Genomic DNA, 124,408 nt, shown 5'->3' with positions numbered 1-124,408 from the left:
GTGCTGTTTAATGCTCAGTAAAAAAATGTCTAATAAAAGGAATTATGGTTGTCAGGAGAGAGGTTATTTTGACTTTTGAACCAAATGCCCATTTCTCATTACCTAACCTGCAGTGAGATCCCCAGTGTACATGGTGAACAAAGGATGTTTTTACAGACGGTCCCCAGCTTACAATGGTTCGACTTAATGATTTATTTGACTTAACTATGGGTTTATCAGGACATAACCTTATGCATTGTGACTTGCAATATTTTCAACTTATGACGAGTTCATTTGGACATAACCCCGTGGTAAGTGGAGGAGCATCTGTACTTCCAGAGGGTTCCTTAGAGCCTGTGCAGATCACTTGAGAGTCTCAGTGCCCTGCAATTTACATGTGTGCTATTAGTAGAACCCATTTTTTTTTTCAAAGACAGAGTCCTGCTCTGTCACCCCAAGTAGAGTGCAGTGGTGTCATCGTAGCTCACTGCAACCTCAGACTCCTGGGCTCAAGCAATCGTCCTGCCTCAGCCTCCTGAGAGGGACTACAGCCATGTGCCACGGTGCTGGCTAAGTTTTCTATTTTTAGTAGAGGTGGGAGTCTCGCTCTTGCTGGCCTCGAATTCCTGAGCTCAAGCGATCCTCCTGCCTCAGCCTCCCAGAGTGCTAGGATTACAGACATGAGCCATCGTGCCTGGCCAGTACAATCAAATTTCTAAGCTATGGTGTGCTGAAAATAAAACACTTATGAAGCAAATGGTGCTGTGTTTCTTTCTACAAGGATAATCATGTAAGGATAAATTCATTCTTGAACAAAAGTTTCCTAAAATGGTAAATAATAATTCGTCTAAATTCTCTCTTTTAGAAGTGTGAAACCTGATTATACAAAATGCAGTCATTCGTGTCATACCCTGTGAAAATGGAATGAGAAGGCCCTGGGAAGGGCACCCAGGTCCCTGTTCCAGGAACTGTTTTTTGCAATTCAACAGAAAAATCACAAAGACCTAGCTAACTTTAGGATTATGTTTTGCCTAGTAACTGCTGCAACTCACCAATCAGAACGCACCAGCTCCTGCAAGACACTAACAGCTTTCCATTCAAGACAGCTTAGGTAACCTTCGTCTTTTCCCCAGTAAAACCCCAGACTTTCCCTTTGTTCTTCAGACACACCTTCGGACACTAGTTTGTGTGTCCTGAATTGTGATTCTAATTTTTGTATATTATTCCCAAATAAAGCCTTGGAGATTGCTCTCTATTTTTATTTAAGGTTGACAGAAGTAAGAGAACATTCCCACCTTCTGATGGACCCCAGGAATTTCCCCAATCCCAGAAGAAAGAGCTCCCACCTTTGCCTCATGGTCTTTTGGGCTATGGTCACATTCAGATAATTTTGCCATCTGCCCTTTGGGTTATATTCTCAGATGGTTAGGGCAGGGGCATCTCTTTCTAGGTGTTGCTGTAGTTGCCTTAAAAAGGCAAGTTTGGGTGTCACTGGATAGTAATGAAATGCCACCATGGGGGGACTGCACCTCAGAATCCCCCTTCCTGGTATGTCTGCTTCCCCTTGAGCCTCCAGGACTGAGAAGTGGAGAGTAGTGCTTCTGCTTTGGCTTTTCTCCAGCCTTTTCATGTTATAACTCAGGGAAGAAGGGCAAGAATTGACTACAGGAGAGATTTAAAGGAACTGTCATCTCAGATCCACAAAATGTCATCCACTCTCCCAAAGCACAGTAAGCAATTTTAAGTGATGAAATATTTTGACATGCAATGAAAGCCACAGATGTTTCCAGCCCCTACTGTTTTTGAGGGGTGGGAAGGGGTTATAATTAGTTTCTGTGTAGGAATTTGATACAGTTTATGCTTACTAGATATCCAATTATGGTATTTATAAATAAAAGAGTGCCAGACTCTTAGATTCAGCAGTATTTTTTACCACTTTCCCTTTTAATGATCTATAATGGCAACGTATGGTCATCTATATGAGGCTTTTGATTTCTAATTTCTAATGGCATAAAGCCCATGAATAAAGTACATTTGGTTTTTCAGCCTGATAGGTACAATATCTTCCTAATAAACTATGTGCAGACCTCTCTGGGGGATGGCTTGATTTTATCATGATGGTCACGTTTCTAATCAGACTGCAAAACTGTTTTTACTCTGCAGTTGCCGTAGTACAAAGACGTCTCATTAATGCTCTCCAGGCTTTTCTCGAAGGTACTAACTTGAAACCACTAAAATTTAATATACACGCATCCTTGTCAGTAACCTTGAGATTTACAAAATTTAAAATCTCTTTAGAAAATTTTGTTCACTTTCAGGATGTTAATTTTTTTAGTAAAAAAATCGGATGCATGCCGAATAGAGTAGCAAAAATTAAAATAACAGCCAACTTGAGTTCTCTTTTCACAGATACGTGAGTATTTTACTGTCACATCCAGTGTAATCTGATTCGGTGCCATATGTTGCACTGAGCATTTGGGGTTGGGGGTGGGACCAACTCTGTCTCTCCCACATCTGTTATGTATTAAGAAGGCAAATACAAAAGTTACAATCACTGTGGGCAAACACCAGTACCTATTGCCTCTGCAAGAAATTATTTGCTATTACATTTCAGCAAGTAAAATGATGTTAAAAAAATTTCAGGATATTTATTTAGCAGTATGAGTTTTAACATATTTTAATACACACAAGCATTCAGGAAGATGGCAACAACAGTAAAGAAGGCATTTTTAATACTGTATTACTGAAATCCAGCCTATAAAATTTAAAAATGCAGTTCCCAGCTGTATTAATATTAACAAAAACAGGATAGTCATAGCTTTGATAATTGTTTGGGATAATAACGTCTAATAGTGGCTAGAACTCTCTACAAAACACTTGCACATTTGTTACTTATTCCTTGAAAGTCTGAAGGTAGATGTTGTTATTCCCATTTTATAGATCAAATTGAGGATTTAGGACTTCTGGGCTATATAAAGTAGCAGAGCTGGGCCTCAGAGCCTCTTCCTTTTACTTCCCAAGTTGTGTTTTCCACCACTGCAATTGCTGATATGAAAGTTAATGCATTCTGACATTGCGAAAACAGAAAATAGTGCCAGGCATACAGTGGCAACTAATATCAATATGTATTCCTTAAACTGAGGCCTACTAACTGCATCAGAAAGCCTGTGTAATAGAGTCCCAACTCTAACCCCAAACATCATCACTTCACCTCTTCAGTTGCTCTCCCCCATGAAATCAAAATTTCAGTGTAGTTATCCATACAGGACGGCAGGTGAATAAACAAAGAGATTTTTTGGCATTAATAATTTAAAGTTATGTGATTCTTAGGGGAAAAAATGGTATTTTCCCCTCTAAATTTCTGTTTTCCCTTAAATTTGGAGAACAGTATGAGTTAATGGTATTCAAAAAGGCCTGGAGGAAAGTTGAAATTATAAGTTGATGGTTCCTACAAATAAAACCATAATGAATGACTGTCCTCTAGGAGCAATCATTTCCCATTTTTAGCCTGTTCCCCTCATTCCTCCCACCACCAGAGTCTTTCATAATCTAGAAAGAAAACTATTCTACATGACCGAATTGCCTGTGCTTTTCTTTTATTGTTTTCACTATGACAGGGATTTATGTGTTCTTGCGAGACAACTAAAGATGTTTTTCTTTGGGTAAAGTGCAAACATAATTCACTATGCCTCTCCTTTGGTGGCTGTTGGGAATTCAAAGCATTGTCTCATGCCGGAGGAGAGGATGGGCTCAGGGAAGTTTGTCCAAAGGGAAAGGATTTGTGGGTTGTTGAGGAGGCTGACACAGAAATGAAGGAAAATGCAGAAAAGAACTTCTCACCACCCACAGGGATGTGAAGGGGGTGACCCCTCAGCGAGTGGGACTGTGGCCACTCTTCCGAACAGCCACTGCCTCCCACCCCACACACTTAGCATCATGACATGGGATTGGCGTTACAATTGTAGGGTTGGATTTGGGCAAGTTCAGGGATTAAGGGTGGGTCAGTTGTGATGTAGAAAACTTAGGATAGCTCCAAGATGTTAAAAGGTCTGAAACAGGGAGCAAAGGAGTTCTTGTTTATACTGGATGGTAACTAAGCCTAATATTTCTACATTGTTTTGGTGATTCCGGAATCATGGCTTCCCAGAGGTGGTGTTCCTGTACCAGCACTGAACAGCAGACTTTGAGTTGAATAGTTATAATTTAACTGTGGGAGGATTCAGCAAAACAAGAGATTGATATGAACAAAATCCCTGTTGGAAGACTTTCTCTGTGACCTATAGCTCAAGTGATAAAGCACAGCTTTATAAAAGAATGATGAAGCTCAGGAAATGTACCCACGAAGATCACATTGTCCTGTCTGCCCACATTCATCTCTTTCTCTTCTGGCCATTCTCACCTCTTTGGTTTCTCTCCATATTGCTTGGATAATTAAACACATGTCTGTAGTAAGTATTTTCAGAGTTCCTAGGAGATCAAGCATGAAGCAATCAGAAGAAAGTATCTGATATTCTTTAAGTGCATTGATCAATAACCATGAAGCTCACTTGATTTCTTTCATATCACCAGCTCAGGCAGTCTTGTCCTGACCTCCTCTTGCCTGTACAATACAGCTGCCCCCACCTTTTTCCCCTAAGGATAGCACTTTGACACATTCAGTCACTCAAGATGCCTTCTTAACACCCCTTGAAAAGAGCTTTGGAGTTAGGACTCCTGGATTCAAATTCTGGCTTTGCAACTCACTGGCTGTTTACCATTCTCTCTCAGTTTCAAGATCAGAAAAGATGATCTAGGTAGAGTGTGTGGCAGTGGTCTGTGCTTAATAAGAATCAGAGTCATTCCACCTTTTACTCCTGAATATTCTCTGTGACGTATACAGTTCTCAAACACGGTTGTAGTGAGTGGTCACCAAACCTGGAAGAAAAAGTGGCTTCCCAGAGATCCTATTTCTTGCTGTGTTCTCTCTGGTCCATCTTTAAGATGCCACACTCAAAAAAATCCTCTCAATTCATCCTCAGGTTGAAGATTGAAATTCTTTTCCTTTCCCTCCAATGAGGCAGGTGTGCTTAGAAAGTAGCATGATTAGGAGATTGGATGAATACAAATTCGATTTAAAAAAAGAAAAGATTTTGGAAAACCCACATGGTACTCAATTCTACAAATATATCACTGAATCAAATTTATGTTTTATTTGAAAGATTAAGATTTATTTTGGAAACCAAAGAACCAAGAGACTTCTCCAGTCATATTTTTTTTATTTTTAAAGTATCATTATTTAAGGTCAGTCAAATAAAGCAGTGGGAGTGGAGAAGAAACAAAGAAATCTGTAACTGGTTGTGATCAATGAGTTGTAAACATCACTGCACTGTGACCAGCCTCCAACCGTTTTTAAATACAGAAGATGGTAAACACATAGGAAGTTTAATATCTTCATGCTAATTATTATTTCCACAAAGATGTCAACTTTAACATTAATTCATTTAATCCTTGAACTTTTGAATGGAATCAGGTTTTTAATACTTCAGTTTATCCATTATAAGTAACAGATCATTTCACATAAAAGCAAAGCAAATAAAACAATTTTCTCTGACTATGTAAAAATTTGGATCCTAAAAAAGGTTATTGTTCATAGTTTAGGTCTACAAGGAGAGACCACTTGGGAGGATGTGTTCTCAATAAGAGCTGAATTTTTGTCAGAGGAGCTTCTTGGTGTTTTTCATTTCCTAGGGAGTTCCAGAAGTACTAAAATTATATTGAGACAAAGTGTTTATGTTTCAAAAGTGCAGGCTCTGCATTCCAGGCTACACACTGAGGGTTCCCAAAACAGAGGCAGCTTTTACTGAAACTGGGAAATAAGGATAACTCATAATGGGCTTGGACTAGTCCTTATTGGAAAAACAGACGATAACCAAAAAGCCAGCTGAAAAAGGAACAACCTAATCCAGGGGTTGGCAAACTGTTCTGTAAAGAGTCCCATGGTAAATATTTAAGGTTTTGCGGGCCATAGCCTCTGTCACAACTACTCAGCTCTGCCCTTGAGGCTCAAAACAGACATTGACCATACATACATGAATGGGCATGGCTGTGTTCCAATAAAACTTTATTTACAAAATTAGGCAGTGGGCCAAATTTGGCTGTCAGGATGTAGTTTGCCTACCCTTGTGGGCCTCATCAGATGCTTACTAACTGGTTTGAATGATCATTATTTGGACTTAATGAAATCGGTAGTTTGGTGGCATAGAGACCTAACTGCTAACAAAAATTAGGCTTGTGCTTAAATAGGACATTACCTGAAATCTTACCATTAAAGATTCAGTCTTTTGGGTTGAGCATTATTCTCTTCATGAATCTGCTTAAAATGTAAGAGCATAAGAAATATATGGAGTCACCATTTGCTTAGTATCAATTAGCTTATTAACTACCTGGAGCTGAAAGGGGCCCTAGAAACTGCATGAGAGTACACGGTGCCTAAAGAGAGAGGGAGACTGCAAGGGAGACTGCAAGGGAGACACAGCCACACAAGAGAGATGTGGGCCTCTCCCCTGTCCCCGACTAAAACAATCAGGGGACTCATTGACCACCCAATAATATTTTTTTGTTCCTGCAAAGGTGCATTCTTTAGGAATAAAGTCCTGTATGAACAAGTGCCCATGTCAAGACGGGGAGTACCCCCTTGGTTCGTGCACATCCATTCAACAAACACCTATTTTATTGCAAGACTCAATGCTAGGAGTTGAAGATAAGAAGTGGAATAGGATAATCCAGCAGGGACAATCCATATATAATACTAGATGATGCAGTCTACAAAAGAAGCAAGAACAAAGGGGAATTCTTTTTTAAAAATCCCTCAAACTGCTGGGTTTTTTTCTCTCTGGCCCTCCCCCCTCCCCACCAACCTCATTCATTCTAGTAATGATGCATTGAAACGTGGTCCTAGCACTAATTATCACATTTTTCAGTCTGGCATGCCAGGGATAGTGGAGAGTTATTAATATGCTTGATAGTTGTCTTTTTAAAAAACCTTATTTATTCCATGCTGTTTCCTTAAAATTTTCATTTTAGTTGCTAAAACTAAAAAAAGATCGTAGGAAGTGTTGCTGGAGCACTAAAACCCTCTTGTGTGTTTAACCTATTCACCATAAGCTTGATTTACAACTGCTTTCTTTGCTTGATGAATCCCACATGCCCCATAATTTAAACATCTTAATGTGAGTCACCAGAGTGCCTTTTTATTTGAACGTAAATCGATTCTGAAACTGCTTCCAATCAGAAGTTTGTGTTTGATATACTGTAGCTTAGAGTTGAATATGGTCATACTGAGGTTCAGTCTGCAAGGTTTAGGATTGAGGTTCAATTGCTACCATAATTAACCTAGCTCAGGTTAATTTAACCATAAAATATACACTTGAGCTGACTGTTTAACCTGTCACAAATAAACGAATGGCATAGGTCTTGAGCCACTCAACAAATGGAATGCAGTTAGTTCATATAAATACAAAAGAAACTTGAGTTCATTCCTAAATTTGTGTAGCTTTTTTTTTTTTTTTTTGAGGATTTTAAGGGATTTTCACTGGAAGGCAAACAAGATTTTTGTAGCATTCTAGACCTTAAACCCCACTAACTCTTATCTAGCCCAGGTAAACACTAACACCAATGACGTAAGATAGTGGTTTATCTATCTGTTTAAAAAAGGGTACAGTGGAAGACATTAAATGATTTCCATTTGTAGAGAATTCTAGAGTTAATAATACTTCCTGCTAGTGGCAATTTACACTGAAGGTTTTAGCATAAGAAAAAGTAAAAATGTCAAATTACATAAAATATTTAGCTACAATTATAGAAGTTATTTTTTCTTTCCCACATATTTATTCAACACCTTACACTTAGCCAAATTTGAAAGGATTTCAAATTTAGGTGGAATATTTTTTTTTACTGATACAGAGTCTTGCTCTGTTGCCCAGGCTAGAGTGCAGTGGCATCATCATAGCTCACTGCAGCCTCAAACTCCTGGGCTCAAGGAGTTGATTCTCCTTCCTCAGCTTCCTGAGTAGCTGAGACTACAGACATGCCACTGCACCCACCTAATTTTTCTATTTTTTTGGTAGAGATGGGATCTTGCTCTTGCTCGGACTGGTCTCGAACTCCTGGCCTCAAGTGATCCTCTTGCCTTGGCCTCCCAGAGTGCTAGGATTACAGACATGAGCCTCTACCACTGGCTGGTTGAATATCATCTTAATAAGTCTTAGTAAAATTTCAAGTCCTAGTTTCCTCTTCAGGAAGGAATGTGTTAGCTCCATATAGCATGTCCACCTGCCTGGTGTTAGCTCTCCTTGGAGAGGGTGTGGGCGAAGTACAGGCCATAGCCTGGAAAGTGGGGAAATGAATTGCATTGATGAGACCAGGCTGACTGACAGAAACATAAGTAAATGAGGGAACACTTGCACAAACGTATCCAGAAGAGGGTAGGCCTGAGCCTGGGAAGAGTCCAGAGGACACTGGCATCCTGACCCCAGTCTAACGCCGTCACAGCCAGAAGCCATGTTGTAACAGAGCTCTTTCTCTAAACACAGATAATGGTGATTTTGACCCAGGTAACTCGGCCCAACCCTTTTGGACAAACTGCTTATTTGTCTCAGAAATTATGTTGTTGCCTTAAAAATTTCTGAGGCTTAGAGTACATAGAGAGGGCAAAACAATTATTTCTTCTGCCCCAGGAATTGTCCCATGCTATAAGTTTCTTACTGTGGGAGCAAGGGAAGGGAAATGAAATGACATGCCAGTTTTAAAATGTAAAATAGTTCTTTACATTTGTCTAGCACCATTAAATTAATCTCAAAGGACACTCATCATTCATGCATTCATTCAATGACAAGTCTCTACTGAGTGCTACTGGGTCAGATGCTGTGTTTGGCAGTGCGTAGACTTGCAGTACCTGCCTTGCTGGAACATACAGTGCAATGGATGAGTCAGACAGCACACATGGGACAGACTATGAGAAGTGCTAGCAAAGATAAATAAGATGCAATAATACAGAATATCAGAGATAGAAGCAAAAGGGGAGAGAACCTGCCTAACAAGGGTAGTCACAGAGCTAGAGTCATTGTGAAGGTCATGAGGCTAAGCTTGAGGGTCCTTCACTTGTACTGGCCTCTTCTAAGGCTCTGAGTATTCCCACAATCATGTGTTTTTGTAAAATGTGCAAATTTAAGATTTTTGAAAATTATTTTTCTATAAAAAATGTGTCTCCCAAATTGCATAAGCTTCAGGGCTCATAAAATCTGGATTCCCATCTGTTGGCAAGGGAAGACTTCTCTTCCCTTGAGAAGAGACACTGTGGTGGATTTTACTGGGATAAGAAGGAACCTGCCATGCTTTATGTGAGAATAGCAGTCCAGGTGGGTTGAAGGGCCTTTTGAAAATTCTGAAGCTGGAAATTGCCTAGTCAATTGGAGGAGCTATGGATGGAGTAGAATGGGGAATGTGGAGAAAGGAGATAAAATTGGAGAAATTAGCAGGGACAAACATGTAGGGACAAAGGAGCAATATTAGGGAGTTGGTTTGTATAAAAGTAATAGGTAAAACCATCAGAGAGTTCCAAGCCCAAGAATGACATGATCAGATCATGTTTTTAAAGGATTACTCAGACTCTATAAGAAGAATTGATCTGGGTTGAGCGAATGATTAGAGAAAGGAAACTGTTGCAGCATGCCAGGTGAGAGATGATGGTGGTTTGGTTTAGACTGGTGGCAGTGGTTATGGAGTGAAGTGGAAAGATTTAAGATATGTATTGGATTATGAGATCATAGGACTAGCTGATGGGTTTGATGTAGAGAGCTGGGAAGAGAAAAGATTCAAAGATGACTTGAGCTATTTTCTTACTTGAGCCACTGGGTTGATGGTAGGGCTACTAATGTCTAGAGTGAGGAAGGCCTAGGAAAAGGGGAAAAGTGGGTGGGAAGTGAATAAAGAATTCTGATTTGGTTGTGATAAATTTGAGATATGTATTACTCAGCAGGAAGATGCTGAGTAGGCAGTCAGATATATGAGTCCGGAACTTAGAAGAAAGCTATATGTAAAAATTTGAGAGTCACCAATATGTGTTTGGTAAATATATTGGTACATATTTCTAAACTATATAAAGTTCCTATTTCTATTCTTAATACTGGTCCCTCATTTCATAAATTAATTGAGACAGGACAAAGCCTCTAAATTGGATTAAGTAGAAATGCTAAATTGAAAAGTTATATATATATGGGGGGCAGTATATACATACATAATGAGTGAGATGTGCAGCATCTGGGAGATGGTCACGCTTGAAGCTCAGACTTGTGGAGGGAGGGGCGGCAAGGGCATTATTTGAAACCTTAAAATTTGTACCCCCATAATAAGCTGAAATAAATACATACATACATTCATACATACATAAATAAATAAAAGTTACTTTCATGGGGAATTACAGAGTTCTTAGTAAAAACATATTGATAGTTGGTAGAAGTATTGCCAGGGGTAGCAATAATCAGAAAAAGTTCTATTAGGAATATCCAGGAGGATATTTATTAATATTATAATGGATATGGCTTTATATGTATAAATATGTCAATCTTGACATCTCTTTGAAGGTGATATAAAAGCAGGATTATGGATTTACACATGATTCTGCATTTAATCCCGCTTGAGTGTGCAGGAATGAGTTAGGTATGTGAAATATGTATACCATCTTAATAAATCAGACTTTAACTTTGTTATCTGAGTTAGTTTACATTTCTTAGTGGCCTGTAAGAAACAATTATATGACCACCACTGAATCATTACAATCAACATAGAGACCAGGCTTTAAAGCCTTCACGAAATCTGGCCAACATTGTGTTTACCTGTGGATGAAGATCTTGGCTTTAGGAGGTTTCATTTAAGAGATATATTTCCAGAGTTAAAAACATATTCTTGCCAATAAGTAAAAGAATTATTGTCTAATCTGGCTTCCAAATATCTTTAAAGTGTAACTGAAAGCTCTAAGTGTCAACTATAATTAAGCATGATGTGGGGGCTAAGAATCTTGAAAATCAATATTTGTGTGTGGTGTCTGTAGCATTAGAGACAATTTTAACGAGCTCTGAAATGGAGATATTATACCATAAAGGGAAGTCATTTATTTTTTTGTATTCCAAAAAATTCTTGCCTTTTCCTTAAAGAATGGAGATCAGTATACATAATAAGTAGCTGAAGATGCAATAAAAGTTTTATTATTCTAAAACAAAGTTTTCATTAGGCTTTTAGAGAATACACTAGTATTGGGATAATTTGGGATCAAGAAGATCAAGAAGCTGCAAAGTAAGTTTCTTAGGAGATGCCATGTGTAGCTATGCAACCTGAAGAATGCCACAGTCAACTCAGCATTCAACTCAATAGGAAATTTTGCATGAGTGGATTTTGTATGAATTAGTTTTCATCTTATTTCAGAACCCCTTTCTTCCAATTCTTCTCTATTTTTGATGAGAGTTGGTGATCTAGGAGTTTCTATATCTCATCTTTATGGGACTTCTGTCCTCTACCTCCTCATGCACACAATTTCTGAAATAGGTATTTTGAAGCCTACTAGCCTATTAGAAGTCTAAAGCTGAACAAAAATTGGTAGGAGGGGAGGTATGTAGCAGAAAATAACAAATGTCAACACAACAGGCAAGCCAACAGAAGAACTTTAGGGGTGAAAAGAATATTGTTTGAGTTGCTTGGCATTAGAGTGTTAAACCCCAAAGAAGTAAAAATGGTAAGATAAAAACTTTTTAGAGAAATATTGAAAAAGACTTTGATAGGGTTAAAATAAAAATGATTCAGGAGATCTTGCTGATAGTGCTAGAAAGAAAAGTAAAGCAGCTTTCAAATTCTGCCTGTTTGCAGAATTTTAGGAATGTAAACTAAATAGGGCAGGTAGACAGCCACCTCAAGCAATTTCCTTGTTAGGTTACATCCTTTATTGTCTCTGCCTCCAACTCAGACTTCTGCAGCCCTCAGCCAACTGGATGTCAAAGTCCAACCCAAGTCATTAAAATGAAAGCATTAATACCTGGGAAGTCAACAATGCCAAGGGTGGACTCTGAAAAGTGACTGCTAGCCTCTCTTCTGGCTGGGACACATCAAGGGTCTGACCATCATGTCATACATGCTGCCGTGGCCAATCTCATGGCTGAACTCATGGAGAACCAGCAGCCACCTCTGAGCTCTCACACACCAGGCATTCAGTGGCACGTGGCTCCAGAGAGCAGCTGCACCCGCAGAACATGGAGCACCTGCCTGGAACCTGCCTACTGAGCCAGGTTCTGCCCCGGGAGTGTCTCCCATTTGGGCCTCCAGTCCCTGGGCTTACCTACATGTCACTGCACTGTTTGGGTTGTTTCTCACCAGTTACATTGGAACTATCACAAGCAACTAAATAATTCAGTATGCTTGTAGTTCCCCAAAATATTGTTGACTGTATTACCCATAAAATAACCTCATATGATCCTTACTCTGTTTGCCTTTCTTTGGTTAAAAAGTCACATTTCATTAAAAGAAAACCTTTAATAAGTATGAGGTCTTTATCTCATTGTTGCCAACTATGCTTTTTGTTAAAGCTTGAAGAGTGAGAAAATGAATAACTTTTCATCAGCCACTAATGGGAAAAAAATGGCTTAAGTTTGTGACTTTCTACAAGATTAATTTAAATTTGGGAAAACTTGCTAGATTTCCCCATCTGTGGTGCTCTTTAGTAAATGCGTAAGATAAATGCAGCACAGCTAATTTTGCCCATCTGTTAATAAAATTCGTTGTATGTGCAATCTGGTTGACCCTGCCTTCTACAGCAGCATAGCTGCTTTGGCATGCTAATTGAATTGTCAACAATAAACACAGGGAAAGAGGCACTTTAAGCTACCATTTTGGGCCACAAAACCTTTGCTTAAAGGCTGCCTGCTGTTTCTCCCAACTATGCATGAAAAGCAATTAAGAAAAGTCTTGTATAACTGTAGTCTGCTAAATCAAGGATAAGCTGTATGTTGGAACTAACAAAAGACACACAAAACACTTGCAAATCTTCTCAGGACCAAACTATGTGCAATGGTGCTTGTAAGAATGAATGTGTGGCCCAATTAATGGAAAAACACTTAACTGAAAGTTAAATTGCCCTGTTGCCTTTTGCCCTGTTAACTGGCGTCTGGCCTTAAGCATGACAACCATAGCTGAATGCTTATTTTACCAAGGTGGAAACACAATGAACCAGATATGAACCAGCCTAATAACTTTACCATTCCTGAGCCAACTATTAATGCTAAGAATTTATACTGAATGAATACATACTTCTTTGTTATATCTAATTGTGGTGGTGAAAAGGTTACTAAATTCCCATACGTGATGGCACAAAAGACACTTTGCCAATACAACAGCTCCATTTGACACCCGTGGAAGGAAAAGACTGCAAATGTTTAGGCTGAGTTAAAAAAATAAAATAAAGGCTGCATTTGCTGGCAATTAGATGCGCCATGGCAACAATAAACTTACGTTGCCAGTTTTTTAAATTGTGTAAAGTTATTTCTCTTGTTACTAATTTTGACATATGCTTTAACGCTTTAAAAAGTTATTTATAAGCTTTTCTAAGCTCCAAATGACATCTCAGTTTTAGGTGTTATTAAAATAATTTATGGGCTAATACACCCAGGAGACTTCCTATACCCTTAGAGCTGATCCCTGGTGGCACAGTGTGTAATAGCAATGTCCATGCTAACCCAGGAGAGGCCCCGCAAAGTGGCCCATAGAAACTGGAGACATATTTAAAGTTGTCAATATTTTCTTTTTTTTTTTTTTTTGAGACAGAGTCTTGCTTTGTTGCCCAGGCTAGAGTGAGTGCCATGGCGTCAGCCTAGTTCACAGCAACCTCAAACTCCTGGGCTCAAGCAATCCTGCTGCCTCAGCCTCCCCAGTAGCTGGGACTACAGGCATGTGCCACCATGCCCGGCTAATTTTTTCTATATATATATTAGTTGGCCAATTAATTTCTTTCTATTTTTATAGTAGAGACGGGGTCTTGCTCTTGGTCAGGCTGGTTTTGAACTCCTGACCTCGAGCAGTCTGCCTGCCTTGGCCTCCTAGAGTGCTAGGATTACAGGCGTGAGCCACCTCGCCTGGCCTAAAGTTGCCAATATTTTCTTAAAAGTAAAATTTTGAAAATACTGAAAGTCAAAGCTTAAAGGCTGCTAAAAATAGAATAGTTAAACTTAAAAAATTATTCCCTGTGAAAACAGACATTTTAAGCCTACTTTTTAAAATGGAAAATAATTTACAATCATTATGTTGCCATTTACATAGTTAAAATATGTACAAACTTTACAATGTTGATTTATCAAAGTTTTAAAATTATAACATTATATCATAGGAGACTAGAGTTTTTGGGAAGTGTATGTGTATACATACACAGCTATTTATTAGAAGTGAAAATATTTTCATCCAGCTGATTCCAATTGATCCTTAATTATGTTTTTAAGATTAGGGTATGACATGTTGTAGTTATTTAATTTTTTAAGGATTATTTTTGTTATTTCAAGTGTCGACCTTAAGTGCTTTTACTATAGACAGCAGCATTCTTTGTTCTGTCAAGTAAAGAGCAGCTGTAATAAGATTGGGTTCTTTGCTTCTGGGTCTCTATTTTTAGTAAGTCAAGAATATGTCCTAAAAAATGCTCCCTCTGGCCATTTCCCTACTCCCCCTTTTTTCTTACAGTGTCCAGTGAAAATTAATCATCTTTAGGAAAATTCAAGTCTAAATCATACAATATGTTGAGTCAAATTTTGTGAGTGGATTTGACAATTCTTTCCAATACCAAAACTACTGCAACTACATATTAACACTTCTGCAGAATGGGCGGACGTGATATTGATAAAGCTGCCTATCATGCACATACACACATGGCACGTTAATCAATTGATTCAGGTAAAATATGGTGACTGGCAGTAAGAGGTTATAAACCCAAGTGGTAGGAAAAATTTTTATGTCTTTTGCTCTTTTCCTTTTTATTTCATCCTAGCTTCTAAAAATCCTGTGGCAATAATTACTGGTATTCAGAACATGTTCTCTAAAGTTATTGTTGTTGCTTATCAATTTTTAAAGCAGCTGTAGAATTGAGGGGATCAAATGAGTTTCAAAACATCACTGAGTAGAAATGTCTATGTTACATCTACCTGTTCAGGAGGTGATTTTTCATTCTTGGGACAAAGTTTGTTGGGTTCCTGGGTTTTCCTTGGGCCTCAGTGAAAGCTAGGTAACTCCTGTGAGTACTTTTGAAAATATTCAGACACAAAATGAAAGGTTAGTAAAGGAGAGAAAATCAGCCAGCACAAGACATTGCCCTTAAATGTTTGCAGTCAATTAAAGCCCTGTTCAAGGTTAGGCTGGAATTCCTCCAACTGTGGTGTTCCATGTAAAATAAAATATTCCCAGCTGTGGTCAATTATTTGATTTCCCTGTGAAACTCAAGAAACGTGTAATCACTGTTAATATGGTAAAAAAAATTGATCAAGTGTGACATGCTATGCAATTTACTGATTGCAATAGCCTCTTAGGTACTAACTCTGAGAGCAGTATCCACTGATTAGTTTCTAGACCTCAAGAGCTAAAGTAAGAGGTTAACTTTTATACTTCAAATTTAGCTTTATGTCACATGACACAGGATTGGTTAAGAGACTTGTGATTTAGCCACTTGATAGGACAGTATTGACTGTTAAATGTTTTTGTGAAGAGCATCTAATAACATAAGAAATGCTTATGACAGAATTTAAATGAATATAGCAGGATTCAAAGTTGTATATATTCTGATCACAGTTGCATAAAAAATCTGAGGTTAAAAAATGCTAGAACATTAAAACATTATCATTTTTCTGATTCCCATTTCTATTAAACCAAATGTTTGATTCAAAAAGTACATTTGGCAGTCTGATATGATTTAGGAAGGATGCAAAGGGGGGATATGTATTAAAAGCATCAAAAATTGTAAAGAACAACAAAAAAAATCAATGAAAAATAGAAGGCTCTGAGAGCCCAGACATTCACTTTCACAACTTGTGCCAAGAAATAAATTCCCATGCTACATTTTTGAATATCCCATAAACATTCTTGGGTATCTAAATGGACCCATTATCTTTGGAGGGGGTAACAAAGATAAGGCCATATAATCACTTCATGGGCGAGAGGGTGACCTCAGGGGCTAGTCACAAATCCTGTGTCAAATCTATCAGATCTCAGCCTTCTCACCTATAAAGGGGGAGTAATGACTCCCCAGCTAATGGGACTAGTAGACAATCAAGGGAGATGATGCCCTGAAACACCCAACCCATTGGTAACAGCTCAGTGAGTGTTACCTATTTCTATGAGTTACAGTATGTATACATTTCATGTTTTTTCAAGTTATCAGCTACAATTTGTAGGTTTTATTTTTATAATACAATATATAATTGACACTTTATACATCTTTTCATGGGCACAAAATATTGATTCTCTATGATGAAGATTCCAGGGCATTATCCTTTGCTGCCTCTCAGAGTCTAGCAATCCTGGGCTTTCTTAAACTGACTAGTTTACGTATGACTTTCAAGATGAACTCAAGCATTGCTTCCTCTGTATTCTGCTTTTTGCACTTAAATTCTACCAAAATTGACCTCATCATTTCACTGTGTTGAGCATTCACATAATTTTGAAGCATAAGAAGTCTGGTCTTGCAAGTTCAGGAAAATGGGCTCCACATGTACTCACCATCATATTGGTACTGACTGATTAACACCATGGTGCTCACATGGTGGTAGTGCTCACCAGGGATTTGGGGCAGGGAGGGTAGACACACATCTTAGAGATGTGGTGAGCATTGTGGAGGGGAAGGGCATACCTCTAACCTTCTTAGGGAGTGGCAAAGATATAAAATGTAACCAAAATGTCAAAAAAAAAAAAAAGCTTTTATCAGGTGGTGGGCAGGTGGGAGGGGGGGAGGGGATGAGTGTATAATGAGTGCAATGTGCACCACGTGGAGGATGGACACGCTTGAAGCTATGACTCAGTGGGGGGGCGGTTGGTGGCAAGGGCAATATATGTAACCTTAACTATATTTGTACCCCCATAATATGATGAAATAAAAAGAAGTAAAAAAAATTTTTTAAAAAGAAGTCTAGTCTTAACTTTGGCTCAAAATATTTGACTAATCCTCAGACTAATCAGAAAATGTTGAAGGGCTGAAGCTGAAGTTCATGTTTCACCTTCTGGGGGTGTTATCATCATCTATCTCAATAGAGACTCTTAAAAAGCCCATTATATTTTAAATCTCAATTTTTACTACCTCTTAGCTCCTCATAGTTATAATTTTGTTAGTCATTATGGCTTCAAAGGAGAGTATGGGGCACTAAATCTTTGAGTTTCCTGTGTACATTTGGTCCATTTGAGAAAACCAAACAAAACATATTGCTTACTAGGGACTCTTTTTAGTATTCAATTACATAACTCAAGCTCTCAATTTGCCTATCAAAAGAATGTGCTTCCAACCCCACTGGATGTTCACTTCAGTACAAAGGGCCAGTCCAGGTAGCTCTGGACTCACCACAAGACTGAGGCTCAGGGGACACCTCCACAGGCTGGGGATGGCCCCAGTGGATCCCTGCATGCCCACGTCAGAGATGGATGTTCCCGCAGACACCTAGGGAGTGAAAATGTACTCACTTAGAGTTTGCAGGCCCTTTGGTTGTGCCTCAGATGGGAGCTAAGGGTCCTGCATAGTTGTTCTTACCAAGTCTAATGAAGGTCCTGCCCTAGCTGTGGTTGTGTTTCCATATGTGAGTGCTTAAAGTCTCCACCTTGGTGCCACCTCAGCCAAGAAGGCTTCTCACAAAGGTTACATCGCTGGGACAGGTCAAGTGTTGGGACCTGCCTTCCTGTGGCCCAGAAGCTCTGTCTCCCTTTGGTGAATGGGCTAGGTGCAGTTTCTGTACCACCACAGTGTGTGTTTTAATTTCGATGGCTGTGCCCTTTCTTGTCACTGGTCCTTTGGACAAGTCCTCCTGGGTCCTCTGATAGTGTCAGTCACTAGAAAGCTCAAAGGGGTTGGGATCTCCTCATGCAAATCCATCAACTTCCTCCCCAGCTACCTTTAGACTCTGCATATCAAAATAGATTTTGAGGGAGGAGTTCAAATTCCACCTCTTTGAGCACTGCACTACACATCTAATAACATTACCAACTTAGTGACACATATGTTTTAGAGCAGCGGTCCCCACATTTTTGGTACCAGGGACCAATCTCATGGAAGACAATTTTTCCACAGGGTGGGTGGGGGTGGGGGAGACGTGGCACTCAGGTGGTGACATGAGCAATGGGGTGCGGCTGTAAATATAGATGAAGCTTTGCCGCCGCTCACCTCCTGCTGTGCAATTCGTGTCTGACTTGGACTCCTCAAATTGTCTCTGTAGTATTTCCTTCAACTTTTATTTTCTCTGAGTTTTGCAGATGACTTTAAAGACAAGATTCAAGATTGTTGTGGAATTTTTAGTAGGTAGTTTTTACAGTGAGTATTCATTCCCAGAACTGTTTAGAATATCATGAGTGAAAGAACAGATGCACTTTCACTTGGAGGATAACCACAGTGCCTCCCTTACTTAGGTTTTTCCTTTATGCTCACTTAGCATACTACAAGCACAGAATAGATATTAACATTTTATTGTTGCTGGGCATAGAGACAAGCTTGCACTCAGGTTTCTTATAAATATCACATGGTTTGAGTGATTTTCTCTGCACTGCAGTTTGGCAATCATTCCTGGGGTAACCAGAAAACACTCTGGATTTGTAGCTACTTTTATTGTTAGGAGAAAAATCAACATAATTGATGCGAACATGATGGAAATACTGAAATTTTGAATACATTGGTCAACCCTTAATTTTCTTAAAAAAAGAAGGTAATACTACTTATAACCACAGGCCATACGATGACTTAAATTGAAAGAAAATCCCTCAATCAAATCAGTTGGCAGTAAATGGAGGCAGATTAAGCCACGAAAGATGGAGATTTGTATGATTGTGTATGTTATTTTATATAAACATAAACTTTAGTAGTGAACCCCCAAAGCAGTGTCCCATTTCCATTTGGAAAACTGCAATTGGTGTGTTTTCCATTGTCTATTTTGGTTCTTATGAAAAAGTGGAAACAGGGCCTGATGAGGTGGTGGTAATGCTTAAATCCACACCCAGACTCTAACTTTTCTCCCCACAGGATTCAGTCTACCAAGTCTCCAACACTTGCTACTATTAATAAAAGCTGAATAAAATGATGCCTTTGTCTGAAGACATTAGCAGAATTGTAGTCATGTTCCAAAGGACTGGGCGTGGAGAGAAGGCTTTGAGGAGGCCAGTTGCCCAGGGCACCAACCTAAAAAGTTGCTAAATTTGTGAAGGGAGAAGGCACCCAGCCAGCCATCAACAAACCACAAGGACTCTATCACCAAGGTAGGTGTCCACGATGCTTGAAATGGTTCTGCTTACTTTGAGCAGCTCTATCACATGAACAGGTCTGAAATTCTAAAGACCATTTATATATTTTAATGAAGCAAGTTTTTAAAATTTGGACATGCAGCTTTCTCTATACTCATGTTAATGACTACTTTAGAATTCAGGATATAAAGATATCTATTTCAAATAAGCCAAGAAAACCAGGAAACCTGACCATCTACCCCTGCCCCAAACCCTCTACAATAGAAAAAAAATTTTTTTTTAATTTAGCTTTTATTTAAGGATAGTGCGATGTTTCAGCACCCTGGCTGAACAGTAAAATCACCTAGACTCTGGGCCCCACCTCAGTCCAGCTGAGACCAAGTCTCTGAATCTGTAAGTCTAAGCACTTCCAGGTGAGTCTGACATACAACGAGGGTTGAATGAGAACCACCATGTGGCAATGGTTACTCGAATACTCTCAAACTTTAACTTCCACCAGAATCACCTGAAGGGATTGTTAAAATAGACTGCAGGGTTCCACTCCCAGGGTTTCAGATTCAGTCAGTCTGAAGGGGGCCGGAGCATTTCCATTTCTAAGTTCCAGGATTGCTTGATGCTGCTCCGAGAACTGCTGCTATGATATGAGCACCGAGTCATCCTGCTCCGCCTAAGGTATTTCACTCCTATTAATTGAAAACTTCCAGAAGTGTTATTGTTGTTTATGGTAGAGATCTGGGGAAGGGGCATGGAGTCGGTGCCAAAGGAACAGGCAACAAAGGAAAGGGACTTTAAGGAAAAAGTTAAGGTGAGAATGTTATAAAGACTAAAGAGAGGAAGTTTTGAATTTTCAAAGTACAGGCTGGGTAGAGAAGTTTTAGCAGAGAAGTTTGAGAAGAGAGGACCAGAGGGAATATAGTGGATGTAAGAGTATTTATAGGCAGTTTTAAAGTACTGTTGGGGTCTCTGTGTCTCCCTCAATGTGCCAAGAAGTATGAATAAAGGGTGGTTTTGGGTTGTGCCACCTATTGTCAGTGCCATGTCTTTACCTCTTGGATGAACCATGTGTGTCATGCTTTTATAAGCATTATGTTTTCTACTTTTTAAAATCATTCTTCTCCTTATGAGAACCACAACCACCCCAAAGAAGCAAGAGTTAGAAGAAAGGGCAGGGAAAAGAAGAAATGGGGCTCCAAAGATTCCAAAGGCTCAATTCCTAGGGATTGAGAAAAAGGGGATTTGCTTGAGTTGAGAAGAGACCGTGTTCCGGGCTATGTTGGGGGTGGAGTGAAATGTAGGCAAATTTATCCAACAGCTCCTGTCTCTCATTGGTCAAAGGGAATCCTGGGGTGTGCGAGCCCCTGCACTTCGGTCGTGTTGGGGGACAGGGAGGCAGGATGGGAGTGAAGAGATGCCAGAATGGGCGCCGTGGGCAGGAGCAGCAGGTGGAGGCACAGCAGGCTGTGACAAGATGCGGTTAGGGCTGAGAGGCTCTGAGGTGGTGCAGAGAAGAGTGGGGACATGGATGCTTGTAGAGCAACAACAGCGTTCAGTACAGAACTCTTGCTCACGTGACAGGAATCTACCCATTAAAAAACTCCAGTCCCCATTTGCCTCCAAATTCTTTCTCATTATGCCTTTTCTTAGCTCTGCAAATTAACAAATAGATCCCAGCAAGCAACCCCTTTGCTCATGGTGCCCGTCCTCACTGCAGAGACTTTAATGAGCAATAAAAAGACCCCACAGCAAAATGGAAATATGGGTTGTGGTTACCAGTGAACAGGATGGCTGCCTTCGGAGTTAGGGAAATGGGCACAATAGAGATAGAAGAGAAGCCGAATTCAATTTATTTTAGAATCCAAGAAGCCTCCTCGATTGTTTTAAGACATATTTAAAAATTGCAAATACTTTAAAAGGGTACCCCGTGGATAGTGGGAAAGGAAATGTCCTAGGAGTAAGAACATCTGAGATCTACCCCTACTTTCATCCATGATTAGTGGCATGTAGTCCAGCCACTTTTACTTCTTGGGTTGCAATGTCCTCTTATATTAATAAAATGATTATCTCTAAGGTCAGACCTGACAGATGTCCTATGAAACAGAGATGAAAATTCTGGTGTTAAGTCCTTATTAGGAACCAAGTTTTTGAAGCATAATACTACCTGTCTTCAACTCAGATTCAAATTAGGTAAAACTCAGATTTGTTTCCTTGGGTTTGGAGCTGAGGCCAGAATAAGGTTTTAAAAAAGCACAAAGAAATCAGTAGAGCCTTGTCTTCATGGTAGGAACATACAGGACAAATATTATGACAGTTCAATTTTGGTAAACAAGAAATTTGGCAACATTAGCACAGTACTGCAATAGAGTTTAATGACTACTCTTTTTTTTTTTTTCTTTTTTGGAGGTGGGGAGAAGTTTACATTCCACAAAGGACATGGATTAAAATAGATGAGACTTAGCCTGAATTCTTTCTTATACCAAATACAGATCTTGTTATTGTTTCTTCTTTCGCCCTCTATTGGTCCTGATGCTGGCAAAGCAGAACAATTTTTTTGTTTTTTTTTTTGAGATTCAGCCATTTATATTGTGCAAATTAAGTGTATTTTTTCCTTATTCTTTGTCCTATTTTTACCTCACCTTCAGAGTTTTTGGCTCAGTTTTATGGCTAAAGTAGAAAGTTTTTCTAAAACATGAAAATTTTGATGGAACAATCACAAATTATAATCAAGGAATGGTTATAATTGGGTTATTTAGGATGCAGTCAAGAATATAAAATTGGATATAAGTATTAGCTATTTCACATAATTGTATTATTTAATTAATAATAAATGATAGCATTTCATAATGATAGCATTATGAAATAAGTTAATCATTCTTTATAAATCACTGTGGCTTATCAATGACATTCTCTCAGTCTTACTGACACTTATTTTCATTGAATTATCAATATAAAATTCATCCTTCTACCACTTCCTGATTCCATCACCTACCCTCTCACTGAGCTCTTTTTATTTGCCTTTCTCTTTCCTGTGTCTGAAAACTTTCCCCAATGGATTACTTTTGCCTACATGTGCTCAAGATATTTCCACCCTGAAAACAGATCCTGCTGTAGATTTCCTGGTGTTTCTTTCTTTCTTTTTCCTGCCTTTTCTCCATTTCTCTCTCCTTTTTTCCCCTTGTCCTTCCTTCTCCCCCAGCCTCTCTTCCATTCATTCATTGGTAAAGTACTTTGGGGAGAGGGTACCTGCTGTTTCAAGCACTGTATTAAGCTCTGTCAAACCTGAGTATACTGGAAAGATTGGGCTCTGCCCTCATGGGGCTTATAATCCAGTGAAGACAGACATTCAATAAGTATACCCGCGACTGCCATTGCCTCTCTTACCTCTGATCTGTTGCGATTGGCCTTAAAGCTCTGGCCCAGGCCTTCAGTGACCTATCAGTTCCAAATGCAATAAATCATTTTTAGCTTTTTTACACTCTTAATTTCTTCTTGCAGTTCATCATTTCATTCTTCTGGAAACTTTTCTCCTGGCTTTGCATCTCCTTTCTTCACTGATTTTCTTGCTCCATTTAATACTCTAAGCTCTTTTGGTTCCTTTTTCCCACAAGCATCAATGAAATGGGTAGCATTTCATAGTGTTCTATCCTTATCCCTTTTGTAATTTTTCATCTCTAACTTCCCGAGACACACCTAATTATGTTCATGCACTCAGCTATTATCTATGCACATATCTGACCATCTCTCTTCCTGGGGATCAGTTCCAGTTCTTCAACTGCCTGGCATAGGTCATTCTATCTTAAACTCAACAGATCCTAAATTTAGCTCAGTTTCTCCAAAACTGGTTCCTTCTCATGTGTTTCCTGTCTTATTTTGGAGAATCACCATATGTATAATCATCTAACTAGGCTGTTGTAAATAAGAGCAACAAGATTTCTGAGAACTGGCTTATATAGGTAAGATTCAAATTGAGATTTGAATGACAAGAAGGAGCCAATCACACAAACATCTTGGAACAGATAATTCTAGGCAGGGGGAATGGAAAGGACAAAGGCCCAGAGGTGGAGGATGATTCTGATGAGTCCACAGAAGAGAAAGAGGGTAGCAGGTGGGAGGGGAATAATGCCAGATGAGCCTGAGAAATTAGCAAATGTTATGTCACCAAGACTGTTGGTGATTGTGAGTCAAGCTTCGTTTTACTTTAAGTAAAATGGGGAGCCATTGAGGATTTCTTCAGCCAGAGAGTGACATTAAACTTTACAAAGATCATGTCTACTGTTCTATGAATAACAAATTGCGGAAGAAGCAAAAGTACAAGCACAGTATCCAGCTAGGAAGTTGTGCAGTAATACAGGCAGGAAATGGGGCAGGCTGGAAACGGGGGAGTTCCAGCAGAGCTGGCAGTGGGAGGAAAGGTCAGGATATATTTTGGAGGTACCATCAATTGGACTTGCTAATGAGTTGAATATAGAGGGCAAGGCAAACAAGGGCATCCAAGATTATGCTTAGGTTTTTGACAATAACAACTGTGGAGCCATTTTACTCAGATAAAGAAGACTAGGAAAGGAATAGAGATTTTGGGGGGTGGCAAAGGGATAGTGAGTTCAGTTTTGATAATGTTAAGCTTGGACTACCTAGTTAGCTCTCCAAAAGCAGAGGTCAACTAGGCAGTTGATAAATGAGTCTAGAGCCTGGCAGAGAAGTACAGACTAGAGACTTCTCTGTGGGAGTCATTCATGACTAGATGGTATTTGAAATTATAGGAATGAGTAAGATTGTCTAACAAGTGAAAGTAAATAGAGATATGCAGAGAACAAGGAGCTGAAGATGGGATCTTGGGTTGCTCCAACATTTAGAGGCCAAGCAAGGGAGAAGCCAGCAGACTAGTTATTGTGGACAGTGAGGGGAAGACTAGGAAAGTAGAGAGTCATTGGAGCTGGGAGAGGAGCTTGCTTTATGAGAGAATGATCAGGCTACTGACAGGTCAAGTATGCAGAAGGCAGGAAAAAGATTATAGGATGGTGGCTGTCAATGATCTTGACCGGGTGGCATGATGGCTCATGATTATAATCCTAGTGCACTGTTTAGCCCGGGCCATAGGATTGCTCGAGCTCAGAAGTTTGAGACCAGTGTGAACAAGAGCAAAACCCTGTCTCTACAAAAAATAGAAAAATTAGCCAGGTGTCCTGGTGTACACCTCTAGTCCCAGCTACTTGGGAGGCTGAGACCAGGGGATCCTGTGACTCCAGAAGGTTAGGTTATCATGCACTGATAACCTACAAACTGGAATCAGAGTACTTTGAGAGAAATGCCGTCAAGATTGCCAATAGGACTGGGAATTGGTGGACATGCCCGTAGTCCCAGCTACTAGGAGGCTGAGACAAGGGGATCCCTTGACTCCAGGAGTTCAGACCAGCCTGAGAAATATAGCAAGACCCTGTCTCAGAAAGAAAAAAACTTAAAAGCTTTATTTCCATGTGTTTTAAAATGCTTTACTGACAATTTGGAGGTAAATCTCCTGGATAAATCATATTGCTAGAACTCTTATATTTTGCCACATTTGAAAAATAGAATTGCTCTTATAAGTTAGGATGTCAATCATATTACAAGTAGGCATTTACTTACTAATCAAACATTAAACAATTAAAATTTTCTACTAAGTGTAGTTTCTATGTGACAAGACAAAAGACAAGAAGAAAAATAGCCTGGTGGCTTATGATTAGCTAACTACTTAAGGATTTGAGGAATTAGAGTACTTTCCACATAATATTATTAATAATACTGAATGAAGCCTCATGCTGACAGGGAATCTTGCTCTCAAGAACACATTAGAAAATTAAAAAACCCATCCTGATATATTTGCAATTATATATTTGCCCTCCATATTTGTGGGATCTGAATCTGCACATTCAACTGCCAGGTTTGGCAATCTCATTTGGTGCTTTTAGTGCTCTCTTCATGTGCTCTTGGCTGAATGATGAGACTCAACAAAGTAGGCAAGCATGAGGTGAAATTTATTAAGGTGGGGGCAAGATAGGATTCTAGAGCAAGAGCAAGATATATATGCCACAGATGACAACTGACCCCTTGTCATAGCAAAAGAGACCTTGGTTAGGGTCTGGCTCTTGCTTTATAGTTTCTGGTTGGGTACTTTCCCATGGTTCAGACGTCATCATGAAACCATTTTGGACAACTGGGAGTTATATGACTTGAGTCTTACTATGCATGAGGATCTCCCATGAGCCTTTCTGAAAGCCTATGGTGGGGGAGAATGAACTGCAACATGGATTTAAGCTAATGACATGATAATTAGCCTTAGGCTGTCCTAAGTCACCTTCCAGACTCTGTTGTACCTATAGCGCTTGGCCTGTGGGCTAGAGAGTCCTCTGCATTCTTTTGCAGTTGGTATGCTAAATTCTGATTGGTAGATTGGTAGGGCATTTCCTCCTTCCCCAGGTGTGGCAGTCACTTGGGACAGGATTAAGGTAGGGCAGTTGCTCAAGGCAAGCCACCCACTTTCATTCCTAGAAGACTGGGAATCCTTTGCTATCTACCTAACACAACCATGGATTGAAAATGTTTGGAAAAAACAATAGAAAATAAAACAAAAAACCAATATAGTATAACTATTTACATAGTATTTTCATCATATTAGGTATTAAAGTAATCTAGAGATGATTTAAAGTATATGGGATAATGTGTGTAGGTTATATGCAAATACTATGCCATTTTATATAGGGGACTTGAGCATCTGTGGATTTTGGTACCTTCAGGGGGTCCTGGAACCAATTCCTATGGATAAGCAGGGATGGCTGTACTATCACATTTGGGATGGGTCATTATGTAATTACTGTTTTAACTTGGTCTTTAACAAACCTCAGTCACAACCAGTATTAAAGCATGCAGTGGACATTTAGTAAATATTTTAATTAATGTATGACAAATGTCATTTAAAAATATGCATTTTTTATTGCTAATTTTACTTGGAAAAAATGATACTGTGGTTATGTTAAAAAAGAATCCTCCTCTTCCTTTGGGTTGTCTGGGGCCAGAAGCAGCATCCGCGAGGCTCCTAAGCAAACATCTCTGAAGCAGAGGAACTTAGACCTGGAGAACTGGCTGAAAGACAGGACCTGCCATGGAGTCCTGCAGCCCTCCTGGTGGCCTCAGCTTAGTGGGGCTCACCTTCCAGCAGCTTCTCCCCACTCACGAGGTTGTCATGGCAGCTTTGATCCCCCACCTGGACCTCCTTTCCCTGCTCCCATGAGGCTGCTCTGGAGAGGGAAATCCCAGATTTAAGCTGACTGGTTTCCCTCAGGCAGCTGTGAAGGCTATAGAGCGAATTCCCCTCCCCCCCCCTTTCTTTCCCAGTAACCAACAGCCTAGGAAAAATAAGCCCCACAAACTCAGATTCAAAAGAGGAGCAAAATAATTATGGCGTTTTGACTCAGTGTAAACTTCCCGCCCCCACCAATGGACACCTCTGGGTACCACTTACGTCATCAATGAGCTGCAGCCCCTGGCCAATGAGACTGCAGCGCCTTATTTAAATGACTAAGTCGAGCTGCTAATCACTCTTGGCTGAGTAGGTGAGAATGGTAGAGGAATCCTGGAGACCTCCTGAAAACTATGGCATAGAATTGAAATTCTCTTTTATGTTTTACAAGCAGGTTGTGTCAAAGGAAAGAAAGTAACCACATTTACATAGTAAATGTTGTAATCATGGTGGTTGCCGGGCACAACCTTAGGTAAAACTAAGTAAGCAAAAATTGGTTTTAAGTGACTTCTCAGATACCCTGCCCAGAATAATTAGCTTTACTTTACGGTTTCTTGGGTGAATGAAAGAAAGGTAAAGAAAATTAAATTGGTAATTTTGTGGACGTGCTTATTGTTAGCAACTGACAGCAAGGGTTCAGTCCATTTACATGCTGTTTCTTACCTCGGGATACTGGGAGCAAAACTAGCCAAACAAAAGGAATATGCAATTCCCAATAATTCATAATTGATCACTTTGACAGGCAGTGCCTTGATAAATAACACCCTGGCTTTTAATTGTAGGTATCTAATCATAATGATTATAGTTTACATATTACTATATGACAAGGATTGTTTTAAGCCCTTTACATATTTATCTCTACATTTACCTCAACCCTATGAGGTATCTCACAGGGCATAGGTGTCATTATTTGTATTTTACAGGTGAAGAATAGACATACAACTAAACTAGCAAGTGACAAAGCCAGAATATGTACCCAGGTAGTTTAGCCCTAGTCTTGCTTTTATCCACTATACCACACTGTCTCTAAAGGCAGTAGGAAACTTAATAATGTATGAATGTGTTGTATGACTACACAAAACATGTAGAAAGAAAAGTCTGAGTGGAAAAACAAAATGAGGAAGATGAGATATGAAATTATATTTAATGACACCCAATTTGTCCTAAAGTTGAGCCCTGTTACCTTAACAATATTTATACAAGCAAAATTTTTCATAGAAACTTAATATTTCAGGCGTAATGCACAATGAGAACACTACGGAGTTTTATTTTTAGCAAAAATGTTAATATCAATTATAATTATTTTCAAATACACTTAATTTATACTTATTTCATATTGTGAATGTTACTTATCAAATTAACACTCCAAATATAACTCTCTTTAAGTGTAAAAACAAATCCTTATATGAAATACATGTCAAAATACAGTTGGGCCTCATTGTTTCTAGATTCACATTTATAAATTTGCCATTCATTAAAGTGTATTTGTAACCCCAAAATTGATACTCATGGTGCTTTTATAGTCATTCATAAACATGTGTTCAATGGCAAAAAATTAGTGGTCTGAGGTACACTTTCCCAGCTGAGATTGAACAAGGTGGAACACTGACTTCTTGTTTCAGCTCTTGTACTGTAAACTAATGTCCTTCTATGTTCTATTTAGTGACATGTTTTTCACATTTTTGTGCTGTTTGGTGTCTAAAGTTCTGAAATAAGGAACTATGATTGCCTTACAGAGAAAATACATGTGTTAGATAAGCTTTGTTCAGGCATGAATTACAGTATTGGCCATGAGTTTAATGTTAATAAATCAACAGTGTATGTTAAATTGGGTATCTTTAAACAGAAACACACATAAAATAAGGTTATGTATTGACCAGATGACAAAAATATAACCAGAGGCTTATAGGAACCTAACTCTCTATTTCCTCTAGGAGCAATGGGTTAGTATCTGCTAATTCAGTGTTTGTGATGACTTTATAGAACATAACTGCCAAGAATAATGAAAATGACTATTTACTAATGATGTGATATCTGGGATTTGCCTCCCCCCCCCAAAAAAAAAAAATCCAGGGAGGCATAGGGAATTGGGTTCAGGCATAGACGGAACAATTTGGCAGAGTTGAAAGTTGTTAAAGTTACACAATGGGTACCTGGGGTTCATTAAACTATTTTCTCTGTTTTTGTAGACATTTGGCATTTTCCATGATAAAGAGTTGGTTTTGTTAAAAATGTCATTCTACGTATTTAAAGACTTGAATTCCAAACATTCATGAACTTTGGTGCTCCCAATCAATTTCAGTGCTCGACTCAAAATTTTCCTAATTTTTTCTTCCTTTACCTTGTTTTCTTCCGGTTTATCCTATTACACTGTTATAGCTAAAATAAAATGGAAGTTAGAATAAAATCTGAGGGCTGTGAAAAGAGGCCAGTTGAGTCGTGCAGGCCTAGAAAAAGTAAGTTATGAGGATTTGTAGGATTCTGTCCAACTCTCCAAAATAGTCGAAACATTAAACAGGTAAGCTGCTGCCAGAGCTTTTATCAACACAACTCTCCTTCCTGCTTCAAGGACTCTGTGATATCCTGTGTCCTGTTGTTGTTCTGAGAATATGTTCTATAAGGGAAGGGGTAACCTTTATGTACCAAATCTAGCAATGATTGATATAGTTTGCCTTGACAGTTGATCATCTTTCTAGTTTCATGCTGACCTTGACCCTTCAGTACAGAGGATGATCTCAGAAGAGCTCTTGATGGATGAGACATGTTTAAACTGACAGATGAGTTGGCTTAGAGAGAGGGAGGAATAGGCCCCCAGCTGTTTGTTTGTTTTTAATAAAATAATAGCCACACTGAAAGAAACAGGAGAAAAATACTTGGAAAACAACATAATTGTACCTTGTGCTTTCCCAGTGTTTCCTGCCTGTAGAGCTCAAAATATTCTCTAAATGTGCACACAAATGTCAGCAGCTCCAAAGCAGACAGGGCAAGCGTTATTACCCGCATCTGAAAGATGAGGCCAAGCAGGGCAGGGAATGGACAGAGCCACGATGAGGGCTCAGAACTGGGCTCCTGCTTGGCAACCAGAAAATTAACTTTAGGACCCCTACTCACCATTTCTGGGAGGTTTTCCTTCCTCTCCTTAGTATAACCTATGCTCTCACTATAGGCCTCCTGTGATCTTTCTTCTCTCATCAGTGAGGTCTTCCCTGGCCTCCTTGTCAAAGCAGTGTCCCAAAGCAGTGTCCATCTCTGCCATCACTCTTTTCTCTAGCTTTGATTCCCCGTTGCCCCTTATCCGCTGGCACATTGTTTATTCCTGGTTCCCCTTCATGAGAGTGCTCCATGACTGAATTCTGTAGTGTTGTTCCAATGCCTATTGAGCCCATAGTAGGTGCAGCATAGATATGTGTTGGCTAAATCTCTTCCTTTAATAAAAGCTTTTTAGTTAATCCAATAGAGTTACCTCAAGGTTGTAGGGAAGGCTTAATACAGGAGGACATCTTCTGGGGGTTACTTCCATTGTAACACAAGAACACTTGCCGTGATTTAAACCAAAGGAATCAAGCTCTAATTCATCGAAATTAGTATTTGGACAAAGTATTTTTACACATCAAGGGATTCCTTTGATGATATGTGACCTAAGACCAAGGCCAGTCTTTCCAACAGCTCTCACCAGAGAAAGGGAATGAGAGAAGAAAGTAGATGAGAAATAGTCCTTGTGTAAAGCACATCAGCAGTGCTGTTTGAATTGTCAAGAAGCAAAACACAAGGTTTTATTTTAACTGAAGTATATTCAATATCAGGGGTAAAATATTTCAGTGCTTTTTAAACATCTTTTTCTGTTTTATATCTTTATGCCTGGTATAGGACTTTTATTTTATCTGAATAAATACTTTCCATACACAAGAGAAAAAGAAGTGTTGCTTTGTTAGCCAAGTAATCGAAGGCATGTTTTCTTTAGCAGCCCAGATCCTCATGTAATGAAAGGTGAAGCAGAGAAATGTCTTTGCTATGGGCTTAGCTTGTCTATTAATGCAGAGTCTCTGGTAGTTTCCCAATGGCAATCTTTGAACAGTTATGTGGTATAAAGAGCTTTTCTCACCGAACCAATCATTAGGACAGATTGTAATTGGGAGCAAATTAGGGCATGATCCGACTTCTAGTAGTTTCAGAAAGATGCAAGTACCAGATTAAGGTCTACCTAGATGATAACCCATATTGTGGCTATTCTGTAAGCATATTATTATAAAAATTCTTTCATTCTGGTTCTAATTTATTCTTGATTACTGCACACATTCTGGCCATTTTTGTACTCATTTGCTTTTGTTTCCACCCAGTCTTATTCTAGGAAGCATTTAATGTGGTTTAATCTTATATATAATAATAAAAATTACATTAAAATTGGTGGAAGAAGAGATCAATATAAAGGAAAAGGGAGAGTAAGAAAGGTGAGATGTGAATGATCCCCAAATACAGTTTGCTGCGTGATGGGCACTGTTTCAAGCACTCTGCATTTACGAATTCATTTAATCCTGACAACAGCATCATGAGAACAGTACTACAGGCTGAACATCCCCAATCCAGAAATTGGTAAACCTCCAAAATCTGAAATTTTTTGAGCACTGACATTATCCCACAAGTGGATAATTCTACACATAAATATTTAAACTTTGTTTCATGCACAAAATTATTAAAAATGGGCCGGGCGCTGTGGCTCACGCCTGTAATCCTAGCTCTTGGGAGGCCGAGGCGGGCGGATTGCTCAAGGTCAGGAGTTCAAAACCAGCCTGAGCAAGAGCGAGACCCCGTCTCTACTATAAATACAAAGAAATTAATTGACCAACTGATATATATATAAAAAATTAGCCGGGCATAGTGGCGCATGCCTGTAGTCCCAGCTACTCGGGAGGCTGAGGCAGAAGGATCACTCAAGCCCAGGAGTTTGAGGTTGCTGTGAGCTAGGCTGACGCCACGGCACTCACTCTAGCCTGGACAACAAAGTGAGACTCTGTCTCAAAAAAAAAAAAAAAAAAAAAAAAAAAAAAAAAATTATTAAAAATGTAAAAAATTACCTTCATCTTATGTGTATAAGGTATATATGGAACAAATGAATTTTGTGTTTGGATTTGAATTCCACCCACAAAATATCTTTGTATGTAAATATTCCAAAATCTGAAACACTTCTGGTCCCAAGCATTTCAGACAGGGGGTACTTAACCTGTATTGTTATCTCCATTTTGCAGATGAGGTAACTGGATAAATGATTAAGACCAGACAAATGCTAAGTGGTGGAGCTCTGGGATGCCAACCCAGGCACTCTGCTCCGTGATGCTTTGACTCAACAATGAAGCTGGAAATAAGGTTAATACACAAAGCAGGTATTGTAAGGCCCTATGGTTCTGCTAGAGACCAACCACAAATTTGCCTCTAAGATTTTTGGCAGACAAAAATGAGAAGGAAAAACGATCAGTTGCATGATTCACAGTGTCTAGAAGATAAAAACAAGCTGGTTGCTCAAGAGTAGCATGATTATTTCTGGTTGGGAGACCAGGAAGAAATTTCTCTTGTAAATTCACACAAAGAAGTCACTATGTGATGAAGTGGACACTATTCTCCAATAAGGCCGACAGATTTTCATAGGGCTGTTTCTAACAACATCCCTCACTGTGTCATAATGTATAATAGACACCAAAGCCAAATTCAGTGAAAGGCAAGTCAGGAGGTGTGGGGATTTCAGAAGATGTGGTCAGGGTTGTGGATCTCTGCTGGTCTGGCTTCATTTAGGAAAACATTTTAGGCTATTTAGAGGGAAGAATGGACTGTAGATCCTGCAGGCCACTGTCTGTAATTATTATTCCTCTCAATTGAGCTTATTTTATAAAACTTTGAGTGGTGGTAAATTTGAGGTCATTTCCTGACTAGCACCTAGAGTGCAGCACTTCTATGGTGTTGGTTAAGTATGGAGCTTTAGCTTTAGGAGTCAGCTGAGCTGGGGGAAGGGCTGCTTTTCTAGCAAAAGCTGAACGGCAAGGATGCTGCTTGAGTAGAGGACCACCCAGTCTGTATGGGACCATATTCAGTGAAATACAACCTGGGGCCTTGACCACCCCAAAATATGAGGAGCCAAGATGACCCTGTGGAAGAGATTAAAAAGTTCCCCATAAAGGTATTTCCTCCTGGAACTCTAAAGCAGGTACAGCCAAATACCTGCCTCAGTGATTTATAAAAATATCTTAATAAAAAAACCCTAGAATTTTTAAACTTAAAAATAAAACCAAAGTAATAAGCATATAAACATAATTTTAAAAATAGTATAACAAAGCTAAACAAAAGCCAAAATCTTTGCACCCTCCCTCTTCTTTCCTGTTTCACAGAGGCCACCAATTAAAATTTTTTCTTTTCTTATTTTATACACATATGTAGAAATATACATACATATATGATTAATTTTTTGAACTCTTTGAATGCTAGTTTGCATACATCACAACACTTTACCCTTAAATACGTCAGCATATATTTCCTAAGCACAAGTTGAATATTCCTTTATATATCATGGTACAACTATCAAATTGAGGAACTAAACATTGGTTCAATATTTAATCCATAGTTCATCTTACAATTTTTACCAATTGTTCCAATAATGTCCTTTAGAGGATTTGTTCCCCTTTAGTGCAAAATCCAGTTCAGGATCAAATATTGCATTTATACTTGGCCCTTCATATCCATGGGTTCTGCATTCAAGGACTCAACCAACTGCAGATCCAAAATATTTGGGGAAAAAAATGGATGGTTGCATGGTACTGGACACATACAGATTTTTTTCCTTGTCATTATTCCATAAATGATACCACATAACAACTGTTTACATATCATTTACATCGTATTAGGTATTATAAGTAATCTAGAGATGATTTAAAGTATACGGGAGGACGTGTGTAGGTCACATGCAAGATGCCAGAGCATTCCCAGATTTTGGTATCCAAGGGACATCTTGAAACTGCATTTGTCACTCCTCTTAATCTCCTTTATTCTAGAATAATATTTCAGCCTCTACTTTCACAATATTAACACGTTTTACTTTTTTAAAAACCTTTATTGAAATAAAATTGCTGCACAATAAATTGTACAGTATATAATTGTACAATTTGATAGTTTCACAGATGTACACATATTTAAACTTATCAGCGTAATCAAGATAGTGAACATATTGTTTACCACTGTTTCCTCATGTGCCCTTGTAATTTTTCTCTCCAGCTATCTATGGTTTCCTCATCCCACGTACAACCACTGATTGCTTTCTGTCACTAGATTAGTTTATATTTTTAGAATTTTATATGAATGGAATAAGTATATTTTTTACCACAATTATTTTGAAAGTCTTCCATGTTGATGCATGTATCAGTATTTCACTTTTATTAAATTGAGAAGTATTCTTTTGTATGGATATACCATAGATTGTTTATCCATTCACCTGTTGATGGACATTTGGGTTGTTTCCATGGCTATTGCATATGAAACTAGGAACATTTGTTTTTGTCTTTAAAGCTCTTAATACCTCTCCCATAGTTTACTCTGTGGAACCACATACAGAAATTGGCATTTTTTCCGGTTGTAACTTAAAAAACAGAAAATTATAAATTCACAGAAAAAAATAAAAAAGAAAAAAATCACCTGAAACTCCACTATATAGAAGCAATCAGCTTAAACATTTTCTTAATATTAAAAAAGATCTAGCTGTGGGTATCTGTCTAGATAGCTCCATGTTCTAATATCTAGCTATGTATAGCTTACTAGCCAGCCATCTACCTGCTGTCTGGCTGTCTAGTTAGTCAACTCTATAAGTTTTCTTTTTTTCATTTCAAAATATTAAGGGGGTAAAAGCATTTTAATTACATGGATATCTTATACTTAAGTCAGGGCTTTTGGTGTGCCCACCACTAGAATAGTGTTCATGGTACCCAATCAGTAAGTTTTTATCCCACATCCACCTTCCTGCCCTACCTCCTCCTTGGTTTCTGATGCCCTTTGTATTGCTTTCTGCCTGTATGTACCCATCTATTAGCTCCCAATTATTAGTGAGAACATATGGAATTTGGTTTTCCATCCCTGAGATACTTCACTTAGAATAATGGTCTCCAGTTCTCTCTCTGTTGCTGTCAATGACATTATTTTATTCATATTTATGGCTGAATAGTACTTCATGGTGTACATATACCACATTTTCTTTATCCATTCATGAGTCGAAGGGCACTTAGGTTGATTCTATATCTTTGCAATTATGAGTTGCACTGCAGTAAGCATTCAAATGCAAGTGTCTTTTTGGTAAGATGGCTTCATTTCCTTTGGGTAGATTCCCAGCAGTGGGATTGTGGGATTGAAAGATAGGTCCATATTTATTTCTTTGAGGAATCTCTGTACTGTTTTCCATAAAGGTTGGACTAATTTGTAGCTTCACCAACAGTATATAAGTGTTCCTTTCTCTCTGCATCCACACCAGCATTGTTTGTTGAGTTTTTAATAGTTGGCACTCTAATAGGGGTAAGGTGGTATCTCATTGTGGTTTTAATTTGCATTTCCCTGATGATTAGTGATGTTGAGCATTTTGTCATAAGTTTGTTGGCCATTTGTCTATCTTCTTTTGAAAAACTTCTGTTCATGTCATTTGACAACTTTTTCATTTTTTCTTTCTGAGTTCTTTTTAGAGTCTGAATATGAATCCTTTCCCAGATGTATTTATAGTCTGTGAATATTTTTCTCCCATTCCATAGGTTGTCTATTTGCTTTGGTGATTATTTCCTTGGCCATGCAGAAGCTTTCTAATTTAATTAAGTCCCATTTATTTTTGTTTTTTCTGTATTTGCCTTTGTGGTCTTAGTCATAAATTCTTTGCCTAGGCCTATGTCTAAAAGAGTTTTTCCTACATTTTCTTAAATGTTTATGGTTTCATGCCTTACATTTAAGTCTTTTATCCATCTTGAATTAATTTTTTTAAGTGGTGAGAGATAGGAGTCCTGTTTCATTCTTTTGCATGTGGCTATCTAATTTTCCCAGCACCATTAAAATAGGGATTCTTTTCTGTAGTGTATGTTGTTGTCTGCTTTGTCAAAGATCAGTTGGTTACAGGTAGATGGGATTATTTCCAGATTCTTTATTCTATTTCTTTGGTCTAGGTTTCTACTTTTATACCAGTACCATTCTTTTTTGATTGCCAGGGCCTTGTAGTATAACTTGAAGTCAGGTAATGTGATTTGTTCTTTTTTTTTTTTTTTTTCAACTTTAAGAAACTTTATTTCTCAACATTCTTTCTTTTTTTTTTTTATTTTAGAGTATTATGGGGGTACAAGTGTTAAGGTTATGTATGTTGCGCATGCCCCCCCTTGAGTCAGCGCTTCAAGCATGTCCATCCCCCAAACGTTGCACCTCTCACTTGTGTTCAGATTTGTTTCTTTTTACTCAAGATTGCTTTGGCTATTCAGGCTCTTTTTTGGGTTCCAAATAAAGCTTAGGAATATTTTTTCTAGATTTGTGAAATATGCTGGTATTTTGATGGGGTTTGTTTTGAATCTGTAAATCACTTTGACAGTAAGGACATTTTAACAATGTTGATTCTACCAATTCATGAACAGGGGATGTTTTCATATTTGTCATCTGTGATTTCTTTCATCAGTGTTTTGGAGTTTTCCTTGTAGAGGTCTTTAACCTCCTTATTAAGTATATTTCTGGGTATTTTATTTTTTTTGTAGCTATTGTGAATAATATTGAGTCCTTGATTTGACTTTTAACTTGACTGTTGTTGGTATAGAGAAATGCTACTGATTTATGAACATTGATTTTTGTAACCTGAGACTTTGCTGAATTTATCAATTCCAGGAGTCTTTTTTGGTGGAGTTTTTAGGGCTTTCTAGATATGAGCTCATATAATCAGCAAATAGGGATAGTTTGACTTCTTCTTTCCTGATGCCCTTTATTTCCTCCTGTTGCCTGATTGCTCTGGCTAGGACTTCCAATACTATGTTGGATAGAAGTGGGGATAGTGAGTACCTTTGTCCTGTTCTAGTTCTTAGGGGGAATGCTTTCAACTTTTCCCCATTCAGTATGATGCTGTCTTTGGGTTTGTCATAAATGGCTTTTATAATTTTGAGATGTTCCTTCTGTGCCTAGTTTATTGAGGGGTTTTTATCATGAAAGAGTGCCAGATTTTATCAAATTCTTTTTCTATGTCTATTGAGATGATCATGTGGTCATTGTTTTTGCTTCTGTTTCTGTGGTGAACCACATGTATTGATTTACATATGTTAAATCATCCTTGGATCTCTGGGATGAAACCCATGTGATCATGATGGATTATCTTTTTGATGTGCTCTTGAATTTGGTTTGCTGCATTTTGTTGAATATTTGTTTCTATGGAAGAATATAGGATATTGGTGTATAGTTTTCTTTTTTGTTGTGTCCTTTCCTGGCTTTGATATCAGAGTGAAACTGGCTTCATAAAATGAATTGGGAAGGATTGTCTCCTCGATGTTATGGAATAGTTTCTGTTGGACAGATATCAGTTCTTTTTTGTAGGTCTGGTAGAATTCAGCTATGAATACATTGTGTGTGAGGCTTTTTTTCTTGAGAGATTTTTTTTTATTACTGCTTCAATCTTGCTCTTCATTATTGGTCTGTTCGGGGTTTCTATTTCTTCCTGATTCATATTTGGGAGGTTGTGTTTCCAAGAATTTATCCATTTCCTCTAGGTTTCCTAGTTTGTTTGCATAGAGTTTTTCATGATATTCACAGATGATATTTTGTATTCCTGCAATATCAGTTGTAATGTCTCCTTTTTCATTTTTTTGATTGAAGTTATTTGAGTGCTTTCTCTTCTATTTCTGGTCAATCTGGCTAGTGGTTTATTACTTTTGTTTATCTTTTCAAAGAACCAATATTAATCCTTTGTTTTTTTTTTTTTTTTGGTTTCCATTTCATTTAGTTCTGCTCTGAGCTTTGTTGTTGTCTTTCTTTGGCCAGTTTTGGATTTGGTTTGTTCTTTTCTCCAGTTCCTTGAGATGTGACATTAGGTTGTTAATTTGTGATCTTTCTGTCTTTTTGATATAGGCATTTGAGGCTATAAACTTTCCCTTTAGGGCTGCTTTTACTGTATCCCATAGATTTTGATAGCTTGTGTCCCCTTTGTCATTCTGTTTGAGGAACCTTTTGATTTTCATCTTAATTTCATCATTGACCCAGAGTAATTCAGAATTAGGTTGTTTAATTTTCATGACTTTCTGTAGATTTGAGTGTTTCTCTTGGAATTGATTTCTAGTTTTATTCCACTGTGGTCTGAGACAGTGTGGTATGTGTAAGACACATGTAGTATGATTTCAATTTTTTTTTAAATTTGCTGATATTTGTTTTGTGGCCTAAGATATAATCAATCATGGAAAATGTCCCATGTCCTGATGAGAAAACTGTATATTCAGTGGTTTTTGAGTAAAATGTTCTGTAACTGTCTGTTAGGTCCATTTGTTCTAGAGTCCTGTTTAAGTCCAGTGTTTCTTTATTTTCTGCTTCAATAATCTGTCTAGTACTGTCACTAGAGGAATGTTTTTGAATAGACATATTTACCTTCAAGATAAATACTTAATAGGGAATACCTAGATTATATAATAGGTATGTTTCACTTCTTAAGAAAATGCTAAACTTTTCCAAAGTGGTTGTACTATATCTTATATTTCAATAGTATTGTATGAGAGTTCTAGATCCTCCAATTTCTAGACAATACTTACACAAATGATCAGTCTTGTTATTTTAGTGATTCTAGTAATTGTGTAGTAGTATCTTATTGTGATTCTAACTTGCATTTTCCTAATGACTAATGATCTTAAGCATAATTTAATTATTTATTATCTGCATATCTTAGGTAGTGTCATTTTAAAATTTTTTCTTAGTATTAACATTTTTAAAGAGTTTCTCAATTTGGGTTTGTCTGATGTTTCCCCCTTATGCATATTCAGCTAGAATACCATAATAGTATATATCTGGAGACACACTTTATCCCTTTGCTCCTTATTGGTTACATGATCACATGGTCAAGGTGCAAGCCAGTCTTTCTACTCAGATATTTTGAGACCATGGAAATGCTTCTGCTTCTCATTAAATTGCCCCTCGATTTAGCATCCTTTGATTTTTTTTTTGGAATCAGTTTTTGCTAGTATCATTTCAAAATGTGGATTTTAGAACTCAAGTACTCCCTCATTTATCAGTGCACATTGTGCTGTAGGAGAGAGCCTCTGTTTGGCCTCTCTCTGTCTCTCCTTTTCTTTCTATACTCCCGTCTCCCTTTTTCTTGCTTTCTATCATCAGTATGGCCTCATGGATTTCAATTTTAGTCAATGTGTTATAATTCATTACTGTCATTATATTGATATCCCAGATTTGGACAGAGGACACACCTTCAAGCTGCCTTATGTGTCCTTATGACATAAGGCACTTTTTTTTTTTTTTTAGCATATCCTTATTTTCGTAAAAAGATATTGTAGCCTCACTGTGTACCTTTTCTGCAAAAACCCTGAAATTAGTCATTTTTCCAAGTGGAGAATGGAATTTAGAAACCAAGATGTGGATATTACATGTGCTTATTTCTACTGGGTTATAAATGTTTCTAGACCTATTAAGCAGATAGAACTATGAAACCAGTGGTGAGTTGAAAATGTTTAACAGTTAGTCTGAGGGGAGAGGGTGGGAATCTCTGATTTTTAGCATTTGCCAATTTCCATGGTGTAAACATTCTCACTATGGCTGGTTTTAAACTACCAATGTGAGGTCATTAAATGCAAATCTGGGAAAAGATGCACAGTTGGCTCTAATGAGCCAATAGAAGTGGCTCCAGTACACCACTCTGTCCATCTATCCATCCACCCATGTATCCACCCACCTACCTGTCTACATACATCCCCAATCCAACCCTATTTTCTTGACTTCACTCATTCTGTACTTTAACCTCCCTTCCTCTGTAATGAGAATCCTGCCTCTCAACAGCATCAATATATTAACACATTTGCTCAGTCTCACAGTATACAGAGAATAGTTTAAGAATTGCTACACACATATCAATATAAAAAACAATGCTATCAAAGAGTTCAAGATTTATTTGCATTTTCCCTAGACTGCATGCATATAGTTGAATCAGTTTTTTCAAAGTGCCTTGGATTAATCTCCCTTTCTCTTTAGTTTGGTTATATTTCATTTGAAATAAAATTGGAGTCATTTCTATTTGTTTGCATCCAGTTTCAGGATCTTCCTCTCATTTTTTAAATTTTTTGAATACATAGAACATGATTCCAAAAGTACAAAAGGGTATACTGAGAGAAGTGCTCTCCTATCCTTTTACCCTATTCCACTATACCTCTTGTAGTCTCCAATTTAATTTCTCATTTATCCTTCTTGTGTTTCTTTTTGCAAAAATTAGCAAAGGTACCATCCTGTATATTCTTCTGAACTTCTCATTTTTCACTTAAGAATATATCCTAGAAATTACTCCATATCGGTTTATATGGATCTTTTCTCTTAAAATTTTTTTTCAAGGCTACCTAGTACTGTATTGAGTGTATATGCTATAAGTTGTAAAACTTATCTTTTTATGAACATTTAGATTGTTTACAGTATTTTTCAATTACAAATAATGCTACAATGAAATCCCCTGTGCATAAGTATTTTCACATTGTTGAAGTTTATCTTCAGTGTAGATTCCTAGAAGTAGGGTTGTGGAGCAAAGGATAAATGCAGAAGTAGTTTGTTACATATTAAGACAACCATTTTTACTAATTTTTTAGTATTTAAATAACGTGATTATAGTACTTAGAAATATATTTAGGCATTGGCATTTGATTTCCTATTATGATAGGTGAGGATTTAGCATAGTTACACCTTTTCTCTTCTTCCTTAGCTCCTTCCAATATAGTTTTATCACTGCTCTCCAAACATTGGCACTCAGGAGTGACTAGGGGCAAGAAATTTTAGCTTCTCTAATTTCCCCTAACCCCCTCCTCAAACGCACATAGTATGCTCGCAATGCCAAGAGGCATTTAAGACAAGTCCCCTAGCCTTGACTTCACCTAGATGGCCCTCCTGTATTCTAAAGCTGTAGCTGCTAGTTCAGCTTCTTCCCTGGTTAATTCTATACCTTCAAACACCTTACTTCATTTTCTTGTCCATCTGCTATGGCAGTGTCACAGACTAGAAACCCCAGGCTAGATCTGGTATTGTTTGACCCTCATAATATTTTTAAAGTACTTGTCAACCTATGAAAGATTTTACATAAAAAATCTAGATTTTGGTAAATTCTTGGTAAATTGAAGTAGCTAGGTCTGTTTCTTCACAACAATAATCTTTTGGAGCTGAGAAACTATTGTCGCCATTAAATAGCACATGTACTAACTTCCCTCTTGTACTTTGCCTGCTGAACATCCTTAGCTATATGAGTTTACTATACCTGAACTACAGTCTCTTCACTCTGGAAGATAAGGATGTTCATATTCCTACCCTTCCTTTACCTAGGTCAGTGTATACTTGTTTTTATGTTAAGTTGAAAAATGAAATGACGGAATTCGCATTTTGTGACAAATTCATTTTTTTGTTTGATAAAATACCATAGCTTACTGCAAAGCCAAGTTAGAATCTAAGTCTAGAATTAGATTTCTTACTCTACAGGTTTAATGCTATGGGCACTCTAAGGAGAAGAGTCAGAGTGGATTTTTCATTTCTATACTCCACCAATTGCTTCCTATGTACTCATATTTTCCTCAAGCCCACAGATATGGATCTGACCTTCTACCCCCTTTTCCGCCCTCTGCTCTCTAGCCCCAAGTTGACCGGTGTTGTCTTCAGGCCTCCTGCCTAGCTGTCATCTTGTGATTTTGTTTCACTGCTCACTTGGGTTGGAGCCGGTTTCCTGGACCACGTGTACTTTTGTTTATGCCTTGGTTTGGAGGAGGTATTCCATCACCTAGCCACCTTAAAAAAAAAACAAAATCTATCTGTCTCTATATATCCTTATCTGCCTACTACTTGTCAGTCTGGGTAGATATGTACAGAATTCTAAGTCAAAAATGTTTTCCTCTCAAAAGTTGGAAGGCTTTCCTCCACAGTCTTCAGAGTATCTAGAGTTCCAATTATTATCTGATTCTTGGTTTTTTGTAGGTAGGTAATGTGTGTGTGTTTGTGGGGTGTGTTTCCTCTGAGGAAAGTCTTAGGACTGCTAAATTAAATATGCAGGAGGCATTGACCTGCGGCTGACTCTGGACTTGGAGTTCCCGTGTAATCAACTGCAATCTAACTTAGTACATAAATGAACTGCGACCTAATTTAGGAATATATTTGTTTGTAACAGATAGTCGGGCCCCAGCCAATCAATCACAGGCTGCCAACTGATCAGACCATGTTCAAATAAGGCAATGTGCAGCTGTAACCAATCAACCATTTCTGTACTTCCGTTTTCTGTCTATAAATGCTTACTGCCCATGTTGCAGAGCGGAGCTGTCTACATCTTTTCCGGTTCTGAGTGCTGCCTGCTTCATGAATTGTTCTTTACTCAAATAAACTCTGTTAAATTTATTTTGGCAAAAGTTGTTCTTTTAACAGAATCTTCTTTTTGGTTCTGGAATTTTGCAATTTCACTTTGAGTAAAAGTTAGTCTTCACAGTGACCTGCAAAGCCCTTTGTTATTTGGCTCCTGGTTCCCTCTCTCCATGACTCCTGCTTCTCTCCCACTAGCTCACTCCCTTCCAGCCACATTAGCCTCCCACTGGTCCTTGAACTTGCCACACATGCCTTGGAGCTCATCCTCTGGCTGTTCTCTCTATTCACATGCTCTACCCTCAGATCACCTTGTGGCTGCAGTTTTCACCTTCTCCCATGGCATCTTCTCCTGGACACCCACCCTATTTAATCCCGCAGCCCCGCTGCTGCTGCCCCACTCTCCCAGGCCCTCACACCCTGTTCTACTGTTCTTTATTCCGTAACACATCTGCTTCTAACATGCTATAACATTTACTTATATTGTTTATTGTGTCTTCCCCCTCACCCACTAAAATAAATCTTCATAAATTAAGAAATTTAATTTGCTATCTTTGATGCCTAGAACATTAAGTGTAAGTGCTCAATGCATTTTTGTCGAATGATAGGGGACTCTTGTTGAGCTCATAGAGCGAGCTCATACATGATTGCTGGTCAGGAAGGCCCAAGGACAGAGGACAGATGACAGAGGATCACAGCGTTCTGTTTGTAGAAGAGTGGAGCTTAATATCTCCTCACTTCTCTTGCAATAAACTAGCTTGATATCGCAGGCCTGCAATTTATAAAGAAAGAAACTGGCACACATTTTAGATATAGACTGCTTAAGTTAATGTAATTTGTGGGGAGCAATGAGTTGTCCTTTCAAAAAATGAGATAGGTTAAACAATAAATTTATCAGATGGAACTTTTTGAACATGAACTTGAGGGACCAAATGGGAAGCTGAAAATGAAACCAATCAATTCTACCAGGGTTTGTAACAGCTCTAATGGAAAGCCTTGGGGAAGGAAAGATTGAATACATCTTTTACATTATTTTTATGCTTCAAAATATTATTCTATTTCACACCCCCCAAAAAAATCCCTCACAAAAATGATCAATCCTGGCAGGGATGGGGAACCTGCAGCCTTTTGATTTCAAGATCATTCTTTTTTTAAGCACCAAAGAAGGCAAGAAAAGTTTCATCTTTCTCTACTGCACTCGTTTTAATAAAAGTATTTGTTCTGTAAAATTTTTATTCAGTTAAAAGGCTGTACTTAAGGACCTAGAAGGCCACAGGTTCCCCAGCCCTGCCTGATGCATTTAATTCTAATGAAAATTGTGAAAGAGGATAGCATACAGATTAAAGAATAATTGTTTGTTAATGGTATACGAGCATTTGTGAGAATTACTTATACATTGCCTTGTGTGCCTAATATTTTCCCATTCATTTATTTTCCAAATACGTATTGAATGTGAAGACCATAGAATGCAAAGTGAGCAAGGTAGTGTACTGGCTTTCAAAGTTTATGCAATCTAGGGCAGGGAAACAGACAAGAAAACAGGCCTGACCTTAAAAGGGGAGTTTTAGGATCCAATATTCTGATTCCCTAGAATATTACATTGTCTGGAGTTTAATTTGAAATTCATATTTTCAATGCTTTGCAAAATGCAAATCATAATTTACAAACACTTTAAACATCCATTGTTGAAATGTGAGATGTAATTTTGACTTTTGAACATCTATTTCATACCCATGTTGCAATTAATTAAACCAAGATAACTACTAATTCTAACTAGAAATCTTATCACATATTAAAAATATGTGACTAAAGTGACTAGATTTCTGCTTTTGAAGTGTCTTATCCATATTACATTTGAGTGTCTTGAAATATTGTATATAATTTGTATGCCTGAATGCTGGACTTATTAAACAGAAATGAGAGGCAGAATAAAGTAATTATTAGAGCCAGGTTTTACTTGTCAAGAAAAATTTCATAGAGGAGACCAGTTTGAAGAGTATCTTTGAAGAAAGACATGAAATTGAAAAAAAGATTTGGCCAGTATTTTGCTAACAACTCTGTAATCATCATGGACAAGTCTGTTTGCCCCAGCATAGTGTAAGAACACACGTTGACTTCTAGCTGGGCTGAGCTTTTAAAGTTTAAGATGTTTATATATTTTTAAAATTTCACTTTATAGTAACTCATTTGATGCTAATTTGGCCAAAATGACATTCAAAAATACTGTGTATAAATGGCCACCTGAATACATTTCTCTCTTAACTTCTAACTTTGAGACTGGGTGAGGAGTTTTTATGTTAAGGCTTATTCACACCAAGGCATGCTAGCTTTTGTTGCCAACTAGTTATGATTCAGGAGGACTGAAAACCAGGCTCTAGAGTTTCTTTAACTGGAGAATTACTGCTTGGATTCAAACTTTATGGCTTGATCCCATAGCGAATGAATTGCTCTACTTTTGAGGGAACACATTTCATGTAGGGTCAATCTGTGTGTGGGTATTTATCCACTGAATTTATGAATATATAGTATATTTTTACCCCAAATGAACTTTTAAAAATATTTACTTGAAAATAAGTCATAAAAATTAAATACCAGAATAATGAACAAAGGGAGAAAGAGTGGGGGATAATTGAACAGGAGGGGTGAAGAGAATGTAGTTGCTTGGAAAAAATAAGGTCAGAGAATAAAGCAAAGGCAATGTCAGAAAACAAGTCCACTTAGCAGCCCCAGTGCAACTGATAAGTAACTAAGGTGATTTGACTTTGGGTGCTGGAAGGCATGCTTATTACTGTTGTAATTTTTAAAAAAAGGGAAAAATGCTTCGTTAGATAATGACTTTTACTTCTGACTTTTTATATAGATTTAAACACATCTAAGTATTGTTCAGTTCTGTAAGACTCAAGTATTTAATTTGCAATCTTCTCAAGTTTCACAATCAGTAAGTCATGTAAAACTAAATGAATAATTCACCAAGTCTTTAGCACCCTAAAGTACTTCAGCAACTCTTTAAGTTTATAAATATAAAATTTCTTCTGCTCTTGAAGACCTAACACTCTAGTTTGGAAGACAACAACATATGGAATAGTTGGAGAATAACACAGGGCTGGAAAACTTTTTCTTAAAAACAAATACTAAGTTATGTGCTAGAGAGTGAGGTATTTTTAGAAATTTAGAAATCAGTGTGGAGTTAGTCAATAAAGGCTTCACAGTGGAAGTTGGATTTGGTGTTTAAAGGATGAGGTGGAGGATGAAAAGGCATCTGGGTAGAAAAATAATATCAAGCAAGGTATGAAAATGTAAAATAACCAACTTCCCACAAAATATTCAGTTTTAGAAAAAGTAATAATTTTAAAAACTCTAAAAGTGCAAATGAAAATTTTGAGATATCACCTCATACCCACTGGGATGGCTACTATCAAAGAACCAAAAAATAAAAAGTACTGGTAAGGATGTGACACATTGAAATCCTTGTGCACTGTTGGTGGGGATATGAGATGGTGTAGCTCCTATGGAAAACAATATGGCAGTTCCCCCCAAATTTAAAACTAGAATTACTATAAGATATGCCAATTTCGTTTCTAGGTATATAGCCAAAAGAGTTGAAAGCAGGGTCTTGAAGAGAGATTTGTGTACCTGTGTTCATAGTAGCATTATTCACAATGCCAAAAAGGTGAAATTGATCCACATGTACATTGGTAGTTGAATGATGAAATAAAATGTACATAGAGACGATTGAGTATTATTCAGCCTTGAAAAGGAAGAAAATTTTGGCACATGCTACATGAATGAGCCTTGAGGACATAAAGCAAAGTGAAATAAGCAGTCAGAAAAAGACAAATATTATATGATTTTACTTAGGTATCTAGACCAGTCAAATTGATAGAAAGTAAAATGGTGGTGGTGAGGGGCGGGTGCATCCATCCCATGGCATGGATACACTGGTGAATGTTGATGGCATATTTTTGGATCACCACCTTGTTGATGGCAGAATGGCCCTTCTTCTTGCCACACTTCTTTGTGGGAGCTGTTCTGCTGGGTCCAAGTTGGAAAGGACTCTCATTATATAATAGCTCCTGACATATTTGTAACACATATTTCTGGGAATATAGTAAAAGAGTATGTCTTAATTTTTCTATTAGGTTGGTGCAAAAGAAGAGACAAGGAGCTGTTGTTTAATGGGTATAGAATTTTAGTTTTCCAAGATAATGTTCTGGAGATTGGTTGCACAGCAATGTGAATATACTTAACACTACTGAACTGTACACTACTTAAAAATGATGAAGATAATAAATTTTATGTCATGTATTTTACCACAATTTAAAAAACTCTAAAAGGAATCAAGAGTTTTTAACACACAAAATGACCTTTATTAACTTGAACTCCCCTTTTTCCCACAGAAAATTCTAGACATACTAAGTGATTTAAAGTACTAGAGCTTGAAATTCATTTTAGAAAACTTCTAAAAAATCTGCCCTTCCATTTCCCCAAGAAGGAAGTACCCTGACTTTCCTCTGAGATAAATAGAAGTTGCTTGTGCTATAGGACGAGCTCATTTCCAGTTTTCTCTGGGACTAAAGAACACAAATATGACATCATGTACAAAAGGACATATTACTACTACCATTGATAACATTTTTCCTTTTGAGATCAATATTTTAACTCCATCCTTTCTAGATATTTTTGAAAATTTAATACTTTTTATTTATACTTCATTTTTATTCTAGTTTTCTCTCATTTATTTATTTTTGCAGTTTTATAACTTTGGGAATCAGTGCTTAGTTCTCATCCACATTGACGGCAGATTTTTGAAAGTGGCAACAGGAACTTAGGTAACCAGAGTATGGAGCTTGTTTGCTGAATCTTCATCTGTGTTACATTTTCTGGACAGCCACACAAGGATACGATGTGGGATGTCCCTTATTCCTTTGGGCCAGACAACTTTGTTGAATGTCGTATCAATGTGCACACCTGGAGTCCCTGTCTCCTTCATGGCAAATTTCCAGATGTCTTCAAGTGCCAGAGGGGCATGCTTCTTGAGGCCCATGGCATGGATATACTGGTGAATGTTGATGGCATATTCTTGGGTAACCACCTTGTTGATGGCAGAATGGTCCTTCTTCTTGCCACCCTTGTTTTTGGAAGCTGTTCTGCTAAGTCCAAGTTGGAAAGGACTCTCATTATATATTAAATAGTAGCTGCTGACATGACATATTTATTACACATATTTCTGGGAGTATAGTAAAAGAGTATGTCTTAATTTTTCTATTATGTTGGTGCAAAAGTAATTGCAGTTTTGGACCATGAATTTTAAATCACTGTAACTAGGCTCAAACATATCATTATTAATCAAAATAGGAACCATTACAATAAAAAAATGTCTGTTTATTCCTGTAGTGCAAAAATCTGTACTTCACCATTCCACGAACTCTTGCAAAGCATTTTCTGCAACCTGCTGGTTGTGGAAGTGTTTTCCCTGCAAAAAATTGTCAAGATGCTTGAAGTGGGAGTCTGTTGGCGAGAGGTCATGTGAATATGGTGGATGAGGCAAAACTTTGTAGCCCACTTTGTTCAACTTTTGAAGTGTTGATTGTGTGACATGCAGTCGGATGTTGTCATGAACAAGAACTGGGCCCCTTCTATTGACCAGTGCTGGCTGCAGGTGTTACGTTTTTTGGTGCATCTCATCAATTTGCTGAGCATACTTCTCAGATGTAACGGTTTTGCTGGGATTTAGAAAGTTGTAGTGGATCAGACCAGCAGCAGACCACCAAACAGTAGCCATGACTTTTTTGGGTACAAGTTTGGCTTTGAGAAGTGCTTTGGAGCTGCTTCTCAGTCCAACCACTGGGCTGGTCATCCCTGGTTGTCATATAAAATCCACTTTTCATCACAAGTCACAATCCCATCCAGAAAGATTGATTGTTATTGTGTACAATGGGAGAAGACAACACTTCAAAACAATGATTTTTTAAATTTTTGGTCAGGTCATGAGGCACCCACTTATAGAGCTTTTTCGCTTTTCCAATTTGCTTCAAATGCTGAATGACCGTAGAGTGGTCAGCTGTCAATTTTGAGTTCTTTGGCAACTTCTCATGTAGTTGTAAGAGAATCAGCTTTGATGATTTCTCTCAACTGGTCATTGTAAACTTCCGATGGCTGGCCACTGCACTCCTCATTCAAGGCTGTTGTCTCCTTTGCAAAACTTCTTGAACCACCACTGCACTCTGTTTGTTAGCAGTTCCTGGGCCAAATGTGGTGTTGATGTTATGAGTTGTCTCTGTGGCTTTACCGCCGCCCATTTGGAACTCGAATAACAAAATCGCTTGAATTTGATTTTTGTCTAACATCATTTCCATAGTCTAAAATAAATATAAACAGCAAGTAATAAGTCATTAGCAAAAAAAAAAAATAAAGTGAGAAATGTGCATTAAAATATGTAACGTAACCACATTTAAGAATGTATTCCAGTATCAAATGGCAAATTTCAACAATGCTAAAATTGCAATTACTTTTGTACCAGCCTAATACTAAGCATAATTTTTCAATTGAGAGGCACCTAAGTCCTAAACTCATTCTTTGCCTATTAAATCTCATCATATAACTATACCTTCGTTCTTATACCTATTTTGACTAAATTGTATTTTTAGTTTGTGTTCAATTGGTTTGAAGTTAAAATTGTTGATCAAGTATGTAAGCCTTCAGCAGTGGTCTTGCACAGAAAGACCTAAATCTAGAATCTGTGGCTTTGGCAGGCATGTTTTTGTTCTAACTGATGAACTATTTGGATTACTTTAAAGCAAATCCCAGACATTGTTATCATTTCAAAAATGCCATTAGCATACCTAAAAACAGAATAATCCCCCAACAATTCTTAGTTAATATCAAATATTACATACCCCCTAAATTTTTTTTAAATAAAAGTCAAGAATTCTAATTTCCCCAACTGTCTCATCTATATATATCTATATCTATCTATCTATATATATATATATATATTTACTTTTGCAGTCCATTCAAATCAAGATGCAAATAGAGTCCACACGCTGCATTTGGCTGATATGACTGATAAGTCTTTTTCTCTGAATCTATAGGTTACCTTTCCTTCTATTTTTTTCTTGCCATTTTTTTTTCACTTGAAGTCATATCATTTTCCCTACAAAATTTCCCATATTCTGATTTTTTTTTTTTTGCCTGCTGGTATTTGCTGGTTTTAAAAAACACATTACTTTATTTTGACTACGTGACTACCTGATGGAATAGGGAGAGGAGGGATCTTTCCCACTTGGCAAATGAGTAAATCAGAGTCCAGAGAGATGAAGTAAGCAAATTTTCCAAACTGAGTTAGTAAGTAGATGACCACAGGAAACCCATTCTTAGACCAAGAGCTCCTTTTACCTGGCTTCTTATTTAATAAACTACAGCAGTACTAAAACCACCAGAAAATGCTGAGGAGACTTGAATAAAAAAAAAAAAATCAAGCTATGATCAGTCCAATTTTATAAATGTCTTAAGACTTCTTAAAAGTAAGCCACATATTGTTATACAGGTGCAGTTCTTCATGAATGGGAATCTGATGAGCCTCAATATATGTATCTTTACATGTCTAGAGTAGTGTATGTGCCTACATGATTTTCATAAATTTATTCTCATATCATTCAGATATCTGTCTTATTATACAAGATTATAAACTTTTGGATACAAAATAGTTTTAGTTTCTTGCAATTTCTCACAGTCAAATGTATGTGACTGACACTATCTTTTTAGTGAAAAAGCAAAGGCAAAGTAAGCTGTGTGATTATTGAGTACTAAGTTAGAAATGCCATTTTCTCAGAGTAATGAAATGTGTCTGCTTATTTTTCACTGCCATCTACTGGTGACTTATGTTTCTGATTTAAAAACCTTTTAGGGAAGACTTTCAGAGGAACTTTTATAGAGAAAAAAGAAATGATGTCATAAAAATTCTTTGAGAAAGTTCATTTCAAAGAGGTAGGTGCTACTTTGATAGGCAGAGCCACCTTGACCATTGTAAGGACTACAAATTTATAGAGTATAACCCATTACTTTTAAGGCATAAAATAATGAAATTACAATTCCTAATCAGTAATTCTTATCACAGATGAACTCTGGCAAATTAATTTTAAACAAATTCAATACACTTCTAGTTAATAATTAAAATATACATTGTGCACCTGTGGGTCAAATAATGTGCTAGGTTCTGCCAACACTGCAGGGAATAAGACAGACATGGCTGTTATCCTCAGAGAGGGTGACTCAATATGGATGAGGGGGAGATTTCTTATTTAGTTTTAAGTTTTTTACAAAACACATCAACAAAATGAATTGTAAAATTTACTTAATGTAGAAAATAGGTTTCTCTTTTTGCATTTTGAATTTAATATAAACTAAATTCCTAAGTTTTAATATGATTTGGATTTAGATTACAGGCCTTTCCATGTATCATGAGTCTTGATCTCTTTGGTGACTATTTGAGAGAATGAACTGCTAAGATAGATTATATATACATATATCATATTATATATAATATATAATCACCATATAGTTGACCTTTAATAGTCTGTTTTTGAATATTAAAACATGATATTGCTGTTCCAAGTTTTAAAAAATATAAACAAACATATCACATTTATAAACCATAAACATTTTTTTCACTATGGTAACAAAATAGAAAGTAAAAAAATATTTAAAAAACAAGAAAGCTGTGTTAAATACTAGTAAGGATAAATCTAAATTTTCTCAAAAATTGAGTAAAACTGGCACAGACCTTATCTTAGCTTCAAATTTTCATAATTCAAGAAAGGGAAGATGTTTTGTAAATGATTTTTCCTAAATACATTGAAGCCAATAAATTGTTACTCTCAATAGGCAGTGGCTCCACATATGTATATATTTTTTGCCTACTTAGTGCTATATATATTTTATGTGATGACCTAAAACTGATACTTCAATGCATAGGTTGGGCTCTTTGCTGGTTAATTGGCATCAGAATTGTGTTTTAGTTGGTGTTTTACCATTTGGTAATATAGTCAGTAAGATTTTGAGTTTTCTAAGTTTCTGAATTCATATTTTCTAAAAGCCAACACCTATTCATTCCTTTTAAGATATTTTACTGGCTCAAATAAAATGTTTGAAATATTAGTTTGATGAAGAGTTCTCTATCAATTCTTCACAGAGGTTAACAGACCTTTTGGTAAATGCTCAGAATTGCAGGCTACTAAGTGATGCACTCAAGTAACTAGTAATACCATCAGATGTTTGCTATATGGCATTTCTGGATTCAATACACATGTGGGCTACTTTGGCATCAGACTTTGGCTATAATTCTGGCTAGTTACCATTCATAAAATATATCCAGTTATTCATAAAGGGACTGGGTGACAGCACAAGAATCTAAGTGCACATCCAGTGTTAAAAAGTGACTAATGTCCGTGGATCACTAACATTTTTATGTATGATCAATAACACATTTATATTCACCTTGTTTGGCCTAAGTTTGATTACTCTTAGTGAAAATTTATTTGCTAGAATTTGGGTGTATTTAAAATTTCAGATTATGTGTAAAGTAGAATGTTACGTTAATCTTCAGAGTCAATGTTATCCTGTAGGTGTCATTATAGAAAACCTAAAATGTATTCTGTTACTTTAACCTTTGTGTTTTTCATCAATCATAATGGAATGCATTTGCCTAATGTAAGACACTTATCTGGTTTTGTTTGGAAGATTATACTTGAGAGATGGGGGTCCTTTTCTATACTCCTTATTGTCCAGTGCAATGGTATGCATGTAACTGGTACATTAATTTAGTAAATATTTAACAAGTAAGACTTCTTTAGACATTCCATTTTAGAATTCTTATAGATGAAATAAGCCAATTTTGAAGAATTTCTAGGGTTTAAAATTTTAATAAATGAAAGGCTCTTGCCATTATTGATCATGATTCAAAAGTTGATGTTAAATTGAAGTTAGAAATGGTGACTGTTTATATGTGCCCAAATGTATAAAGCAGAATCCAAGATAGAATTAAGAGTATATAATAGAGAAAAAGATGGGAGAGAATGTGAATAGGGTTAGAGTTGAAAATGAACAATGTTTATTTTTTATATAAATTATATATATTATAAAATAATAACACTTATGAGGAAATACTGGGGAGTAGGGTAAAGTGACATTTAAAAAAACAACACTCTTCCAAACACAATAAAGCATAATTCTAATAGGTTTTTGGAAAAATTGAAAGTTTTTTTATTCATTGACCTCTTTTGATGAATTAAGATTTTTACCATTCCACACACTATAACTAAACAACTACACGTTAATCACAATTTTGTTAAAATGCAAGAAAAACATTTTGTGATTCTGAGTCTAAATGCAGAAACTAAGACATCTCAATCCTAGATTTATATACTTGATTTTCTTATAAAAATAACCTCAGTTATTATGCCAATATTTATCTAAAAAAGACAGCCCTCTGACAGTAAACTAATAACTGGCATAACCACAGTATGATTATGTGCTATGGTGAAACAAATGTGTAAAATTTTTCCTATTTGATTGGACAGGAGTGTAAAACCAGAACTATATTAAAAAAAACTATGTAAATATTAGAAATATACCTCAGAAATCAAATATCAGTGGGAAAATTTTTACAAAAGTAATTTCAGAAAATATATGAACACATAAATCTTTAAAATATAGAATTCTAAATACTTGATATATTTGGGATACTCTACAATGTTTAATTACTGTAAATTTTTCTTAGGTTTTTCTGGATGATGTAGCTATCTACAGAATTTGTGCACTTTTGCAAAAAAAAGTCTCAGTTGTGAAAAACTAAAACATTTCTTCAACTTGTAAAAAGGAAATAAAAAATGAAGAATCTCTTCACTAAAATATAGCATTATAACATGGTATGTTTTATTTGATCACATCTTGTTTTGAGAATACAATGTATGGTCAGAGACAGAATTTTTAGGAGAACAGGTAACTGAAAACCAAGTTGCCTCTTTTCAGGCTAGCCACAAAACTTTAGGTGAAAAGTGCACTTTATATATCTTTGACATTTATGTAGATAAAAGCAGAGCAGGCTCATGTTAGAGCCAGTCACCCAAAACATCAATTCTAGGGGTCCACAGTCTTACAGCCCCGTGGCTTATTTTTGTATGACCCTGAGTTAAGAATGGTTTCTCTGTTTTTTAAAGGGTTGTTTAAAAAAAACAAAAAACAAAGAATAATATGTGACAAAGACCATATATGTTCTGCAAGGCCAAAAATATTTATGATCTGGCCTTTTATAGAAGTTTGCAGACCCTTTATACCATTCTGGCAGTACAATCAATTACAAGTCCAAGATAATGTTCATTTATTCCCACCACGAATGTTGTAATATTCTAAAAAGGTATCTTCTGATGTCATTTGTCAGAATTTCTTTTTAAGTTTTTCTTCATCTTCAACATCATCAAAGTTCATCCTATAATGATAATGTAAAGTGAAAAGACAAAGGAAATATGAGTTTGTATTGTTAAAAATAAGGTAAAATAAAATATTAACTCACCAATACTTTACTTTTTCAACAATACTCAATATTCTTATTTAAGGAATCACTACTTGAAATATAGCTTACCTAACTATAACGATGGAAAAGAACAGAATACTTCCTACTTCTTATCTGTCCACAGCAGATAGTACTAACTAGAGGTTTATTTTATTTTATTTTTTGGCATGGCTAATCCTTACAGGCAACTATAGCTTGATATACTTTCAAAGTCATGTATGATATGCTCTTTAGCTTAATGTTGGTTATGATAATCTGGTTTATGTCTAATGTTTATTTCAAATATTTAAGATTCTTGAGAACTAATATAGCAAAAACATGTTTGTTCAGTGAAACTAAAAAACAGATTCATAACTATCTCTTAATTTTTAGATTTGTATAAAATAGTCTTAAAGCAGGTTGTAAAGCTTCTCTGTTGGGGCATGCAGTTCTGAACTGCACTATAGCAGAACCTGTGTTCTGTGTTTCCCTTCCTGGGAAAGAATCCAAGCCACCTCATATGTGATTGTATTAAATTCCATATGGTAATAAGCACTCCAACAGCCATGGACTCTTTGGTCTGCCTTTAGGTATGCCCTAGAATAACAATGATTTAAAAAAGAAAAAAATGAACTGCCTTCTGAAGAATAACAGGAAAGAGACTATACTGCTTCTTAACAGATTAAAAACCCAAAGAGGGGCCAAAATGAATATGGCTCTCAATACATCCTGACTATAGCAAGAACAAAAGAAAATTTACTATCCAAAATGTGTTATGAGGCTCCAGTTTATTTAATTCCTAACAATTCAATAATTTTGCATTTGAGCAGAATTTATGGCTACAGTCACTATTTTTTTTTTTTGCAACTTCATTGCAACTTCACATACCAAAAAATTCCTATATTTAAGAGTCCAGTAGCTTTCAGTACATTAAGAGTTGTGCAACTATCATTACAGCATACTTGTAAAACATTTTCCACACCTACAAAAGGAACTCCTATTACCTTTAGCAGTCACCCATATTTCTGCTCTTGTCCACACCAGCCAACCACTAATCTATCTTGTCTCTATGGATTAGTCTATTCTAATTTTACATAATTAGAATCACATAATATTTGGCCTTTTGTGACTGGCTTCATCCACTAAACATACATTTTCAAGAGTCACCCATGTACCATGCATCAGAACTTCATTCCTTTTTATGGTGGAAAAATGTCCCCCCTGTATGGACACACCACATTTTGTTTACCATTCATCAGTTCATTGTCCATTCATCATGGACATTTAGGTTTCCTTTTTTTTTTTTTTTTTTTTTTGCTGTTATGAAGGATACTACTATGAACATTAGTATATAATTTTTGTCTAGACTATAGTCACTATTTTTTAAGTGGCTTTACTGACCAAATTTCTAAGCATTTCAGTGTCTATAGGCTACATTTTGATAGTCATATTTCCCAAAGCAGAAATTTTTAACTATCTTACTATTTTTTTTTTTTTTTTGAGACAGAGTCTCGCTTTGTTGCCCAGGCTAGAGTGAGTGCCGTGGCATCAGCCTAGCTCACAGCAACCTCAAACTCCTGGGCTCGAGTGATCCTTCTGCCTCAGCCTCCCGGGTAGCTGGGACTACAGGCATGCACCACCATGCCCGGCTAATTTTTTATATATATATCAGTTGGCCAATTAATTTGTTTCTATTTGTAGTAGAGACGGGGTCTCGCTCTTGCTCAGGCTGGTTTTGAACTTCTGACCTTGAGCAATCCGCCCGCCTCGGCCTCCCAAGAGCTAGGATTACAGGCGTGAGCCACAGCGCCCGGCCTTATCTTACTATTTTTTGAAGCTACATTTTTACCTATTGATACATGTAAAATAAGAATAAACTCTGATAACTTCTGCCAAAGTCAGCTCTAGGCTTAGCCCTTACCTTATTTCTCTTTTCTTGATTTTGGAGAGTTTCCAATTTTTCAAATATTAAGGCAGTAATTGCTTTTGCATCTCTGGCATTTATTTGCTCTTCCCCAAACTTTCTCTAAAATTAAAAACACTCTTGTTATTAATCATAACATGACATTTCCATCTAAGAAACTTGATTAAATATGCTTTAAAGTTCTTTTGTTCTAGAAATTTAAGTGTTTGAAATTCAAGTTTCTTCAAGGAAATAATGCTACAAAGTCACAGTTAGGCCATAATGTACCTAAAATAAATACTAGTGCTATGAGAATGTAAAACAATTCCTTGGTAAAAATACATCACTGACTCCATAAGCTTCATATTAAATTATACAAGAAAAGATATTCCTAGAAGACTGTAATCATTCTACTCTAATATAATCAATAACACTGACAAAACCTTCACCAACAACATTAATGGAGAGCAATGTGTATCTCCTAGTTTTCATGTGCCCAAGGCAGGAAGGTGGCTAAAATCGGGGGAGGGAGCAAGTCAATATATTCAGGCCTACTTATTTTGGATCTGGAACTCCTGTTTCCTTAATCCTGGTGTGAACTCCAACCCACATAGTATGTGGTAGAATTTTGCTTTTGTGTGTGACTGCCTACCTGGTTTGTATTTCTGTCTACTCCCATCATTATTGTGCTTTGGGCTTCCTATCTGGCCTGGATTTCTAGATGCTACCTCTATTTCTGTTTGGACAGGTACATCTGGTCCCTAACTTTGTACTTTGGACACATGGTAACACCTTTCCAAACAGCTCTGTCTATGGTTAATTCTGTGATTGCTCATCACATGATACTCCTCCAATACCATTTTACACCTGAATAAGCCCCCTATTTATGTCACCAATTTCTCAGCTGTTCTGAAAACTGGGGAAAATAGCTGTTGATGCCAAAGGAATGAAGACCCAGGCTCTGGTATTAACTACCTTACCTCCAGTGAGTTCTGCTTGCACCAGGCTGTTCTTAAAACAGACAGCTTCTTGACAAATTAAGAACTCTCACTGAAAAATCCAGATGTGTGACAATTCTAGATTTCTGAAATTCATCACCTAATTTCTTTAGTTAGCTCTATTTCAAAATACATCTACCAATAAATATCAGATCTTAACCTGATACTCTCCCTCACAAAGTATAAAAATATTTGAAATTATTTATTTTGAATGTTTTATCAGAAAACATGAGTTCATGATAAATACTTATATAGTTAATAGTTTTTCCCCCCAAAGTAAGATCATTACTTTGAAACTTAGTATAAAGCATTTTGAGTAGAAATATAGGAAGTAAACATTATTCCAGGCAGCAGTGTATATTACAGGGTATTCTTAGCCTTTTGAGGCAATATTGCTTTTACTATTCTTGTTTTTTTTGTTCAGCTGGCCATATCATTGTTAAGACTAAATCGATAATTGTGTCATCAGCTGCATTCCAGGCAAAGTACTATCCATTTACTTAAGACCATTCAAGTCTGCTTTCATCATTTAGGTTTTATTGGTCATTTATTATCATTTGTTAAGCTCTTCCCTTCATGTACTTTTTCAACTTTTACCTATTATAGTTAGAATTATCTTTTCAAGTCTCCTTTTAGATAGAAAATGACTACATTTTTCTGTTTGCTCTCTGACACTGAAAGGTCATTCAATTTTTCTAGGATCCTTACCAAACTGTACAATCTCCTTGGTCTCCCTTAATTTGCTGTTTTTTCTTTTAATTAAAATTTAAAAAATCATGCCTGATTGTTTTTTGCTTATTCATCATTCTCTTCTCATTTACCTTCTTACAAACCAATCAAGCATAAGAAAGTTAGTGTTCAATTCTATCTGCAAAAATACCAGTTCTTGAAATCTCTTTTTACTCAAAAAATGATACCACAGTTATACTGTCAAAAATGTCTTACTCTCTTACTTGGGAAGACAGCAAAGGTCACGAGTAATTACACTGGCTGAACAACATAGCTTTTGTATGAATGATCATAAATAGAGGTTATCTCAATTTTGTTAAAACCCATTAGTAGGTCTCCAGATTTTTTAATTAAAAAAGAAAGCTAAGTGCCTTCCAAGAGTAATTACGACTGAACCAAGGCACTTATCTTTTATTTTGTCATCTAAACCCACTAATATTCTTCAAGATAAATGGTCAGGAACTAGGGCTATGTCAAAGGCAAATTAATTTCAAAAGTACAGGCTGAGTATCCCTAATCCAAAAATCTGAAATTCTCCAAAATCTGTAACTTTTTGAGCACCAAAAAATGCACCACTGGAGCATTTAGGATTTTCAAATTCGGGATGCTGAACAGGTAAGTATAATGCAAATGTTCCAAAATCTGAAAAAATCCAAAATAGTGCTGGTCACAAACATTTTGGGTAAGAGATACTCAACCTGTGATATGCACTTCTTCTATAAAAAGTAGTAAATACAAAACTTCACAAAGTAAATAATGATCTTGAATTCTACTACTCAAAGATAACCACTAATATTTTGTTATGCTTTTCTCTAGTGGTTTTCATTAGTATAAAAATTTTAAGGCAACTGAGAGCGTATCAACTATGAGACAGAAAAGCCTTTTAAGATCACTTGATATACATATAAGTTAAAAGAAGCTTATATTAGTAATATGCAATAATATAAAAGGAGAAACAGAAGAAAGCATTACTCAGTCTCAAAGGTGACTGAAATCTCCTTTTGAGCTTGGGCAGCTAAAGGAGGGAAGATAGAGGAAAGCCTGTACATACCTTTGTTCTTTCATAGAAATAAAATTTAACAGTTGGATAGGCTCTGATACCAGCTCTCTGGCATGTCTGAGAGTAAGCCTGACAGTCTACTTTTCCAGCTTTCACTTTTCCTTTAATCATCTGAAAAAAGAAAAATATGGTTTGTCATTTTCTCTTTGGCATGAACTATTTTGGCAATCACAAAGCAATATGATATATAACGTTTCAAATCTTATATATGAGAGATTTATTAATTACTGTTTTAATTCTTCTTATTCAAACAAGATTGTTTCCAAATTCTTCCTGGCCCTTTAAGCTCTTCTTCACCCAGTACCACCTCTCCAATAGCAAATAAACTCTCTTTCGCCTTATCAAGAAAACTGAGCAGCTTTACCCTGAAATACCTCAACTTTTTCCTGCTACCCACACCTTGCCCATCATATCATAAACATCTGTTTCTATCCTTTTTTGTTTCTTGGGTCTCAGGTGCTGTGGTTAACATTCTTCGCCTTGTGATGGCTGACTATTATCTACCTCTGTTCTCCAGTCCCTCCCTGTCTCATACTTTTTCCGCTGAATATACACATGATCACAGAAGGATTTCGACCTGGATTGCAATGGTTTCTCTAGCCACCAACCAGCTTCTCACTCTTTTTTTTCCTGAGCAGCAGTCTACTCTTTCATTACTTACTCATTACCTACTTATTTGGCAACACATTCCAGTCTGACTTTTGTTCTTACTGCTGCCTCCACTGAAACTGCTCTAAATTCAAGTGACCCATTCAAACAAACTGAATGGGCACCCGATGTTGCTGACCACTCTTTTCTCTTTGTTGGCATTTTTCACTATTCTCTCTTGCCTTTCCTACTGCTCTGGCTCTTCCTTTTTCCAGCATGAGGACTTCTTCCTTTGCACTTAGCTGCCCCTCAAGTTATATCTAGTCAGAGTTCCTCCTATGGTGAACAATCTTTTCACTGTGAGTACTCTCCTAGGGTGATTTTATATAACTATATGCTGATGTACCCAATCTCCCTTTGACTTCATTTGAATTGGCTTGCTTTGGGTGATTGTCTCCTTAGCACCTCAAACACAGCAGGTCTAAAATTAATCCTTTCTCCTTCACTTACTCTTCCTCCTGTCCTATTCATTCAGTTCAAGCCAGAAACTAGGTTTATCCTGGACTTTTCTCTTTTCCTTATCTATTACAACCAAACTTTAAATCCTGTTTATTCTTATCTCTTTTTTGTATCTGTCCCCTTCTTTTTTATCACTGCTGTCTTAATCCTAATTCAAGTTATCATCTCTCACCTCAGGACAATTAAAATATATTTGCTGCCTCTAATGTGATCCAGAAGACGGGTTCACCAATAGGCAGACTGTTAGGGCACCAACAAAACCGTGTACATAAATGTGTATGTAGATGGACACACTTATAATGAAGGTAAGAGAAATGTAGAGAGATTATTTTAGTTAAGTTTTTATGTAATTTATAAAATGTTTATATATTTGCTTGCTTGTATTTTCATTACTCACAAGAGGATACCATATTGTCTGTGGTGATCAAACATCATTCTCTGGCATGACTCTAACATTCTTTCACCTGTGTTCCAGTTTCATTCAAATTTTACTATAACAATTATCCTGTATCATGTATATTTATTTGCATTTTACCTTTCTACTAAATTAAAATCTCCTTAAAGACATGGAATGTCTGTCTTTTTATCTCTGTAGCCCTAGTACCTGGCATAATGCTCTTCACTTCTTGCTTAGGATTTGCTGAATAAATGATCTTTTTCATGTTTAAAAATTTCTAGCTATAAGACATTGTTGCATTATAAAGTTTATAACTAAGTTTTCATTACATGAAGAATAAGGAATAAAATATTTTTTTAGCACTGTTACAGAAAAAGCATAAGAAAAGGTGAGAATAAGTTAGAAAGAACCTCTTATCTGAAGGACCAGTCAATAACTAAATAATCTAAAACTAAAATATAGAGAAGCCCTGAAGTCCCTTTGCTAAAAAATGTCCATGGCTTGGGATGCTGAACTATTATTTTGGACTGGTGCTGACTTTCTCATGCTAGTGAGTGTTTTATACTGCCAATGGCAAGAGTTCCTTAAGTTATGTAGGCAAGGAAGCTATTAATCTGGATTAGATCATTAATAAGACTGTTATGAAACACCAAAACTGGATTACACTGAGGGTATGTAATCAGTTTAATTTTATAGAAGTATTTACTAAGTTAGGCACTGGGGATATAAAGATAAATAAGACATGGACCTTGCCCTTAGGAAGCACATAGTCTTATGGAAGAGACAGCTATGTAGAAAAATAATTAATATGCATTTTATCAGTACACTGATGGAGTATAAGCTATCACAATGACACTGGTTAACTGAGAAGGGTAGAGAATACAGAAGTGCCATCAGAGCTGAGTTTTGTAGGAAGAAAAAAAAAATACAGATGACCAAGGTAAGGACAGGGCATTTTAGAGGGAGCACCATGTAAATAAGGATACACGTTTAGAGAACCTGGAGTACTTCATTGTGCTTGGACTGTAAGGTGTGAGGCTGGGTGACAGAGATAAAGCTTACATCAAAGACCTGAAGTCAAGGGATGCATACCAAGAAACTTGGTTAGTAAGCCAGAGAAGGTTATATTTTAGAGCAGCAGACCAGTACTGAAAAAGGTAGACTGGCAGGATAAGACTACAGTTGACCCTTGAACAACATGAGCTCAACTTATGCAGGTCCACTTATGTGCAGATTTTTTTCTACCAACCAAGAATGAAAAATACAGTATTCATGAGATGTGAGTACAAAAAGTTGGCCCTCCTTATATGCAGGTTTCACAAGTTCCACATGGCCAATTGAGGGACTTATGTATGCCAGATGAGAGACTTATGTATACTGGATTTTGGTATATGTAGGGTGGTCCTGGAACCAATCCTGTGCATATACTGAGGGACATCTGTAGTTAAAAGGTAAATATAAGTCTAGATAAGGTTTGACCAAAGAGGCTAGCAGTAGAGATGGATAGGAGATGACCCATTTGAAAGACATTTTTGGAGATAGAACGGATAGGATCTAGTGATTGAATAGTTTTTTTAAAATTTAGAGGAAACTTTTTAAGAAAAAAATTAAGAAGTATATATTTATCATGTTTTATCTAATTATTAAAACATGCATGTGGCTACAACTTATTTAAGTAGATAGAAAAGACTTACCCTAGCCAGGAGCTCAAACTCTGGAGCAAAATTTTGGCAAGGTCCACACCAAGGAGCATAGAAATCAACCACCCAATGATTTTTTCCTTGTAAAACTTTTTCATTGAAAGTCTGAGGTGTTAGATCTATGGACACTTGAGGTAAAAATCTGTGGCAAGGGATCAAAATAATTTTTAATTATACAAAACCAAAGCAAATATCTAACATGTAATATAAGACTTTCTAAGTTAAAGACGACTTCAAAGCACAGACCTATCTTGGTAAACCCTTTACTAAGTAGTTTAGAACCTTAACCCATAGTAAACTTAACTGTTGACATAAATAGTACATATTTTAATTACTTACCCTAGACCCCAGATTCTTAGGGAATAAGCGTCTCTATTCCAACCATTGTAACTACTGAAAGAAGAAGAAATACACACATTGTAAACAGAATTTTCTATTATTGGATAAATTCAGCAAACAATTTTGTAGTAATTTAAAAAATAAGTTATACAAAAAAATCAAAATATTGCAAAAAATTGCACTTCATCTAGCATCTCTCTTCTCGGATACACCTAACTATAAATACTGGTTCCATGGCTTCACAAATATGTTTTTCTTTAGTCTTGATATTTCTTGGTCCTTTAAAAAGACTGGAATGTCCAGCTGCCTGGTGGACATCTCCTGCAGACCTATGAGAACTGCAAAACTCAATGTCTGAGCCTTTAGTTTTTGAATCTTTATGCAAGTTATTTTCCGTCAAATTCCTATCCACTTTTAAAGACCGTCAAAAGCTACCTCAAAAATGTAGCCTTTCATGTTTCCTCACAGTTGTGATCCTTTCCTCCTTTGAGATCTGTGGCTTATTTTTACTTCTTTAACAATAATCATCACAGTCCATCTTACATTTGAGTTTCTGACCTGAAATACCATGTGGTATTGTAGAAACAGCATGGGCACTGAGACAAACCTGGGTTAAAAACCTCAGCTTCAAATCTTAGCTGTGACTTGGGAAGGTTACCTAAGGTTTGAGAATCAGAGTTCATGTCCCTATGATAGTAGGAAGAGTAATAATTCCTACTTCACAGAGTACATGTGAGGACTAGTGGAGAGAATGTGAGTAAAGTATCTATTACAGTACCTGAAATCAGGTAAGTACTTAATAAATGGCTCTTCCTCTCATCTTCTTGACTAGACTGTTAAGACTGATGAATAGTGAGATTGTTTATTTCTCTCTTTTCATCTTCTGATAGTATGTTAGTGAGCTTCATCTTCAATCTTAAACATGGTGGACTACTAATGTTTGTTGGGTTAACTTTTATGTAGTAAGGATAACTTAAATGTTAACTGTATAATTAAATGATTATAATATCTTCAAATTTGAAAGAATACTTACTGATACTGATTAGCTTTATTTGATTTTGGGGGAAAAAATCTTATCTCAGGGTATCTCCGAACATTTTCTTGGGCACAAAAAGAGTGATACTGTTGGCAGTCTATACTGCCCACATTGATCAGCCCAGTTAATGTCTATAAAAGAAAAAAACAGATAAATATACCAAAGTGATAAGAAAAAAACTACCTCCATTGCTTTTTATATAGACTTATAATAAAGAAATAGTTATATTATCAATGATTTTCACCAAATAAAAATGGATAAGGATTTAACATAACAGACCATTTATGCTAATGAATTTGAAATCTAATTTTATAATTAAGAACTCACTACAGGCCGGGCGTGGTGGCTCACGCCTGTAATCCTAGCTCTCTGGGAGGCCGAGGCGGGCGGATTGCTCAAGGTCAGGAGTTCAAAACCAGCCTGAGCAAGAGCGAGACCCCGTCTCTACTATAAATAGAAAGAAATTAATTGGCCAACTGATATGTATATAAAAAATTAGCCGGGCATGGTGGCACATGCCTGTAGTCCCAGCTACTCGGGAGGCTGAGGCAGAAGGATCGCTCGAGCCCAGGAGTTTGAGGTTGCTGTGAGCTAGGCTGACGCCACGGCACTCACTCTAGCCTGGACAACAAAGCGAGACTCTGTCTCAAAAAAAAAAAAAAAAAAGAACTCACTACAATTGCAGATTAAACAAATTATTTATTATATGGGAAAAATTATATACTTCTAAAATTCATAGTGTCAGATATCAGGAACTAATGAAACTATTGAAAAGAGCAAAATATATAATCTTAAATGTTAATATACTAGAAATCACTTTAACTTTTACATTTATTTTTTCTTAGAAATGTCAAATAATTGCATTTTCTAATCCATTAATTAATTTAATTAGTTTCTAGCCTTTCATGATTTATAACACTGTGCCTATTCATAGGAAATTTTCTAAATACAAATGCTCAAAACTATTTTTTTCTTACTTTTAAGTCCCACAAAACTGCAAGGAAATGATATTTTTAAAGATCTAAAAGTAAAGCAGTAAAAAAATTTATATAGAAAATAAAAGGGGATCTTTGGGTTGATGTTAGCCACAATTTAGTCAAAAGTATACCAGATGCCACATAAAAAAAGGGTAGACTATTCTATACCACTATGTACCAGACAGAAACATACATCATACCACTTGAATGCAAGTGGTATGATCAGAACTGCTATTAAGTAATAATCTAGTTCTGGGTTCATTCATCTCAGTGTCAAAATAACTGTTAAATAAACATTTGTACTAAATGTTAAGATTTAAAATAAACTATTTTACTTTACCCGGGCCATTCTTTTCCATTCTGGCATTAAGACTTGACAGGGATGACACCATGGAGAATAGAAATCAACCATCCAAACTTCGTTGTGTTTTCTTTGTGTAACTAGTTCGTTGAAAGTGGTGGGTGTAAGGGAGACCACTGAAGGATTCATAAGATCCTAAAGAGAATATAGCTTCTATTATAATATATACACAAAAAAGAGTTGTTTGTATATTCTTGGCAAATTGTTGGTACAGGATGAGGACCTCTTATCCAAAATGCTTGAGACCAGCACTTGTTTTGGATTTTGGAATATTTCCATATGCATATATTTTTACATATACATATTCTGGGGATGGAACCCAAGTGTAAAAGTGAAATTCATTTATGTTTCATATACTCCTATACACACAGCCTGAAGGTAATTTTAGACTAATATTTTTAAAAATAATTTTATGCATGAAACAAAGTTTGTGTTAAGTACTTATGTGTGGAATTTTCTACTCATGGCATCATATTGGCACTCAGTTTCAGATTTTGGATTTTTGGATTAGAGATGCTCAACCTTTAGAAAGTTCCTGTTTTGGAGAAATCAAAAGATGCTTATGGATATTTAAAGGAAATCTAGAGTGAATTATTTTTAAAAAATGAAAATCGTCCCTATTTTTTAAGCTTGAATTTTGCCCATCAATTTTCTAAAATCGAGGTCTATTTTTCCCTTATCTCTATGTATCACTAAAATCACTGTAGGCAGAGAAAAGAGGTTACTTTAAGACTATGAGGCGATAATACAAGAGTTTGAAGAACTGCAAAGATCTACAGAGGCCATACAGTTCTTTTCTAGAACCAAGAATGACTGGTTTGGAAATGACCCTTTAATTACTAATGCAAAGCTTACTATCTCATTTTTCTGACATTCTGACTATAGATACTGCACAACCTCACTGCACAACTCTATAGATCACTTGTTCTAAACATTTTAACAAAGCTTCAGCCTATAACAATCAGGTAATACTAACAAAGAGGTTAGTTTCACTGGCAAAACAATGCAAAAACATTACTTTGGAGGAGGAGGAACAGACGGATAGGAAGAGCAGGATGGTCATTAAACAGACGATAATAACCTATAATTTTTCATCTATTTTAGGAGGCCTCTGTTAAGTATTTTAGTTAATACTGAGAAAAAAGGAGATGCTGCAGATGCAGGGTGCTTCTGTTTTGAGAGAAAACAGGGCAAAGCTTTATGTGAAAATATAATTACATATATTCAATAAATAGTTATATCCATTATGTACAAGGGACTATACTAGGTAACAAACAAAATACAGACCTATTCTCAGAGTTTGTAGACAAGTATACAATAAAATATCAGAAAAAATGAACACTTTCTTATCAGAAAATAGCTTTGGTATGGAAAGAATCCCATAATTAAATGGTTTTATATTCATAGAGTACACATATAAACAGAAGTATTTCTAGACTATAATTTGAAATACCTCTATAAACTCCAAGATCTGTTCAGCAGAGTGATGTCCTTCATACTCATGAATGTTGGACTGGTTGAATACCACTGTTGTTGGATAAGCCTGAATGTTATACTGTTAGGACGGAGAATACAAATTAAACAAAGATTTATTTTACCTACTTGTTTAAAATTTATAACCAGCTTCGCTTTAAGTAATAAGAACAAGATTTTAAAAACCAACTTTTAAATTGCTGTTGTCAGAAAAATTTTCACCTAGCCAAATTTAGCAAAGGAGATAGATTCATGGTGATGAATACTGACAAATATCTGACTTATTTATAGCCACTCCATTAGCCATGAAAACCACAGGCATCAAAACATTGAGAAGTGAGCACAGGTTATTACATACTTGGTTCCTTTTTACTCTCCTGAACTAAGGCAAAGAAGAGGCTGTAAAGAGTAAGCTATATCTCTAGTTTGAATTTTTTAAAAACCATAATAAATATTCTAATTTTTCTAGAAGTACAAGATGTTTGAGGACATAAAATAGCCAAAAATAAATAATGACTGTATGCCTTACTATATTTTAGGTTAAAGAATTATGAATCATGCTAAGAATATGGTCACTTTTTATTATTTATTCAAGATAGCCTATATAGTACAAAATGTTCAATTTCCTCAGAATTTACACGGGAACCAACATAGGAAGCATCTCTCTAAAGGTTTTATTTTTTGAAAAGTTACAAAAAGATCCCTGTATGGATTTGCTGTAGCTGAACTCTGCATCCTTAAAGTTGACAAGCACTACTTAGTAAACTGAAATCTTTGACTAGGATTCAAAAATAACTTTAGGAAAAACAATGAAAACATTTATCAAAGTTTTGAAAAATGTATAAATTCAAATAATTCATTAGATTAACAAAGCAATTATAAATAAAATTTAACAAGTGCTTACCATGTGTCAGCACTATTTTAGCACTTAACATGTAGTTTCTCATTTATTCCTCAAAACAAATTTATTCATAGCTAACATTATAAAACCCACTTTATACTTGAGGAAACTGAGTTAATGAGAGCTAAGTGACTTGGTCAAGGTCAACCAATTGGTGGGTGGTGAATCCTGGCCTCTATTCCAGGTGAACCTGACACCATAGTTTCAAACCCTTTCTCTTATGTATTTAATGAGTTGAGATAAAAACTAAAGGAATTCAAATTAAGATAGTTACCATATTTTATATATTTGGTTGGCATTTCTTTTCAAAGTTACATATAAGACGTTCAAACCCAAAGGCCTTGTTTATTTCCTTTATTTTTTTTAAAACTTACTTTAATGAAATTTCAAACATCGAAAAGAGAATAATCTGCCAAACATCTACATATCCCTCTATATTTAACAAAGATTAACTTTGGGCCATATTGGTAGATTACTGACATTCTTTTCCTTGATCCCAATTCATTCTCTTTTCCATAATAGGGTCAACCATTATCCCGAAATTAGTGTGTATTCAATCCACTGATTTTTTTTTTTTTTTTCTTTCTTTGAAATGGAGTCACCCAGGCTGGAGTACAGTGGCATAATCGCAGCCCACTGTAGCCTCAAACTCCTGGATTCAAGCAATCTTCCTGCATCAGCCTCCTGAGTAGGTGGGACTACAGATACATGCCACCAGGCCTGGCTAATTTTTCTTATTTTTTTGTAGGAACAAACAGGGTTTCCCAATAGCTCTAGCTGGTCTTGCTGGCCTCAAATGATCCTCCTGCTTCAGCCTCCCGAAGTGCTAGGATTATAGGTGTGAGCCTCCCATTGAGTTTTTATATTTTTGCTACATGCATATTTATCCCTAAGCAGTATATTCTAACACTATAGGCAATATATTGTTTTGAGCATTTCAAAACTTTCCATAATTTTTATACTCTGTATGCTATTTTGTAACCCACTTTTTCATTCTGTATTTTTGAGAATTACCCATACTGGTAAAGACATAGCTAATTTTAATAGTCTATTGTATTCCCCCCTGTGACTGGATAATTTATTTATATACTTGTGATTATCAGATTTATACATTTTTATTCATTTGATGGGGGAAGATATCTGACTTTTGTTGTAATTTGCATTTCTTGATAATTAGTGAAGTTAAATATGTTTCACATGTTTACTGGATTTCCTACTGTACCAAACATCTATAACTTTTCTCATTTTTTTCCTATTGAGTTGTTGTTTTTTTTTGTTGTTGTTTGTTTTGAGACAGAGTCTCACTTTGTTGCCCAGGCTAGAGTGAGTGCCGTGGCATCAGCCTAGATCACAGCAACCTTAAACTCCTGGGCTCAACCAATCCTGCTGCCTCAGCCTCTCGAGTAGCTGGGACTACAGATATGCACCACCATGCCCGGCTAATTTTTTCTATATATATTAGTTGGCCAATTAATTTCTTTCTATTTTTTTTTTTTTTTGAGACAGAGTCTCACTTTTGTTGCCCAGGCTAGAGTGAGTGCCATGGCGTCAGCCTAGCTCACAGCAACCTCAAACTCCTGGGCTCAAACGATCCTCCTGCCTCAGCCTCCCAAGTAGCTGGGACTACAGGCATGTGTCACCATGCCCGGCTAGTTTTTTGTATATATATTTTTAGTTGGTCAATTAATTTCTTTCTATTTTTAGTAGAGACGGGGTCTCGCTCAGGATGGTTTCGAACTCCCAACCTCGAGCAATCCGCCCGCCTCGGCCTCCCAGAGTGCTAGGATTACAGGCGTGAGCCACCGCGCCCGGCCTATTTCTTTCTATTTATAGTAGAGATGGGGCCTCGCTCTTGCTCAGGCTAGTTTCGAACTCCTGAGCTCAAGCAATCCGCCTGCCTCAGCCTCCCGGAGTGCTAGGATTATAGGTGTGAGCCACCGCGCCCTGCCTCGTGGCTACTCTTATTTCATCTATTCTGCTCCCACCCCATAGGCTATTTTAAAGCAAATTCCAAATGATACATCATTTCATCCATAAATATTTCAGTATATTTAAAATTTAAGGACTTCCCCTCAATATAACCACGGTATTATTTGCACATCTAAAACTTAACAATAATTCCTTGAAATCATTAGCTATCTGGTCAGTGTTCACATTTTTCCCAATTATCGTTTTTTTTTGGACCTTTTGTATGAACTGCATCCAAAGAAGGCCTAAACGTGGTACTTGACTGATCTTTTAAGTCTCTTTAATCTCTTCTCCTTTGTTCCCTACAATACACTTGTCCAATAAGCTGAGTGTATGCCCTGCACAGTTCTCCACAAGCTGGAATTTGCAGATTGCATACCTATGGTGTCACTTAACACGTTCCTGTCATTGGATTTCCTATACAATAATGGATTTGGAGGCTTGATCTATTTTAGGATTTTTTTTTGCCAAGAATTTATAGGTGGTATATACTTTCATCATAAGGTATATAGTTCCTAGTTCTTCAAACTGAGGAGTGAATATTTACCTGAGAAATATTTTCATGTAAACAAAGATTTCAAAAAGCTTGCTCATTAATTTCCTATTAAATAAACTAAGATGACAAGGATGAAGAAAGCCAAAGAATAAAAATTATAGAAGCATTTTATCAAGTCAACTAAATATTTGCCTGAGTTTGATAAGACCTTATCTACATTCTACCAATAGATTATCTATTCATGTTTTAATCTAATCATAATTTGATATCATTCTGTGGAAATTATTTGTTTAAATCATTTGTTAGTACTCTAAATGGAAGATGGATATTTGGAAAAGTTATTTTATTGTTTTAACTTTAGACTGAAAAAATGTCTCTATTTTTTTTAAATGTCTCTATTTTATAAAAACATTAATTAGAATATATTATTTATGCTTTGACTTACCATGTTACAGAGTCCCTCATGAATTGTACAATCTAGTGTACCAAACTTAAGCTGACCATAAAGAAGATTTGATGCTCTTCGTAATTCTGGTAGTAAAGCTCGACATGGTGGACACCACTAGGAAAGAAAAAATATTCGTAAGCACAAAGCCAAATGAAACAAACTCATAATTTTTGCACCAAACAATAGGCTAAGTAAGTCAAACTATACTGACTGGCAAATCTTACTGGTATATACTTAATCATTGGAGTGGTAATTACATTAACAGTCACTTAGAAGTATGATGCAACAGTGGCCAAAACTTAATGACACAGTTCTGGTTCAAGGTTATCTAGACAGTGTCTTTTTGCTATGATAAGAGAAAATCTGATAATTATTAAAATTTGACAGATAAATACAACTTACAGGGGCAAAAAAATCAACAAGCCATGGTTCTTTGTCATTGGCAGGAAAATTTTGAGGTCCAAGTGTGGTAACATGAGAATTAACACTTTCTTTGGCAAAGGCAAGTATATCATACAGAATCTTCTTTCCTTTGAAATTGAATAAGAAAAAAATTAAAATCCACATTTTGCCATTTGCATTCATAGAAATATTTCAAAATTTTTATATTCAAAATATTAAAGGAAGATGAACTTATAAACAAACTAATTTTTGTAAAGTTTTAGTGTTTGGTATACCATACACAGGTTTGCTCTGCCAGGAATATCCATTCCTTGCATGTTCTTCTGTTTCTTGGATTAGTTAAAATGTCAAGATCTCTTTGAAATGTTGCTTCATCCTCAGAGGTAAAATAATCACTTTTTTATAGTGTACTTTGAATTCTTTATGCTTACCCTCAGCTATTACTATAGGCCTAATTCCTGAATTTTTTTCTTCAACCTAGACCTCTTATGAATTTAAAACCCACATTATCAATTGCCCAAGGGAAAACCATAGTTGGATATCACATAAACATTTCAAACACAATATAGTCACATGCCACAAAATGACATTTTGGTCAATGATGGACTGATATACAAAGGTGGCCCCATAATATAATGTAGCTGAAAAATTCCTATTGCCTAATGTGATAGAATACTGCATTACTTTTTCTATGTTTAGGTATGTTTAGATGCACAAATCCTTATCACTGTTACAGTTGTAGACAGTATTCACTAAACCACAGTAACATGCTGTACAGGTTTGTAGCCTAGGAGCAACAGGCTATACCATATAGCTATGGTATATGGTAGTCACCTTTCAAAAAATGTGTAGTAGGCTACACATCTAGGTTTGTATAAGTACACTCTGGTGCTTTTATGATGATAAAATCACCTAATGCATTTCTCAGAATGTATCCGTGTCATTAAATAAGGCATGCCTATTTATCCAAATGAAAGCTCAGGTATTTTCCTCCAAACTTGCTCCTTTGCTCACCTTCCCTATCTTGGTATGAGCATAATCATCCACTAAGTGCCTAAATATATTTCCTAGAGTGAACCTTGCTTGCTTTCTCTGCCCTCATACCATAATTCTATATATTCTATTGCTTACTATCTCCAACCTCATTACTACTGCTTCTTTCTCCAGCCTTCCTTTACTAATCCATTTTCTACATTGCTACCCTAGTGAACTTACATGGAATGGTACAATTTTTCAAGTGCCAATTCACCAAGTCAGAAACATGGGTATCATCCTTGATTCTTCCCTCTCTTGTCTCCCCCCCCCCCACCAGCTCAACAACCACCAAGTTGTATTGATTTTGTACTTGTGGTCTTTAAAAAATCTGTCTAGTTCTCATCTAGATCACCATCATATCATTAAGGCAGCCATCTCCTCTTAATAAATGACTGTATGAGGCTTTTGCCTGTTCCCCCTTCCTCCATTCTTGCTTCCATCCAGTCACCTTTCAAAAAATGTAAAACTAGGTAAATCATACCTCTGCTTACAGCCCTGAATGTCTCTGCTTTGCCCTCAGGATAAAATCCAAATTCCTTTAACTGGCAGACTTGACACATATTTTGGACCCCTCCTGCCCTCTCCAGCTTCAAGTGTCATTCCTTTCCCAACACTCAACATTCTAGCTATCCTGAAAGTCTTGCCTGTCTAAGATCAATAAAGTACTCTCTCTCTTATGTCAGAGTCTAAGAAAACATCTGCTGATTTTGGTGCTTGGAATGTGTTTACCACCTCTTCACTGGTGTAATCTTTACTTATACTTCAGATCTCAGCATAGAGACTGCTCTCTTTAACCCCAGAAGATTGTTCCTCCTAAGTTTCTTCCTAAATGCAACACATTCTCATCCCTTACGGTAGCCAATTTCCAAGACAGCTCCCAAAGACCCCTGCCCCATGAACTTCTAACATTGTGTGGTAACCAGGGTTGGTGTATACGACCTATAGAGTATGGGGAAATGATAGTTTGTCTTGTCTGAGATCAGGTCATAAAAGACATGTTGCTTCTGTCTTGGTCTCTCTCTTTCTCAGATTACTTGTTCTGGGAAAAGCCAGCCACCATTTTATGAACAACCCTATAGAGAGGTCCACGTGGTGAGGAACTGAGGCCTCTGCCAGCAACCAGTGAAGAATGTAGGCCTCCTGTCATATAAGGCCTCCTGACTATTTCATGAGTCAGCCTGGAACCAGATCCTATAGCTGCAGTCTAGCCTTCAGATGACTACAGTCACCACCTACTTTGATTGCAACCTCATGAGAACCCGAGTCCAGAACCACCCAGCTAAGCTGTTTTCAGATTCTTGATTACTAAAAATTGTGAATTAATATTTGTTGTTTTAAGCCACCAAGTATTGGGGTAATTTAGTACTCAGTAATATTCCTCACTTCAAACATTTTTTTTTTTTAATTTGACCATTTACTTGTCTGTTTTCCCTACTAGGCCTTAATACTCTTTGAGGTAAAGATTAAGTATAATTCAGTTTTTCCTATTCCACAGTACTGTACCTGGTATATACAGATCCTCAATATCAACTTAAATCCAAAGAAAAAATGTAAGATATTATGAAGTAGTAAGAGCACATACAAGGAAGTGCTTGGGGATTCACAGTATATTTCACAGGGGAGAAACTGCTTTAAGTTTTGAAGGGTGATTTGGAGTTTGCTAAATGTTTGAGGAGCAGGAAGGAATGATTATAATGTGGGAGAAAAAAATCATCTGTGAAGGCACAGAAGAGTGACAGAATATGGCATTTTCAAGGAACCAAAAGTAGATGGAACTAAGATGATTTGGGGGCAGAGGTGGGAGACAAGGCTGGAAAACTTGGCAGAGGCGGACTGTAAATGTAGGCCATTCATTTAACAAACATTTACTGAGATATTACTATGTGCCAGGCACCATTCTATTAACAGGTGCTAGAGACAAAGCGTTGAACAAAACAATCATAGCTACTTTGCTAAGGAATCTGAAATTTATTCTATAAGAAATCAGGAAATTCAAGACAGAAAAGTTGACATGAGAATGGGCAATAACTCTGAAAACAAAATAAGCAATCAATTGTATATAAGAAAGGCTAGGAGAAAAGCAATCCTCTAGCAGGACGGTATTACAATACATGAAGGAGATCATGGTTCTGAAACAAGGCAGCAAACATAGGGCAGTGGGGGAATCTAAGAATATACCAAGAGGTAAAAAACTTGATCATTTCTAGCATTTTTAGGACATGGCATAGTTTAGTTGTCATAAACCTAAGTTTTGGAATCAGACACATTTGGGTTCAAAATCTATCTTGACCAGTTTTCTAGTTGATGGTCACAGGGCAGGCAAGTTACTGAACATTTTTGAGTCTTGATTTTTCTCCTTCACTGGGTTGTTGTGAAGATAAAAATGGATCATGTATGCAAGGCTCTTAGCAAAATGTCTGACTTGTATAAAGTTATTGAATAAATAGTAGTTAGGGTTATCTTGCTAAGCTTTTACTCACACAGTTCCTCTAGCTTAGAAGCTTCACTTCCTTTGCCCTTACACTTGCTGTAGGAAATTGAGCATTTTATCCTCAATTCAAATGTTACCTCCTGACCTCTATATCATGCAGACGGTTTTTTATTTGATCTTGTTGTAATTTATACATAATGGGAACTGAAATATTTTTCACATTTTCTTATGTATCTCCCTCCTCCTGTCCCTAAATAAACTGTATTTTAAACTTCTTGAGAGTTTATGTTTTACAACTTTGTATCCCTAAGACCTAAAGCAGTGTTTGTCACCTAACAGGCATTTCACCAGTATCTGTTTTTCACTTAACTATATTATAGTTGGTAGTCTATGTGTCTCTTTTGTTACATTTGACCTCTTTTAGGACAGGGACTCTGATACATCCCAAACTCTTGGGATTGGAACTGTATTTACATGAATGCAGAGATAAAGTCTCAAGCAAGCTGAAATGGAGAAATGTAATTAAAATGTAAGAGAGAACAAGACAGTTAATGGAGAAGTCTGAAAGTTCAGTGGCAGAAAACCCCAAAAGAATATCTGGAAATTGCCTATAATGGCTGAGATGCTACATGTGACACACTGTAATGTTAACTACAGGTGTTGCTTACTTTTGTCAATAAGAAGGACAAACTCCTCACTAGCCTGACCTATCATCAGAAACACTGATCAAAATATTGAAAATATTATAAAAAGAGAAAAGAGAATAAAATGACTATGTGTAATTCAAAATATCACTCATATTTACTAAGAGCAAAGTTATTTACAATAAGCATGGCCATACAAAACAAGGTTAAAAAAAAAAACCACAATTAGAAAATTTCTATTTAAAAAAGAAGATAACTTTTATCATTTTTTCCATACTTACCATGATGAATTTCATATTCTTTGGTTCCCTGTCCTTTAAATACTGCTAGACTTGGCTGAAAAACATAGAGATTACTACAGATGTCTGGTGCAGAGGAACAGTCAAACCTGCCAACCTAAAGTAGAAAGAGAAAGTTTAATAAAAACACACAATCTTACGTGTTCAATTTTTAAATATTCATAATGGCAATCTAAAAATGATACTGCTCTAATGAGTTTTTTAAAAAAATAATGGGCTATAAAAATAAGAGACAGAAATAATTCATTTACATTTAATGCTAAAACTTTAAAAAAAAAAAATGCTTCCCAGAGAGTTCAAAAACCTGACAGAAAATTCCTAAGAAAATATGCAGTTATTTAAGAAACCTACCTTTCTAAAAATATAGGGAATGTTTATATAATCTTGGGATAGAAGACAGCTTTCTAAGACATCAGAAGCAGAAATAATGAAGAAAAAAATCTGATGTTCTTATACAGTGTGAAAGAGAACAGCATGTGGTAAACAAAGAAAAAAAATTTGCAGTATTTAAGGCAGAGGATTCATTAGGAAACAAGATGGACAAATACTCTATCAGAAAAAAGAAAATGGGCTGGGGATATAAAGAAAGAATAAACCAGAAAACAATTATGACTTATTAATACATGAAAATATTTCCCCAACCACTAGAAAGCAAATAAATGAAAGCATGTTTTGTTAACACATTACTTTTGACCTATCAAAATAGTCAAGATAATAAAGAATGATAATAGCATGGTTGACATAAGTGTGAAGAAACGGTCATTCACATGTTGTCAATGAGATGATAAATTGATATAAACTTTCTGGAGGACTTTGGTAAGGAGAATAAAAACATTTAAAAATATATAATCTTAAATCAAAAATTCCTCATACTAAGGAAATAACTGGATAGGTCCTACATCATTTGATATAAAAAATAATGGAAATGACCTACAAGTCAGTAAGAGGATTTGTTAAACATTTATGGTGTAACCATATAGTACAATACTACTTAGCCTTTAAGGAATGATGAGGTTATATATAGACAATATAGATTTCATATATATATATATATATATATATATATATATATATATATATATAAATATATTATTACAGGCCTGTCAAGAAGTTTGATATTGTTGGAAAAAAAGTTTAAAAACCGTTTGGGAGGCTGTGGGAGGATTGCTTGAGGCCAGGAGTTCGAGACCAGCCTGAGCAAAAGCAAGGCTATCTGCTATCTCTACAAAAAAATAGAAAAATTAACCAGGAGTGGTGGCACATGCTTAGAGTCTCAGCTACTTGGGAGGCTGAGGCAGGAGAATTGCTTGAGTCTAGGAGTTCAAAGTTGCCATCCTGACACCACTGCACTCTAGCCTGAGTGACAGAGCAAGATCTTGCTCACAAAAAAAAAAAGACCAAAAAAGCCAAAGATCAAACAAACCAAAAATTTTTTAAAAAGTATATATTAATAGTAAATCCATTTTGATTAAAAAGTATACATATAAATTTATGTGTATCTCTATTACAATGGCCATTACCACATGCATATACGTATGTACACACATACATATACCATTTACTCATAAACACATACAAGCATTCTTAAAATGTTTAAAAGGTTATTCAGTAAATCTTAGCAGGGTTATCAACAATACTGAAAATATAGGTGATTTTTTAGATAATTATTTAAATTTTTGTACTTATTTATTATTATTATTTTTTTTTTGAGACAGTCTTGCTTTGTTGTCCAGGCTAGAGTGAGTGCCGTGGCGTCAGCCTAGCTCACAGCAACCTCAAACTCCTGGGCTCAAGCGATCCTACTGCCTCAGCCTCCCGAGTAGCTGGGACTACAGGCATGTGCCACCATGCCCGGCTAATTTTTTTTTATACATATATCAGTTGGCCAATTATTTTTCTTTCTATTTATAGTAGAGACGGGGTCTTGCTCTTGCTCAGGCTGGTTTTGAACTCCTGACCTTGAGCAATCTGCCCGCCTCGGCCTCCCAGAGAGCTAGGATTACAGGCGTGAGCCACCGCGCCCGGCCAAAATTTTTGTACTTATTTATAATGAAAAAAATTACTTATATGAAGAAATGAAAATTTTAAAAAGGAAAAGATAATATTCTATAGTATGCATTCCAGAAAAATTTATGATATAGATTTATCAAAAGAAATGAAAATGAACCACTTTCAGATTTCGTATCAATTTCTAATAGAAGAAAGAAAAAAGAAAACATAAACCAAGACCAAAAACACTTATGGGCTTCTTAACCCAGAATTTCAAACAAACATTTTTATGTTGTTTAAAATTTCATTACATATATTAAATTAACAAGAAAGTACACTAGCAGAAGCCTAGGCAGAGTAGATTTCTCTTACTTGAATATGATCATTTTTAAGTAGATTTCTCAGTTTTTTCAACTCAGCATCATTTGAATTTTCATTTTTTCCAAACTGAAAAAATAATAGCCACCGATGATGGGCCAAACGATCCTTAAACATGATAAAGAAAAAGAAATGTCACTGACAGGAAATTCTAAGGATTCTAATCTTTATTTCTTTGACTTGAAGTCATTTTAGCTATCCTACCCATTATTTCAAAATATTATGTAAAATTTAGACCTCTTCATTCTCTTACTTTGGACTTTACATAGAATAATGCTATGCAAATCAATTATATAGTATCACAGGAGCATAAGACGCTAAATTATAAAATCTTAAAGTAGATGACTATGCAAAAAAATATGGTTTTAACAACACATAGCTAAAAAGTTAGGAGGTGGCAAAGTCAGCTTTTTTAGGTTTAACAAAAGATTTGGTACGGATACAGACTTAGAAAGCTTTGTGGTCAATGAGTAGAACAGAATAATGATTCTACCATAAACTGAGTATTTCTAAGCATTCTATTCACAAACTGCTTTTTAATTCACAGTGAACAATATAAATGGTTATGTAAAGCAAGAACAGTTCCAAATCAAATCCAAAGTTGCTTTGTGATTAAAATCTTGCCTTTTCTGATGTTCCTTTTGAAGCCCACATTCAGGACTGGGTAGGTTTTCCAAAACTATAGATCCACTCTAAATTATCAACACCAGAACTCCAATTAGAATTTAACCTATAACTGAATAATATACAATCCCTTGAAACTGCTACTTTTAATTCTCTCTAGAGATGAATAAAACAAATGCTGATTTTAAAATGTTAAGACTTGAAATATTACCAACGCTTATTACTATTTGTTATTATTAATAAAAACATTACCTCTAGCATGTTCGCAGAAAGTAGTTCAAAATCTGGAAGATTTTGTATTATTTCCAAATATATTTCTTTAGCATCCAATGAATTAAGAAACTAGAATAAGAAAATCATATTGTAATCTTTTTGAATAAACATTCATTTATATTTGGCATCTGTTTTTATTCAGTTTCCAAACCAGTACTTTTAAGAAAATAATACAGAAGTTAAACAGTTTTTCAAATGATTCCAAATGCTGTCTTTTTTCCAAAAAACAAAAAGTATACCATATCTCGGCAATTAATAATATTATGTAACTGGCTATTTCTTAAAAATAGTGATGTATAATAAATTCCATTATTAGGTGTTTCATTAACTGGAATTTCCTATTAATGGAAATCCTTACAATAACCTGGAGTGACCACTAAATCATCAGGAAAAAACTAACATTATGTTCAGTTTAATTTTAATGCTAATTTGTTTTACAGAATACCAATGTTCTTTACCCATTCATTTAAAGATTTTTATAACACTAGAATATCTGATGATCTGAGACACTTCATACCCCAACCAATAATTAGAGTAATCAAGATAAGAACTAATAGCTGGAAAATTGGAATGAATACCATTGCTCATTTTAGAGGTTTTCAGAACATCCAAAAACTAAAATAATTAGTTGTTAGAGTAAAAAAAAACTGACAAAAATCTTATCTTAAACATACTTTAGATCCAGTTATTTAAAACACAACTAAAAGAGACCCATTCAAAAATCTCCTTAACCCTGTGTTTTATCTTCTGCATATTTTTTTCACAGACTCTGCCTGCTGGTCTAATTCTCAATGAAGCAGCTGTTTATTACAAAGAACGCAACAATGGTTACATCAAGAAAATGCATCTGACCTTGCAATTTTTTATCATAAAGCCCAGAGATTGTAATACTGAAGGCAAGAGGCTATTTTTTTAAATTTTTTTATTATATTATGTGGGTACAAATATTGTTAGGGTTACATATCTTGCCCCTGGCAAGAGGCTATTTTAAGTGATGGCCAAGGTGTAGGCAATCCTTGGGAACTGTTGGCACAGTGTAAACTAATACAGCTTTTCTGGAAGGCAATATGGCAATAAGGATTAAATTTAAAATTGCCACGGTTACTCCATTCTAAACAGATAACTGAAAAAGTACACAAAGATAAACATACAAGATTGCTCATTACAACATTGTTTTTAATCATGAAAAAGCAGAAATAAATATCAAGAAAGAACAGATTAAATTAAGTATGTCACATTTAGTAGTGGATTACTCAGGGACTGTTAATTATTAAAAGGATAATATATACATATATAATATTTATAAAATAAGTATATAAAATGTATTTTTAATATATGTTAATATAGTCATTGCCAAAAATTTTCTTGATATACTGAGTGAAAAAACTGTAAGATAGAATCCTATGTAGTCCTATTTATGAAAAATTACATATCCATATCCATCCATCTATTTTATATATAAAGAAACATTTTAAAGATAGAGCCATGGATTTTCCTGAAGAACTGGTTATAAGGTATGAGAAAAAGAAGAATCAAGAATGACTCCAGAGCATTTGGCTTGAATAAATAAAGGACAGAGTTTTCATCAATTGAGATGGGGAAAACTGGGTGAAGCAGATTCATGTGGGAATATTAGGAATATAGTTATAGGCATTTAAATTTGAGATATTGACTAACATCCCAGGGGAGATATTTACTAGGCAGTGGTACATATATGTGTGTGTGTGTGTGTATATATATGAAGTGGAGGACAGAGGTTTGAGCCACATATATAAACTAGAGAATTGTCAGAACAAAGTCAAAATTGCACCTATTTGTAAGCAGACATCTGGAAGAGTATTTACCAAGATTTGACAGTGGCTGTCTATTGTTTTGAAGCAATTTTGCATCTTTCTTTATATAATTCTATACCATATATGAATTTCTGAAATGAGTATGTGTTATCTTTATCAACATCCAAAAAAGCAGAATTTAAATACAGAAAAGAAAACCAAACGAGGTTTGTTGTTATGGAGTCCTTCATTTTCTTTTGGGATTCCCTAGGAACCTATCTAATATCCCAATATGTATTCTCAACTCCTTGACAACTAGTTTAAGCCTAAGTTTCCTTATTCATAAACTTAGGGAATAAACATGAGTTATTAAATCTCCAAACTAAATTTACATCAGCATTCTACAAGGTGCTTTAAAAAAATAGGTACTGGGGCCCCAACCCAACCTACCACTTATCCATATTTTAACATTAGAAAATATACAATTAAATAGAAAACAATGAAAACTCATGGTATGGTATAAATGTTCTTTCATTATCCTAAGAATGTATTCCATACCTTTGGGGTGTAATGGTTTTCAATGTAATACAATTTTAAATGTAATGTAAAAGTATAGGTTTTAAATGTAATATAAATGCCGGTTCAAAAATAATTCTTATTACAGACTTTACAAACTGATGTATGTATTACACAGAATCCCAGAAACTAAATATGTGTTCTAAATAAAATGTTCCAGAATCAGAAAATATGAACTAATTTCCTTGCTCCATGCTTAAAATAATGTACTACTTTTGAATGTATATGTAACATTTTATGTAAAGAAATTACATTAAAGTGATTCATACCAAAATACTGCTTTTCTCTTTGTTATTTAAAGTGGCTCCAGGAGGAAAATAAGCAGTGGCACTTGTTGTAATATCCAAACTTTTACAAAGGTTGTCTTGGGTAGCACAATCCATCCATCCTACATTAACAAGACCATCCTAAAATGGAAAGAAAAAAAAAATAGGCCATGCTGTATATGGGAAAAAAAGTTAAAAGAATTTATCCTCTCCTTAGCTAAAAATGCAATTTTTCTATTTTAAAATTAAAACCTTTTGTTAATAGCACTCAGTAGCACTCATTATCTTGAGATAAGAGTTAAGTTTTTCCCTGATATTAAAGACCTATTTTTTATAATTCTTTTTACAAATTACAAAATACTACATTTATAATTTTTTATAGAAAGCAAGTTGTTCAATAGTCTCTTTCAGGCTAAAAAAAATCAAACTCACTATTGTTTAAGACTTTCCATTATGACTACCCTTTCAAAAATTATTACATAGTTTATCAGACATTCTTGATGTGTTAGTCTACATGTGCATTTAAATTAGTACCTTCCCAGTTTTCAGCTGTTATGGCTCCTTTAATGAATTCCAAAATCCTATCATGAAAAGTGTATTTTTCAGAACATCAAGTTACTGAAAAATTTTTTTGGACTGGACAAGTTAGTAAATAAATAGAGGTCTAACATACTTTCAACTGGGATCCCAGAAAGATGAGAGAGAGAAAGAGAGAGAAAATGGGACAGAAACAGTAATTGAAATAACAGCTGAGAAGTTTCCACAACCAATAAAAGATATTAACCTATAGATTCAAGAAGTCCAATAAATCTCAAGCAGAATAAACAAGAAATTCACACTTACACATAATGAAACTTGAAAAAATCAAAGACAGTTAAAAGCAGATAGAATAGATCTTGATCTAGGTGGTATTAATGGGAGCATGCATATATACAAATTAAGCTGTCCACTTAAGATGTATTACTTTATCCCATGTAAGATATAACAAAAAAAAAAAAGGAAAAGAAAAACATATAGGATTGAAATATATGACAGCAACGTTGAAGAGGCAGTAAAAGAATTTGTGTTATAAGGACTCTTGCCTTGTCTAGAAAATGAATGTCAGGGATTGATATGGTAATCTCTAGGGTATCCACCAAAAAAACAGTAAAAGTATATGGGTAAAGAGCTAGCAGACAGGGGAAATGGAACTTAAAAACAAAACAAAACAAAACACTTGATTAATCCAAAGGAAGGGAAAAACAGAAAAAAAGGATCACAAAATAGGCGGGACAAACAGAAAACTAATGAGGTGATGAGTAAAAAGCAAAATATATTAAGAATAATATTAAGTGTAAATGGATTAAGACCAAAAATAACAAGCAGGTAAAACACAAAACCTAAGTATATGCTGACTGTAGGACAATACACTTTAAGAATAAGGTTGACAGGAATGAATGGAAAAGATATACCATACCAACATTAACTAAAAGAAAACTGGTTTAGCTATACTAATATCAGTTGAGATAGACTTGAAGGAGGAACTACAGGAGATAAAGGTTATTTCATCAGGTTAGTGATTCAAATCACTAAGAAGATACAACAATTTTAAATTAGTATCCATCTAATAACAAAGGCTCAAAATATTGACAGAACTGAAGGAAAAAAACAGAAATATCCACAACAGTGGAAGACATTAAAATATTTCTCTCAGTTATTGACAGAACAGGCAGACAGACCATAAAATTATAAAGATCTAGAAGATTTGATTAACATAATTAACAAATTAGACCCAACTGATTTGACATTAATAGTAGATGTACCTGTGAACTACAGAATTCACTTTTTCAAGTGCACATGAAATATTTATAAAAATTTACTCTATGTTGGGTCCTGAGGCAAGGCTCAACAACTTTCAAAAAATGGAAACTGTGTTCACTACCTATGGTAAAATTAAGCTAGCCATAATAAAAAAATCCCATCTATGTTTGGAAACTAAATACAATTCTAAACAATCTGTGATTCAAAGGAAAAATAAAAATGGAAGGTCAAAAAATATTTTGAACTGATGATAATGAAAATACTATATATCAAAATATAGAATGTAGCTAAAGCTGTATTCACTAATTTACAGTCTAAATTCATATATTAGAAAGGAAAGGGTAGAGATCAATGACCTAATCATCCATCTCAACAATTTAGAAAAAGAACAGCAAATTAAACCCTAAAAATTAGAAGGAAAGAAATAAAATACATAAATCAATGAAATAGAAAACAAAAGTACAATAGGAAAAAAATCAAGAAAGCTAAATGTTGGGACTTTGAAAAGACTTGTAAAGCGGGCGCTGTGGCTCACGCCTGTAATCCTAGCTCTTGGGAGGCCGAGGCGGGTGGATTGCTCAAGGTCAGGAGTTCAAAACCAGCCTGAGCAAGATCGAGACCCCGTCTCTACTATAAATAGAAAGAAATTAATTGGCCAACTGATATATATATAAAAAAAATTAGCCGGGCATAGTGCCTGTAGTCCCAGCTACTCGGGAGGCTGAGGCAGAAGGATCACTGCAGCCCAGGAGTTTGAGGTTGCTGTGAGCTAGGCTGACGCCACGGCACTCACTCTAGCCTGGACAACAAAGCAAGATTCTGTCTCAAAAAAAAAAAAAAACAAAAAAAACGACTTGTAAAGCTTGATAAACCTCTCTTGAGACTGATCAAGAAAAAAACAGACACAGTACACACACCAAAAAAAAAAAGTATTACCAGAGAGTAAAAAAGAACATCACTGCAGATTCTACAGATATTAAAAAAATAGGATATTATGTACAACTTTATACATTTAGAAATTTAGTTGAAAGGACAAAATCTTAGAAAAACAGAATTTACCAAACAGAGGAAGTAGAAAAGCTCGGACTTCACCCTCAAATATTCTGATTTTAATTAATCTGGGGGAGACCTGGTTTGGGTTTTTAAAATCATTTTAAAAGCTCCTCAGTTGAGTCTACTGTGTAGTCCTGAATGAACAAAAGTGTACTAAATGATTTTAACATCGAATAAAGCAAAACTCATGTAAAAAAATTCATAATGCACAAAGCCACCAAAAAGAAATAATGATCACGAACATATTGTCACCAATAATATATCATCAAAATATAAAGAATAACTGACAGAAAGAAAGAAATAACCCAAAATTTGTAGGTAGGTAGTTTTAGTATGCCCCCTTCTATAGATCGAGTAATCCAAAAATAAATGAACCAGATTTGAATAACATGATTAATAAATTTAATCTGATATAAAAATTACACCTAACCTACATAGAAGATATATTATTTTCAAGCTTACACAGAATTCACAATTTTCACAACTGACAAACTGCCACATCACAAAGGGAGCTTCAATAGTGTTAAAAAAGCAATATCGTACAGACCATATTCCCCAACCATAACATGATGAGAGCAAGTATTAAGAGCAAGTATTATAGAATACTTACAAGTGAATGACAGTGAAAGCACCACATATTAAAATTTACTGAACACAGCTAATTATTAATATTTAGAAAGAAACTTACACCTATAAATACATTTATCATAAAATAAAAAAAGATTATAAATAAGTGAGTTAAATGCTCAAGAAACTACGAAAGAAAATATTTGGAATACATTTCTAAATGTGTTTCTTTACGTGATGATGTAGTTTTACAAAATGATTGATGCTTACCAACATGCCACTGAGCCTGAGTCGTGTCTGTGAAGTCAAACAATCTGGGGAGAAAAAAACCTTTATGAGGCAGTTCTAGTTTTATTAAGCCTAATGAAAATACTTTCATTTCTTTCTCCCAAATTACCATATTCATTCTAAGGCAATTAATTGGGCTCTGCTGATAAATATTGAAAACTTTCTATACACACACAACACACACACACTCTCTCTCTTTCGCACACATATTCTTTCATTCTCTCCTCTTAATTTCTCAGGATTTCTAGCTACAGAGAAAAACAGTCATTTTCTCTCAAGCATCTTTTTTTTTTTTTTTTTTTTTTTTGGCCTGCGAGCTGTAGTTTGATCTCTCAAGCATCTTTTTAGGATCCTACTCTCAAATCTCTCCTCCTATAAACAATCCCCTTTATGCAAGAGATATCATAAGTTGGGGAAAGTAAAATGTAACAGACCTATTTGATAAAAGGTATGTGAAAGATCCTAAAAATATAATAAAATCTTAAAATATCTTTACTATTTTTATGAAAGTTCCCCAAATATGAACTCTAGAATACAATAAGATTTAGAAGAAAGGGAGCTACAGTATCACAGAACCTATAAAAATGGGTAAAAGCAATTTACCTGACGTGAAAAATAAAATGATGTCAAAAAGTTTAAAAAGTCATATGTGGATGATCAGAAATCTGAGTATTAATCTCAAATGAGACAAAACCCCTTGGTGATAGACTAAGTTTAAGGCTGACTTTTGCAGCAAGGCAACATTAGTATCTTCCCAACATAGGCCTTACAGGATGGGGTGACTGGTTGATTTTAGTTTGAAGCAGTATCATCTTAACATAGCAGCATAAATGCTGAAAGATGAAGTGTGGTGAAAAGATCCACATTGGGATTAAACATATAAAAATATATTAATAAATCAGAACATTTCATTATACTGGGACCAATTTTAAACCAATCTTAGTTTCTGAATACAGTTTACAGTTTGTGGTTTGTTATGTAAGGTACTGAATTTTTTACTAAATTTACTGAAGAAAAGGTTCCTAGATAACAGCAAGCTGTCACCTTCAAATACATAATTTTATGAGGCAAATGTATAAAGTTTTGATAAATATAAGTGTGAGGCAAAGTCCATATTTCCAAGAAATTGTTATTTTAGGTAGGTAAAATTTTAGGAGGGGTGATAGCTGCAAAGAACTAATTATTTTTGCAAAATGCCAAATACATTTGTGGCTATCTGAAAGTACAATTTATCAAGAGTATATATAAACAGAAAAACTCATCCACTAAACATAAAAGCATAAAGGATACATTAAAAAATTAATAATTTGAGGCCGGGCGCTGTGGCTCACGCCTGTAATCCTAGCTCTTGGGAGGCCGAGGCGGGCGGATTGCTCAAGGTCAGGAGTTCAAAACCAGCCTGAGCAAGAGCGAGACCCCGTCTCTACTATAAATAGAAAGAAATTAATTGGCCAACTGATATATATATAAAAAATTAGCCGGGCATGGTGGCGCATGCCTGTAGTCCCAGCTACCCGGGAGGCTGAGGCAGAAGGATCACTCGAGCCCAGGAGTTTGAGGTTGCTGTGAGCTAGGACGCCACGGCACTCACTCTAGCCTGGGCAACAAAGCGAGACTCTGTCTCAAAAAAAAAAAAAAAAAATTAATTAATAATTTGATAGTCTCATATATAAAATAATGAAAAAGATAAATATTCATTAAGTAAAAAAATAGTAATCTTGGATATAAATTGTTTCAAGTACTTAATCATCAATTATAATAGCATACATAAAACTGTCACCTAAAATTTAAATGTCATGGTCTCTTCATCATAACAAAATATTAAAATTACCTCCTCCTTTGGAACAAAAAGTGATCAGCCAGCCAATACCAGCAGCAAAAGCAGTTTGTATGGCATTAACAAAATTTCCTTAAAAGAAAATAAAGCAGATTTTTGCTCACTTATTCCATGATAATGGAAACAGCCTTCTAAATGATTTTCTCTTTCTAATGTTATCCTCTTCCAATTCACTCTAAGTATTACCAGTTATCTTTCTAAAAATTCTCTTGAGTATGTTAAATTCCTTCAACAATGCTTCATTTTTTTCATCACATAAAACCTAAATTCATTATTTCATTAAGAAAAAACTCAAATTGGCAAGTAAGGTCCCTTGTGATCTGAGCTTTGTTTACCCATTCAGCCAGCTATATTTTTCTCCTTACCACTTGATCCAATTATTCATCTTTTTGTCAGATTCATTAAGTACTGCCAGTTCCCCAAATACACAGTGATCTCTTAAGGTTCCCAATTTGTTTTCATGAGAGTTAGGGTATGAGCTCTTTCAAGAAATATTTTCTCAACTTGGTTGTTTTGTATATTTTATGCTTTCCTAAGTTTACCTCTATTATAATAGTTACTGCATTGCATTTTAATTATTTACTAATGTCTTCCTCACATTGTACCACTGTAGTCCTAGTCTTTAACAGTTTCTGACATATAAATAGTATTCAATGAATGAAACAAATATCCTTTTACCACAAATACTACCGTTTCACACAGTTCAGAGTAAATAAAATCACTTATAATTAAAAGCCTAAGAATATAAGAGTTTTTAAACTTTAAAATTAAGCTGAATAAGCATGAATTTACTGCTTAATATAGTATACTAAGGAAAGCAGTAAAATGTTTGTATTACTAAATAGTTGCACTATGAAAGATGTCTTTTTACCTAGCCCCATCTCATACACATTTCCCATATCTTAATTATTTTAGTTTCTGTACAAATATAACTAGTTTGTTAAATACTTTTCAGCAGAAATCAGAGTAAATGAGACAATTCTGTTCTAAGCATGGAAAAGATATTTTAAAATTTCAATATTATGACCAAAATGTTAATATTGCCATTAAAAAACTTATAATACCAATTTCAAAGTATCCTTGAAAATTAAGAAAACCAAATTACCTGTCCATAGTTCTGTCACTGTACTTTTAACGTGCTGCATTGCAAAACTCACTAAACTCTCCTTTGATCTGTCTCCATGATATTTCACTGTAGCCTATAGATTTTTATAAAAAGAGAAATATCTTTTACTTTTTCTTTTTAAATCTCACCAAAAATAATATCAAATACTTCTGATTTTACACTATTTTGAATAATGCAATAAAGTTCTGTTTCTTAAAAGTAGTGTATTTCTATAAACATTCGAGTGCAGGTGTCTTTTTTGTAGAGTGTCATTGGATCATTTGGGTAAATGCCCAGCAATGGGATTGCTGGATCAAATGGTAGATTCACTTGTATCGCTTTTTATAGCAGCACAATTCATAATTGCAAGGCTGTGGAAACAGTCCAAGTGCCCATCAATCCAAGAATGGATTAATAAAATGTGGTATATGTATACCATGGAGTACTATTCAGCTCTAAGAAACAATGGTGATATAGCATATCTTATATTTTCCTGGTTAGAGCTGGAACCCATACTACTAAGTGAAGTATCCCAAGAATGGAAAAACAAGCACCAGATATATTCTCCAGCAAACTGGTATTAACTGAGTAGCACCTAAGTGGACACATAGGTACTACAGTAATAGGGTATTGGGCAGGTGGGAGGGGGGAAGGTATATACATACATAATGAGTGAGATGTGCACCATCTAGGGGATGGTCATGATGGAGACTCAGACTTTTGGGGGGCGGGGGGGAAATGGGCATTTCTTGAACCCTTAAAATCTGTACCCCCATAATATGCCGAAATAAAAAAAAAAAAAAGTAGTGTATTTCTAAATGATACCTTAATAATCTCGATAGTACAGAGTCTATAGAAGACATTTTAATAATATGATTTATAATAGTTTTAGTTTCAGTTTCATCACTGGAAATGGAGGGGAAAATATCAGAGTTTTATATTCAATGAAACAATACCTGTAAAATACTTTGTAAACTACAAAGTACAATATGAATACTGAATAAATTATGTTCCTTAAGACAGAAACTGAAACTGGCTAACATTTAATTTTGAAATACAGCAAAGTCAAAGAAATGGTACCTAAAAATATTCATAAAATAATCCCAAATGTTCATTATTACTTGAGCTTAGTTAGATGGCACCTAAAATATGACTTCAAAGCAAAACATTCTACAAATTCACCTACTGTGCTTTCTCTAGCATTTCACTTTTTATAAAGTTTCACAATTTAAAAAAGTACTGACTTTACCCCTTACCATTCCAGACCTAAAAATGAAGAGGCTGGGATAGCTGTTGACTCCTTTCATTCGGCAAAGCATTCTATCATCACCACAGTTGACAGCTCCAATTCGAAGTAATCCATCCACTTCTTTAGCAAAGTCTCTCCACTATGACAGGACAAGAACACATAAGTTTTTCTCCGATAAGCTTGTTTTTCTTGCCTCGACCACATTTTAAGCTATACATTTTTAAAGGAGAAATTTTTTATGAAACAAAATCATAGATATTTTAAAGTATTTGATAATTATTTCCAATAGCTCTAATTACTATTAATAGAAAAAATTCCAACATACAAAGAAAGAAAAATGCAAAAATAGCATATCAATCAGAAATAAAACGCTAATCAGGCTGTGAAAAATACGTACTGTGGGTGCTAAATCATGGCAGTGTGAACAGCCTGGAGAGTAAAAGTTTACAAACCACAGTTCTCCAGAATTAATAGCAGCATCTAAAAGTACATAAAATGGAAACAATTTAGAATTATTTACTAAAAGTTCAAGCATATTTTAGTTTAAAAAGTTTTTTGTTGAGAACAGAATGGAAAAACACACCACAGGGAGTCCATCTTTCATACTGTCTTTATCATTCTATACATTTTTTTCCTATAAAAAGAAAACATATTTCAAATGTGAAACAATAATTTTTTAACTCTCCTAAGCCCATACTTGAGTAAGAAGCCGTCTTAAACTGCAAGATAAATATAGCCATGAAGATAGAAAAAGAGATGGCACAAGAAAACAACAGCCAAACCTCAGGTAAGAGTTTGTATGAATGACAGAAATAAAGAACAGTGAGAGCGACTGAGATTTAAGTTCTATTTTCTGCAGCACAGGTTAAATAATATGATCAATCAATTCTGACAGCTACTTCAAATTCTGAAAGAATCAAATAAGAGACCTACATGATACTCGGATTCAATTTAATCTTAGCCCTAAATATGATCTTAATTTGGAAAATCATGTTGCTTGAAAAGTATAAGATCAAGGTTTTTAAAAGTTCAAATTTCTAATTCATATTTGCTAAAATAATGTTGTCATTAAATACGAAATGTCCAATTTGAAATCAAATGTGTAGTTTATTATATCTCAGACAAGAAGCAGTACGAGTCAAAGTATGCACCTAAACTATCGACACAGTTTTGCCACCTTAACAGCTTGTTTGTGCCAGCAGCAAAGAAGCCTGGAGAGTGAGTGGCAATGAAATCATGAAAGGCATTTTCCACAGCTTGTTGAGAATTGAATTTTTTTCCTTGCAAGAAGTGGTCTGAAGCCTGAAAGAAGTGGTAGTTGGTGCAAGGTCTGTTGAATACAGTGGATAACAGAGTTTCCAAGTTCAGCTTCTGTTATTTGAACAGCATTGTTAGTGCAACATGTGGTCCAGTGTTGTTTGCAAGAGGATTGGCCAGTCTCTACTGACCAATCTCGGCTGCTTATTTGCAAGTATACTCTTCATTTTGTCCAACTGGTTGCAATAGACATCCCCTGTAATCAACTGATGGGATGTCATGAAGCTGTAGTGGATAACACCAGTGCTGGAACACCAAACAGACACCATTAGCTTTTTTATTTTTTTTGATGAATACTCAGTTTTGGACTGTGTTTTGGCAATTCGTCTTTATCCAACCATTGTGCTGAACACCTACAATTATCAAAAAGAATCCATTTTTCATCACATGTAACAATATGGTGTAGAAATAGTTTACCTTTATGTCATGACAGCAAAGAAAGGCAAGCTTGGAGATGATTTCTCTTGTGACGCTCATTTAATTCATTCAGAACCCATCTATCCACCTTCTTTATCTTGCCAATTTGTTTCAAATGGTCTAACATTGTTGGAATAGTAACGTCAAATCTTCCTACTAATTCATGTGTTCATTAAGATGGATTCGCTTCCACTACAGCTTTCAGGTCATCATTATCCACCTTGGTCTCAGGTCACCCACATGGCTCATTTTTAAGATTAAAATCATGAGAACAAACCACTGAAGAAAGTACGTTCATCTGCCACATACTTCCCAAACACTTTGTTGATACTTGGAGCTGTCTGCGCTGCATTAGTTCCATGATGGAACTCATATTAGAAAATAACACAAATTTTTGACTCATCCACCCTTTCATAAAAATTGCTCTAAAAAAATCTGAAAGATAATAAGCCAAAACATGTGTCTGAAAAACTGAGGACATATCTTCTCAACAAAATTAAACAAGAAGCATCAAAGTGAAATGTCAGAGATATCAACTGTCAAACTTAGTACTTATGGAAACTGGACACTTCCTACTTAATAATCTATCTAATATATTTGAATACCACATGATGGCTACAAAACAGTACATTATATATTATAATCTTAAAATGACCTGGTAGAAGTAAACAAATTTTACTCATTAAAAAAATTTTAAATTGCAAGCATGTGTTCTGACATTCAAAATAAAAAGGTGAAAGCAATTTGCTTTTGGTTAAAGCAGGTGTCCTCAAACTACGGCCTGCGGGCCACATGTGGGTGTTTTTGCCTGTTTGTTTTTTTACTTCAAAATAAGATATGTGCAGTGTGCATAGGAATTTGTTCATAGTTTTTTTAAAACTATAGTCCGGCCCTCCAACAGTCTGAGGGACAGTGAACTGGCCCCCTATTTAAAAAGTTTGAGGACCCCTGGGTTAAAGAGTTTCCATATAATTCCATATCAAAATCAGTCAACAGTAATTTTTAAATAAAAATTTCAGGAATTATAGTAAGATATCAAATCATACATGCTATTCTAAATATGTGCAATTAATTCAGGTTAATTAGAAACATGTGCAGGACTCAATGTTTACTTACAATTATAAGACAGATCTGTGGGAAAACAGTTGATCTGTACATTACAAGCAAAGTGTATCATTTAGGACTTTATCAGCTGTTCTTTGGCAATGTTTAGAAACTGGCAAACAGACCGTCAAAATAATTGCCATGTTGGTTTAGATTAGTGGTACCCAACCATTCTGGCACAAGGGACCGATTTCAGGGAACAGTTTCATGGAAGACAATTTTTCAATGGACCTGAGGCGGGGATGGGGAGGATGGTTTTGGGATGATTCAAGCGCATTACATTTATTGTACACTTTATTTCTATTACTATTACATTATAACAGATAATGAAATAATCATACAACTCACCACAGTGCCAATTCAGGGGAGCCCTGAGCTTGTTTTCTTGCAACTAGATGGTCCCATTTGAAGGTGATGGGAAACAGTGTCACCTGAAGCATGTTGCTTACATCCAGTCTAGTCCGTGATCTCATTTTGATTGCTGTCATTGCAGAAAACCCTGCTTCACAAAGACAGGATGTTGGAAACAAAAGCAGGCCTTTCAGTGCTTTTGTGGTAATCTCAGGATATTCTGCCTTGACTTTAATCCAGAACATATGGAGATTTGAAGTCATCTCAAACATACTTTTAAGGTCACCATCATTTGTGACCTCAAGCAGCTGATCCTCTTCCAGCATGCACAAAGTCAATTCATCTGGCTTATTCACAAATGGGGCATAAATCCATTCCTTCCTAGTTCGGGGGTCTTTTGTGGTTGGGAAGCAATGCTCAAACTCTTGAAAGCTAAGCGATTATGCACCAGCTAGGAGAAAGGCGGCCTTGGCTCAGTCTCTTTCAAAAATCTCTGCTGATGTTTGAAAAATGTCAAAAATCCCAATGTTCATTCATTGCACCCATAATTCCAGTTTGGCTTTGAATGCAGCCACTTAATCTGCTGACTTGAACATACTTGCTGTGCTCCCCTGAAGTGACAGACTGAGTTTGTTGAGCAGGTTGAATATATCACACAAGTAAGCAAATTTTGCAACCCATTCGGTGTCACTGAAATTTGTTGCCAGTGGTGACTGTTTTTCAAAATTACTGGAGTGGAGCTCATAACTCAAAAATTCTGACCAGTGATCTACCTTTAGAAAGCCATCTCACTTCTATGTATAAGATGTGTATGCTCTCTGTCCACCTCCTCACAGAGCTGTACAAACATATGCGAGTTCAGGGCACGTACTTTGATGTGGTCAATAATGTCAATTACATCCTGCAAAATGTTGTTTAGTTCAGGTGACATTTTTTGGCTAGCCAGCACTTCTCTACTAATGACAGTGTGTAGACTCACATTCAGAAGCAACCTCCTTGACCCACGTGGTGAAACCAGAAAACTGGCTAGTCATGCCAGCCACTCTGTCATGTATATACTGACATAAAATGACCAATTTAGCTTTCCTGATATGTGATCATTCAAAGACTTGAATAGGTCTACAGCTGTGGTGTTGGTCGGCAACAAAAGTGCACATAACATACTCTCATGCACATCCTGCTGAAAAACATACTGCATAAAAACAAGCATTGTTGCCTTACTGTCAACATCAGTAAACTCATCAATCTAGATTGCATACCACAGTGACTCATTAATCCTAACAATTGTGCCTCAATATCTTCTGCTATTTCATCAATTCATCTAGTTATGGTGCTAGCCAAAAGAGGAACACACGTGCCACCTTTTGAACTGCAGCCTCTCCTAAAAGTTTACAGCAACTGTCCTTAGCAGTAGCCAGGATCAACTCTTCACCAATAACAGCAAAGGGCTACTTAGCTTTAGCAATGCAGTTTGCCACTATGAATGAAGCTCTCAGTACAGACACATCTGATGAAGTGGTGGTCTTTAATAATTGCTTCTGTTCTTCCTGTTCATGGTTTTTTCTTTTGAAAAACTCAAAAGGCCTGTTGTCTTTTAATGCAAGGTGCTTGGTTTCCATGTGGTGAAGCAGTTTTGAAGGTTTCATGGCTTCGTTGGACAGCTGATCATCACATATTATAACAAAGTGGGCTTGGAGAATATAAATCACCTGTTGCAATGAACCTGCAATTTAAGTAGGACTCTTGGTATTTTCTTTTAAATGCAGCTTTCATTTTGTTGGCAGTCTTAGAGTTTTCTGCTGTCTCATCATTGGGTCTTCCACCCTTTTCAAAGAAGCTCTCTAGTGACGTTTGTTTTTTATTCATTTTTGCTAGGATTACCTTATGGACTTACTAAAACTCTGACTGAGACTAGTGCACAGTGTGGGAAAGAGGAGCAGACGGAAGTGGTAAATAAAATAATTAGCAGGCCACATGCAGACCAAAGTGTCAAATTCTGACTTAGAGTCTGCCACCAGATACAGTTGTACAATTGAAGTGCATCAACTTACTTGCCACTATAAATCCTGCCACCAGATGCAGCTTATCATTTGCCACTCACTGATAGGGTTTTGATATGAGTCTACAAGCAACTGATTTATTATGGTCTCTGTGCAAACCTCTCTGCTAATGATTATCTGTATCTGCAGTTGCTTCCCAATGCTAGCATACCACTTCAGCTCCACCTCAGATCATCAGGCCATTAAAATCTCATAAGGAGAGCACAACCTAGACCCCTTGCATGTGCAGTTTACAGCAGAGTTTGAGCTTCTATGAGAATCTAATGTCACTGCTGATTTGACAAGAGGTGGAGCTCAGGCAGTAAACAAATGATGGGGAGCACCTGTAAACACAGATTAAGCTTTGCTAACTTGCCCGCCATTCATGTCATGCTGTGTGACCCCAATCCTACTGGTCTGCAGCCTGGGGGTTGGGTACTACAGGTTTAGATCAACAACTGGTACAAACTGAGGTAAAGATCTTAACAATTAATAGATATTTTAATAGAAAAAGAGAATATCTTATCTCCTATCAATAAGTCACGAGGTGGTTATTTACATATAAAAAGAGAATGCAATAATTAGACAAGGTGTTACTGTTCAAATGTCTTAAACAAAAATATGATGTAAAACCAATCTGAATGGCTGGCATCTGACACAAAACCCTGTTTACTATGAAAACATCTCCTATCTTGGTACAGGTATACCTCGGAGGTATTGTGGGTTCAGCTCCAGACCACAGTTATAAAGCAAGTATCACAATAAAGTCGCAGAAATTTTTCGGTTTCTCAATGCATATAAATTTATGTTTACACTACATTGTAGTCTATTAATTGTGCCATAACATTATAACTAAAAAGACAATGTACATACCTTAAAATACTTTATTGCTAAAAAATGCTAATGATCATTTGAGCCTTTCAGCAAGTTATAATCTTTTTGCTGGTGGAAAGTCTTGCCTGTATGTTGATGGATCAGGGTGGTGGTTGCTGACAGTTGGGGTGGGGATGTGGCAATTTCTTAAAATAAGACAATGAAGTTGAACATACTGATTGACTTTTCCTTTAATGGAACATTTCTCTATACAGCATATGATGCTGTTTGATAGCATCTGACCCATAGAACTTATTTAAAAACTGAAGCCAACCCTCTCAAACTCTGCTGATGCTTTATCAACTAAGTTTATGTACTATTCTAAATCCTTTCTTGTCATTTCAACAATGTTCACAGTATCTTCAACAGGAGTAGATGCCATCTCAGGAAACCACTATCTTTGGTCATCTATAAGAAGCAACTCCCTCATCTGTTAGTTTTACCACGAGATAGCAGCAATTGAATCACACCTTCCAGCTCCATTTCTAATTCTAGTTCTCTTGCTGTTTCTATCACAACAACAGTTACTTCTTCCACTGAAGTCTTGAACCCCTCAAAGTCATCCATGAGGGTTGGAATCAGTATCTTCCTGTTGATGTTGATATTTTGACTTTGATGAATCACAAATGCCCTTAATGGCACCTACAAGGGTGAATCCTTTCCAAAAGGTTTTCAATTTAATTTGCCCAGATTTATCCAAGGAATCACTATCTATGGCAGCTACAGCCTTATAAAATGTATTTTTTTTAAAAGATTTGAAAGTCAAAATTACTCCTTCATTCATGGGCTACAGAATGGATATTGTCAGCAGGTATGAAAACAACATTAATCTCCTTCTACACCTCTATTAGAGCTCTTGGGTGACAAGGTACATAGTCAATGAGCAATAACATTTTGAAAACAATCTTTTTTTCTGAGTAAGAGGTCTCAGCAGTGGGCTTACGCTATTTAGTAAACCTTGTTGTAAACAGATGTGCAGTCATCCAGGCTTAGTTGTTCCATTTATAGAGCACAGGCAGAGTAAATAATTTTTAAGGGCTCTAGGATTTTCAGAATGGTAAATGAGCACTGGCCTCAACTTAAAGTCATCAGCTGCACTGGCTTCTAACAAGAGAGTCAGCTTACCTTTTGAAGCTTTGAAGCTAGACTTTGACTTCTCTTTTCTAGGTATGAAAGTCCTAAATAACATCTTCTTCCAATAGAAGGCTATTTCATCTACACTGAAAATTTGTTTTTTAGTGTAGACATCTTTATCAATGATCTTAGTTAGATCTTCTGGATAACTTGCTGCAGCTTCTAAAATAGCACTTGCTGCTTCACTATGCACTTTTATGTTATGAAGATGGGTTATTTCCTTCACCCTCATGAAACAACCTCTGCTAGCCTCCAACTTTTCTTTTTTTTTCTTTTTTTTTTTTTTGAGACAGAGTCTCACTTTGTTGTCCAGGCTAGAGTGAGTGCCGTGGCGTCAGCCTAGCTCACAGCAACCTCAAACTCCTGGGCTTGAGTGATCCTTCTGCCTCAGCCTCCCGAGTAGCTGGGACTACAGGCATGCGCCACCATGCCCGGCTAATTTTTCATATATATATATCAGTTGGCCAATTAATTTCTTTCTATTTATAGTAGAGACGGGGTCTCGCTCTTGCTCAGGCTGGTTTTGAACTCCTGACCTTGAGCAATCCGCCCGCCTCGGCCTCCCAAGAGCTAGGATTACAGGCGTGAGCCACAGCGCCCGGCCTAGCCTCCAACTTTTCTTCTGCACCTTTCTCAGTCTTCATAAACTTGAACAGAGTTAGGGCCTTTCTCTAGTTTAGACTTTGGCTTAAGGGAATATTGTGGCTGCCTTGATCTTCTACCCAGATCACTCAAACCTTCTCCATATCAGCAATACGGCTGTTTTGCCTTCTTATCATTAGTATGTTCATTGAAGCTGCACTTTTAATTTCCTTCAAGAATTTTTCCTTTGCATTCATGAACTGGTTATTTGGCATAAGAGGCCTAACTTTCAGGCTATGTTGGCTTTCTACATGCCTTCCTTCCTAAACTTATTTCTAGCTTTCAATTTAAAACGAGACATGCAACTGTTTCTTTCACTTGAACACTCAGAGGCTATATAGGGCTTCTAGTTGACCCAATTTTAATATTGTTGTGTCTCAGGGAACAGGTAGGCCCAAGGAAGGGGAGAGAAACAGGGAAAGGCCAGGTGGTAGAGCAGTCAGAACACACACACCATTTATCAATTAAGTTTGCCATCTTAATAGGCAAAGTTCATGGTGCCCCCCAAACAATTACCATAGTAATCAAAGATCACTGATCATAGATGACCGTGACAGATATAATAATGAAAAAGTCTGAAATATAATAATGAAAAAGCCCAAAATTACCAAAATGTGACAGAGACCTGAAGTGAGCATATGCTGTTGGAAAAACAGCACTGGGAAACTTGCTTGATGAAAAGTTGTCACGACCTTCAATTTTAAAAAAAAACAACAGTATCTGTGAAGTGCAGTATAGCTAAGTGCAATAAAATGATGTATGCCTGTATTGTGTTAGTGCACTTCTAACATATTTGCTCTATTCCCATTGATTGCTGAATAAGTTTTAAAATATTTTTAATATTGTATTATCACAGTTCAATAGGATGGTGTGCATAACTCAGTGTCTACCCAAAACAGAATGAGTGTATTTTAAAATGCAATTTTCAGCTCTGAAACTACACAACTAAAGCTCATGTTTGTTAATGTATGTACAACCACAGCTAACAGCTTCTATTAGCACAGGAAAATATAAGAAAACGCAAATGTGTTTTGAGTTCTTTTTTCTCAAGCTGTTTTCAAAAGAATTCCTGTATTATGTAGAGTCTATTCAGAATGACTTGTATACATTTGGGATGTTCACTACTTTTGCAAATAATATCTAGAACTTGTTTATAATAACTAATCTACTACTGTATTGTGACATATAAAAGGATAATATGTACCATGTTTAACAGAAAGGATGAGAATATTTTTAAAGCTCTGAAAATGGAATTTACAAATCACATTTTCTCTTTTGTACTGAAGTCCACTGTTTTGGAATTTCACTCCTGGTAAAAGTGAACTATATAATTTAGACTAACTCTCCAGTACAAACCACTAGAAAACTGGGCAAAATATAAAAGATCTCTGTTGAAAGCATCAAAGAGTTAATGCAGTGAAGCATTAGGAGGCCAAAGAGGGAGGAGGTAGAAATTTAAGAGCCAATGTTTGCCACTTCTAGAAGAGGTAGCTGAAAAGCAAGAAATTGAGCAGAGCTTTCAATAGATTCATGAAGCTAGAGGGACAAAAAAGGAGTTCAGGGCACATCTAAAAAAAGGGTTCTATAAATAAAGATGAAATGGAAAGTGATCTGTCCTTTCAATTTCCAAAGCTCAGTTTTGGAATCATTTTAATCTTTGTTTGGATAACATCTGAGATTGTTAGTGACTCTAGCCAGAAGAAAACATAACTCTTTGCTCAAAGAAGAGAACACATACAACTTTAAATAACTCTATAATTATTTATATAATTATTTCTACAAAGGACAAGACTAAGTAACTCAAACCGATATAAACAACTGGTAGTAGAAAGAGACCCACAACCAAGCAGGCTAATAGAATATTTACGTAACTACAAATTGATACTACTATACTGTTTGCCATTTTCCTTCTACTTCTTCAACTAAACTTCAGAATCGGCTTGTCTTAGCCTAGTAATATGAAGAGTAATGTTAGAGATGAGAGGCAATGGTGGCAAATAGGTATTAAACCTATCAATATTAATTAATTATCCCTGAATTATCGCTAAAGTTTTGTGGAAATAATTTATTTTAAACTATGATTTTGGGTTCTATATGAACCATTAGCAGTTCTTAACTTTTTCTGCACAGTGACATCTGAAAAAGTTTGCACCTATATACAATATAACTATCAGTAATGTCTTATTCTAGGTGGACTTATGGGTTAGTCAGTATGCAGGTTTTGTTTGGTTCCTCCAGTTCCATTTATAATTCCAATGATTTCTGCCCCACGGGTACATGAAATATTCACTGATATATTAGGAGATGGGAGACAATAACAACTATACAGGAAAAGCTATAGGTTCATATAACTCATGTGATAAAGTTATGATTCTACCAGCTTGTGACATGGGCATTAGTTCTATCTACCAACAGTCTAAATGAATCAAATTTTCTTCTGTTTCCTTAAGCAGGGAAGATATATTTTCTATTCACTTAGAACTTGCTCAAGTGTTCACATAAAGAAGAATGTGGGGAAGTGTACCACAATAAAAACATTAATATTTCTGCAGCAAAACATGTAAGTATGTATACCAAATGAAAGAAGTAAAAATAATACATTGCCCCATATTTGTTCAGATTTGGATCCAAGTGAGCTTGCTACAAACTTGCAAAAAAACTTCTAGTTTCAGAATTTTTTGATTTCAGAAAGAGACCCACAAAGTAACAGAAAGAGACCCACAACCAAGCAGGCTAATGGAATATTTACATATTGAACAGCTATTTTACATGCCTGAGCTCACCAACATGATGTGGAAAGTAAGAATAAAATGCAACCCTTGCTTAGAAGGAACAAACTATACAATATCAAGTGGCTGTAATAAATCTTTAATGATGCTTATATATGAGAAATATTTTTATATACATATATTGCAACTGATACGCTATTTTAGTTTTTGAAAGAAGATTGTAACAGAGCAAACTATAACTGAAATTTGATTTGATATACAAATTTGCTTTCAAGTAAAGAAACAACCTATTTTATTATCATTGTACAAAGGCTGAAAGCATAACAATCTAATCTAGTATTTATAATTTTCTAAAATGCAATGGAAAATGCAGAACTGTATTTTTATATCCATTTTCATGCAAGTCACAGATCAAATAAAATCTGCTTCCAAAACAGCCAGCCACATTCTTACTCAAAACTCTGAAATCAAAAAGTTCTGAAACTAGACGTTTTTTTGCAAGTTTGTAGCAAGCTCACTTGGCATCCAAATCTGAACAAAATGGGGCGATGTGTTATTTTTATTTCTTTCATTTGGTATACATACTTATGTGTTTTGCTGCAGAAATATTAATGTTTTTATTGTGGTATACTTCCCCACATTCTTCTAGGAACATTAATTAATATACAGTATGCACTACATGTCTAAAATCCAAACGATTTCTAAATCCAAACACATTTACCCCCAAGATTTTTGGATGAGATTGGACTTGTAAAAAGAAAATCATATGCCCACACACTTACCAAATTCTCTTCTTTCCAATGTTATGATTTCAGGATCATCATCATAAATACCTAATTTTTAAAGTACATAAAAATTATAAAATAAAAACTACACCATAAATATAAATTACCACATAAAAATACACTACTTATTTTTGTTTTAATCAAAAAAATCAGCTTATACTAAATGCCAAATTTGAAGAATATGCAACACACAAAGAAAAAAAAAGTAAACAATACTATTGGTGATATATTTAAAGAGTGATCTAAAGATATTAGAATCCTGATATGGACTATTATAGGTGTGGGAAGATTTCTAATATTCATATAATTTCATCTCCACAAAAATTTGTTATACATTTTTAAACTATTCAAAAATAATTATAGACTCAAGAAGTTGCAAAAATAGTCCAAATTCTCAGGTACCCTTCACCCAGCTTCCCCTTATAGTGACATGTTATGTAGCTATAGTATAATATCAAAAAAAGGAAATTAAGAGTGGTACACTGTTAACTAGACTATACACCTCATCCAATTTTCAGATTATATGGTTTTTAATACATAGTACCACTTTAAAATACCTTCTGCTAAAAACCCTATAATTAGAATATTTGCAGAGGTTGAAACATTCAGTAAATATAAATTTTGCTTACAATAATTAAGACCAATGTGAGAAAATTTCTCATTACTATATAAAATATCAAAATAATATTAATTTAGATGAGTTAATAATTATTAGTTATTATTAATAAATTAATAATATTTATTTAGATAATATTAATTTAGATGAGTGTCACAACCACTCAAATCTGCTAAGTGTGAAAGAAGTCACAGATAATATGTAAACAAATGAGCATAACTGTATTCCAATAACACTACTTATAAAAGCTGGTGGCAAGCCAGATTTGGGCTATGTAGTTTGCCAGCTCTTGATACAGACTATGAAACTATTGGGAATATGCTTGAAAATACTATTTTGAAAAGAAAAATCAGTCTTAAGAAGCAAACCCTACAGATAAAAATTTAAAATATTTTATTTACTCTAATGTAAAAGTATTACTTCAGTTCCTAGCCTGCATCTGCAGCTAGTTAATGACTAGGAGAAATACAGATTATCTGAATTCACCTTCCTGCCTTGATAACTGTGTTTACTTTCCCTCTCCTTTGGTTCCTTTAACTTGTTTCCTCCTTCTGCTCTGGCCTTATTTCTTTCTTATTTCTGCCAATACCTTAAAACTTAAAGGAAAGTTTAGCCTTTTTTGGAAAATATGATGCTATAAAAGATATTGAAAGAAATTAATATTAATTCAATATTAGAAATACTGAAATATTTAATAACTTCTAATGGTAATATATACAGTCATTCATCGCCTAATGACAGGGATATGTTCTGAGAGATGTGTTGTTAGGTAATTTTGTTGTTGTGTTTACATCACAGAGTTTACATACATAAACCTAGATGGTATATAGCCTACTAGACACCTAGGCTATGTGGTATAGTCCATTGCTCCAAGGCTACAAACCTGTACAGTATGCTACTGGACTGAATACTGTAGGCAACTGTAACACAAAGCTAAGTATTTGTGTATCTAAACAAAGAAAAAGTGGAGTAAAAATGTTATAATCTTATGAAAGCACTGTCATGTATGTATACGTGGTCTGCTGTTGATTGAAATGTTAATACACAGCCCATGACTATGTATTTTTTTATTAAACAGTAATCCTTATTTTAAAACTATTTGACAAGATCTGACCAATACACTTTTATATCTGTTCAGATAATCTCTGTATACCAACTTTTTTTCCTTTTGAATTTCACTTCCAAGGTAAATTTTAAAAAGCTAGTTAAAATGACACATATTAAATACATAAGTGGTGAAACAAAATTTTCTTTTACTCAGACAAAAAGCAATTTCATAAGTAGCACCATATCACCTTACCAAAATCATAACGATAATAGTTCCAGCTTTCATACTGGCCTCCTTGATTATCCTCAAGTCCCTTTTCTCCATATTTGTCATACTTTTTTCGTAGATCTTCATCTTTGAGCACTTCATATGCTCTATTTATTTTTAAAAAATCACCATGTGCATTTGGGTTATTCTGTTAAAAATTATTAGATATAATACAGTTATTTCAAACACATAATCCAAATCTCTTTGGAACCTTTATGTAGATTCAATTAACCCAGAAATTTCTGGGAGACTAGATACCCATATATGGAGGGGTACCATAATGTAATATGAGCTATCATAGGTTGAAATACAGAAGTATTTTCCCCCATCCAAGTACTAACCAGGCCAGACCCTGCTTAGCTTCCAGGATCAGATGAGATTGGGTGCATTCAGGGTGGTATGGCCATAGACTAAAGAAGTATTTACTAAAGAACTATAATCTTCGGAAAAAAAAAAAAAAGGGAAAAATAACAGAATTAAGAACTGACTCTCCAAAAAGTTGACAGATAATGATCATACAACATAAGTCACTCCTAAAAAATGAGCTGAGAAAAAACTGATAAGCCCTTTGAGACTTTTAATTTTGTAAATAATATTTATTACAGCTAAAACAATTATAAATAGATATGTAGATCATTTTTCTATTTGAAGTAAAATCAACATATTAACTAAAAAAAAGTATGTACCCCAATCTACTGCCAGATAAATAAAAACACATAGCAGAATAACAATCCAAAATTGGAATGGAAAAGTTTCTACCTTGTTTTTTTTTTCCTTTTTGAGACAGAGAGTCCCTTTGTTGCCCCAGCTGGAGTGCAGTGGTGTCATCATAGCTCACTGCAACCTCAAACTCCTGGCCTCAAGCAATCCTCCTACCTCAGCCTCCTTAGCAGCTGGGACTACAGGCACATGCTCCCATGCCAGCTAATTTTTCTATTTTTAGTAGACATGGGGTCTTGCTCTTGCTCAGACTGGTCTTGAACTCCTGAGCTCAAGCAATCCTCCCACCATAGCCTCCCAGAGTGTTAGGATTACAGGTGTGAGCCACCAGACCTGGCCTCCCTTCTTTGTTACTATGCTTCATAGAATTGTTTTTTTTTTTTTTTTTGAGACAGAGTCTCACTTTGTTGCCCAGGCTAGAGTGAGTGCCCTGGCGTCAGCCTAGCTCACAGCAACCTCAAACTCCTGGGCTCAAGCGATCCTTCTGTCTCAGCCTCCCAAGTAGCTGGGACTACAGGCATGTGCCACCATGCCCGGCTAATTTTTTTCTATATATATTAGTTGGCCAATTAGTTTCTTTCTATTTATAGTAGAGACGGGGTCTCGCTCTTGCTCAGGCTGGTTTTGAACTCCTGACCTTGAGCAATCCGCCCGCCTCGGCCTCCCAGAGAGCTAGGATTACAGGCGTGAGCCACCGCGCCCGGCCCATAGAATTGGTTTTTGAAGAATGCTTTCATGTGAATAAGACTTGGATGTAAATCCACCATCTCTTATAACTTAAAAATCATATTTTAAGATTTTAAAAAAAATTTTGAAAAAATAAAAATCCTAAATATGATAGAATGTAGATGGCAAGGAAAGATATTAAAAGTTTTAAAGAAATATTGTTTCTATTGCTCAGCTTCACGCAATTGAAATAAAATAATCCTATTTTAAAAATTCTACCTAGAAAGAGAAAATTATAATTTAACCATGTCTTTCTCCTTGTTAATAAGGCTGGCTAAATCTCATTAACAAAGTATTGAGTAAATTATAAAAATACCATGAAAATTAAAACTAGTTTTGAAAGATAACAGTATTTAACACTGCTATCTTTCAAATATTTACGATTGGAATTATATTCAGCTCTCAAGTTTTAATTTATAACTTTCTAATTCTGGTCTGTGGACTTGTATATGAAAAAAATAGTAAAAGCATACTATTATTAGCTATTACTGCCATTTTTAGTATGTTGTATCCTCTGAGTCTTAAAGCAATATTTTTTCTCCTATTGTCCTAAAATACTTAATCTTAACCTACTTAACCAAGAAAACTACTTCACAGATGTTATTGTTTTGGGGGGGATTAATGTCTTTAATAGAACTGCAGGAAATTAGTTTACAAATTAAGAGGGTACTATATTCTTGGTATTGATAATCCTTCATACTATATTCTACACAAGAACATCTTGCTTCTTCTGTTTTTAGCAAAGAAGTTGAATTGTAATTTTGACATGTGATTGTTCTTAAGCATTTTGAACATTTACCTAAAATAATTTAACTATCAAAACATACCAAAATGCAATGAGATATTTTTAAAAACAAATTTTTACCTACCGGGTTTTTATCAGGATGTAACTTCAATGCCAATTTCTTGAAAGCTTGTCTTATTTCTCTACTGCTTGCTGTTTTAGATACTCCAAGTAAACTGTAAAAATCTTGATCTGTGCCCACTAAAATGGCCATATACACTATTAGAAAACAGAGAATGTTCCTTTTCAAGTCTCTGATATAGTCATCTTTATTTAACCAGACTCCCATTCTTTTTCTTATACAAGTTCTGGTTCAAGTGAACATTAGGATACACTGCTGGTTCCAGTGGATATATGTGAATTTGAGAATTTCTGTCCACATTACTTCAAGGGTGAATCAAGCATCACAAAATTGTCTCCAAAAATGTTAATCTAAACAGAGGAAACATGGCAGTTAACATATATTTCAAACTAAACAATAACAACACAATTTATCAAATAACACTGTCAGTAATACAATCTCCATTAAATGGCAGATCAGTGGTAATGTAGGCTCTATTCTTTGGGGGCCCCCTTCACTGTTTCCATATTCAGGTAGCCAGATTTGTGAAATCACTCAAGATAGCAGATTAAAGGCAGGGATGATGGTAGAGCTAGAATGATTATATACATACTCAGCAATTTATACAATGAGAAAAGGCCTCTAATCAGCATCAGAACACAAGGGTGGGAATAACTTATGTTTCCTTCTTCTTTCTACCCAGTTTTAGCGTTGTCCTTTTTAACACTTACTTTTTAGCTACTTTACCCTCTCAGGCTGTCTAGTTTTCATTTTAATCAGACTTAATTGTAGGAAATGTGCTTTGGTGGTGGGACTAGAAAGAAGCTTAGGGTCCTTATAAAGGATCTTTACTTTCCATATAACCTTGCCAAAAATGGCAGTGAATTATATTGTTATAATGGACAAACTACACGGCAGTCCATCTTTTCCCCTGAATTCTCTCAGAAGGTGCTTAAGTTGAATTTAAGTAGAGAATAATAGTAGAATAATAATTGTAAGTTAACAGTGTAATTTTACTGCAAAGTTCATGTCTGGTATAAACAGAAATAGGAAAAGAAACAGAAAAGGAGAAGGAAATGGTTATTAATAAACATGCTCACTAATGCAGGGTAAAAACAATTATTACTTCAACATACGACATTTAAACTCGTGTATTTTAGTTCCAAAGATATCATAATGCTTGGAAGTCTAACTTTCATAGCACCCTCAGTTTCTCCTTTCTTCATTTAATCCTAAATGTCTATTTAAAAAAAAATTTTCTCCTTACCCATAACTGGTCTTCAGCTCATTTCTAATACCTCCTTTTCATCCCACAAAAGTACACCTTTGTAAAACATAATGATGGAGATTAACAAATATTCAGACTAGAAAACAAGCATCAGAAAAAAAGAGAATATATTCACAATCACTACTCTGGGATAAGATGTTCCTTGCCTAGGGGTTGTTCAGTTAACGTGGGTGTGGCTGAACTGCCCTAGGCCTGAGCAGCGGGACAGGTGGAAGCTGCAGGTTAAATGCAAGGCGAAAAGTTTCAAGTTTCCTCACTCCAGAGTGGGATAGGGGAGAAGGGAAAGTCGGAGATATAGCAGGAATGGGACTGTCAAGTGTTACTGGTGTCTGAAATCTCAGGCCGGACTAAGGAAGAAGGGAGTCTGAGTAACTGGAGCGGAACCGCTGAGAGGAAAGGTGGTGCGGGTAAGAAGGAAGATGATGGGGAGTGAGAACACAATACACTGGTCTCAGGAGCGCAGAGGAGGGGAGGTCCAGGCGCGCAGGCGTTTCTCCCCTCCCTTCCCGGAGGGCCCAGGCCGCCGCCCGCTCCAGCAAAGCCCTGGCTGGCCCCGGCCCATGCCCACCTTGGAGTCGCGGGGTCGCTTCCTGCAGCTACTCCCCCATCCTCAAGCCCCGGCGGCAGACCCAGCCTCTCTGACGCCAAGCTGTGAGTGCGGGACGGAAGGACTCACTCTGCAACGCTGCAACAGCCCGCCGCCGCGGGCGGAATGGGGGAGGACCAACCGCACCGGCAGTGTCGAACGCGCGACCCGCCCCGGTCGGCTCCTCACGCTTCGGTCTCCACTGCGAGACGGGGCGGGGCCTGGCGCGGGGCATTGTGGGAAAGGCGTGGAGACCGTGGCCTAGGAGACCTGCTGCAGGCCTGGCAGGCGCGGCGCAGCGGCGGTGGGTGAGGAGGGTGGTGTAGGTTTAGGTTGACGTGGCCATCTGCGCGGGATCCGGCTCCGGCTCCAACCCGGAGCTGAGGGACATCCTGTGACCAGTGCTGCCAGCGCCCGGGGCCGGGGTCAGGAACGCCGGACAACGAGACCCGCCCCTTCCTGGTTCCGTTGCCAGGGTGACGAGGAAATCCCGGAGGGCGGGTTGGCTAGCGCTTTTGCCGAGAGTGTTCTTAAAGGGAAGACGGGGCTGTAGAGGATTTTTGTGGTTGATGTGTGGGTGAGGTCGAAAGGGGAAATTTGGCGGAAAAAGGAGAGTTTGCCTGATGTGACATTGATTTAGGCAGTAGGAAACTTGGAAGAAATAAAACTGTTTACAACTTTGGGCGTGCGTATCAGCAAACGTTCGAGCCTTCTTCGGTATCTCCTGGCTTTCTAGTCATCCACGGTAAAACTGGAGGGTTATCCACACGCCTCTCTCACCTTTACCTCTAAATGATGTGGTACAGAAACTGCATTTTGACCCACAGCAATATAATTATAACAATTGAATATTTACAACCTCTAAAAGAGGTTGCTGAAGAGAATACCTGCGTATGACACCAAACCTAACATGAAAAAAGTTGTAATTGGTAACAATCTTATGGGTAGTAAATCAAATTTCAGCTTATAAACGCTTGAAGACTATACGGAGTCCATGGCTAATACATGGCCAGGAAGAAGAGGAAGTAGAGTGAACAAAGGCCAGAAATGTTAGAAGTAGCCTGATATAATATTAATAGTAGCTAATATGTATCAGGAACTGGTGTAAGCACACATGTTTTAACTCATTTAGTCCTCTATATAATCTTACAAAATAGTGACTTATTATGACCATTTCCCAGTTGAGGAAACTGAGGTAAATATGTGATAGTGCTGGGTGTCACACCTAAGCAGCCTGGCTCCACAGACTGTGATGTTAATCATGCCACACTGTCAACAAACAAAATCCTAGAGTAAATTGAAAAGCAAACAGAAAATTGGAGAATTAAGCAAGGGCATTTCACAGAGGAGTTTTTAATGCCAAGATGAAGATACAGATTTTATCTTGTAGGTAATGAGAAAATGTTTTAAGCTTTGAAGTAAGGGACGGAGATTGTATTTTAGATCATTCTGGCAGCCATTGAAGAGAAAATATAAAGGATGCAACACTGGAGAAAGAGCAGTTAGGAGAATGTTAGAGAAATAAGATAAATGTGGCAAGTGATGGTGATTGGATGGATATGCTAAATAAAGGAAAGGAAAGATTAAAGGTTAATTTCTGATTTAGGTAGCTGAGTAGCACTCACTGAATGACTACCTGTTTAGGGAAGAGACAAAAGGTTCTGATTTGGACATATCCAGTTCAAGATGCCTAGATTATGCCCAGGTGAAGATCCAGAATAAAACTCATGTGAAATGTGTAGATTGGAGAAAAAAATTAGGGAGTCCATTTATGGTAGTTGGACCCATGAGAATGAATGAGAACACTCAGAGAAAGTGTGCAGAATAAGAAAAGCTGGAGACCAAGGATTAAAATCTTGGGGAATTCTAATATCATGAATGTAAGCTCCATGAAGACAGAGATTTTATTTTCTTTTATTTATTGTTATATCCCCAGTTGTTCCTAGTACATGGTAGGTACTAAATAAATACTTTGTGAATTAAAAAAAAAGTTAATTTCAGAAATAGACTAAAAAGAAGAACTCATATTGGAGTAAAAAAGAAATGATCAGAGATATACAAAAAGAACAAAACATTAAGGAAGTTAATAGTGACTCAAGTAAGATACCAAAACTTGTTAATTGGATCTGGCAGTTAGGATATAACAGGAACTTTAGCAAGCACAGTTTGGTGATGGTAATGCTGGAAGCTAGACTGCAGTGGACTGAAGATTGGATGGGAGCTGAGGAAATGGAAATAGGAAGTATATATACTCTTGAAAGTTTGGGTGAGAAGAGAAGCAGGGAAACTGTAGTGTAATTAGAAGAGGATATGGATTCAAGAAAGGAAATGCTTTAAGCTTGGAAAGATTTGAACAAGTTTATAAGCTGATTAGGAGCCAAAAAAGAGAAACCTGCAGATACAGGACAGAGGGAATAAAGAAACACTGGACTTAAATGGGACTCTAGAACAAATGGGTCTAAGAGATATTTACAGAACATTCTACCCAAAACCTACTGAATATACATTCTTCTCATCCACACATTGAAAATTCTCCAAGATTGATCATATTTTAGACCACAAAACATGTCTCAACAAATTTAAAAAAAAATAGAAATACCCTTAATGACCTAGCCCAAAGAACAGTAAACCATTTTAAAATGAATAAATGAACTATTTTAAGTTCAAGCAATCCACCTGTGCCTATTTAAGTCCAGTGTTTCTTTATTTATTTTCTGCTTGAATGATCTGTCCAGATCTGTCAGTGAGGTGTTAAAGTCCCTGGCAATTATGATGCTGCTGTTTATCTCTTTGCTTAGATCTAGTAGAGTTTGCTTTAGAATCTGGGTGCTCCTGGGTGTTAGATGAATAATTATTTAGGATTGTTATGTCATCTTGTTGAATTGTTCCTTTTACCATTACATAATCACCATCTTTGTCTTTCTTTACTATTGTTGATTTAAAGTTCATTTTATCTGATATGAGAATGGCAGCACCTGCTTTCTTTTGGTTTCCATTTGCATGGAATACTTTTGTCTGTCCCTTCACCTTGAGTCTGTATGAACTCTTGTGGGTTAGATGTGTTTCCTGGAGACAGCAGATATATAATTGGGTTGTATTTTTTCATCCATTCAGCCAACGTGTGTCTCTTCAGTGGAGAATTCAGACCATTCATGTTGATTGATAGAACTGATATGTGGGATATTGTTCTGTTCATCCTGTTGGGTTGTACTTTATTGCTTTACTTTACCTATTGTGCTGTTGTTTTAAATGTGCTCTGAGCTTTAGCTTTTTGGTGGTTTTACTCAGGTGGGTGTCTATTGTGCTGATCCATGTATAATGCAGTTTTGAGTACTTCTTGCAGGGCAGGTCTGGTCTTTACAAATTCCCTCAGTGTTTGCTTATCTGGAAGTCTTTATTTCTCCTTCATATATGAAACTTAGTTTTGAAGGATACAAAATTCTAGGCTGGCAATTCTGTTTAAGAAGACTGAAGATGGAGCCCCAATCCCTTTTGGCTTGTAAAGTTTTCATTGTCTAATTTGTAAATACATTAAAAAGTCTTGGTTGACATCTTGAAATCACCTGTAGCACCTACTAATGGAGTTGAAATTCAATGTATGTGTTGAATTCACTTGAATTTGCAGAGTTGCTTATATTTCTATAACTGTAATTTCATATTTTTCATCTCTAATAAACAGCCTTTCCTTTAACTATAACTAACCTTGCTTTATACTTATTTACCTACATCCCAGTTATTTTGACACTATAGTTTTTAGTGTTAAAAATGTTATGTGGTGGCCGGGCGCAGTGGCTCAAGCCTGTAATCCTAGCACTCTGGGAGGCCGAGGCGGGCGGATTGCTCGAGGTCAGGAGTTCGAAACCAGCCTGAGCAAGAGCAAGACCCCCGTCTCTACTATAAATAGAAAGAAATTAATTGGCCAACTAATATATATATATATAAAATTAGCCGGGCATGGTGGCACATGCCTGTAGTCCCAGCTACTCGGGAGGCTGAGGCAGAAGGATCACTCGAGCCCAGGAGTTTGAGGTTGCTGTGAGCTAGGCTGATGCCACGGCACTCACTCTAGCCTGTGCAACAAAGTGAGACTCTGTCTCAAAAAAAAAAAAAAAATGTTATGTGGTAATTAAACACTTAATCTAACAAAAATAAAAGTCGAGCAGGCATAGGAATATATACAGCATATATACATATTTATGTACACATACATGAGTAGGTATGTCCTATATATTTTGGCTTTTCTTGGGACTAACCCCTAAATAAATACTTGCTAAATTGAATGGAAAGCAAACCAAACACAAGTATAGGCTGATAGTCCTAGTGAAATATATTTTCTTTCCATTTCATCACGTAAACAATAGGAGGACAGGAGATCAAGTTATAGACTGATAAAATGTGCCTGCCTACCTATCTACATCCCAAATCTCTAGAGATGACAGAGAAATTTAGTTTTTAAAAAATAAATCCATTTCATTGCTGCAGGATAAGAAATGCCCTCAATGCACCAGAAATTTTGAGGAATACTTGAAATATGGAACACAACAGGTGTTGAATTGATAGAAGAAATTACTGAGCAAAACACAAGTGAAAAGAATATTGCAAAATGTGATAATGGCTCTGGATGTTCCTTCCAGTGAAGAAGAGACGATGTGGAAATTAGGGAGATTGAAGATGATGGTTTGTTGTGGCACTGCATTTAGGATAGCTAGGATGGTTGGCCCTATGTTGGGTGTCCTCAAGAACACCCCCAAGTTTGATGATGACACCCAGGACTAGGAATATAGTTGTTCTTATGGCTAAGATTTATTATAAAGAAAGAAGACAAAGCAAAATTAGAAAAGAAAAAAGGTACATGGGCAAAGTCTGGAGGAAACTGGGTGCAAGCTTCCAAAGTCTTCTCCCATTGGAGGTGCACAGAATGCACAACTCCAGAAATGAATTGTGACAACATGTACAAAATGTACATGTAACAACATGTACATTTCCCTGTTGCGTACAGGGAAATTCATCAGAGGCTAAATGCCTAAGATTTTTATTGGGAGATGGACATGTAGACATCCTCTGCTTAGACTCTGAGAAGGAAAGTAGGTGTTCAGCACGAACCACATTGTTTTTAGAGTTCAGGCACAGGCATTGTTTTTAGAGTTCAGGCACAGTGAACCGCTCTTTATTTTTTATTTATTTTTTTATTATTATTCTATTTTATTTATTTATTTATTTTGAGACAGAGTCTCACTTTGTTGCCCAGGCTAGAGTGAGTACCGTGGCGTCAGCCTAGCTAACAGCAACCTCAAACTCCTGGGCTCCAGCGATCCTCAGCCTCCCGAGTAGCTGGGACGACAGGCATGCGCCACCATGCCCAGCTAATTTTTTCTATATATATTAGTTGGCCAATTAATTTCTTTCTATTTATAGTAGAGACGGGGTCTTGCTCTTGCTCAGGTTGTTGGTTTTGAACTCCTGACCTGGAGCAATCCGCCTGCCTCAGCCTCCCAGAGTGCTATGATTACAGGCGTGAGCCACTGTGCCCGGCCTCCACTCTTTATTTTTAAGGAAAGTTTTATATCAGCAAAGGTTGTTCACCAGCGAGGTTCCCAAACACCAGCCAAGGGCCAACCTTTCAAGCAAGACTTTCTAAGGATAGCAGTCTCAGGCTTGTTATGTTAACATTTTTCTGCACAATTCCTATAACCACCACTTCTCCACACACGACCAATCAAGAAGTATATAATGGAGGCATCTGCTGCCAGACAGTTACAGTGAGGATATAAGACTTTTCTGGGTTGTTAAGGAAGGGTCCTGGTTTGCTAGGAGGGAAGAGAAGATGCCATACTCAGAAAATTAATGACTGGCACACTTTTCTCAGCAGTACATTTCCCCCCTGCCTTCATGAACACCAGGAAGAGCCTACAGTATGTAGGAACAGCTTATACTTCTAAGCTATCGTGTATATATACTTAAATATGTTTCAACATTTGATTGTTCATTACAAGTATATGGTAACAAAATTATTTTTATATGTTTAATCGTGTATCCTGCAACATCACTAACTTAAGTGACTATATAGTAGCTTTTATTGTAGATTCCATTGGATTTTCTACAAAAATGATCATAGTATCTGTGAATAAAGACAATTTTACTTATTTCCAACTAGTGCTTTTTATGTCTTTTTCTTGTCTTATTGCACTGAATAGAACCTCTACTACAATGTTGAGTAGAAATATTGAATAGATTGTTTCTAATTTTAAGGAGAAAGCATTCAGGGTTTCACCATTAAGTATGATGTTAGCTATAGTTTTTTTTGTAGATGCCCTTTATCAAATTGAGAAAGTTTCTTCTCATCCTAGTTTGCTGAGTGATTTTAGAAGAACCAGATATGGGATTTTCTCATATGCCTTGTTTGTGTTTATTGAGATCATCACTTTTTTGTAGTGTTTTTTTTTCTAGTTAGTTAATATAATAAATTAAGTTGATTGATTTTTGAATGTTTAACTTTTTATTCCTTGGATAAACTACTCGGTCATGATGTATTCTTTTTTTTATATATTATTAGATTTGATTTGCAAAAATTTGTTTAGGATTTTTGCATCTCTGTTTAATGGGGATATTGGTCTATAGTTTTCTGTTTTTGTGATGATTTAGTTTTGGTATCAGCATAATGCTGGGCTCATAAAATGAGTTAGTATGTATTCACTCCTTTTTCATTTCCTGCAAGAATCTGTGTAGAACTGGTATTACTTCTTCTTTAAATATTATTATTTGGTAATTCACCAGTGAAACTATCTGGGGCTAAGATTTTATTTGTGGGAAGATTTTAAACTTCAAATTCAATTAAAAAATAGATGTAGAGCTATTAAGTCTATTTATTTCTTTTTGTTTAATTTTTTATTTTAAAATAATTATACATTTATAGGAAGTTGAAAAAAATAACATGGAGATGTCCTCTGAAGACTTCACTGGATTTCCTCAATGGCTACATTTTGTACAACTATAGTACAATATTGAAACAGGAAATTGACATTGGTATGTTTGTATAGTTCCATCCCATTTTATCACCTGTAGATTGATGTAACCACACCTACAATAATACAGAACTATTCTGTGACCACAGAGCTACACTTTATGCTACTTCTTTAGTCATAGATTACCTCCACATGCCCCATCATCCCTAACTCCTGACAGCTGATACTGTTTTTTCATCTTTATAATTTTGTCATTTTGAGAATGCTATGTAACCTAGTACCTTGTGAGATTTGCTTTTTTTCACTCAGCATAATACCTTTGAGATCCATCCAAGTTTTGGCAGGTATCAACAATTAATTCCATTTGTTTTATTTTGGAATAATAGTCCATGGTGTATATGTACCATGGTTTAACTTTTCACCTATTGGAGAATATCTTTGTTGTTTATAGTTTGGGGCTATTTAAAATAAAGCTACTATGAATATTTGTGTGTATTTTTTTACGTGTGTATGTAAGTTTTTATTTTTCTGGAATAAGTGCATAGGAATGTGATTGCTATGTTGTATGGTAAGTGAATGTTTGCTTTTTAAAGAAACTGAACAACAGTTTTCAGAGTGATGTACCATTTTGCATTTCTACCAGCAATGAATGAGAATTCCTTTTGGTAGAATAATGATTCATCACAAAACCAAAAGATGGGATTGCATTGCCTGCTCAAGCACAAATTAATTTGCATTCTGTCTAGGATAGTAAATAAACTGCTTAATTTTTAGTGTCAATGCCAGCAGAGTTAACGGAGTAATATTGGGAAGAGGAAATATTCCACATTCTGAAGCAAGACTTAGAATCATGCCCTCCTTGTATGATAAGAGCCCTCAGAGGTGCTAATCTACCAACCTAGGACAGGTTCTGGGGCACATGGACGTTTGAAATAGTACTAGAAGAAGGGGAAAACATGGGAGAAAACTTCCAAGAAAGATGAGCTCTCAAAAAGAATTGTAAATCTCATGCTTGTTTAAATAAGGGATCAGCTACAAGATATAAATGAGAAATAGGCTCATTTCTACTAAAAAGACCTGAGGGAACATAATTCAAAGTATGAGGTAAAGAAGGGATAAATGAAAAAAGCTAACATTATTGTACATCATAATATGGTAGACTTACTCCATTGTGAAAAAGATAACTGTATTAGGATTTTCCAGAGAGACAGAACCAATAGGGGATAGATAGATAGATAGATAGATAGATAGATAGATAGATAGATAGATAGATAGATAGATAGATAGGTAGATAGATAGATAGATAGATAGATAGATAGATAGATAGATAGATGAGAGAGGATGTATTAGGGAATTTAGGTCATGAGATTATGGAGCCTGAGAAGTCCCACAACAGACTGTCTGCAAGCTAGAGACCCTGGGATGCTGGTAGCATGGCTCAGCCCAAGTCCTAAAGCCTCAGAACCTGGGAAGCTGATGGTGTGTAACTCACAGTCTGAGATCAAAAGCCTGAGAACCTGGTTGGGGGTGGAAGTGCTAGTATAAATCCTGGAGTCCAAAAGCAGGAACTTTGATGTTCAAGGGCAGGCAAAGAAGAGTATGTCCCAGCTCCAAAAGGGAGAGAGCCAAAATCCTCTGTCTTTTTGTTCTATCTGGGTTCTCAGCTGATAGGATGGTACCTGCCGTATTAAAGGCGGATCTTCCTTGCTCTGTCCACTGTCTCAAATGCCAATTTCCTCTGAAAACACCCTCACAGATACACCCCAAAATAATACTTTACGAGTTCTCTGAGTATTTTTTAATCCAGTCAAGTTGACACCTAAAATTAACCATCGCAATAACCTTAGAAATGTTGATAGAGTTAGGAACCTTTTTTTTTGTCCTATGAGAGCCAACAGATCCAAAACTTCTCTCTTAAAATGGAAGTTTAAATTACTAATCTGAGACATTTCTTCTTTTCTGATATGAACATTTAAAGCTATAAATTTCTTTCTAAGTACTGTTTTAGTGGCATCCCATAAATTTTAATAGTTTGTGTTTCCATTCTTATTCAATTTATAATATTTTCTACTTTTCCTTGTAATTCTTCTTTGGGTTATTTAAATGTAACAGAGGGACTAGGCCAGTACCTACCTCAAAGATTACTGTAGGGGACAGTGAACAATGGAGTATTGTCGAAGTGAAATGGTTTGGAACAGTGCCTGACAATAATTGCTTTGCATCAGCTATTATTTTCACTGCCAAATTTACCTTTGGCTTTCCTCATTCATTCTGTTTTAAAGAGAAGCCTGAATTTCCTCTTATCTTTGTTGCTATAAACCCTGGGACATGTTTATATTACTGATTAATCTTTCATATTTCTTTGTTATTATCAGTGTGACATCAGAATGCTTGGAGCGCCCAGGCTTCCTCATATTGCTAGTATGTAATTGGCCTCTTTGATTAACTGGACTCCGTGGAACCTGAACTCATTTGTTTTTTGCATCTTCTGCTTGGTTTTGCACTTCTGCCAGTGCCTTTTTAAATTTTGTAGCCAACACAAGAAAACAAAGAAAGAACATGGGTAGCATGTTAGAAACAAAATAACTTGTTGCTTCTGTGATTGTCTTTTTCAATCAGAAAAGTTTACCTTAGCTTGAGATATATCACTCATTTCAACCAGCTCCAAGTTAGATAATTCCCTTCTTGTTTATTAAATGCTGTTTCCAGGGGCTTTTTTCTCCCCAACATTTTAAAACCCAAATTAATATAACCAAAGCTAAGATTGAATAAAAATTTCAAATTTCTGTTGCAGACTCATATGCTGAGAATTATACTCAATGTTGAATGAAGATGCTAAATAAATAGGACAAGTGTTCACTATCCCTAAAGGAGGGAATAGGGTTTCAGGGAAGGGAGAAGACACTGAAAGGCTCTTTGAGATTGAAAAACACTGAACCACTGTTGCTGTCTGTCTAGATACAAATGCCTGACCTGACGATGGCTTCTTTTGGATTTGTCATACCTAACAGTCAACCTCTTACATTTTGCTATAAGCTTCTTTCTTGTTCTCCATTTAAAGGTTTTAATTCCCATAATAGTCAATTTAGATTTAACGATTCTGTTGGCATAACTGACCACAAAATCTGATAGGTTTCCTGTCTCTGGCAGTAAATTCTTTAATGCATTTATTCCATTTGTAAGAAAGTTTTATAGTGTAATAATGAAATCAATAATATTCTGCAGTTAAATATATCTGTTTATTGTTGTGAACTTTTCTATTTTTCATACAATTCTATTGTTATGAACTTTTCCTTGAAAGACTTAGCCTTATACAGATTAATTTATATCCTAAAGACCTAATTTTGTAAAAATGTTCTCATCAATGCCTTTTCTTTTTTAATTAGCAATATTAATTGACCTTTTTATTAAAGTTTTAAATACCTTTTTTATTATTATAAAAAGCTAAAAGGCAGATTGCCACCAAGTTGATGACAGCAAACATATTGTCACTATGCATGTCTCCTTATGTCCTTGCTATAATTGTTTTTGTTCAATTCATAAAAATGCCACTGAGCCAGCAGAAGATGCCACCCACTATCAGTTAGGTCACATGAGCTGCCAAGGTATACTGTGGAAGAAAAGTGGCTTTCCATTGAGAAGGCTTCATTTCATATAGAATTTTTGTTTTAAAAAATTATCATACATGATGTTTGGTCCTTCAGGATACCTGGAGGTTTTCACATTGTTCTGTATTTTCAAAGTAAAACATTAAACCTTTGATTTGATTTTGTTTCTACTTTATCAATTTGACAGTGGCAGAAGCAAGAGAACTACAGGTTGCGGTATGCCACATTCTCCAGGATATATCTAAGAACTGAAAAAATTGTAGTCTTTAAATATGTCAATCAATCATTGGGACAAATGTGTGTATATCAAATCCAGGGGTTCAGGAATTATGATGTAGGGACTCTTGGGAACCCCCAAACTCTTTCAAAGGGTCAGTGAGGTCAAAACTATTTTCAGGATAATTATTTTACTCATTCTCATACTTAAACAGGTTACAATGAAGTTTTCACAAGCTACATGATGTGCATGATGTGTAATACTACTTAGATTGAATGTAGAAACAGATACAAAAATCTAGCTCTCTTTTACAAAGCCAAACATTAAAGGGGTTTACAGAAATATAAGATACTACCATCTTACTCATTAATTTGGGGGAAAATTTTTCATAAATATGTATGCTAATATGTAATGGATTTATTATTTTAAATAAATTCAATAAATATGTTAAATTTCTCAGTTTTAATTTGTAATACAATAAATATCTGTAGTCACAGTGCACATAAACAATGATTGCCAAAATATACATTTACCACTCTATCCCGAGAATTGTGTACTTGAATTTTTGCCTAACTTCCTTACACATTTTAACAACCTTAACTCCATTTTTAGTTCATGAATTTTATGAACTAAGGATTCACCACACTCCAGCAACAGCTTTACTGCCAGATCAGTTGCCTTGAATCCTAAACTTACAGAGTCCTGAATAGCTGCAGCAATTTGGCGACTTAAGGGCTGAAATTACTTAGAGAGGTAAGAGAAGATAAGAGTAGGAACAGTGAGCTTTAAAGAACTGAGGTTTTATAAATAATATATAAATAATATATCTCCTATAATTCCACATTTGTGTAACCAAGGCAATAAAAATTGACCAGAGCTATAGCCTTATCATTTATCGATTGTCTATAATATGTCTGACATCCTAATAGTTTTATGCCTTTTATTTTTAATCCTCCCGATTTCTCTGCAGGTGTGTATAATTGACCCATTTCATAGATGAAGAAACTTAGGTTTGGGAAGTGAAATGATTTGTATAAAACAACAAAGTAGAGTTGGACTTCCCAGCCTGGTTTGATTAGTTCCTCACGATACCTGAGCAGGAGTTGCCTTTCAGGAGTTGTCCCTTTGTGACATTTTGTTCTCTTTAGATTTTGCATTGGGAGGGTCAAGACCATAATACATACTTAATAAATATATTTTTGTAGAACGGAGGCATAAATTTGATCCAACCCGAAGCTGCATCCTGCTTAGCTGCTTTAGGTTTCTTCTTCTTTTCTCTTATGTCATTCAGCAACCTGACAAGAATCAGAATTTCTAACCATTCCCTATACTCATGAATGTATGTTCTACATTGTAATCAGAGATCTTTTAGCATAGAGAGTCACTGACCTTTCAAGGGCTGTGGAAATTAATGAGTAAAGATAGCCTGTTTCTTCTAAAATGTAAATTGGAATTAGTCTAACAGGAACTTAAAAATAAATTGCCACTAAGGATTTAAGAGTTGTTAGAAATAAAGATCGAGCCCCAAGTAAGATCTTTTATGTAACATAAAATATTCATCTTGATTTACTTCCCCATAATCCTCCTGAAAAATCTATCTTGCTTTCATTAGGTTGTCCAGAACAACTTGGTTGGTTCAGTTCCATTTTAGTGATCACCCTAAATACATGAACAGATTCATATCACTGAATTTCATCTCTGTGTGCCATAACAACTTGAAGTCTCACAAAGTAATGGTTATTCTTTCAGAAAGTACATTTTGTGTAATTTCCCATCTGAAAGATCACAAGGAAGACAGTGAATAATTTGCACAAGTCCAAACTAATATATTTTAACTGTCACCTATTTATTTATTTTATTTCTAACAAGAAAAGCCTTGAATTTAACCCAATCACATCAATGATGGAGAGGAAGCAATGCCAGCCACTTTTCTAATAAAGAATTTAGATTGACTCAGAGCAAAAATCATTAAGATGGTGTATGATAATATGAAGAAAATTCTAAACAATTAGGAAATAGCTTTTAAAAGTATGGCTCTGATTTAATATTAATTATTTGTATATTTTCTTAGGCAGAAATATCTTTTCTCATAGCTTTTAAAATTATGAAAAATAAGAAAATGTGTCTTTATTTTCTCTGACCCCTTATATTAATTTATTGCACCTATTTTGTGACATGCATCACGTACTACCTTCTGTGTACATTTCTCCTCTCCCTCACTAGAATGCATGCTCATAAGGGGAAAGAACCTATCATTCATCATTGCATCCTTCACTAAGAGTAGCACAGCGCTTTGCATATTGTGTGTCCAATAAATAATCATATGAATAAAGAATTACTGTTTACTGATGTTAAAGATTTTCTCATAATTTTAATTTTAATTCTATATTGATTTCTTCAGGAGGAACATAAAATGTAGAGCCCAACATTTAGTTGAGTCTTCATTAGATTTTATTTCTTTATTTATTAACATAAATTGCAGGAATCACCTAGACAATGATTAAAATTGGTCTCGTGAGTATTGTCTTGGTCAGTTAATTTTGCTGGAATAAAAGCTCTGTTCTTTGACCACAGGCTCTGGAGATCACATCTCCTCTGCCATATCTTTGAAAACTGCCTAGAATCACAAGACAGTGATAGTGAAGAGGTGCTTTGGCACAAATCTAGTACTCTAGTCATTTGAACACAGGGTTAAAAGATAAACAAACCTTAACATTTAGCATAAGATAAAATATGGCTAAAACAGAAAAAAATTACATTTTTTTAATGATAAAATTCCCTAGAACTGATTTGCTGTATCCAATATTTTGGATGTCTAGTGTTAAGCCACTAGAGTAAGGTGTCCTCACAAGTCAGCTAATCTAAGAGTAAGCCACTAGTTTTTCTTTTGGAAAATGTGATCTACTATAAAAGTACTTGTGTTAAAGTCAAGAAGAGTGATGTAATGACAGGGGCAATGAGAAGGTGGTTTTCCTCATGAGAATATTGTTCATAGAGAAAGGAAAGTTGGGTAATAAAGACTTGTCCATTTTTTCCCAGGAAAAGAGAAACAGGTTAGAAGACCAGTAGTGCTGGCAGCTGTTGACCCTCCTGGTCCAGAGCAAGGATTGCAGGAGAATGAGACAGACCTGGATTGGAACCCAGCTATGCCATTTTAATCCTGGACAAATCAGTTAATCTCCTTTCTCCTTACCTGTAAAATAGTCATATTAATTCTGTTTATCTCATAGGATTTCTTTCAAAATCATAAAAGACCATGTTTTTTTAAAAAGCCTATTATATAATAAGAATTCAGCAAGTGGTAACATCAAAGAAAAACAAACTTATTCTTTATATAGAAGTATTTTTACAGCAGAGAATGGCATTTTGTCATGCTATTTTAGCCTGGTGGAAATATTTCTCAAGGGCCTGCAGCAGTCATCTATTAATAAACCTACATACTCTAAGTAACCTCTTATATTCTATTTTTTAAAGAGGAATTAAGTCAGATAGCAAATATCTTACAGTAGAAAAAATATATTTGCATTCTTGATTTTTAGTTTCTTACAAAATACATTATTTGTATAAAAATCACCAGTACTTTATTATTTCTTCGGTGAGCTGATAAAATCTATTTTCAGAAACCAAAATGTAAGAAAAATTTGGTTGTAAAATTTGGTGTGTTTAGCAAAATGCTGATGATCGTCATTTCTTTACTGGAAAAAGAAACAGAGTGATTGGCCTCCTGAGGGTGGATAGATAGTCAGCTATTGTGCAGCACTTTACCCAGAAGCATTGGTTATCTTGATAAATACAATTCCCCCTTGGTGTCCTTTATGTAGTTTCAGGGTGAGGGCTGGACCTGAATGTTACTACCTACTCCTTTCTCCCTTGAGTATGATCAAAGGGATTTGAGTTAAACAGGGATGAAGACATTACTTATTATTGATGATAAAGGGCTGGGTCAGGGATACATATGAAGTCTTTAACACTTAAAAATAACAATGTTACTGCCTGATGCTGTTAGTTGACAAGTATTGCCAAGTGTCTGTAGATATTCCTTGGGAACTAGAGTTCTCAGGGGCAAATACACTGTGTTCTCATGTTCTTCCACATGAGTATATTTAGAGATAGAATCAGCTTGAAATGAACATTAAGGATAGTCTTCAAGAGGGAATGAAAGTGATGGAGTATGTTATCACACTTGGTGATAGGGTATGCTATGTGCTCATTGTATGCAAATGAATCTGGACTTTAAAATAGGGAGAAAAAGTATTATATCCACCACATCAACATAATTACTATTAGCACTTTTATATCCATTGTTTAGTTTTTACAAATCTGTAAAAATACTGAAAAATGTTTTTTATTCTCTTTCTATTCAAAATCATAACAAATATTTTCCATATTATAATCTTTATAAGCATGTTTAATAATGCTATAGTATATAGTATTTTTCCTAATGGATTTAGCATAATTTATTTAACCAATCACCCTCTAACTATCTAACTATATTTTTGTACCTATTAACCATCCTCTCTTTATCTCCCCCACCTTATTACCTTTGCCAGTCTCTGATAACCATAATTCTACTATCAGTTATTTTTAATATGTAACTCTCACATATGAGTGAGAACATGCAACATGTGTCTTTCTATGCTTGGCCTATTTCACTTAACATAATGTTCAGTGTCCATCAGTGGATGAATGGATAAAGAAATTATGGTCCATATACATCATGAAATATTATACAGCCATAAAAAGAATGAAATCCAACCATTTGTAACAATATGGATAGAACTGTTATTGGTTTGGTTTTTTTTAGTTTTCTGTATTCCTACTTACTTTGAGTTATTATTAGGTATGGCTGTTTTATATTATTGAATGCTTTTTTGACCTCTGTAGATAATGCAAATCTGATTACAATATGAGCTAAATGAATATAAAAGAAACTGAAATATTAATGGAAGAGAAAATATACACAAAGAAAAGATAAATAAAACCAAAAGCTGCTTTCTTAAAAGATCAACAATGAAAGCAGACACTGGTCATCAATAGCTGCAAACATTACAAAAATAGAGGCAATCAGACATTATATGCCTCTTAATACAAGCATACAGCACCACTTGTATTTTTGCCCAAAATATTGAAACTAAATCCGATCAACCTCAGACCCAGCTATCAATTTATAGTAAATACACAGGATTGAGGAAAATGTTAAGGTATATCACTGAAATGCAGTAAGTAAAATCAAAACAATGGTAATTTCTGTAGGAAAATATGCTTTCCTCAATAAAGAATTGCAAGGAAGGAGATGTAAGGAGAATCTATTGATTAACAGAGACTTAGAAGGCATGTCAACCATATTTAATCTGTGACTCTTATGGGGATAAAACAAGTAACAGATTTTAAAATTGTGACATTTATGAGAAAAATTGAAATAGATATTCGATACCATTAAGAAATTCTTAATTCTTTTAATTGCGCTAACAGCTCAGCATTGTGGTTAAGAAAGATCTATTGATAAGGAATATAGATATTTATCATGAAATGATATGGTATTTGTGATTTGCTTCAATATAATATGGGGTGGGGAGAATTAAGTAGAAATTAAATGAATAAAAGTGACCAAAATTGATACTTGTTGAAGTTGGATGATAGATACATGAGGGTTCACTATACTCCTCACTGATTTTATGTATATTTGAAAATTGAAACAAAGGTTCACAGGATTCTAGAGAATTGTTATAAAGCTCTAAATCCTGCCAAATAATAAGGGCAATAAAAATAAAAAATGAATTTATAAAAAGACCAATAAATTAGGTAATCCCTGATTAAGCTAAATGTAATCACAGATAGCTAGTAAAATATAAATTACCCGAAATGACTCGAGGAGGTAGACATGTTTATACTGATTACCATGTAAAAAGTAGGAAAGGTTTTTAAAGATAACCATAAAAAGTCACCAAGTCCAGATTGTTCTATACCTGAATTCAATTTAACTTTCAAAGAACACATAATTCCTTTATTATTTACTATTTCAGGCCCACAAAAGGATGCGAAATAGCCACAATTAATTTTTCAAAGACAGCCTTAATATTGAATGTTAGTAAGAATAATTCAAACAAAAGCATACCTGAATAGATACAAACATGATAAAATATCAGCAAATTAAATTTGGCAATGTATTAAAAGAAAAATAAACCATAAACAAGCAGTATTTTGGTTTTCAAGATTGAAAGATAGTTTAAACTTTATGAAATCTATTACTATAAATCATTACTTTAGCAGATTAAACAATAAAAACTGTATAATTATGTTGATAGATATTTTTCTACTTTTGGTATTGCTATACATAGTTGGAAGGTGTGTTTTAGTTCAATTATTGCCCCAGTTTGCAGATAACTTCTGGAATAATCAGCACATTTTCCAGTCCATAACTCACCTACTGGAAAGTAAAGAAAGGAAAGGTACAGAAAATGTTTTTCAGTTTCTCTAGAGGAGCAGGTTGCTAAGGCAGTTCAAATTGGTTCAAATCAAGCTCATTATATGGTACAGAATCATTACATGATATATGATGATTAAGATTGCTCTAATGACTAATGGAATAGATTTTGTGTCTTATTAAAATGCAAATTATCTTGGCAAGGATATTATATTCGGCTTCATTTGCCAATTATTCAAGGAAACTTTGATAGGGAAGTGGAAAAAATATATTGGATAGTTAACATGGGAGGAAGGTGCATCATGAAAACACAAGAGTGTTCCAGGAGATCAATTTTGCTGACCTAACACTTTGGCTTAGGGTGAGCCCTGAATGTCTGTGCTCTAATTAAAGAGTCCAAAGACAAAGAAAAGGACAAATTCAGAGACAAGGCAGACAGGAGAAGAATTTAAGATTCAGGAAGTGGCCCCCATGGTCCCAGCTTTTGACAGGCCTTCTAATAATAATACCAAGCACTATTATGATTGTGCACAATTTATGGATGAAGAGACTGAATTTTAGACAGGTTAAATAAGACCCATAAAGTGACTCAACTATAAAATGCTATGCTAAAATTTAATTCCGAGTTTGTTCGACTCCAAAATCAGTGTTGTTTCCAATGAAATATTAAAGAAATGAATAGTCAACTATATAATTTTTTCTAATAATGAGAATATGAGTATTACATAAACACATTAAGCATAGCATATAAATACCTCATTAACTGATTTACTAAAAACTTTACTAAAGACTTCACTTCACTAAATGTCTTATCCTACAAGGTTGTTGTGTTTTGCTATTATTTCCTACATTTGAAAACTTTTTTATGTTAAACAGCGACAACAATCACTCAATATCCAAAACATGTCTAAGCATCCTGGTTCAAAAATGCCACACAGTGCATGAAAAAGAAAAACTGTAAGCAGAAAATGTCCTTTTTGCTAAATACAAAGACTAAAAATAACCAGTGAGGATTACTTTATTTCTCTAGTATATAGAAGTTTAATTAGGCATTAAAACCAGGCAAACTATCTGTTTCTTTTTTGACAGTCAAGGTTTTACAAAATTGTTTTGTAGAGATAAATATATATATCTCCTTTTTCTTTCTCTCTAAATATGTATATATGAATATGAGTATATATGTGAATATATATATGAATGGAACAGATATAACTTAATATGTCATATAAGAAATCATGATTTTAACATTTATTTGGTCAATTAAAAATTACATGTTTTGCATTTTTAAAAAATTTTAGAAGTTTCTTCTTCAGAAAAGTCTGTTCTTAAAGTGATTACTTACACAGGGCTTGCAGGTTGGGTTTGTAGTCTCTACTTCAAAGCAGAATAAGAAAT

General features: G+C 35.7%; 2 protein-coding genes across 3 annotated transcripts; both read right to left on the bottom strand.

Annotated features, from left to right (window-relative positions):
* Window positions 1-47,061: 47,061 nt before the first annotated feature.
* LOC109730963 (large ribosomal subunit protein eL31-like) lies at window positions 47,062-48,143 on the bottom strand. The gene is given in 3 exon segments (XM_076005398.1): window positions 47,062-47,084; window positions 47,087-47,433; window positions 47,989-48,143. Coding segments are annotated over 3 exon segments (525 nt in total).
* Window positions 48,144-52,522: 4,379 nt separating this feature from the next.
* On the bottom strand, window positions 52,523-106,223 carry DNAJC10 (DnaJ heat shock protein family (Hsp40) member C10). Of its 2 annotated transcripts, XM_012785789.3 has the most exons (24): window positions 105,785-106,223; window positions 105,196-105,252; window positions 103,953-104,299; window positions 101,623-101,785; window positions 99,704-99,754; window positions 88,713-88,795; window positions 88,323-88,454; window positions 87,067-87,160; window positions 85,956-86,033; window positions 84,107-84,150; window positions 80,420-80,557; window positions 77,782-77,871; window positions 76,900-77,013; window positions 74,521-74,635; window positions 70,130-70,257; window positions 69,725-69,841; window positions 65,895-65,996; window positions 64,421-64,576; window positions 63,101-63,234; window positions 62,068-62,121; window positions 61,723-61,870; window positions 58,516-58,635; window positions 55,756-55,860; window positions 52,523-53,771 (listed from the first exon to the last, which is right to left on the bottom strand). In XM_012785789.3, the coding sequence occupies exons 3-24, from the start codon at window positions 104,154-104,156 to the stop codon at window positions 53,760-53,762; spliced, it is 2,382 nt and encodes a 793-aa protein (XP_012641243.1). In that variant the 5' UTR covers window positions 104,157-104,299; window positions 105,196-105,252; window positions 105,785-106,223; the 3' UTR covers window positions 52,523-53,759. The 2 variants fall into 2 exon arrangements, with proteins under 2 accessions (XP_012641243.1, XP_075861848.1); XM_076005733.1 differs by lacking the exon at window positions 105,196-105,252.
* Window positions 106,224-124,408: the final 18,185 nt, after the last annotated feature.

Source organism: Microcebus murinus, chromosome 8 (assembly GCF_040939455.1).
Source record: "Microcebus murinus isolate Inina chromosome 8, M.murinus_Inina_mat1.0, whole genome shotgun sequence".
Classification (NCBI taxonomy): Eukaryota; Metazoa; Chordata; class Mammalia; order Primates; family Cheirogaleidae; genus Microcebus; species Microcebus murinus.
The sequence above is the reverse complement of the archived record's forward strand: the minus strand, read 5'-3'. Positions and strand labels throughout refer to the sequence as shown.

What these genes read in the sequence shown, in the direction of transcription:
- DNAJC10 (XM_012785789.3), bottom strand. Translation starts at nt 104,156, where the DNA reads ATGGGAGTCTGGTTAAATAAAGATGACTATATCAGAGACTTGAAAAGG. An exon ending in GCCATGATTTAGCACCCACA is followed by an intron (nt 88,455 to 88,712) that starts GTACGTATTTTT and finishes GTCCTGTCATAG; the next exon opens with TGGAGAGACTTTGCTAAAGA. An exon ending in AGTGACAGAACTATGGACAG is followed by an intron (nt 86,034 to 87,066) that starts GTAATTTGGTTT and finishes TTTTCTTTTAAG; the next exon opens with GAAATTTTGTTAATGCCATA.